Here is a 121,896-nt window from a genome sequence, read left to right on the forward strand (position 1 = left end):
GCCTGTCTGGCTTGAAATGCGGGCCTGAAGGCACAGGCCGTCTTTCCCGGTTCGAAAGTTCCCTCGGTCGGCCCTTGAATTACACGGAGAGACACCCTTTCTGACGGGCCTCTCGTCACGGTAGGCATGGCTCTGGCAAGCAAATGAGCTCCCCCTCGCAAAACATGGTGCGCCCAGGGCCTGGTTGGGAGCTCATGCTGCTACGCTCTAGACCTACCTGGAGACCGAACGTCAGCCCTTGCCTCGAGGAATGTCGCTTTACTGCCCTGCTGAAGCGGAGGCGCGCAGCCCTTTCCAAGAGGCCTGCGTCGCGGTTCTGCTTTCTTTTCTAGGTAGTGCGCCGCTCAGGACACCCAGGCCCCTCGCGTTTGCACCCTATTCCCTGCAAGCCCACTGAATACCGGCAGGCTCCACTGGCCTGCTCAGCGGCATCCAGGCCCGGAAGCCCTTCCCAGTCACTCTGTGTATGCCGAGCGTAGGGCAACGCACAGCACACCTCCTTGGGGAGAGCTAGAGTTCCTCAGCACTGCAACAGCTACGGGGAAACTGTTCTCTCACGTCCTACTTGTCAAGGACCTCTGCCTCATTGCCCCTGTCTGAGCTGCACTGAGGCAAACAATCTGCTTCGCGGGCCTTCTAGGAACCCCTAGCCGAGGGCACCATTCCTATGGGAGAAAGTCAGCTTGCGTTCCTGCTGCCGCTAAAGTACAGTGCTTCCTCTTACACTGCAGGCCTTTCAGTAGAGGCTAAGGCCCGATCGAGCCTACCCAGAGGGTTCCTCGGGTCAGGGGGTTGGCTACAGGCAGAGCACCCTGTGAAGAAAAGTGGATTCAGGGAAGGAGCGAGTGTGTAGCTAGTGTCCCTGTGCACGTACTAGAAATCACAAGGGGGTGAACCACGTGGGCACCGAAAGTGGGGGTCTGAGGGCGGAAGCCTTGTAGTCCCATTTTGAAAGCTCCATTCGTGCTGCCTTGAAGCTACCTGAATAACACCGTTTGTGAGGGGCCTCTAGGCCCTGGGCGCAGGGCTCGGGAAAGAGAAGGCATTTTCTCTAAAGAATCAGGGTGCTTCCGGAGCCGTGTTGGCAGCTCCCCCTGTCAGGCCGTAGGACTACAGGGAACGGCCACTTGAGGGCATGCCTCGAGAAAGGCTTTGAGTCTCCCTGCAGGAACGGAGCATACAGCAAGCTCTCTGAGGTCTCAGTCACTGTAGTGCTTTACTGGAACGGTGCTGCCCTTTTCAGGACTCCTAGACGCTTCAGGTGTGCACCCTTTTCCCTGCGAAAACCCCCGGCCCCTGTGGGCATGCTGTGCCACACCCAGGCCCCTAGGCCCTTGAGAGAGGGGCCTACTGTGTATGCCGAGGTCAGGACGACACCCAGCGCTTTTAAATGGGACGGCTCCGATTCCTCGGCACGCCAACAGCATCAGGAACGCATTTCTAGCCAGTCCACCGTGCCCTGGAAGGTTTCCACATTGACCGTCTCTCGGCTGCACTGAGGAAATAGTCTGCTGAGAACGCCTTCTGGCACCTCGGTTGGAAAGTCACTCTACTCACGGAGACAGCCGGCTTGCACTGCAGCGGCGACTGAAGCAGAGTGCTTCAGGCTGGAACACTTCGGTCTTTTGGAAACAGGCAGACGCTTATAGGCCTAACGAGAGCCTGCCTCGGTTGAGGCCGTTCGCTCCACGCAGAACACCCTGCGTAAACAAGTTGATTCAGGGAGGGGCCCATTGTGTACCTTGTGTGGTTTGCGGCTTGTTGAACCCCCAGGTTACGTTTACTGCCTGTCTGGCTTGAAATGCGGGCCTGAAGGCACAGGCCGTCTTTCCCGGTTCGAAAGTTCCCTCGGTCGGGCCTTGAATTACACGGAGAGACACCCTTTCTGACGGGCCTCTCGTCACGGTAGGCATGGCTCTGGCAAGCAAATGAGCTCCCCCTCGTAAAACATGGTGCGCCCAGGGCCTGGTTGGGAGCTCATGCTGCTACGCTCTAGACCTACCTGGAGACCGAACGTCAGCCCTTGCCTCGAGGAGAGTCGCTTTACTGCCCTGCTGAAGTGGAGGCGCGCAGCCCTTTCCAAGAGGCTTGCGTCGCGGTTCTGCTTTCTTTTCTAGGTAGTGCGCCGCTCAGGACACCCAGGCCCCTCGCGTTTGCCCCCTATTCCCTGCAAGCCCACTGAATACCGGCAGGCTCCACTGGCCTGCTCAGCGGCATCCAGGCCCGGAAGCCCTTCCCAGTCACTCTGTGTATGCCGAGCGTAGGGCAACGCACAGCACACCTCCTTGGGGAGAGCTAGAGTTCCTCAGCACTGCAACAGCTACGGGGAAACTGTTCTCTCACGTCCTACTTGTCAAGGACCTCTGCCTCATTGCCCCTGTCTGAGCTGCACTGAGGCAAACAATCTGCTTCGCGGGCCTTCTAGGAACCCCTAGCCGAGGGCACCATTCCTATGGGAGAAAGTCAGCTTGCGTTCCTGCTGCCACTAAAGTACAGTGCTTCCTCTTACACTGCCGGCCTTTCAGTAGAGGCTAAGGCCCGATCGAGCCTACCCAGAGGGTTCCTCGGGTCAGGGGGTTGGCTACAGGCAGAGCACCCTGTGAAGAAAAGTGGATTCAGGGAAGGAGCGAGTGTGTAGCTAGTGTCCCTGTGCACGTACTAGAAATCACAAGGGGGTGAACCACGTGGGCACTGAAAGCGGGGGTCTGAGGGCGGAAGCCTTGTAGTCCCATTTTGAAAGCTCCATTCGTGCTGCCTTGAAGCTACCTGAATAACACCGTTTGTGAGGGGCCTCTAGGCCCTGGGCGCAGGGCTCGGGAAAGAGAAGGCATTTTCTCTAAAGAATCAGGGTGCTTCCGGAGCCGTGTTGGCAGCTCCCCCTGTCAGGCCGTAGGACTACAGGGAACGGCCACTTGAGGGCATGCCTCGAGAAAGGCTTTGAGTCTCCCTGCAGGAACGGAGCATACAGCAAGCTCTCTGAGGTCTCAGTCACTGTAGTGCTTTACTGGAACGGTGCTGCCCTTTTCAGGACTCCTAGACGCTTCAGGTGTGCACCCTTTTCCCTGCGAAAACCCCCGGCCCCTGTGGGCATGCTGTGCCACACCCAGGCCCCTAGGCCCTTGAGAGAGGGGCCTACTGTGTATGCCGAGGTCAGGACGACACCCAGCGCTTTTAAATGGGACGGCTCCGATTCCTCGGCACGCCAACAGCATCAGGAACGCATTTCTAGCCAGTCCACCGTGCCCTGGAAGGTTTCCACATTGACCGTCCCTCGGCTGCACTGAGGAAATAGTCTGCTGAGAACGCCTTCTGGCACCTCGGTTGGAAAGTCACTCTACTCACGGAGAAAGCCGGCTTGCACTGCAGCGGCGACTGAAGCAGAGTGCTTCAGGCTGGAACACTTCGGTCTTTTGGAAACAGGCAGACGCTTATAGGCCTAACGAGAGCCTGCCTCGGTTGAGGCCGTTCGCTCCACGCAGAACACCCTGCGTAAACAAGTTGATTCAGGGAGGGCCCCATTGTGTACCTTGTGTGGTTTGCGGCTTGTTGAACCCCCAGGTTACGTTTACTGCCTGTCTGGCTTGAAATGCGGGCCTGAAGGCACAGGCCGTCTTTCCCGGTTCGAAAGTTCCCTTGGTCGGGCCTTGAATTACACGGAGAGACACCCTTTCTGACGGGCCTCTCGTCACGGTAGGCATGGCTCTGGCAAGCAAATGAGCTCCCCCTCGTAAAACATGGTGCGCCCAGGGCCTGGTTGGGAGCTCATGCTGCTACGCTCTAGACCTACCTGGAGACCGAACGTCAGCCCTTGCCTCGAGGAGAGTCGCTTTACTGCCCTGCTGAAGCGGAGGCTCGCAGCCCTTTCCAAGAGGCCTGCGTCGCGGTTCTGCTTTCTTTTCTAGGTAGTGCGCCTCTCAGGACACCCAGGCCCCTCGCGTTTGCACCCTATTCCCTGCAAGCCCACTGAATACCGGCAGGCTCCACTGGCCTGCTCAGCGGCATCCAGGCACCCAGTCACTCTGAGTATGCCGAGCGTAGGGCAACGCACAGCACACCTCCTTGGGGAGAGCTAGAGTTCCTCAGCACTGCAACAGCTACGGGGAAACTGTTCTCTCACGTCCTACTTGTCAAGGACCTCTGCCTCATTGCCCCTGTCTGAGCTGCACTGAGGCAAACAATCTGCTTCGCGGGCCTTCTAGGAACCCCTAGCCGAGGGCACCATTCCTATGGGAGAAAGTCAGCTTGCGTTCCTGCTGCCACTAAAGTACAGTGCTTCCTCTTACACTGCCGGCCTTTCAGTAGAGGCTAAGGCCCGATCGAGCCTACCCAGAGGGTTCCTCGGGTCAGGGGGTTGGCTACAGGCAGAGCACCCTGTGAAGAAAAGTGGATTCAGGGAAGGAGCGAGTGTGTAGCTAGTGTCCCTGTGCACGTACTAGAAATCACAAGGGGGTGAACCACGTGGGCACCGAAAGTGGGGGTCTGAGGGCGGAAGCCTTGTAGTCCCATTTTGAAAGCTCCATTCGTGCTGCCTTGAAGCTACCTGAATAACACCGTTTGTGAGGGGCCTCTAGGCCCTGGGCGCAGGGCTCGGGAAAGAGAAGGCATTTTCTCTAAAGAATCAGGGTGCTTCCGGAGCCGTGTTGGCAGCTCCCCCTGTCAGGCCGTAGGACTACAGGGAACGGCCACTTGAGGGCATGCCTCGAGAAAGGCTTTGAGTCTCCCTGCAGGAACGGAGCATACAGCAAGCTCTCTGAGGTCTCAGTCACTGTAGTGCTTTACTGGAACGGTGCTGCCCTTTTCAGGACTCCTAGACGCTTCAGGTGTGCACCCTTTTCCCTGCGAAAACCCCCGGCCCCTGTGGGCATGCTGTGCCACACCCAGGCCCCTAGGCCCTTGAGAGAGGGGCCTACTGTGTATGCCGAGGTCAGGACGACACCCAGCGCTTTTAAATGGGACGGCTCCGATTCCTCGGCACGCCAACAGCATCAGGAACGCATTTCTAGCCAGTCCACCGTGCCCTGGAAGGTTTCCACATTGACCGTCTCTCGGCTGCACTGAGGAAATAGTCTGCTGAGAACGCCTTCTGGCACCTCGGTTGGAAAGTCACTCTACTCACGGAGAAAGTCGGCTTGCACTGCAGCGGCGACTGAAGCAGAGTGCTTCAGGCTGGAACACTTCGGTCTTTTGGAAACAGGCAGACGCTTATAGGCCTAACGAGAGCCTGCCTCGGTTGAGGCCGTTCGCTCCACGCAGAACACCCTGCGTAAACAAGTTGATTCAGGGAGGGGCCCATTGTGTACCTTGTGTGGTTTGCGGCTTGTTGAACCCCCAGGTTACGTTTACTGCCTGTCTGGCTTGAAATGCGGGCCTGAAGGCACAGGCCGTCTTTCCCGGTTCGAAAGTTCCCTCGGTCGGCCCTTGAATTACACGGAGAGACACCCTTTCTGACGGGCCTCTCGTCACGGTAGGCATGGCTCTGGCAAGCAAATGAGCTCCCCCTCGCAAAACATGGTGCGCCCAGGGCCTGGTTGGGAGCTCATGCTGCTACGCTCTAGACCTACCTGGAGACCGAACGTCAGCCCTTGCCTCGAGGAATGTCGCTTTACTGCCCTGCTGAAGCGGAGGCGCGCAGCCCTTTCCAAGAGGCCTGCGTCGCGGTTCTGCTTTCTTTTCTAGGTAGTGCGCCGCTCAGGACACCCAGGCCCCTCGCGTTTGCACCCTATTCCCTGCAAGCCCACTGAATACCGGCAGGCTCCACTGGCCTGCTCAGCGGCATCCAGGCCCGGAAGCCCTTCCCAGTCACTCTGTGTATGCCGAGCGTAGGGCAACGCACAGCACACCTCCTTGGGGAGAGCTAGAGTTCCTCAGCACTGCAACAGCTACGGGGAAACTGTTCTCTCACGTCCTACTTGTCAAGGACCTCTGCCTCATTGCCCCTGTCTGAGCTGCACTGAGGCAAACAATCTGCTTCGCGGGCCTTCTAGGAACCCCTAGCCGAGGGCACCATTCCTATGGGAGAAAGTCAGCTTGCGTTCCTGCTGCCACTAAAGTACAGTGCTTCCTCTTACACTGCCGGCCTTTCAGTAGAGGCTAAGGCCCGATCGAGCCTACCCAGAGGGTTCCTCGGGTCAGGGGGTTGGCTACAGGCAGAGCACCCTGTGAAGAAAAGTGGATTCAGGGAAGGAGCGAGTGTGTAGCTAGTGTCCCTGTGCACGTACTAGAAATCACAAGGGGGTGAACCACGTGGGCACCGAAAGTGGGGGTCTGAGGGCGGAAGCCTTGTAGTCCCATTTTGAAAGCTCCATTCGTGCTGCCTTGAAGCTACCTGAATAACACCGTTTGTGAGGGGCCTCTAGGCCCTGGGCGCAGGGCTCGGGAAAGAGAAGGCATTTTCTCTAAAGAATCAGGGTGCTTCCGGAGCCGTGTTGGCAGCTCCCCCTGTCAGGCCGTAGGACTACAGGGAACGGCCACTTGAGGGCATGCCTCGAGAAAGGCTTTGAGTCTCCCTGCAGGAACGGAGCATACAGCAAGCTCTCTGAGGTCTCAGTCACTGTAGTGCTTTACTGGAACGGTGCTGCCCTTTTCAGGACTCCTAGACGCTTCAGGTGTGCACCCTTTTCCCTGCGAAAACCCCCGGCCCCTGTGGGCATGCTGTGCCACACCCAGGCCCCTAGGCCCTTGAGAGAGGGGCCTACTGTGTATGCCGAGGTCAGGACGACACCCAGCGCTTTTAAATGGGACGGCTCCGATTCCTCGGCACGCCAACAGCATCAGGAACGCATTTCTAGCCAGTCCACCGTGCCCTGGAAGGTTTCCACATTGACCGTCTCTCGGCTGCACTGAGGAAATAGTCTGCTGAGAACGCCTTCTGGCACCTCGGTTGGAAAGTCACTCTACTCACGGAGAAAGTCGGCTTGCACTGCAGCGGCGACTGAAGCAGAGTGCTTCAGGCTGGAACACTTCGGTCTTTTGGAAACAGGCAGACGCTTATAGGCCTAACGAGAGCCTGCCTCGGTTGAGGCCGTTCGCTCCACGCAGAACACCCTGCGTAAACAAGTTGATTCAGGGAGGGGCCCATTGTGTACCTTGTGTGGTTTGCGGCTTGTTGAACCCCCAGGTTACGTTTACTGCCTGTCTGGCTTGAAATGCGGGCCTGAAGGCACAGGCCGTCTTTCCCGGTTCGAAAGTTCCCTCGGTCGGCCCTTGAATTACACGGAGAGACACCCTTTCTGACGGGCCTCTCGTCACGGTAGGCATGGCTCTGGCAAGCAAATGAGCTCCCCCTCGCAAAACATGGTGCGCCCAGGGCCTGGTTGGGAGCTCATGCTGCTACGCTCTAGACCTACCTGGAGACCGAACGTCAGCCCTTGCCTCGAGGAATGTCGCTTTACTGCCCTGCTGAAGCGGAGGCGCGCAGCCCTTTCCAAGAGGCCTGCGTCGCGGTTCTGCTTTCTTTTCTAGGTAGTGCGCCGCTCAGGACACCCAGGCCCCTCGCGTTTGCACCCTATTCCCTGCAAGCCCACTGAATACCGGCAGGCTCCACTGGCCTGCTCAGCGGCATCCAGGCCCGGAAGCCCTTCCCAGTCACTCTGTGTATGCCGAGCGTAGGGCAACGCACAGCACACCTCCTTGGGGAGAGCTAGAGTTCCTCAGCACTGCAACAGCTACGGGGAAACTGTTCTCTCACGTCCTACTTGTCAAGGACCTCTGCCTCATTGCCCCTGTCTGAGCTGCACTGAGGCAAACAATCTGCTTCGCGGGCCTTCTAGGAACCCCTAGCCGAGGGCACCATTCCTATGGGAGAAAGTCAGCTTGCGTTCCTGCTGCCGCTAAAGTACAGTGCTTCCTCTTACACTGCAGGCCTTTCAGTAGAGGCTAAGGCCCGATCGAGCCTACCCAGAGGGTTCCTCGGGTCAGGGGGTTGGCTACAGGCAGAGCACCCTGTGAAGAAAAGTGGATTCAGGGAAGGAGCGAGTGTGTAGCTAGTGTCCCTGTGCACGTACTAGAAATCACAAGGGGGTGAACCACGTGGGCACCGAAAGTGGGGGTCTGAGGGCGGAAGCCTTGTAGTCCCATTTTGAAAGCTCCATTCGTGCTGCCTTGAAGCTACCTGAATAACACCGTTTGTGAGGGGCCTCTAGGCCCTGGGCGCAGGGCTCGGGAAAGAGAAGGCATTTTCTCTAAAGAATCAGGGTGCTTCCGGAGCCGTGTTGGCAGCTCCCCCTGTCAGGCCGTAGGACTACAGGGAACGGCCACTTGAGGGCATGCCTCGAGAAAGGCTTTGAGTCTCCCTGCAGGAACGGAGCATACAGCAAGCTCTCTGAGGTCTCAGTCACTGTAGTGCTTTACTGGAACGGTGCTGCCCTTTTCAGGACTCCTAGACGCTTCAGGTGTGCACCCTTTTCCCTGCGAAAACCCCCGGCCCCTGTGGGCATGCTGTGCCACACCCAGGCCCCTAGGCCCTTGAGAGAGGGGCCTACTGTGTACGCCGAGGTCAGGACGACACCCAGCGCTTTTAAATGGGACGGCTCCGATTCCTCGGCACGCCAACAGCATCAGGAACGCATTTCTAGCCAGTCCACCGTGCCCTGGAAGGTTTCCACATTGACCGTCTCTCGGCTGCACTGAGGAAATAGTCTGCTGAGAACGCCTTCTGGCACCTCGGTTGGAAAGTCACTCTACTCACGGAGACAGCCGGCTTGCACTGCAGCGGCGACTGAAGCAGAGTGCTTCAGGCTGGAACACTTCGGTCTTTTGGAAACAGGCAGACGCTTATAGGCCTAACGAGAGCCTGCCTCGGTTGAGGCCGTTCGCTCCACGCAGAACACCCTGCGTAAACAAGTTGATTCAGGGAGGGGCCCATTGTGTACCTTGTGTGGTTTGCGGCTTGTTGAACCCCCAGGTTACGTTTACTGCCTGTCTGGCTTGAAATGCGGGCCTGAAGGCACAGGCCGTCTTTCCCGGTTCGAAAGTTCCCTCGGTCGGGCCTTGAATTACACGGAGAGACACCCTTTCTGACGGGCCTCTCGTCACGGTAGGCATGGCTCTGGCAAGCAAATGAGCTCCCCCTCGTAAAACATGGTGCGCCCAGGGCCTGGTTGGGAGCTCATGCTGCTACGCTCTAGACCTACCTGGAGACCGAACGTCAGCCCTTGCCTCGAGGAGAGTCGCTTTACTGCCCTGCTGAAGTGGAGGCGCGCAGCCCTTTCCAAGAGGCTTGCGTCGCGGTTCTGCTTTCTTTTCTAGGTAGTGCGCCGCTCAGGACACCCAGGCCCCTCGCGTTTGCCCCCTATTCCCTGCAAGCCCACTGAATACCGGCAGGCTCCACTGGCCTGCTCAGCGGCATCCAGGCCCGGAAGCCCTTCCCAGTCACTCTGTGTATGCCGAGCGTAGGGCAACGCACAGCACACCTCCTTGGGGAGAGCTAGAGTTCCTCAGCACTGCAACAGCTACGGGGAAACTGTTCTCTCACGTCCTACTTGTCAAGGACCTCTGCCTCATTGCCCCTGTCTGAGCTGCACTGAGGCAAACAATCTGCTTCGCGGGCCTTCTAGGAACCCCTAGCCGAGGGCACCATTCCTATGGGAGAAAGTCAGCTTGCGTTCCTGCTGCCACTAAAGTACAGTGCTTCCTCTTACACTGCCGGCCTTTCAGTAGAGGCTAAGGCCCGATCGAGCCTACCCAGAGGGTTCCTCGGGTCAGGGGGTTGGCTACAGGCAGAGCACCCTGTGAAGAAAAGTGGATTCAGGGAAGGAGCGAGTGTGTAGCTAGTGTCCCTGTGCACGTACTAGAAATCACAAGGGGGTGAACCACGTGGGCACCGAAAGTGGGGGTCTGAGGGCGGAAGCCTTGTAGTCCCATTTTGAAAGCTCCATTCGTGCTGCCTTGAAGCTACCTGAATAACACCGTTTGTGAGGGGCCTCTAGGCCCTGGGCGCAGGGCTCGGGAAAGAGAAGGCATTTTCTCTAAAGAATCAGGGTGCTTCCGGAGCCGTGTTGGCAGCTCCCCCTGTCAGGCCGTAGGACTACAGGGAACGGCCACTTGAGGGCATGCCTCGAGAAAGGCTTTGAGTCTCCCTGCAGGAACGGAGCATACAGCAAGCTCTCTGAGGTCTCAGTCACTGTAGTGCTTTACTGGAACGGTGCTGCCCTTTTCAGGACTCCTAGACGCTTCAGGTGTGCACCCTTTTCCCTGCGAAAACCCCCGGCCCCTGTGGGCATGCTGTGCCACACCCAGGCCCCTAGGCCCTTGAGAGAGGGGCCTACTGTGTATGCCGAGGTCAGGACGACACCCAGCGCTTTTAAATGGGACGGCTCCGATTCCTCGGCACGCCAACAGCATCAGGAACGCATTTCTAGCCAGTCCACCGTGCCCTGGAAGGTTTCCACATTGACCGTCTCTCGGCTGCACTGAGGAAATAGTCTGCTGAGAACGCCTTCTGGCACCTCGGTTGGAAAGTCACTCTACTCACGGAGAAAGTCGGCTTGCACTGCAGCGGCGACTGAAGCAGAGTGCTTCAGGCTGGAACACTTCGGTCTTTTGGAAACAGGCAGACGCTTATAGGCCTAACGAGAGCCTGCCTCGGTTGAGGCCGTTCGCTCCACGCAGAACACCCTGCGTAAACAAGTTGATTCAGGGAGGGGCCCATTGTGTACCTTGTGTGGTTTGCGGCTTGTTGAACCCCCAGGTTACGTTTACTGCCTGTCTGGCTTGAAATGCGGGCCTGAAGGCACAGGCCGTCTTTCCCGGTTCGAAAGTTCCCTCGGTCGGCCCTTGAATTACACGGAGAGACACCCTTTCTGACGGGCCTCTCGTCACGGTAGGCATGGCTCTGGCAAGCAAATGAGCTCCCCCTCGCAAAACATGGTGCGCCCAGGGCCTGGTTGGGAGCTCATGCTGCTACGCTCTAGACCTACCTGGAGACCGAACGTCAGCCCTTGCCTCGAGGAATGTCGCTTTACTGCCCTGCTGAAGCGGAGGCGCGCAGCCCTTTCCAAGAGGCCTGCGTCGCGGTTCTGCTTTCTTTTCTAGGTAGTGCGCCGCTCAGGACACCCAGGCCCCTCGCGTTTGCACCCTATTCCCTGCAAGCCCACTGAATACCGGCAGGCTCCACTGGCCTGCTCAGCGGCATCCAGGCCCGGAAGCCCTTCCCAGTCACTCTGTGTATGCCGAGCGTAGGGCAACGCACAGCACACCTCCTTGGGGAGAGCTAGAGTTCCTCAGCACTGCAACAGCTACGGGGAAACTGTTCTCTCACGTCCTACTTGTCAAGGACCTCTGCCTCATTGCCCCTGTCTGAGCTGCACTGAGGCAAACAATCTGCTTCGCGGGCCTTCTAGGAACCCCTAGCCGAGGGCACCATTCCTATGGGAGAAAGTCAGCTTGCGTTCCTGCTGCCGCTAAAGTACAGTGCTTCCTCTTACACTGCAGGCCTTTCAGTAGAGGCTAAGGCCCGATCGAGCCTACCCAGAGGGTTCCTCGGGTCAGGGGGTTGGCTACAGGCAGAGCACCCTGTGAAGAAAAGTGGATTCAGGGAAGGAGCGAGTGTGTAGCTAGTGTCCCTGTGCACGTACTAGAAATCACAAGGGGGTGAACCACGTGGGCACCGAAAGTGGGGGTCTGAGGGCGGAAGCCTTGTAGTCCCATTTTGAAAGCTCCATTCGTGCTGCCTTGAAGCTACCTGAATAACACCGTTTGTGAGGGGCCTCTAGGCCCTGGGCGCAGGGCTCGGGAAAGAGAAGGCATTTTCTCTAAAGAATCAGGGTGCTTCCGGAGCCGTGTTGGCAGCTCCCCCTGTCAGGCCGTAGGACTACAGGGAACGGCCACTTGAGGGCATGCCTCGAGAAAGGCTTTGAGTCTCCCTGCAGGAACGGAGCATACAGCAAGCTCTCTGAGGTCTCAGTCACTGTAGTGCTTTACTGGAACGGTGCTGCCCTTTTCAGGACTCCTAGACGCTTCAGGTGTGCACCCTTTTCCCTGCGAAAACCCCCGGCCCCTGTGGGCATGCTGTGCCACACCCAGGCCCCTAGGCCCTTGAGAGAGGGGCCTACTGTGTATGCCGAGGTCAGGACGACACCCAGCGCTTTTAAATGGGACGGCTCCGATTCCTCGGCACGCCAACAGCATCAGGCCCGCATTTCTAGCCAGTCCACCGTGCCCTGGAAGGTTTCCACATTGACCGTCCCTCGGCTGCACTGAGGAAATAGTCTGCTGAGAACGCCTTCTGTCACCTCGGTTGGAAAGTCACTCTACTCACGGAGAAAGCCGGCTTGCACTGCAGCGGCGACTGAAGCAGAGTGCTTCAGGCTGGAACACTTCGGTCTTTTGGAAACAGGCAGACGCTTATAGGCCTAACGAGAGCCTGCCTCGGTTGAGGCCATTCGCTCCACGCAGAACACCCTGCGTAAACAAGCTGATTCAGGGAGGGCCCCATTGTGTACCTTGTGTGGTTTGCGGCTTGTTGAACCCCCAGGTTACGTTTACTGCCTGTCTGGCTTGAAATGCGGGCCTGAAGGCACAGGCCGTCTTTCCCGGTTCGAAAGTTCCCTCGGTCGGGCCTTGAATTACACGGAGAGACACCCTTTCTGACGGGCCTCTCGTCACGGTAGGCATGGCTCTGGCAAGCAAATGAGCTCCCCCTCGTAAAACATGGTGCGCCCAGGGCCTGGTTGGGAGCTCATGCTGCTACGCTCTAGACCTACCTGGAGACCGAACGTCAGCCCTTGCCTCGAGGAGAGTCGCTTTACTGCCCTGCTGAAGCGGAGGCGCGCAGCCCTTTCCAAGAGGCCTGCGTCGCGGTTCTGCTTTCTTTTCTAGGTAGTGCGCCTCTCAGGACACCCAGGCCCCTCGCGTTTGCACCCTATTCCCTGCAAGCCCACTGAATACCGGCAGGCTCCACTGGCCTGCTCAGCGGCATCCAGGCACCCAGTCACTCTGAGTATGCCGAGCGTAGGGCAACGCACAGCACACCTCCTTGGGGAGAGCTAGAGTTCCTCAGCACTGCAACAGCTACGGGGAAACTGTTCTCTCACGTCCTACTTGTCAAGGACCTCTGCCTCATTGCCCCTGTCTGAGCTGCACTGAGGCAAACAATCTGCTTCGCGGGCCTTCTAGGAACCCCTAGCCGAGGGCACCATTCCTATGGGAGAAAGTCAGCTTGCGTTCCTGCTGCCGCTAAAGTACAGTGCTTCCTCTTACACTGCCGGCCTTTCAGTAGAGGCTAAGGCCCGATCGAGCCTACCCAGAGGGTTCCTCGGGTCAGGGGGTTGGCTACAGGCAGAGCACCCTGTGAAGAAAAGTGGATTCAGGGAAGGAGCGAGTGTGTAGCTAGTGTCCCTGTGCACGTACTAGAAATCACAAGGGGGTCAACCACGTGGGCACTGAAAGCGGGGGTCTGAGGGCAGAAGCCTTGTAGTCCCATTTTGAAAGCTCCATTCGTGCTGCCTTGAAGCTACCTGAATAACACCGTTTGTGAGGGGCCTCTAGGCCCTGGGCGCAGGGCTCGGGAAAGAGAAGGCATTTTCTCTAAAGAATCAGGGTGCTTCCGGAGCCGTGTTGGCAGCTCCCCCTGTCAGGCCGTAGGACTACAGGGAACAGCCACTTGAGGGCATGCCTCGAGAAAGGCTTTGAGTCTCCCTGCAGGAACGGAGCATACAGCAAGCTCTCTGAGGTCTCAGTCACTGTAGTGCTTTACTGGAAAGGTGCTGCCCTTTTCAGGACTCCTAGACGCTTCAGGTGTGCACCCTTTTCCCTGCGAAAACCCCCGGCCCCTGTGGGCATGCTGTGCCACACCCAGGCCCCTAGGCCCTTGAGAGAGGGGCCTACTGTGTACGCCGAGGTCAGGACGACACCCAGCGCTTTTAAATGGGACGGCTCCGATTCCTCGGCACGCCAACAGCATCAGGCCCGCATTTCTAGCCAGTCCACCGTGCCCTGGAAGGTTTCCACATTGACCGTCCCTCGGCTGCACTGAGGAAATAGTCTGCTGAGAACGCCTTCTGTCACCTCGGTTGGAAAGTCACTCTACTCACGGAGAAAGCCGGCTTGCACTGCAGCGGCGACTGAAGCAGAGTGCTTCAGGCTGGAACACTTCGGTCTTTTGGAAACAGGCAGACGCTTATAGGCCTAACGAGAGCCTGCCTCGGTTGAGGCCGTTCGCTCCACGCAGAACACCCTGCGTAAACAAGTTGATTCAGGGAGGGCCCCATTGTGTACCTTGTGTGGTTTGCGGCTTGTTGAACCCCCAGGTTACGTTTACTGCCTGTCTGGCTTGAAATGCGGGCCTGAAGGCACAGGCCGTCTTTCCCGGTTCGAAAGTTCCCTCGGTCGGGCCTTGAATTACACGGAGAGACACCCTTTCTGACGGGCCTCTCGTCACGGTAGGCATGGCTCTGGCAAGCAAATGAGCTCCCCCTCGTAAAACATGGTGCGCCCAGGGCCTGGTTGGGAGCTCATGCTGCTACGCTCTAGACCTACCTGGAGACCGAACGTCAGCCCTTGCCTCGAGGAGAGTCGCTTTACTGCCCTGCTGAAGCGGAGGCTCGCAGCCCTTTCCAAGAGGCCTGCGTCGCGGTTCTGCTTTCTTTTCTAGGTAGTGCGCCTCTCAGGACACCCAGGCCCCTCGCGTTTGCACCCTATTCCCTGCAAGCCCACTGAATACCGGCAGGCTCCACTGGCCTGCTCAGCGGCATCCAGGCACCCAGTCACTCTGAGTATGCCGAGCGTAGGGCAACGCACAGCACACCTCCTTGGGGAGAGCTAGAGTTCCTCAGCACTGCAACAGCTACGGGGAAACTGTTCTCTCACGTCCTACTTGTCAAGGACCTCTGCCTCATTGCCCCTGTCTGAGCTGCACTGAGGCAAACAATCTGCTTCGCGGGCCTTCTAGGAACCCCTAGCCGAGGGCACCATTCCTATGGGAGAAAGTCAGCTTGCGTTCCTGCTGCCACTAAAGTACAGTGCTTCCTCTTACACTGCCGGCCTTTCAGTAGAGGCTAAGGCCCGATCGAGCCTACCCAGAGGGTTCCTCGGGTCAGGGGGTTGGCTACAGGCAGAGCACCCTGTGAAGAAAAGTGGATTCAGGGAAGGAGCGAGTGTGTAGCTAGTGTCCCTGTGCACGTACTAGAAATCACAAGGGGGTGAACCACGTGGGCACCGAAAGTGGGGGTCTGAGGGCGGAAGCCTTGTAGTCCCATTTTGAAAGCTCCATTCGTGCTGCCTTGAAGCTACCTGAATAACACCGTTTGTGAGGGGCCTCTAGGCCCTGGGCGCAGGGCTCGGGAAAGAGAAGGCATTTTCTCTAAAGAATCAGGGTGCTTCCGGAGCCGTGTTGGCAGCTCCCCCTGTCAGGCCGTAGGACTACAGGGAACGGCCACTTGAGGGCATGCCTCGAGAAAGGCTTTGAGTCTCCCTGCAGGAACGGAGCATACAGCAAGCTCTCTGAGGTCTCAGTCACTGTAGTGCTTTACTGGAACGGTGCTGCCCTTTTCAGGACTCCTAGACGCTTCAGGTGTGCACCCTTTTCCCTGCGAAAACCCCCGGCCCCTGTGGGCATGCTGTGCCACACCCAGGCCCCTAGGCCCTTGAGAGAGGGGCCTACTGTGTATGCCGAGGTCAGGACGACACCCAGCGCTTTTAAATGGGACGGCTCCGATTCCTCGGCACGCCAACAGCATCAGGAACGCATTTCTAGCCAGTCCACCGTGCCCTGGAAGGTTTCCACATTGACCGTCTCTCGGCTGCACTGAGGAAATAGTCTGCTGAGAACGCCTTCTGGCACCTCGGTTGGAAAGTCACTCTACTCACGGAGAAAGTCGGCTTGCACTGCAGCGGCGACTGAAGCAGAGTGCTTCAGGCTGGAACACTTCGGTCTTTTGGAAACAGGCAGACGCTTATAGGCCTAACGAGAGCCTGCCTCGGTTGAGGCCGTTCGCTCCACGCAGAACACCCTGCGTAAACAAGTTGATTCAGGGAGGGGCCCATTGTGTACCTTGTGTGGTTTGCGGCTTGTTGAACCCCCAGGTTACGTTTACTGCCTGTCTGGCTTGAAATGCGGGCCTGAAGGCACAGGCCGTCTTTCCCGGTTCGAAAGTTCCCTCGGTCGGCCCTTGAATTACACGGAGAGACACCCTTTCTGACGGGCCTCTCGTCACGGTAGGCATGGCTCTGGCAAGCAAATGAGCTCCCCCTCGCAAAACATGGTGCGCCCAGGGCCTGGTTGGGAGCTCATGCTGCTACGCTCTAGACCTACCTGGAGACCGAACGTCAGCCCTTGCCTCGAGGAATGTCGCTTTACTGCCCTGCTGAAGCGGAGGCGCGCAGCCCTTTCCAAGAGGCCTGCGTCGCGGTTCTGCTTTCTTTTCTAGGTAGTGCGCCGCTCAGGACACCCAGGCCCCTCGCGTTTGCACCCTATTCCCTGCAAGCCCACTGAATACCGGCAGGCTCCACTGGCCTGCTCAGCGGCATCCAGGCCCGGAAGCCCTTCCCAGTCACTCTGTGTATGCCGAGCGTAGGGCAACGCACAGCACACCTCCTTGGGGAGAGCTAGAGTTCCTCAGCACTGCAACAGCTACGGGGAAACTGTTCTCTCACGTCCTACTTGTCAAGGACCTCTGCCTCATTGCCCCTGTCTGAGCTGCACTGAGGCAAACAATCTGCTTCGCGGGCCTTCTAGGAACCCCTAGCCGAGGGCACCATTCCTATGGGAGAAAGTCAGCTTGCGTTCCTGCTGCCGCTAAAGTACAGTGCTTCCTCTTACACTGCAGGCCTTTCAGTAGAGGCTAAGGCCCGATCGAGCCTACCCAGAGGGTTCCTCGGGTCAGGGGGTTGGCTACAGGCAGAGCACCCTGTGAAGAAAAGTGGATTCAGGGAAGGAGCGAGTGTGTAGCTAGTGTCCCTGTGCACGTACTAGAAATCACAAGGGGGTGAACCACGTGGGCACCGAAAGTGGGGGTCTGAGGGCGGAAGCCTTGTAGTCCCATTTTGAAAGCTCCATTCGTGCTGCCTTGAAGCTACCTGAATAACACCGTTTGTGAGGGGCCTCTAGGCCCTGGGCGCAGGGCTCGGGAAAGAGAAGGCATTTTCTCTAAAGAATCAGGGTGCTTCCGGAGCCGTGTTGGCAGCTCCCCCTGTCAGGCCGTAGGACTACAGGGAACGGCCACTTGAGGGCATGCCTCGAGAAAGGCTTTGAGTCTCCCTGCAGGAACGGAGCATACAGCAAGCTCTCTGAGGTCTCAGTCACTGTAGTGCTTTACTGGAACGGTGCTGCCCTTTTCAGGACTCCTAGACGCTTCAGGTGTGCACCCTTTTCCCTGCGAAAACCCCCGGCCCCTGTGGGCATGCTGTGCCACACCCAGGCCCCTAGGCCCTTGAGAGAGGGGCCTACTGTGTATGCCGAGGTCAGGACGACACCCAGCGCTTTTAAATGGGACGGCTCCGATTCCTCGGCACGCCAACAGCATCAGGAACGCATTTCTAGCCAGTCCACCGTGCCCTGGAAGGTTTCCACATTGACCGTCTCTCGGCTGCACTGAGGAAATAGTCTGCTGAGAACGCCTTCTGGCACCTCGGTTGGAAAGTCACTCTACTCACGGAGAAAGTCGGCTTGCACTGCAGCGGCGACTGAAGCAGAGTGCTTCAGGCTGGAACACTTCGGTCTTTTGGAAACAGGCAGACGCTTATAGGCCTAACGAGAGCCTGCCTCGGTTGAGGCCGTTCGCTCCACGCAGAACACCCTGCGTAAACAAGTTGATTCAGGGAGGGGCCCATTGTGTACCTTGTGTGGTTTGCGGCTTGTTGAACCCCCAGGTTACGTTTACTGCCTGTCTGGCTTGAAATGCGGGCCTGAAGGCACAGGCCGTCTTTCCCGGTTCGAAAGTTCCCTCGGTCGGCCCTTGAATTACACGGAGAGACACCCTTTCTGACGGGCCTCTCGTCACGGTAGGCATGGCTCTGGCAAGCAAATGAGCTCCCCCTCGCAAAACATGGTGCGCCCAGGGCCTGGTTGGGAGCTCATGCTGCTACGCTCTAGACCTACCTGGAGACCGAACGTCAGCCCTTGCCTCGAGGAATGTCGCTTTACTGCCCTGCTGAAGCGGAGGCGCGCAGCCCTTTCCAAGAGGCCTGCGTCGCGGTTCTGCTTTCTTTTCTAGGTAGTGCGCCGCTCAGGACACCCAGGCCCCTCGCGTTTGCACCCTATTCCCTGCAAGCCCACTGAATACCGGCAGGCTCCACTGGCCTGCTCAGCGGCATCCAGGCCCGGAAGCCCTTCCCAGTCACTCTGTGTATGCCGAGCGTAGGGCAACGCACAGCACACCTCCTTGGGGAGAGCTAGAGTTCCTCAGCACTGCAACAGCTACGGGGAAACTGTTCTCTCACGTCCTACTTGTCAAGGACCTCTGCCTCATTGCCCCTGTCTGAGCTGCACTGAGGCAAACAATCTGCTTCGCGGGCCTTCTAGGAACCCCTAGCCGAGGGCACCATTCCTATGGGAGAAAGTCAGCTTGCGTTCCTGCTGCCACTAAAATGCACTGCTTCCTCTTACACTGCCGGCCCCTAAGTAGAGGCTAAGGCCCAATCGAGCCTATCTAGAGGCTTCCTTGGATGTGGGAGTTGAATTTTAAAAAATTCTGTGTTTTATAGCTAGTCCCATCTGTATCATATTTGCTAAATATTGCTTATTTTATTTATCTTTGTAAAGAACAAGCTTTTGGTTTTATTTGTCAAGTTTACTGCTTTTCTTCTCTATTTTTCACTTTCCTCTTGATTAATTTTGTCCTTGCACTCTTTGGGATTTACCTTGTTCTTTTTCTATGTCTACTGTCCATTTCCTGTAGCTTCAAGAGCCATTTTCAACATCTCAACGAACTCTGCCGGCTGTGTCATGGCCACTTCATCATACGCCATTAAATGTTAATCTCATACACTTGTTGAAGACTCAGCAGTCTTATTTTGCTTTCAAAATTGTTCTATGGCCTTGGATCCTTCTTCTTCTAAATTAGCACTATCATCAGGGAAAATTCTAGTGGGCCTAGAATTGTAGGCTTGCCTTTCCTGCAGTTTCATAATCAAAGAAAAAACATTTCCACCCTTTTTTTGATGTTGATCGAAAATTTAGCAACACTTCTTTGCACTGTATTCAAATCCCAAAATATAAGCAAGCCTTCATGCACACAGGCTCACTGAAATGTCATAATTTTAAACTATGTATGACCTTGAACAATGACCTTTCCAGATACTCCACACTCTTCCTAGGTGTTCAGACTTTTTCATTCCTACAACATCTTTTACACATGGTCGATTTGTGTCATAAGTTCCTCCTCACTCCCACTTCTGAGTATATATCCAAAGGAAACATCATCATGATTTGAAGAGATATCTGTACTCCCATGTTCATTGTAGCATTATGCACAAGAGCCAAGGTATGGAAACAACCTAAGTGTCCATAGTAGATTAATGGATAAAGGAAATATGGTATATATATACAATAGAATATTATTCAACCTTAGAAAAGAAGAAAATCCTATCATTTAAGTCAAAATGGATAAAACTGGAGGACACTATGCTAAGTGAAATAAGACAAAGACAAATAGTGCATGATGACACTTATATGTGGACTCTAAAAAAATAATGAAATAAATCAACTCTTCCCTCCCTGGACATTTTCCTCAGCAGAATCTAGCAGCCTCTACTATGAGTCTTATCTTTTTTTTTTTATTGTTTGTACCAGATCACAACCCCAGGGAACCTATGTATTTACCGATGTGTATCTACATTATAGTTTACCATTTTTCTTTTTCTTTGTAATTCATTCCTTCCACTTCTGGCATCAGAACCTCATTTTTACTTTGGAGAAGTCCTCGTGATTCAGGTAGGCTGTGTGTCTCCTCCCTAGGCTGTGTGACTTGCGGCTGGCTAGACACAGTGTTTCACATATACTCTATATGTCTTAAGTACTTACTTCTCTGTTTCCCATCATTTTCCCTCCAAATTTTTGTGTAGTTATTTTTTAATTGACATTTGTATTCCTTTCTTTTGTTTGACTAAGGTACTGTTCAACCAATCTTCTGAGTGCTTAATTTCAACTTTTTTAATTCTAGAAGTTTCTTTTGGTTGCATTTCAGATAATTTTTGCTTAAATTGTACATGTTGTCCTTCTTTTAATACATTAATCATAATTTTATTTTTTTATTTTTTTTTATTTTTTTTTTTCTTTTTTTTTTTTAAATTTATTTATTTATTTATTTTTGGCTGTGTTGGATCTTCGTTTCTGTGCGAGGGCTTTCTCTAGTTGTGGCAAGCAGGGGCCTCTCTTCATCGCGGTGCGCGGGCCTCTCACTATAGCGGCCTATCTTGTTGCGGAGCACAGGCTCCAGACGCGCAGGCTCAGTAGTTGTGGCTCACGGGCCTAGTTGCTCCATGGCATGTGGGATCTTCCCGGACCAGGGCTCGAACCCGTGTCCCCTGCATTGGCAGGCAGATTCTCAACCACTGCGCCACCAGGGAAGCCCAAGAAATTAACTTTTTTTTTTTTTTTTTTTTTTTTTTTTGTGGTACGCGGGTCTCTCACTGTTGTGGCTTCTCTCGTTGCAGAGCACAGGCTCCGGACGCGCAGGCTCAGTGGCCATGGATCACGGGCCCAGCCGCTCCGCAGCATGTGGGATTTTCCCGGACCGGGGCATGAACCCGTGTCCCTTGTATCGGCAGGCAGACTCTCAACCACTGCGCCACCAGGGAAGCCCCCATAATTTTAAATAATAGTTTCATTTAGATATAATTTACTTTCCATATTATTTAAAGTGTACAATTTAATGTGTTATGCATCTACCACCACAATCCATTTTAGAACTTTCATCCACACCCAAAAAGAAAAAGAATCTATTATAGGTCACTCACTCCCCCATTTCTCCAAACCCTAGGCAGCCACTAATATACTTTGTTTCTACAGATTTGTCTAGACTGGACATTGCATACAAATGGAATCATACAATTACTTAGCATGTTTTCAAGGTTCATCCATGTTGTAGCATGCATCAGTACTTGATTTCTTTTTATGGCTGAATAATATTCCATGGTGTGGATATTACTATGTTTCATTTATCCATTCATAGTAAATGGCCATTTGGTTATTTCCACTTTGGGGCTCTTATGAATAATAATGCTGCTGTGGTTGGATTTATGTGCAAGTTTTGTATACAGGTCTAGATGTGTTTTTTAAATTAACAGACTATTTAGGAGAAGTTTCTGGTTTACAGAAAAATTAAGCAGAAAAGACAGAGTTCTCATACCTCCTTACCTCTCTAGCCAGTTTCCCCTATTATTAACATCTTACATTAGCGTAAGACATTTGTTATAGTTAATGAACCAATATTGATACATTATTACTAACTAATGTCCATGGTTTACTTTAGACTTCACTCTTTGTTTTGTACATTATATGATTTTTGACAAATGTGCAATAACCTGTATCCACCATTACAAAACCATACACAGGAATTTCTTTGCCTTTAAAATTCCATGCTTCACCCATCCTTTTCTCCCTCCCCACAACCTCTGGCAACCACTGATCTTTTGACTGTCTCCACATTTTTGCCTTTTCCTAAATTTCATATAGCTGCAATCATATAATATGCATATAGCCTTTGCAGATTGGCTTTTTTTCACTTAGCAATATGCATTTAAGCTTCTTCCATGTCTTTTCATGGCTTCATAGCCTTTTCTCTTTATTGCTCAATGCTATTCCTTTGTACCGATATACCATAGTTTGTTTATCCATTCACCTATTGAAAAACATCTTGGTTGATTTCAAGTTTTGGCAATTATGAAAGAAACTGTTATAAACATCCATGTGCAGGTTTTTATGCAGACATAACTTTTCAGTTCCTATGGGTAAATACCAAAGAGCATGATTACTGGATCACTGTATGGTAAAAGTATGTTTCGTTTTGTAAGAAACTGCCAAGTATCCTGCTAGCAATAAATGAGAATTTCAGTTGTTCTGCATAGTCAACAACTTTGGTATTTCATTATTTGAATTTTAGCTATTTGAATAGGTGTGTAGTGGTATCTCGTTATTGTTCTAATTTAAAATTCCCTGATGACATGGAATGTGTAGCATCTTTTCATATGCTTATTTGCCATGTGTCTGTTTTGTTTTGTTTTTTAACCAACGCCTACTAACTCTTGTCCTCCTGTGTCTATTTATATAGTCTTTTTTCTTTCTTTCTTTCTTTCTTTTTTGAGCTTTTGATCATTTAGTCTTTTTCCTGGTATGTCCAATTATTTTTATATTAAAATTGGGCTTAACTTATTTTAGGAAACTGTAAAGATACCTCCATATTCTGGATGTTGTTATCATTCTCTTGAAAAGATTTCCTTTTGCCCATGGCAGACAGTTACCATAGGGACTGGAAACCTTAGTCCATTCTCAGTTTGAGCTCATTCAAAGCTGTTTTTCAGTCTGTGTGAAGGGTGCTCTCTTTCTGTCTTGTCCTTCCTCTACGGGTGTTGCCCTTTGGGATTACCATGTGAAAGTCTGGATTCTCCCTATTCCCAACTACCCTTGTATTTGTTAGGCTTTAAATGTAATGGTTCCCCCAGCCCTCTGAGACTATGGATACGTGTAGCTTGTCATTCCATTTGTTGTTGCTTTTAGCTTGAGCTCTTGCCGTTTGGCTTCTGTGGTTACAGTCTTTTGAACGCCTTGGCTTTTCAGCTCCTAGGCTGTATGAGTTGAATCAGCAAATGCCCCAAGGAGAAAAGCTGCACCAAATGTCAAGCTTGCGTCTGTGTTTCCCTTCTCTCCAGAACTTGGCCCACATGTCTTGGTGTCTCTCTAACGTTCAGATGCTGGTGAACAGATGTTTTCTTACTGTATCCAGGTTTTCTAAAATTTCTTTAGACCTCACCTGATCTTATGTTATTATTGAAGTATCATCTCAATTATCCCTAGGAAGAAAATGTACAATTTTATGTTTTTTAAATTTTCTATATTACCTCAGTTTCTGTAGAGACCTTTTACCTGATTGTTCAGTCTAGTTCCTGTGTTACCAGTGAGATGGAGATAGGTGGAGTCTAAGAATATTGGGGGGAAATCACTGATGAATGATATGGCTCGTTCTTTTTGTTTATCCTCTCCTTATTTACCCTGGCAGCCTACATTTGCCCTTCTTGATTTGACCCAGTTGCCCAAATAAGCAACCCACTCTGGCAAAGACCTGACTTTACTCTCATAAATGTCTGCATGTTAGGATAAGTTAGATGATGAACACCATGCCAAAGTTCTTTCTGTGACCAGTCAGAATGGCCATTATCAAAAAATCTACAAACAATAAATGTTGGAGAGGGTGTGGAGAAAAGGGAACCCTCTTGCACTGTTGGTGGGAATGTACATTGATACAGCCACTATTGAGTACAGTATGGAGGTTCCCTAAAAAACTAAAAATAGAACTACCATATTACCCAGCAATCCCACTACTGGGCATATACCCTAATAAAACCATAATTCAAAAAGAGACATGTACCACCATGATCATTGTGGCAGTATTTACAATCGCCAGGACATGGAAACAACCTAAGTGTCCATCGACAGATGAATGATAAAGAAGATGTGGCACATATATACAGTAGAATATTACTCAGCCATAAAAAGAAATGCAATTGAGTTATTTGCAGTGAGGTGGATGGACCTAGAGACTGTCATACAGAATGAAGTAAGTCAGAAAGAGAAAAAAAATATCGTATGCTAACACAGATATATGGAATCTGAAAAAAAAAATTCTGCTGAAGAACCTAGGGGCAGGACAGGAATAAAGATGCAGACGTAGAGAATGGACTTGAGGACATGGGGAGGGGGAAGGGTAAGCTGGGATGAAGTGACAGAGTGGCTTGGACATATATACACTCCCAAATGTAAAATACAAACTAGTGGGAAGCAGCCACATAGCACAGGGAGATCAGCTCGGTGCTTTGTGACCACCTAGAGGGGTGGGGTAGGGAGGGTGGGAGGGAGACACAAGAGGGAGGAGATATGGGGATATATGTATATGTATAGCTGATTCACTTTGTTATAAAGCAGAAACTAACACAGCATTGTAAAGCAATTATACTCCAATAAAGATGTTAAAAAAACAAAAAGTTAGAGAGTAAAAAAATTCAAAAGAATTAGCCACACTCCAACAGATTCTCTAACATTTAGCAGAACAGAATTCACACTGAATCTGGTTTATGAGTAAAAGACAAGTCAACTTTAAAGTGGATCAGAGATGACAACATTTCTTTTCCATGTGCCTGCTTTGGAGCCATATTTATGCTGACCACTCAAAACTTTCCTCTTGAGTATTCTGTGATATATTAGAACCAGGAATAAGGGGTGTTAGTGCTGGAAGGGTCAGCCAGTGGTCTGCAATTTAATTCACATATCCTTTCTGCACCAGACTCTTTAAGATCATTGAGTTAGCCTAAGAATTTTGAAGCTGTAGAATTCAAGACAGTACATTACAATAGGCCAATATTACTATTCTCCTGCTCTGACATTCTCCACTGATGGACAGATGAAGGAGAAGGAAGGGCAGTCACCAGTAAGTGAGAGTAAATGAAACTGGAATATTATAATTCAGTATCATTTGAGTGACTGAATTGGCTGGCAGAGTGTTCTCCAGTTAAGGGTGAGGGAAGATTAATTCTGCACATGACACCACTACTGTATTTATACAAGTCTACTGGGACAGTTGTTTGCCTTGAATTGTTTTCTTCATTCATTTCAGTCAGAGAGTTGTGTTGACTGATTTTCCTTTTTGATGTATGAAATACCTGTTTGACTGAATTTACCATTTGATTTACACTAATGCACTGTAAAAATGATACATTAGTCAAATTGGATTGGCAGGTATGAAAATGTTTACCCCAGAACTAGACAGAAATATAATATTGCCTTCTACAGAAATTAAGTCATATGCCCTGGATTTTGGGGAAATGTTCCAATTTTAACTATTTTGCCACATTTCAAAAATGTAGGGCCACTGATCCCATAGTAAAAATAAGAAGATCTGTGAAGTCCAGAAAAACATAGTTTTGTGTGACTCTGACAATCACATAACACAAGAGAAAAAACTATTATGATAAATTTTACTGAGTTTCATACTTATCAAGAGGTGTTTCTATGTTAAATTTCTGAGTCTTATTCTAAAAGTTCTTTAGGAACAAACACTTCAAATATATTCATAGAAAACCCTCTTTATTTATAATTCCATTCTTCCAATATTTATAGTTACTATGACAGACCATTTCTCCACCACCCATCCCATGATTCTCTGCTCCTATCAAACATTTGGAAATTGGTGGCATGAGCAGGAAAGTGAAGCAGTTTTTGAGACTATTGAATAATGCTGATTTTATAAAGACTGCTTTCTTCCATAGTTGACAAACTTATGATGGTACCGACGGTTGGATACTACTCTTAGAGATGAAAAAGGTCTTAAGGAATCTTCCGTATTCCATTCACCAATCTGTGTTCTTGTTGAAAGCAAAGTTAATTCCTTTCAAAATTAACATATTAGCTTAATAATAATTTTTAATCTTAAAATAATCTATCTGTGAGAATGGGAAGTTTGGGTAGGAAAAAGTGACAGAAGATGGGACAAAAAGAATTCATAGAAAGACAAAACAGAATTTTTAAAATAGTGGGTATGAACTTCTGTTTCCAACTATATCAGTTTACCTTAGGCCAGATAAATCATAAGCAACATTGGACTGTGAGCGTTAGAAATCTACTGAGGTAGCCATTACCTAGAAAAGTAAAATAGAGAAAGAAACTCACTGAAGTGAGAACAATATTCTGCACATGCTTTTTCTAGCCCAGTCATTTAGAAACTACTGATGAAGAGCAAAAGTCTGAGAAACCAAATGTGGCTCCTAAGAGATAGAAAAGCCAGTAGATCTTAGGACAATGTCATAGGACTAAGGAAACCAGAGTTGGAATTGAGAAATAACAAGGCAGCTAGAATTTTAAGGACCAAAATCACAAAGAGAGTAAAGATTCAGAGAACGGAGCTGGATTCAACAACAGTGTTCCCTTGCAGTATTTTCCATGCATAATAGGTAGACAAGGCAAGATGCTAAGAAGTCAAACAAAAGCTAACTGAAGTCAAAGCAAAGAATTAGTTGGCTCATGATGCTGAAGAGACAAAATTGGGGTTCAGAACCTATGAAAGATTTGTGGCCCAATGGAAAGCTAATGATATGAATTAGGACATTGAAAGTCTCTACATATGTGTGTGTGTGTATGTGTGTCTGTGTTTGTGTGTGTGTGTGTGTCTGTGTCTTAGGAAGGTTGATGAAACATCTACACTGAACCTTATAAAGAAGGAAGATGAGTATGAATTTGGTCCAGTGACTTAGGTGATCTTCCCCTCTGCTCCCTACCTAAGAATAGGAAATTCTCTCCTCAAGAAAATACAGTTGACCCTTGAACAAGGTAGACGTTAGAGACGCTGACTCCCTGTACAGTCAAAAATCCACATATAACTTTATGGTCGGCCCTTCTTATCTGTGGTTCCGAATGTGAGGATTCAGCCAGCCACAGATCGTGTAGTACTGTATTATTTATTGAAAAATAAATCCATGTATAAGTGGACCTGTGCAATTCAAATCCAGGTTGTTCAAAGGGCAACTGTAATGTCATTCAGATACTCTACAACCTGTCATATCCCAAGTCTGGTATTCACTGAAGAACCACCAAGACTACCAAGAAAAGGAGAATTAGAATAAAAAACAAAACAGAATCAGAATCATAGATGACCTAAAGATTAAAGTTCATACATATTTTGGTAAATATTATCAAGTTCAAGAAAATAGATGAATGTGGGAACAGATGTATATGTATGACTGATTCACTTTGTTATAAAGCAGAAACTAATAAAAAAAAAAGAAAATAGATGACAAGGTGGAGAACTTAACTTGACAACTAGAAACTATAAACTGATTGAAGTTGAACTGATGGAATTAAAAATTATATGAAATTTAAAACTCGGTAGTGGATTGGACACAGGTAAAGAGAGGTAAGTGAACTGAAGATAGAATAGTAACAATATTAAGACTAAAGCATGGGAAACGAAAAGAATAAAAAGTACACAAAAGCGCATTTGAGACATATGGGCCACAGTAAACATTTTTATCATATGTGTAAACTGGAGTCCAAAGAAAAAAGGAGAGAGAGATTAGGATGAAAACAATATTTCAGAAATATTAACAGCTGAGAGTTCTCTAAAACTAAAAAGAATATATGGAGCCATAAATTCAGTAAGCACTAAAAAATGCAACAAGAACAAATACAAAGAAAACCACACCTAAGATCACCACAGTACAATTCATGAATAGTAAAGAAAATCATGACATCTTAAAAGAAGCCTGAGGAAAAAGAGAGAGATTACTTCCAAAGGAATAATAGGATTAAGATTACAGCTTTCTTCTCAACGAAACTGACTGGATACTAGAAAATAATGGAATAACATTTTTAAGTGCTAAAGAAAAGAACTGCCCATTGGGAATTCTAGAGGCAGAGAAAATGTTGTTTGGAAGGAAAGGTGAAATAAGGAAATTTGCAGACAAACAAAATTTAGAAAATATGTTCTTATCAGAACTGACTGAATTAAATTATAAAGGGATATCCGCAGGCAGAAGGAAGATTATCACAGACGAAAATAAGGACTTTATAAAGAATTATGTATAACAGAAAGGATAAATAAGTGGATAAACCTAAATAAAATCTAACTGCACAAAAGAGTAATAAAAGTATATCAAAAATTAGAATGCATTCAAACAAATGGAAGAGGAAAAAGTAGTAAAAGAAATTTAAGATCTCAGCATTGCTTGAGAAGCAGTAAAAGAGCTAATAAGTCATGGTACATGTGTAACTGCTACTTATGTAAAAATAACAAGCTAATACAAGGGAAAATGGAATTTGAAGAAATCTACAAGGAAGAAAGAAGAGCAGAAGGAACATAACAAGGTGAGACAAATAGTAAACGAGGAGTAAACGGTCTACAAGAAAATACATTAACTGTAAATACTCAAATTAAAGGACAAGGATTATTGAAACAAAAAACCTAATTCTATGCCACCTACAAGAGACAAGAGTCAGATTGAAAATTAAAGGATTCAAAAATGATGTCGTAACAACAATAAGTAAAATTGAAGAAGATTTTTTAATGTTAACATAGATTTGAAAGCAAAAAGTATCACTGGTGATAAGGCAGGATAATAAAACCCACTGTTACTTTACAAGCAATATATTATAAATCTACACTTCAATGCAATAGATGAAAGGAAATTCCAAAAAACTAAGTAGAAATAGAAAAATCTAAATTACCTAGATCAGTAACATAGAACCACAGCAACAAATCAGCAGATTAGAGAAGATCTGAATAACATCATTAATAACTTTGGCCTAAGTTTACATAAAACACTGCACCAACAATGATGGAATATATACATTACACAGAAATTTTTAGGTGCACATGGCACATTTATAAAATTGACTATATTCCAGTTATAAAACAAGACTCTGAATAAGCAAGAAATTTAAAAATATATAACCAATATTTTACCAAATAGTTGGATATTAAAAACATACTTCTGATCATTATGTAGGTCAAAGATAAAGTCAAAATGGGAATTAGAATTTTATTAATTGAATGATAATGAAAACATGCCATAACAAAACCTGTGGGTTGCAAATAAAGCTGTGGTCACAGAGAAGTTTATGTATTCAAATTATATTCTCTAAATGTAAAAGGGAAAGGAATAAAGCAACTAGAAGATCACCTATCACCCTGAGGTAGGCAGCTCCTGGACTGTACCTGGTGGGGAAGGCAGGACAGAACTTCAGGAGGCCAGCTGAGAGCACAGTGAACGCCATGTCAGGAGCAGTCTCCAAGAAAGAGCACTTAATGTACAAAGGGATGACTAAAATATATTTAAGAGCTAGCACCTGACTCCTCTTAAGGATGACTTAACGTTGCTGGGGAAAAAATAAGAAGTGCTCGATGTAGAAGGTAAATAGCTTTATAATTCCCAGGAGAATCTTGGTACCAGGACCACACAATGAAGAACTTGGAGTCCCCGCGGCTAATCCAGCAGAGAGAAAAGGAGAAACAGAGATGCGAGAGAAACTGAAGGGAACTCTTGGTGCAATTTGGTGCTGCTGCAGGCCCAAGTCCAGGTATGTGCTCTCTAGCTCCGCATCTTATATAAAAGCCACCATGTTCCTCAGTCCTTCAGGTACTTAGAATTTCTCTTTAGAACCTGAAAATGGGGTCAGGTTTCCTGTCTGCATTGCTACAGTACAAAATAGAGGCAGGATGTTTGAAATAGTTCTCCATCTGGCAGAGGAGGCCTTGAAGCTGTGAGCCACTCACTGCAAACCAGCAGGACATGAAGGATTCTTGAGCAGATCTGAAGCTACTGGGAGGCCTTTCAGGAGTTAAATCCCATAGTAAATACTGTACCTTCAATTCTCCCTCTCTTTCCAGTCTTCCTCCACTCCCATGGGGGCCCAAAGGGGCTAAATGAGCACTCTTTGACTTGTACTTGGTGGTCCCAGAACTTGACTTGGGCTTGGGGACTTCCATGAAAAGTCTGCCTTCCACCTACTGGCTTGGGTTTCTTGGTCTCTCTGCTCCAGGCTAATCCCTTCAACCTGATTTTTCCATTTCTGCCAATAATCCCCCTCTCCAGACCTTCCTAATGCTCTTCTGGGGTGGGAGGAGACTTACTGAGGGCAATGTTTATTTCTAGAGGGAGAGGTGACCACATGACTTCACAGTGGTCATCCCCTTGATTACTCAGTTTCTGTCTAGATTAGTCGTGGGTGTCTGTGCACCCCAGCCTCACCCCCAGGAGGCTGTAGAACACTGTCCTTATCTCAGCCCTGAGCCGCTCTCTATCCTCCTTCCCTCTCTCTCCTTACCCTTCTTTACCCACAGACTCGCAGGCTTTCTGGACCTCTGAGGAAGATAAGCACGTCACAGAACCTCTGCTACAGAACAAAACATACTGAAACAAAGCTATTGAAACAACAGAAAAAGAATACATGAGGATTGTTTCTCCTGGGCGTTCAATTACCTAGGGGGCCTTTAGCAAACTTTGATTGATAAATCTAACCTTTCTTTCCTTGGCAATAGTTGATCACACTGTGAGGAAAACAAGTTAGAGAATGGAAAAATAATATTTGGATTTCAATGAAATAATAAAGATGCAGGGACTATCTTTGACTTTTGCAAGGTGAGAAGAGAGTTTACATTTTGATTATTGATGGCAGGAATCCCTTTTAAAACAGGGCCAGTCTGCATGATGCATTTAAAAATCAACCTTTTCAAATATAGCCATAGCCCCCACAAGATTTCCTGATTTCTCTGGGGTCAGATAAACCCATCACATTTCACAGTGGTGCCCTGTATATGAAAGTGGTAAACATAATCTGGAAGCATGGCAGTGGCTAAAAATATGGAGCTGGCAACCACACGTTGAAATGATTTTTTGCTTTTAATTCATTGCATAAAATGCTAATGTCCAAATTCAGGCAGGTAGATCTTACCAACCATCAAGAGCTTCAACCCTGCTAACAGCTAAGTATGCACTTTTAAACCCTACTTTGACTGCTCCAGAAACTTACTGGGTTTCTTTAATGCCTCTGTTACTATTTCCTTTGTGTCATTTTGTTTGTCTTTAAAAACATAGCTGTGTGACCTTGGGGAAGTTATATTATTTCCTTGAGACTTGGTTGCCTTCTCTGTGAATATCTGGGTATAATTTTAGTATTGCTCAATAAAATTTTTGGTGATAATGAAAATATTCTATATCTGTACTATGCAAAGCAGTATTCAATAGCTACATGGAGCTAATAAACATCTTTGAAATATGGCAAATGCAACTGAGGAACTGAATTTTTAATCTTATTTTTTAATTTGTTTACATATAAATAATGCCACATAGCTAGCATCTGTTGACAGTACAGATCTACATAATATTTTAAGGACACTCTCCACTCAAAAACTCTACCATTCATTAACTCAATCTAAATATTTTTGCCCTCTGACAAACAGAAAATAATTTATGCTTCCCTTGAAATTATCTGTCAAGACCTTTATCAGTTTGGGGACATTATATTCTTAAAATTGACTTTGCTTTACGAAACTTTAATAATGTTGGAGTTCCCTGCCCTTGGTATCACCTTTGTGATGATGGGAAATATTGTGGATGATCAAGAACCATTTCAAGAGATCATGGAGAGAAACCTCCTTCTGGATTTAATTTCATTATGACAATGTCAAAATGCTTAATTACTTAAAATAAAACCCATACTGTTTTTATGCTGTTATATTCTACATGTAGCTGGAAAAATGTTAAAAATATTTTTAAAGAACTGCACATCTATTTTTGAAGTTGACTTGGCTGTTCAAGGCTTGCTAGCACTTTATCCATCTCAGTACTATTTCACTTAGTAAACAAATGCAGTTGCCATAATTGCTGCATATGTGTCTGTGTTCCCTTCTAGGTTATATGTTTTTGAAGTTAGAAACTATATTTATATCACAGCCCCTATGTATAGCACAATATCCATTGCTAATTCAGATTGTGTTTTAAGATATGAGACAAAATTTAATACTTTTATTATAGTCATAAACATCTAGCAAACCAACCAGAAAATAAAAGCTAATTTTCAATTGGTTGGCCAAGAACAAAAAAGAGAGGAATACCTAGTGCAAAACCATATCTCTAAGAACTACTGTTGGATTTAGAGCATGCAGATGCTAAACTTATTTTAAAATATCTTCTTATCAAAGATTTGAAGTTGGACCTGAAAAAATTATATCAAAAGTGAAAATAATCATGTGGTCTGACCAGCCTGGATCACACAAAGTAAGTGTATACTATATATAAAGTAGATAAACTACAAGGTCCTACTGTATAGCACAGGCAACTATATTCAATGCCTTGTAATAACCTATAATGGAAAAGGATCTGAAAAAGAAATATATATATCTGAATCACTTGGCTGTACACCTGAAACACAACATTGTCAATCAACTATACTTCGAGTAAACAAAACAAAACAAAACAAAACAAAGTAAGTGGAAAGGGAAGTATAGTTTTATAAATTCACCTCTGATATCCAATGGACCAACTTAAAGACAACAGAAACTACAACTTTCTAGGAGACAGGACATAGAATATAGCATGCAAAGAGTTTTGTTCCGTATTCCCAGCCTACTGCCTAGAATAAACAGTGTATGTGGAATTGAGCTCTTTCAGGAAGTAGAGAGGGGGAGAGATGATGGATGTTTGGAAAGAAAAGGATGTTTTCCTCTTTCTCTGTAATAGGAGAAGGAGGAATCAGACTGGCCCCCAAAGTCTTCTGTGTACCTTGAGGTTTTGTATCAAATGGCTCAGGGTATCATAGCAGGGGCCCATTTGAAGGAAAGCTTCTAAGCTATCCTTTTCTTCTTCTTCTTCTTCTTTGTTTTTTGTTTTTGCGGTACGCGGGCCTCTCACTGTTGTGGCCTCTCCCGTTGCGGAGCCCAGGCTCCGGACGCGCAAGCTCAGCGGCCGTGGCTCACGTGCTTAGCCACTCTGCGGCATGTGGGATCTTCCCAGACCTGGGGGACGAACCCGTGTCCCCTGCATCGGCAGGCGGACTCTCAACCACTGCGCCACCAGGGAAGCCCTATCCTGTGGTTTTTAAGTATCCCTGCACACTCTGCCTGTCTCTAGAGTATTAAGTCCAGTTGCGCTGTTTTTACCTCTTTGTCTATTGAGATTATTATTTACTTGCATTAAAATGTACCAATTTCAAAGGTACAGTTTGATTAATTTTGGTAATTGTATACCAGGTGTAACCACCACCACGACCCAGATATAGAAAAGTTACTTACCCTTTAAAAGTTTTCCATCCCAATTTGCCCCAATTCAGTTTTGAGACACTTTATTGAGTTTTACTGCTTTCTCTAACATCGACTCTCCGGGTGATTTAGGAAAGTCACTTTACCTCTCTGGATGTGTTTTTGCTTTTATAACATGAAAAATGCCAGAACAGATGCGTTACCAAGGGCCCTTGCAATACTTTCAGGAAATGAGGGGGTAGGGTAAGGGCGGGAATCTCAGCCTTGCGTCCTCATTCTTCACATAGCACACCCATGTGGCAGATCCTAGTGGGAAAAGCCTGTGGTCGCATCAGAGAGAATTAGGTTTCCATCTCCTCTCTTGCTAGTGTGTATGTAACCTTTTGTAAGCATCAGCTTTCTCATCTCCAATATCAGGCTTATTAACAAGGCCTATTTGTTTACTGTTGTGAGGATGAATTGAGATGCACCGGCAGCCTTAAATGTTAGTTGGTATTTGTATTATGGCATAATATAAAGGCACTGCATTCAACCATCTCAGTTACTACACGTTTATGCAGGCTGATTCTCACAGCCAAAACAGACGCACAAAGTACACCCACCCATTTACCCACCTGGGGAAGCCCGAAGCCTCCCTGCCTGCCTGCCTGCCTTACGGGGCTCAGAGAAGAGCTGCGCATGCGTGCACGTGCTTCCAAAGAGCCTCGCTAGGGGGCGGAATGGGAAGCAGGAAGTTCTAACGCCTGTCGTACAAGCGCGACGTAAAGCGGTTCTGCTTTATGGCACCCTGCTTCCGCCGTAAAGCGCCGTTGGCAATCCCGCGTGAGGGGGTTAACGAGACTACTTCCAGGTGAAAAACGCGATTCTTGGAGGTTGGCTGACTTGACGTCTTCCCCATGGGCAAACGCGGGAGCCGGAGCCGGAGCCGGAGCCGGAGCCGGAGCCGGAGCCGGAGCCGGAGCCGGAGCCGGAGCCGGAGCCGGAGCCAGCTGCTCAACTCCCTAACGAAAAAGCAGAAGAAGCATCTAAGGGATTTCGGCGAGGAGCATCCTTTCTATGACAGGTATGGAGAGGCAAGGCTGGGACCGGCGCTGCCGGCGTCCTTTCCCGGTGGGAGCCCGCGTGTCCCCGCGTTTGGTCCTCCGGTGCCCCGGGGGTAGTGACAGGGCAGCTCCCGCCGCGTCCCACGCTGCCCCGGCGCCGGCCTAGCTCGCCCGGGGATCCTGGCGGCTTCCCGCCTGAGATGGGGTTCTTCACCGGTCTTCCTACCCTTTGTTGAGCCTGTAGTTTTATGCTAGACTGCACGCCTCCTGTGTGGCGACTGGGCAGAGATTTTATAAGCTTGTGTTCGTTTTATATGTTTTAAAAGAATTGCTTGGGGGGCTTCCCTGGTGGCGCAGTGGTTAAGAATACGCCTGTCAACGGAGGGGACAGGGGTTCGAGCCCTGGTCCGGGAAGATCCCACATGCCGCGGTGCAAGTAAGCCCGTGCGCCACAACTATTGAGCCTGCACTCTAGAGCCCGCGAGCCACAACTACTGAGCCAGGGTGGTGCAACTACTGATGCCCGCGAGCCTAGAGCCCCTGCTCCGCAACAAGAGAAGCCACCTCTCGCCGCAACTAGAGAAAGCCCGGGCGCAGCAACGAAGACCCATAGCAGGCAAAAATAAATAAATTAAATAAGTTAAAAAAAAATAAAAAAAGAATTGCTTGGGACCCTCGACATCACCTATCTATTCAATGACCGTGAGGAAACTAATGTTTGGGTAGTTGTGGGTTCCTCTATAAGTGTCCAGACTCTCAGTTATGATCTTAGTGCTCATCCCACCCCTTTGGGCTGCTTTATCAACAGTTAGAGGGATAGTCTACTTAAGAAATTTGCTAGAAAAGGTGAACCCCGAGGGCTTTTATTTGCCAAAATTTCCCATCTTTTGGATGAGAGCCTGTTACTGTGTGACTGTAGTATTTGTCATGTGGTCTTGTTAGACTTTTTCATTCATCTCTTATTATCTATTTGGCATATCCTTACAGAACCTGTCCAAATGCATATGGAGTTTTTACTTGACAATAGATATAATGTATTTATAACGGTATAGTCTGCCATGTTCATTTAAAGTTGTATCATTAGACTTTTCCTAATTGCTACATACTAGTAGTTAAAGTTTAACACTGCCTGTTTCTTCTCAGGGTTTCCAGAAAGGAAGCAAAACCACAGACTTGTCAACTGGTAATGCTTTATACCTTCTTTATGATAGTAGATTCTGGACTGTTACTTTTAAGATTATATATGGTAATAAAGTTTGGCTGCATTTCCACTCTTTTTGATTTTAGATGTAAGCTGTATTTTAGTAATAGTGCTTAGTTTTAAGTGCAGATGTTTGTTAAAATGCCATTGTGATAACTGATATAGTATAGAGTATGAAACTGTCCTGAGAGATTAGCCTGTTAGAACCTGTTAAGGAGGCTTACCAGAGGGCTCTTGGTGAATCCTAAGAGGGAATGTCATGTTTGCTTAACATAAAATAGAGTGCAAAATCATCAAAGGTCTTATTTCATTACCACAGACTCAGAAATAAAGTACACTTTTTTGTTGTAAGTTTTCCTGTTGCTCCTTTAAAGGTGCCAAATGTCTGACACATAGGTTAGATCGCCTTATAACCTAAAGCTCCATGTGTTTAGTTTGCTGTCTTCCCACGTGGAACATTCGCAGTTCAAAGAAGAGGAAGCGCTTCTAGAATCATAGCTAGATTAGCTGTTTTAAACAAATCTGGTGCTAGGTTTGGTTGAATAGGTAAGATTGCATATTTGCAGAAAAGCTAGTTTTTATTTAGAAAAGTCTGAACTTGGTTCCACTGTGGGCCTGATGATAGTCGTGGGGTAGCAACAAGAACAATATAATTTTTGTTTTTAAAATCCCCATTTTCCTTTTAGTCAGAGAGTTTATAGATACTTCAAGTTCTGAAAGTGAAGCATAGAGTGAACCAGAAGAAGTTCCTGGTTACAACAGACTACTTGCCACATTAAAGGATGTCTCCAAGGAAGATGAGGAGGAGGAAGAGGAAGAAGACAGTGTTACAGATGAGACAGAAATGAATCTTGAAGATGGCGATAGTGACATCATTGTGGAGGAAGAGATGGCAGTAGAGTCTACTGACATGCAGAAGAGTAAGTGTCTTTGATGTGGGTTTATCATCTTTGCAGGGACCACAGACAGATTGCCCCAGGGGCAGGGTGCCTTGTACCATAGAGCTGGGTGAAAGCACATGGATTCAAAGCAGAGATTCTTAACATGGTTGGGCTCTGTGATATCTTCAAGAATCTGATGAAAACACAGGACCCTCTGGCCATAAAAATGCAGAAATGACGTTTTTGCTTATGATTTCCAGGATTTCATCAATCCTACTTCAAATTCCCCTGATTGAGAGGAAAGGGAACATAATTCTGTGTTTGTAATGGTCTCAATTTATGAAAGAGATTATTGTTCCTGCCTTAGAGGAACCAAGTTTAATGGAAGATAGACATAAAATATACAAAACTTTTCAAGCATCAAATCTGAATGGAACCGATAAATATAAGGTGTTAAAGAGATGCAGAGTGGTCACATGCTGCCAGGGTGAATGAGGGGAGGCTTCAGAGAAGAGCTGGGGTTGAAAGCGTAAAGGAACCCTGTCTCACTCAGACATCTAGGTGACTATTTTTTTTTAAATTATTATTAATTTATTTATTTTTGGCTGCATTGTGTCTTTGTTGCAGTGCGCCGGCTTCTCACTGTGGTGGCTTCTCTTGTTGTGGAGCATGGGCTCTAGGCACGTGGGCTTCAGTAGTTGTGGCACACGGGCTCAGTAGTTGTGGCTCACGGGCTCTAGAGCACAAGCTCTGTAGTTGTGGCGCACGGGCTTAGTTGCTCGGCGGCATGTGGGATCTTCCCAGACTAGGGCTTGAAACCACGTCCCCTGCATTAGCAGGCGAATTCTTAACCACTGGGCCACCAGGGAAGTCCCCATAGGTGACTTTTTAATTTAACTTTAAAATCAACTTTATTGAAGTATGAATTACATTCAACAAGGTGTACCCATTTTAAGCATGTAATTTGATAAGTTTTGACAAATGTGTATATTTATATTGTCATCGCCAAAGTCAAGATACAGGACACTTCCAATACCTGCAAAAAGTTCCTTCTTGTCCTTTTACAGTCAGTTTCCCAGGCCTGGCATCAGGCAACCACTGACATGCTTGCTTTCACTATGTATTAGTGTTTCCTATTCTAGAAATTCATATGAATGGAAGCATACAATAAGTACCCTTTTGCACGTGGCTTCTTTGGCTCCTCATGTTGTTGTGACTCATCCGTGTAGTTCATATTAGTAATTCATTTCTTTTTATTACTGGAATAGTAGTCCATTGTCTGAATATATCTGGGTAACTTTTTATATTCTATTATCTTAATACCTATTTGCCTTGCTGTATTTTTTTCTATACTTTAAGGTGTCACACACCATTCTTAGTATTTTCATTCATCACTTGGACTCGGATAAAAAAATCGTTGCCTCAGACTTAGAGATTTTTTTAATTTTGTTGGTTTTCCAGTTTTCTTTCATGTTTTAGGTTTTTAAAAATGAACAGTTTGGTTTTTTAAATTATAAAAGTAATATATATTTACTGTAAAAATTTAAGAGGGTAATACAGTTAACGTATATCTCCTCCACCCTGGGATGAACACCTTTAACATTTTATAGAACCTTCCAGACTATTTTTTTATGGATGTATGAGTGAATATATATTTGTGTGTATGTGCATAATGGCCTCATACATTTCTGTAAGTTACTTTTTTCTTTAATAATATAACGTGTGTAACTGTGGGTTACTGCAGCTAGAACCCTGGTGTCCAAACTCCCAGGCCAAATCTCCTTCTACTACATTACACTACCATGGGGAGGTTTAAAAAAAAAAGGGAAAGTATGAAGGGTGATTTTTCCATAAATTAAATCAACTTTAAAAGGCGCATTTGGAGAGTCAGAGAGTACTAATATTGTTAGAAAGAAGAAAGGTTTAAAAGCTGGTTAAATCTCATTTTAAAAAAATCCATATGTACCACATTGTAAAAAAGGGAAGGAAGACAGCATTCATGATTACTGGGCTGGCAGGGTAGGGGACAGTTGCATGCTGGGGGTGGCTCTCGTACTGGCTCTTCCACTCTTCACACTTCTGCTCGGCCAGAGCCAGGGACCACTGAGGGAGATCAGAGGAGAGGGTGGTGCCTTGGGGGTTCCAGGGAGTTGTGCAGCTGGCTCCCTTGCCACCCAGACTGCCCCAGGGTTCCCAGCCCCAAGGATTATGGAGCGTCCCCACACCTGTTTGCTCTGCAGTTGCTGTTCTGCACGCATTTTCTCCTCCGGCACTCTCTGCAGTGTCTCCTTGGCCTTCTGCTCATAGCTGTTTTTCTGGTCTTCCATCTGTAATAGCAACTTATTCATTCCCCAAGAAGTGTATTTCTGTAAATTTGAGGCAATTCAACAAATACACATTGACCCTACTGTGTGCTAAAGCCTGAGCAGGGATACAGAAATGAAAAGAAATTGGTCCTTGTCCACAGGGCAGAGATGTCAGTAATCTGGTGGACCTTCTTCCAGGCTGGAGGCAGGCAGGGAGAGTCCCTCAGGTGATGTGAGAGGTGAGTGGGGATAGAAAACTGCCCTGGGCATGCTGGGCATTCTCCCCTAGGCCTTCCACAGGCATTTGAAATCCGACATTTCCAAAGGGAAATCATCTTTCTAAACCTGCTCCTATCTCAGTGGCCAGCATCACCACCCACCCAGTCTCCCAAACCCTAAACCAGGGAATCATCCTTGATTTCTCTCTCACCTTCTTCAAGGAATCAGTTCATCATCAAGCTTTGTCAAGTCAACGTCTTTAACAGCTCATTACCTGTATCCTCTATCCCTACTGCCACCTCCTTAGTTCAGACCCTAGTAACACTATTATATGGATTATGTAGAGACTATGTATTATCTTCATGCCTTGCCTCCCTTCAAACCCTTTTCAGTCCTGCAGCTAGAGGGTTCTTTCTAAAACTTAAATCTGATCACATCACAACCTGCTTAAATCTCTCAGTGGTTCTCAGTGTTCTAAGAATCAGGTCCAAACTCCTTGGCATGGTTCCTACTTATAAGCCCAGACTTTCATCTCATGCTGCCTCCACGCAAGCTGAACTGCTTGTAGGTCCCCTAAGCACTGTGCTTTTCAGCCTCTGCCTTTGCGCATAAAGCTTCTTCTGCTTAGATTATCGTGACCCACGCTTCTCACCTGGTTAACTTCTACCCATGTTCAAGATTCAGCCCTAGAATCATAAATTCTGATAAACTTGGCCAACCATACCTACCCCCCGACTCTTTATGGATTAGGCAGTTTTACTGGTGTTCACATAGTATCTATACTTCTAATCTGTTGACTCATCTGTCTCCTTTAAGGGATTGTAAACTCCTTTGAGGCAGGGAGCATTTTTTAAAAAATAAAATTATTTTTGTAGGCTTGGGGATCTGAACAATATTCAGTAAAGTCAAGTTTTAAAAATTAATACATTTGCATTTTTAGAATTTCTCCTGGCTTCAAGGTCAAAAAGAAAAAGACACAAGAGCAGCTTTGCAAATTCACTGGGGGTCTTGCCTTTCCAGTGCTTTTCATTTTTATGCCCTGTGATTTTTGGGAAAGCAGGAGCCTTTTACTGTCGATTCTGGGTTACCCAGCTGGGTAAGAGATAGTCTAGATAATGCAAATTTAGAGTTCAATATCAAATCATTTCCATTTAGCTTTGGAGTCATCTGAAAATTTGGATTTAAACGTTGAGGGGGTCTTATGTTCTTGGGATTGTCATTAGAAACCAGATACAGGAGTTACTGGTTGAGATCATACATGGTTATGTCCAGGTTATTGGACTTAACCATGCTTGTCACTGACCAGCTTTATCCCCCATTGAAAACGAGTAGACTGGCATTCTGGATTATATGTCAGTCTCTTATGAGCTTGGTTGGCATTACTGAAAAAATAAAAGTTGTGGATCCGCAAACCCATAGACTATATAGACTATGTTCCCCTGCAGAATTCTAACTACGTGGCCACCTTATCTTCCTAACGTCAAGTGGGAGCAGTCTGGCCGGTCCATCTCGTTTTCTTGATCTTGAGTCCTCTGCAAAAGACATCCCCCTTTTCTGCACCAGCACATACCTCACAACCCTGAAGAAAGTGTAGACATCTGAGATACGTTAACAGTGGGGGAGGGCTGATATCCCGTGAACAGACACATAAATGCCTGTTAGACCTGGAAATGGAAAACCAGAGAGGCGGGGCCACACTGGTTTTGGCCCAGGCCACCAGCCACTGGTGTTCCCAGCAAAATGTTCCCAATGTGGGAGTTTGAGGAAGCAGGGAAAGGCAGGTGGTGTGAGTTTATTAGGACTTGGGGCCCTCAGCCTCGCACTGAGGCCAGCTGAACCCCCAGAGCGTGCTTCCTGCCCTCCTATGGGCTGCTCCTCCTAAAGGTACTTGGTTTCAACAGTTATTTGTGCATCAGATTAAAGACTGAAGGGAGAGGGAACAGCAAGCCTAAATTCTTCATATCATATGCCACCTCCCTTTCTCTTCTTATTATATAAGCAATTCATGTGAAAAACAAATAAGGCAAACAAAACAAAACAAAATTACCTGAAATCTTGCTATCCAAAAGTTACCATTAGTATTTTGGTGTATACTTGTTCCAGATTTTTCTTTATTTTCAACCCTTCATTAAGGCCATTGTAGTCTTGACAGATGATGCTGGCACAAGCACTTGAGATGAGGCTCCTCTTTTTAAAATACTGTATTTGCATTTGGCTTAATTTCTCTCAGGCCCTGCCTTGCCTGGTCCCCAGCGTGGTGTTTTCTGCTGCCGTCTCTGTAATTTGGAGTTGGGGTGATGGGGCGGTCAGGCAGGGCTGTGTGTATCTGTCTGTATGAGGGAGGGTGGGCACACTTTCCAGTGTTTCTGGGCAACAAGCAGGCACTCACTGCAGTTTCCTATCCCTCAGGCCTGGGCTGTGGAGACAGGGGAAGTACCAGGAAGGGGTGGACGACCCCGACCCAGCTAAATGGAAGGCCCACCTCCACTGTGCGCTCAACAAGAGCAGGGAATTCAACCTGATGTACGACGGCACCAGGGAGGTGCCCATGAACCCAGTGAAGATATATCAAGTGTGTGACATCCCCGAGCCCCAGGGCTCTGTCGTTAACCCAGGTGAGGCCCCAGCTGCTAGGGAGAAGGTGGACAGTGTGCCAGGTTCCGGGCTGGACCCTTAAAGCGATAGTCGACTTGAAAGTCGCCTCGCTTACAAAGTTGAAGACTGGTAAATAAAGCAAGAAATCCTGTCCCTAGAAAGAACCCAGGAAACAAAAGATATAAACTCAGCACAGTCTTCCTGCCCACCCAGTGGAACAGTAAAGCATTAGAAAGAAGAGGGGGTATTGAGTTCTATAAAAAATAACTTCTCTTGGGACTCAACACTGAGAAGAGAGGCCAGGTAGTTTAGAAGAAGGAGGGATTAAAACTTAGAAGGTCTGAGTTATAAACCTCGGTCTTTCCATTTCACTACTTGTGGGACATTGAATCAAGTCATTCAACCTTTTGAGCCTCAGCTTCTTCCACTATAAAATCTGGGTTCTCATCTTTCCTGCGTATTTCAAAGGCTGTTCTAAGAATCAATTGACATGACATTATGAAGGCTATTAAGTTCTCTTTATAAATGATGGGTAAGTGATCATTTAATTTGTATGGTATTTTTTCCTAGGAGAATACCACCTGATCCCTATATTTACTCAATGTTTAGCAAGTTCCGACTAAGAGCCAGATAATTTAGACTTGACCTCCAGTGAATCTAGTGAGGCTCTGCCATGAGGGAAGGGTCTGTCTTCACAGTAAGCTTATAAAGGAGAGAAGCTGTGCTCCTTGGGTCCTTAGAAGGGATGCTAATGTGTAGAAAGGGGTTTAGAGTAGGAATTAAAAGATTTCTAGGAGAAGGGAGTAGGGTCTGCAGCTCCTGGATAGGGGAGGGGATGAGAGCTTGCACTGGGGCTCCGTAGGAGGAGCTGGGAGTGGGGTGAACACCCTTGGTTCCCACTCTGGCATTGAGGGTGCACACTGAACCCAAGGAACCTCTGTGCTGGCAGTGCCTAGCTTGAACAGTGGGTCAGCTGCAGGGATGACAGTGCAACGTGAGCGCCTCACTTTTGACCTTTGTGTGTGTGTGTGTGTGTTTCTTGGGTAGGATCCACTGGATCTGCTCCTTGGGATGAGAAAGATAATGATGTGGATGAAGAAGATGAGGAAGATGAGCTGGACCAGTCACAGCACCACGTTCCCATCCAGGACACCTTCCCCTTCCTGAACATCAATGGTGAGTGGGGTGGGGGGTGGGACAGAGGCATGGAGAGGATGTAAGGGGCTTTGATTTTGCAACCGTTGGCACCATATCCACCATTGCACTGGGAGCAGCGACCAGGCCCTGGGGCCAGGCTGCCAGTCTGTTAGCAAGTAGGAGTCATAGGCAAAGGAACTCCGTAGGCATAGTTATCCCAGTGGGGTGGCTTCTAGGCAGAGAGAGCATCTTCTGAATCTTATGTGATAATTCAGAGAAATTAAAAAATTAAATTCATTCTCAATCCCGCATACAAATACACAAGCTGTTACAGATTTTGCTGATTTCCTTCAGGCCAAGTGCAGGGATCATTTTCGTGAATTGTAGGCAAACTCTTCTGCTATTTCCCTCGGTACAAATTTTCTGTCACTGCCTTAACAGCCTCTGCTAAGGCTGTATCATGGGAAACTTGTGGCTCTACAGCTCTTAATACTAGGCTCTGATAAAATTTCTCTACTAGAGACTTTTATCTTTTTTTAATTAATTAATTAATTTATTTATTTTTTGTGGTACGCGGGCCTCTCACTGTTGTGGCCTCTCCCATTGCGGAGCACAGGCTCCGGACGCGCAGGCTCAGCGGCCATGGCTCACGGGCCCAGCCGCTCCGCGGCATGTGGGATCTTCCCAAACCGGGGCACGAACCCATGTCCCCTGCATCGGCAGGCGGACTCTCAACCACTGCGCCACCAGGGAAGCCCTATCTTTTTTTTAAATTGACTTTTTGAATTCAGCTTCCCAGGAAAGATGAGTTTAGAGGTTGGAGGGTCACTGTGAGACAGAGCAGGTACTGCGTCTCCCACTGCACATTCTGAGGACGCTCAGACACAAGATGAATTGCTCTTCCACAGCATAGTCGCTTGAGCTTTTCACTGACATGCTCCTAGTCATATGACTTGCATTCAGTTGAGTAGCTTTTCACTACAGATTTCTAAGTTCCATCTGGCTGCTAGGGTCAAATGAGATACTTTTGCCACCTAGAAAATTTAGTATATCAAGATGATTCCTGTAGGATTTTGGAGTACCCTTCCCTAGGTGATGCCCCTTCTTTTGAGAATCAGGAAATGACTCTTATCTGTCTACTTGCCCTCCTTCACTTACCCTGTCATTTATAACCTTGCAACCAAGTGATGAGTAAAGACAACGATCATAGAGCTCTCTCAGGTTAATATTGCCACAGCTACATTCCCACTTGGTGCAATTTTAAGATTTGGACATTTGGAAATGTGAGATCCTTTCCCAAATCTTTGGCTCACTCATTCTGTTATTTTCACCCCTTAAAAGGATGCAACCCATTTCCAGGATCATGATTTCCCTTTTTTTTTTTTTTTTCATGTTTTTTTAAAGCTAATATTGTGTGTCCTTACGTTATGGGCCACCTTGGAGCCTTTATGGAAACATGTGAACATATATTAAAAATAAAAAAGTAAAATGTGGCCACACCAGGATTTCATTGCCCTGAGAGAGGAGTTGGGGCGCATCAGTGACTTCCACGAAGCCTATACTTTCAAACAGGCTCCGGGCCAGCCAGTCTCCGGCTTAAGCAAGGAGAATGTTCCAGCGGCAACCAACAAGGAGAACAAGGCGACGCCGGTCTCGACTCCATTCCTGGAGCCGACCCTGGGGAGTGACGGCTCTGCGGTCACTTTCGGGAAAACCCAAGAGGATCCCAAACCATTTTGCGTGGGCAGTGCCCCACCGAGTGTGGACGTCACCCCCACCTACACCAAAGACGGAGCTGACGAGGCAGGATCAACCGATGGCAAAGTTCTGAAACCGAAGCCATCTAAGCTGGCAAAGAGAATCGCAAACTCCGCTGGTTACGTGGGTGACCGGTTCAAGTGCGTCGCTACCGGACTGTACGCAGACTCCAGTCAGCTCAGCCGGGAGCAGCGGGCATTGCAGGTGAGCCCCCCCACAACCCGAATTTCAGGAGCCTGACCAGTTGTCAGGTTTTTTTAATGTGTGAAGAGGAGGGGGCCGGGGGTATGATAGGGCAGGACACTGGGCTGATTTGGTTAATGAAGCTTAGGATAATTTAAATGTTTGAAATGTGTCCACTAAGGGGACGTAAGTGGATACTTTAAGTTATTCTGTAGATTTTAAGCGAACTCCACTCGGATGCTGATAACGGAAGTTTTAATTATTGCGAAGGATGTCTAAAAGACTGTATGACATTTACTTATCAATCGCTTTGATTTCTCTGCCGTTACTGTACGTTAACAAATATACCTAAAAGCGCTGCTTAGAATGCCTTACGTGATACTTGGTGGAGGTGTGTAGTGGCCGCATGTCTGTGAGATTCGTGCAATTTTTTTTTTCACCAAAAAAACAAACAAACAAAAAAAACAAAAAAACAAACCTTGCTTAAAGGGATAGAGTGTGTATTTAACTTGCTAGTGAATGATAGATGTTGTATAGGAATTTCCTTAAGATGTTTTACTTTTAATTAAAAGACAAATAAAGCCAAATTGTTTTGCAATGTTAAGAAAAAAATTGGTTTATGCTTATAAAAATGGATGAAGTTATCTAAATGATCCATTGAGTGCCCATTTTAATTACATAGATGGAAGGATTACAAGAGGACAGTATTTTATGTCTACCCACTGCTTACTGTGAGGTCAGTTCTTCAAATTTTTATTACTAGAATCTTACATAAACCTTTTGAGTTAAATTTCATTTCCAAATATACAAAGGGAAGTTTGTGGGCCATGGTCGTCTTTATTCATTGTGCATTTGTTTTCTTTTCTGTTGTGTTTTTGTTTCTCTTTCTTTGCGTTGTGTTTCTGTTTTGTGTTATTTACCTTCGAAAGAGAATGTCTGTCTCTATGCCACAGTGTATGTATGGCTATACATACACACCACATATATCTCTACATACATATGGCTTTACGAATAAAGAGTGTGTGACTAGTTACACATAGACACTCTTACATTTTTATCGTTCAATTTTAAAATATCTCAGTTGTATCATAAATTGTGGTTGGTTTTGGGCAAACTTTTCTTTGAAGGTACTTTCCTTTAAGGTAAGGGCAGTGAAATAGCTTTGGTGGTAAGGTGTGTCTTTTTTCCATCTCCGTTCTCTTTCTAGCGTGCAGTGATGCGCTTCTCAGAGTTGGAGATGAAAGAGCGAGAAGGTGGCCACCCCACGACCAAAGACTCCGAGGTGCGCAAATTCAGCCCCGCTGACTGGGAAAGGCTAAAAGGAAGTCAGGACAAAAAGCCAAAGTCGGTCGCCCTGGAGGAGGCCATTGCTGACCAGAACAACAGTGAGAGATGTAAGTGAACCCAGGCGGCTCGCGTGTGGTACCACGTCGGTGGGAACGGGGCGGTTCCACTCCCAGTGCCGAGGGAGGTGAGAGGAAACAATACGCTTCCGATGGCCCAGCGTCTGGGTGCTGGCTGTTCGGAGAACGGGCTGCTCTGGCCACCCTTCCCAGCTGTGGATTGCAAGGCTGGTTGTCCTTTTGAGCGTTGCGGCATCCAGGAGTGAAGCACCTATGAAATGTTGTTTCCTGGCACGCATCTCCTTTTTCCGGAGAAATGCTAGTCCTGTAGTTAGTAATAGTCTGATACAGTAGAGCAGAGGAATGGCAGTGCAAGACCTCCAGTGTAGCAGGTATGTGTTCTGTTTTGTAGCAGGTACGGATACGGGTTTTTGGTAGCAGTGGAATGACACTTGCAGCCAGAGCCAGACCCTCCAGAGTGACAGTCTCCTATGGGAGGGAGTGGAGAGTACTCGGATTCTCCCTCCAAAGGCAGAGGTTTCGTTAAAATGAGATGAGGGCTGATGAAGGCACCAGAAAGATGAGCATAATTATTTTCTGTGGCAGGCTTGTTTGCAGTCATTAGGAGTTGACAGCACGCTCCAAGGGCGTGGAATAAACGAGGGCGTTCTTCCTATCAGACGGGGTATATTATGCTTTGGAGGCAAAATTGGAGAGAAAGCTAGTGTTTGCCTCGAGTCACACTCTGCGGTCCCATCAGCTGCTCCCCCACTGGGGTTGACTTCGGGCTTTGCCCTCGAGACTTCCTGGGCTAATGAGATGTGTTGGCAGCAAGTGGAGGTCTTTCTCCCGCTTTCTTCAGTGTGCGTGCTTGTGGCCTGCAGCCTGCTCCGGACCCCAGAAACCTCACCGGTGATGGTGAATGAGGGCACCTAGGTGAACGTCGAGGACAGGGTGGGCGTGACATCCTCCTGAGACAGGACAGTCGGGGGTGGTGGGCATGTTTGGGAGGTCCAGGCCCTTGGACCCAGTCGTAGGGTCGGCGTTCACCTGCACGCTTAGGTCGTGGGTGCCTGATGCAGTTCGGGAAAATTGTGGTCAGCAACAGCGTGTGCTTCTCTCTGCTGCTTGGAGCTTTGCCCTCCCCCAACTCATCTTTGGGGTCAGACAAAGGCCTGTGGCCAGGGTTCTGGGTAAGCCACACCGGGACCGGTTTGTCCTACGTGGCTCCCATAGACGGGGATTTCTGGGGCTAGTCAGTGGCGGCCTTCCCCGAGGGATGGGGCTCTTGATGTGCCTGGAGTAGACGATTCCGAGCTCGTCCCCCTCGGGATTGGAATGAAAAACGGAGGGTCCAGGCCACCCTGGAGTGAAGCAGCAAGAAGGCCTCCCTCCTGGCCTGTGCTCACAGCTGACACGCAGCCCTTACCCTCCTGAGTGGCCTCATAACTCAGCTCTTGGGGAAGTTTCTCAGAGAGATGTGATAAAAGTAGGCAAGGCCAAGTTCACAGGGATGCGCTTTTCTGAGGAGGGGATCTGCCTGTTCTGGGTGGATGGTGAGGGAGGCTGGAGGAAGGGAGCGGGCAGTTAACCGGCCTCGAGTCTTCTCACCCTTTTCTCCAGCAACGTGGCCAAACCCAGGGTGGCCGCTGCCCTTCACGTCTCAGTGGTCTCACCCGCCCTTCTTCCCAGAGACGTTTGTGTGCGTCCTTCCCAGTCTTTCCTGCTGAGCGTGGAGACGAGAACTCGGTGTGGCTGATGGGGAGCAGGGCCTGAGCCCCAGATGATTCCGAAAGCCCCCTCCCCCCACCGCCTGCCTCCAGTCTCAGACCGACCGACGGGTCTCTTCCTGGAGCACCCGGGACATGGCCCAGTGAGCCATGATTCGCCACCATGGGAGGGCAGGAGAAGGGTTGGGGAAGGTGAGGGGCTCCGTTTGAAAGGTTGGGGCAACGGAGGTGGGTTCCCCATCCACCCTCTGTCTTGTAGAGACGTGGGGTTTGTAAATAGCTGGTCAGGAAAGGTCACCTGAAGGGGCCACTGTTCTTACTGCGGCCTCCACATCCAAGGCACAGCAGATGTTCATTCCATTCAGCTGGAAATGAATGGGCCTTCTTGTTCTTGGGCCATCATGTCTTGAGCTGATATGGGCTCAGGTCCTTCTCATGGGTGTCGGTGTGGCCGAGAGCCGAGCTGTGAGCACATGGGAGCTGGGGCGGGGATTTGGGGCGGGCAGGGGTCACAAAGAGGGTCCAGGACGCCTTCAAGGTGCCTTCCCCCTTCTGAGGCAGCCCCTACCCATGGAGGGACCAGGAGCTTCCAAGGTGGTGGGTGCTGTTTGCGTGGCCCTGGTTGTCCTGGTGTGGGTGCATCTTGTTGCTAGGGGCTTGTTTAAAAAAGGAATTAACTTGAAAACACAGTGGCCGAGATACTCATTTATTCTTTATGATCACATGGGTGGCTGAGTGAAATTTTTATTTTGGAAGTTCACCAAATGAGTTTGGAGGTTCCTCAGACTTGGAAGTTCATTACTAGGAACCCTCAGTGGCATTTGAAGACGGGGCGGGGCCAGGAGGCATTGGTCCCTTCCTTCTCAAACTTGGAGTAACCATCTCCCTTGCCAACCACTTGGCTGGGACAGGCCTAGGACCTGCTCAGTGGCAGTGCCTGGCCAGGAGCTGGAGGAAGCCTCAGTCGAGGGGCTTCGTGAAACTTCTTTGCTCAGGGAACTTCTCTTCCAGCTGAGCACCTGCACGTTTGTAAACTACTTTGGAACAGAGATCCCCTGCACTCCTTCTGTAGCAGGTGTAACTTTTAACAAGGTTAGCCCTGACTGGAGGTGCTATAGTTAAGCTACAGAGAAGGGGATTTTAATCCTGGGGAGCCTTCCAGCAACTCAGAACCCTCTCACCTTGTTTAGGCTTCACTGGGCATGGCTCAACAGTGGTGAGGGTGCTTTGCTGCCACAGTGACTTGTAAATGTTGCTGTGGTGATGCTTCTGTGAGGTGATGCTATGGTACAACCATAATGAATTTGGGATATATGTGCTGTGAGTCATAGGACCATGCTGCAGGGACCACGTTCACATCTTGCTTAGACTGGGTGACCAAGGGCACATGGCTTCCCACTTTTAGAAGGGCCAAAAGTAGCAATGATGGCAAAGCCTGATGGTTAGGATCCCCGTGTATCTATTTATCTCCCCATCTCCTTTGCCCTCAAGGGTAATCCTCCTGTGGGTCGTGGTTAGAACAGTCTTTGAGAAGCTCCAAGTGACACGGAGCCTCTACCCCATAGCTGGTGGCCATGGGTATCTTGGGCAGTCGGGGTGGGTGTCCTTCAGGGTTATTACTGGCCTGGGTAAGGTCACACTAGCGTAAGGTCTTGGGGGGCCTTAGCTGAGGGGAATTGAGATCTTTGCCCTAAAAGGCTCCAGGGTTGGGGGAAGGGTGGATGGACCTAGTTTGGAAAAAGAAACTTTAAAATTGGACATGGGGGTTCTTAAGGTAGCCCTTCCATTCCTCCATGGATCCCCTCCCACGGAGCTTTTAGGGAAGGCTGATTGGACCAGAGAAGTCCAGTGGTGTAACCAGCAGGGCTCACCTCTTAAAATTTCATACATTTCAGGCCTGAGATTCAGGCTGGTCTGAAAGTCTTGGCATCTTTTGGTTAAAGGGATTTTTCCAGCCATTCTCTGTGCTAAGCCCGGCCTGTGATTATGAAGCCCACCCTGGAGGGAGGCTAGCAGTAACATTCCCACTTTACAAATGAAGGGGGCCGAGTTGTAAAGCGGCGCCATTCCTGCCCGAGTGTTTAAGAGGGTCACAGAGCAGCCGGAGTGAGAGTTGCAGCACGCCCTCTTCACCGGGCCTGCGGTAGCCTGGGCTGCATCACCTGTAAGCACAGGCCAGGAGTTTGGGGTTTCTCCTGCTGCCATGACAGGAGACCCTCGCGGTTGGGGTGATTCCACCATTCCGGCAAGAGTAGATGGGGATCCGTCCCACCTTGGGATACCCTTGGAGAAAAACTAAGTGTGTTCCACCATTGAGAACACAGGTCAGGCTAGCCCAGGCCAGGGTGAGGTTCATCCCCACAACTGACTGCCATTAAATGCTGGGAATGCCCCCCCAGAGAGGCTGATCAGGGGACCAGCCGGCTGGGCAGAAGTGGGAGTGATACTTGAAGTGGTCTAGGGAGAGGAGGAGGAATGCGAGCAGCATGTGAGGGGCGTGTCCATGATTTCATCTAGAAAAACGGGCTGTGGGAGCTTAGCTCAGGTGTTAACGAAATACCAAACTCATACACCCACCCCCACCCCCGGCCGGTGATGGACACAGGGTCATCTTCGGGGAACTCTTTAACAGCACAGTGATCATTATGGAATTATTTGTGTGTTAGAAACAATGTGACTGGCAAAGCAGTTGAACTGTTTCTTTGGCTAGAGCAAAAGTGAGGAGTGATGTTAGGCTGGGGTGATTGGAGGAAAAGCCCCAAGTGGATGCTAGATTGAGCAGAGGGGGCAGGAGCAGCACAGGCGGAGCTGGGGTGTGAGCCGTTCAGCCCTGCCCGCCGCGCCCCCCCACTCCACCCCCCATGAAGGGGGTTGGAGTCTTGTCTTTGAAATGTCCTTAGATGCTTGTTGCCTGGGAAGGAAGGCGTGGAGACGTGCCAGGTGGGTGACTGGTGTCACTGAGGGCCTTCTTCCTAGACAGGAAATAGGAGCAGCCCCTCGATGGCAGTGAAATGCTTTTCCCCCCACGGGTGTGGAAAGAGGACAGACGGACTTGTAGCAATCTGGTTGAGTTCTTTGAAATCGCCCTTGACCCTTGTGTGTGCACCAGGAAGCCTTTCCTTTCCCTTTGCCAGGCTCCTCTTCCCTTGGTCTCCCCAGCTTCCCAGCCTCCCACCATTCTTTCCCTACCCTTCTTCTTCCCCTTCGCCCCTGCTGACCCAAGTGAACATTGGTGCTATGTCTGTGTAGATGGCAGTTGGGGGCTATTTGGTCTCTTGATGACATCAGCCTTTTTTGTTTACTAGCAGCTGTTTCCATAGTAATTTGTAGCTCCGCCCTGATGGGTTGGATCTTACTGTGAGGTCACTCACCCCCCTTTAAGAGTAAGCCACCTTGGAGAGTTAAGCAGTCAGGGAGTTATCTCACATGCCTACAGAGGGATGGTGTAGATACCTCACCTTGACCCTTGGAGGATGGATTGTGAGTGGGCTACGCGCCTCATTTTCTGCTTCCTTTGCTGGTTGTGTTCAGCTGTCCTTCCTTTGGGACGTCTTTCTGAGGGTTTTGTGCTTCCAGCGTGTGAGGCCCCTGGTCTCCAAAGGGGGCGGGGTGGTCTGTTGGTAGCAGATTGCCTTGGGCATGGGGGTCCTGCCTGCTCCTGGTGACCTTTGTTCCCTCCTTTCCGGGTTGTCTCCCCTCCCCTAGGGGAGTGTTATGATGGAAGCAAACCTGACCCCTTCAAAGCCCCAGAAGACAGTGATCTTCCTGAGGACATGGACACGGAGCCCCCCAGAGAGTCCCCCGCCGACCAGGCGGCCCCGGACGCGTCACGCAGCCCCACCCTCCGGCTGAACAGAAAGCGCAAGGTCTCTGGCGATAGGAACCACACTGAGACCACTGTGCTCCCAGAGGACTCTCTGCTGAAAGCCAAGCGGAGACGGGTCTCCAAAGGTGAGCTCGGTTTCGCTTCGGGCCCGCAGGGCACCCTATGGAAGTCCTGGGGCGGAGCAGTGGAAAGTTCCAGCCCCACCCTGGAGCCCTGGGGGGAGCCACTCACACCTCCCCATCCCCCACCCCCCCAAAGCCAGGTGCCGGGGCTGGAGCCCAAAGGTGGCCAAAGGCAAATAGGCCCCCTCCCGAGACTTGGTGACAAGTTCCAGCCAACACAGTGACCACACCCCTCCCCTCCCCCACCCCTGTTAGTGATGTGTAAGACAGTTCGTTCCCCGCCCCGGGGGGCTTCTTCATTAATTTGTAGTTGTTTCTCCATTAGCTGACTGGCCTGAGAGGGAAATGACAAACAGTTCCTCTAACCACTTAGAAGAGCCACATTATAGTGAGCTGACCAGCCTGAGGTGTGCATTGAATTAACAGGGCTCCATCCCAGAAAGCAGCGCCGCTTGCTGCACCTTAGAGAACGGCGGGAGCAGAGAGCAAACCTGGCCAGCAGGGCAGGAAGGAAGTGACCCAGGCGGTTCAGCCTGCGGTCACCCCCCAGAACAATAGCATGTCCGAAGAGAAACCTGGCAGGAAAAGGGCAGAGGCCAAAAGCAACAGAAGCTGGTTGGAGGAGTCCCTTAAATGCAGTGACAATGAACAGGGTATGCACGGGGCGGGGGGCGCTCCTGGAGGGTGGATCACCCGCCCTCTGTGGGAGACGGCCCTGGAGGGGACCTGAGCGCCATCCAAGTTGACAAGAGTAGCGTGTGGCGAGCGGGGAGTTTTCTTCATGAGGTCCTTTCAGCCTGCACACTTCCTTATGGAATGGACAGTGAGGCGGGAGCTCGACTTCCTGGGCTACTCCTCATCACCTAGCCCGCGGCTGGGCAGGAAGGGAAGTCTTGGGTGAGCCCGGGCACTTGTCAGTGCCCTCATTCCAGCCTCAGGCTGTCCCCAGTCGCCCTGTCCCAAGCCCCCAGGCCCCCCACGGGTGGGGACGGGAGCGCACGAAGGGCTGGCTTCTGCCCTCTCTTGCGGCCCTTTGAAGCGACTTGCCATTTGGCATGTCGTGGCTTAGCCTAATTGCCGGTTGAATGTGGGATAATTAAAATATTAGTGCTTTGAAAACATACTCGGTATATCTTTAAAAACTGAAGCTGCTCCAACGATCAGTGCTAACAATGGGCTTTTCTTTCCTCACCGGCTACAACTGTGTGACGCCCGCTTCTTCTCCCCCTGACAGATGTGCTGTGCATGGACGAAGAAATGGATTGGCAGCCTTCGCCCCTGCCGCAGAAATACACCGACAACAGCGAGAAACCATCGGGAAGCGACCGTGCAAAACCAAGCATTTGATCCCTCAGGAGCCCAGGCGGGGCTTGCCGCTGCCAGGGGACTCCTACGTGGACAATGCGGATGGCAAGGTACCTCTTGCCCCTGGCTCTCCCCCGCGCCCCGGGCCTGTGCAGGCACATCCCGCCTGCCTACTTCTCTGCTTCTGGGGACAAAGCTTTCCTTTTCCTGAACCCCTCCCCCCAAAACGTCACTGCCCCTTCCTAGGGGACCTGTCTCCTGGGTGGCGGTGAGGTTTCCAGCTAGTAAAAATGTACCCCCTGCCTCGCGCCCCGCCTCCCCCAGACAGAGAGGAGGAAAAGTGCTTTCCTCCACTCAGGTTTGTAACTCAGGGAGGAGGCGAACCAGGCGGGTGGTGGAAGGACAGCCTGAAATGTGTGCGCTGCCTGGTTTCGTGATAGGTGACCGTCCGGAGATTTTGAAAGCGGCCTGAGCCCAGTTCCGACTATGATCTTTCGCCGGCCAAGCAGGACCAGAAGCCCTTGGACCGTTTGCAGCAATTGTTACCAGCTTCCCAGGCCTCGCAGCTGACGTGCTCAAGCTCCCCTCCAGAGACCACCCAGTCCCACCCGATGCCACCGGAAGCGCAGAGACTTATTGTCAATAACGCGGGCGAGACCCTCCTACAGCAGGCCTCCCGGCTTGGCTACGAGGTGAGCATCCTTGTGGGTGCCCCGGATCAGGATCCGCCGGCTGCTGCTCCTTGGGTGGGGGACACACTGGCTGGGGATGGGGGGCGGGTCTCAGAGCCCAGCCCCCTCCACGTGGCGGACTGGGCTGGGTGTTCCAGCAGGGTGTTTGCGTTGGCCCCGCTCACACTGCCGGCTCTTTGGTGGCTTGTTCAGTCGTGGTGTGAAAAGAAAGGCAGGCCTCTCTGATGTTCCGTTCCGTTCAGGCAGGTAGGCTGCTTCGGCCAGTCCGGCTCACTTATCTCTGATATAAAATCTGACCTAACCCAGGGCTTGGAGACCAGGGGAATTTTAATGAGCCCTTTTGGATTCTGAATAGCAAGAGGGAGAGTAGTTATTAGCTCTAATAACTTGTGCTGTTTGGGGCAGAGTGATGCCCCTGTGGGGTAGCGGGTGGGAAGTGCTGTGCAGAGTGGGGGTGGGAGTTGGGCAGACCTGAGCAGTCTCTTTCTGAGAGGGCACGGGAGCCGAGGGCTGGTGGGCGGGGAGCAGGGGTTGAGCCTTGCCCAGAACTCCCCGTCCACACTGCTGTATCCCAACCCAGCACGGCTGATGACAGTGATAGCCTCTATTGCTAGAGCAACATAGAAAGATAGCTGGTATCTGTCTAAGCCCGTGTGATCTGTAGTAACTCCTTTCACCCTTTTAACATCTTCACTTGGGAGTAACGAGTACTAGCCCACTCTCGGATGAGGAAACGGAGCCTCAGAGGGGTTAGCTGATACCCGTACAGGTAGCAATCCAGCAGTGCTCCACAGCCCACCACGCTCCTCAGCAAGACTGGCTCACGTTGGAATTGCCCTTTTTACAGTTCAAAACCTCTGTGAGACAGATGACTCTCTCTGCCCTGTGCAGTTCCCCCACCATACTTGTCAGTAGCAATTGTGATGTAATAGCCCACAGGGCAAAGGCATTTTTCTGTGCTGGCATCAGCCCTCTGGGAGTTGAATGGTGACAGTAAAACGCGGTTCAGCAGGCTGAGCGTGGAGGTGTGGATGAGCACTGGGGTGGCAGGACCCAGGCTGGCCCGGAGCCCTGGCGCCCACACCCTCAGCCAGCTCTGTGCCCCCATCCCCCGTCTCCCGTCGTGTCCCCCCACCCCGGTCCATAGTGCCGTGAGCCCTTGGAAGTGTGCCTGCCTTGGCCCTAAGGCATGACTGTGGGTGGGAAATTGGAAGCACTAGGGCTATGCTTAGTTTGGGGGTGTTTTTTGTTGTTGTTGTGGGTTGAATGTGCTGTTGTTTATATCTACACGTCTCTTGGAGACCTCTCCATTAGCTAGAGAGCACTTTCTGGGAGTTAGCGCAGTTACTTGCAGGTGAAGTCCAAGGAGCATCCAGTTGGCTTCCCAAGAGCTGAGAGCGGGCGCCGAGGAGGACAGAGCGGATGTTGCACGTAGTGTTGAGCTCGACCCCCCGTGGTTGAGAAAATAGACTCCTTGCTTCCAGCAAACGCTGGAGGTGGGGGGGAGACCCCTAACCCCAACTTTTGGGTTAGGGTTGAGAAAGTAGACTCCCGCTTCCAGCAAATGCTGGAGATGGGGGGACGGGGTGCTGCTGCACCCGCCGTGGAGGGCGGGGCTCCGAGCCGCACCTGTGAACTTGGCATCATTTCCAGCAGCCTCCCTTTGGGACCAGAGACGTCAAAAGACCCTCATTGGTCCTCTAAGACAGTTTCCATTTTGGTTTGGTGGCTCTGAGGCCTGGACCAAGGGGCACTTGATCCATACTTTTTTAGGCTACCTGGCCTTTGATTGCACAGGAAGCCTTGGGAATGTTTACGGTCAGATTTGTTTTTTTCTTCAAATGTAAATTTCAATATGTAGATTACACAGATCACCAGTGTTGATGCTGAACATTGTGACAAGTAGATGAACGCTTTCAACTTTGAATCCAACTTTCTGGGATTTCTCTGGGCAGAATTTTAAATGTTGGGATGATGGCCCAGTTGGGAGATGTGGCAGCTTAAACCTTTTAAAATTGAAGGACAGTTTGCTTAACCAGATAAGGGTGTGGTTTGGGAGGGTTTTCCTGAAGTTTTGTCTTCAGCATTCTTGGTTATTTTCTTCTGCTTAGCCAAAGATACCATGTGCAGTATAAAGGCTGTCTGAGCTTTATATCATGATAATCTGGTTCTGGAAGTTTAGAAACACACTCTGGCTTCAGATCCGCGTTAAGTAGATCACTTGCATGGCCAAAGACCTCAAACCTTTCCCTCCTGGGAAAAAGGCTTCTATTTCTTAGGCTAAAACACCAGTGTGCAACCACATGCTTGTGCCTTTAGCGGTGATGGTTAAATTTTCTATGAACTGAATAAGTCATATTTTTTAAAAAGTTAATGAGGCATTTAATTAACTAACAACGTCGGACTTATGGCCTTTATGGTTACATTTTGCGGGTAATGGCATTCGGTTTATAGCCGCTGAACAGAGAGCTGTCTGACAAAAGCAGTTTGACTTTGCTTGGGAATGGCTGGGCTGCCCTTCAGACACTCCCGTTTATTTCTAGAGGAGAAAATAAACCAAGGAATGTGTTGCATCGACAGACTCGCCCCGCCTCTTCACCTTTCAGTTAGAGAAAGTGTTGGTGGCGACGGTTGCCATCCATTTAGAGGCCATCACCCTCCTAGCTAGGAGAGTGTAGTTAGCCCACTTGACCCCCAACAGAGAAGGCCTGTGGGATGCTCATCACAGCTGGATTGCATCCCTCTAACTGGGGCCCTCTTGGGCCTTTTGAATCTTCCCAGCTGACCAGGTACCAAAGACCTGAGTTATAGGTCTAGTACTTCATGTTAATTGAACTTGAGGTTTAATATCTCTGGGCCTCAGTTTCCAAGTGTTGAATGAGGATAGTACTACCTTCCTTTCCTGGTAGCTCCTGGGTTCCTGTGGGTGACAGAAGACGTCCTCATCTGGGGAAATGAGAAGCACTGTGTAAATAGTGGGATCAACGTGGTTGAGTTAGGACAGCCCGTGGCAAAAAGTCTGACCTGGCCGTGGGGCTACTGCTGCCTTTGCTGCCATCTTCCAGGAGAAGAGAGTTGACTTACCCATCAGCTTGGACGGCCTTTCATTTCTAGGTACCCTTGAATCTGCCCTAGTAGTGATGAAGGTTTCCAGGTGAAGGCCATGATTGTCACAGCAAATAAACCCTGGGTTGAGTAAATTGATCTGTGCACAGCAGTTGGTGGCGTTCAGAGCTGATCCCAGAGCCACGTGACAGGGCCTCTCCCTGGCTGGGGCACACAACTCATTAGCTTGCAGCCGTCCACTCAAGTCTGGCTAGTGAGGGCCTGCTAAAAGAGCAGCAGCTTCATGCGGTATCCTGGATACCAGGGCTCGGGGCAGGTGGCCTGGGAGCCCAGAGGGTTGTGGGCTTTCTGGCAGGTTGGGATGTAAACGGAGAAACGCATTCATGGGCGTGCCTTTTCTCTTCCTCCTCTTGTTTTGGAAGGGAGCTGCTGCAGTGACCTGAAGTAACAGGGCACCGATGGCCAGGTTTACCAGCATGCCCCATTAGGTTCACGTGGTAAGCAAATGGAACATTCTAGTTCGCTCCCAAGTGAGTGGTCACCTTTGATTGGCATGTCCTCCAAAGGGCATAAAAGGTTTTACAGAACCCATCTCGCACTTATGGGCGGCTAGAATGCCCCCCGTTTTAGGTTTAACAGATGAGTTACCTGAGAGATGTCACAAGGAGGCCTGTTCTGACCCCATCCCATCCCCCCTTACCCAGCAGACCATGTGTTGGGCCACGTGCACGTTCTGCCTACTCCCAGCTCTCAGAACCTGACGGCTCTCTGCTGGGCACGACTTACCCAGTATAAACAGTATAACGTGTTTTCTGGTGGCAAATGCTTTCGATGTGTCTGAAAACTTTCTTAAGGTAACAAAACATGGAATAAATTCCTGCTCTGCTTACTGGGAGTGGTTCATATTAATATTTTAACAAGCCAAAGAAATAAGGTTAATAACAGTGATTCTAATGCACAGTGTTGACACAGAACATCTCCGGTGGGGGGGGCGGTGAACGTTTTATTTGATTCTTGAAATGTGGAGGTTGCAGCCTGTGGTGTATCAGGTTCCTGTCATTAACTTGAGTAAATATGAAAATATTAGACTGATTCTGCCCTGAGAGGGTGGAGTGAGGCAAAATAGACGGTGGGGTTATTGGAGGCATTTTGTGTCATTCCTCGAGGATGGAGGGAGAGAGCTTCTCTTTAACTCTACTTAACATACAGACAAGAGCATCTGAGGCCCAGGTTCTGATTTGGGGTCTTAACCGGGGGCGCGAGGATGTAGCTGACCTGGGTGTCCCTGCTTCTCTAAGCTGGGGAATGTTCTCCGGCTGATTTAAGCTCTCTTTAAGTGTTGGTCATCCATACTTTTATCTAAACTTGTGTTATCGTCCACTGCCACCGACTGAACAGACCCATCAAGTGAGAATGGTCTGTGCTTGGCAATGTGTCATCTAAGATGTTAGCAGCCGTGACACCTCTGTACTGGTCACGTCGGCCCCTGGGCTGAGGGCTTTCATCGCTATCTGAATGCGTCCTCTCAGCAGCCCTGTGGAAGCTTGGAGAAGTTCAAGGGTAACTTGCCCATGGCCAGGCCACTGGTGCAGCAGAGCCTTAGACAACACTGTCTGTATCTCCAAGCCCTTCTCACGCACTCTCGCCCCCCCACCAGGATGCCTGCCGCCTGCCCGCGCCATGGTGGGCTTTTGGCCCCAAGGATGTATGCCTTTGAAAGTGGGCACCGCCAAGCTATGGGGAGGTCACACTTACAAGGTTCACTGTATGGTGGTCTGATGGTATCTCCTCTCCTCTCCCCGTAGGAAGTGGTCTTGTACTGCCTGGAGAACAAGATTTGTGATGTGAACCACCGCGACAACGCGGGTTACTATGCCCTGCACGAGGCTTGTGCAAGAGGTTGGCTCAACATCGTATGACTCCTCCTTGAATATGGCGCCGATGTCAACTGCAGTGCCCAGGATGGAACCGGGTCAGTGGCGGTCTTGCTCTTGGCCTGGCCCTGCTGGGGCATAGGCAATGGTTCTCAGGGTGTGCGGGGAACCCCAGAAGGAAAGATGGAGAGTGAGTGCCATGTAAACTGATGGCGGAGTCCTCTAGAATGGAATCGGACAGATCTTTCTGGCAAATTTACATAGAACTTTAAAACTCTGTGATGCTCTTATGGACAGAAGTCCCTGAAAATGTTGAGCCTGCATGAATAATCAGGGGTGTTCTCTTTTAAGACCCTGGACTCTTCACCAGTGTCTGTTGAATCACAATCTTTAACATATATGTGAGTTGAAAGTTCCAGGAGTACAGACAGGTCCAGTGGCAACTGGCTTGATAGGACCTGCCGTGTCCACCCACATCCCCGGGCCTGGCCCCCACTCTGTCCTTGACCTCGGTTTATTGGCCAGAGGCCCAGGTCTGAGTCAGCCCAAGCATCTTCCTGGTTGTACCTGGGATGCCACCACGAGGCAGGGCACTGGGGCTTTCCTGACAGTCATAAAATTAGCAAAACTGTAAGGTCTTTGGTGGTTCATGGTTTCCAAATAGCATCCTTTCTGGATGGGGCTGCGGCCAGTGTTCCTGACCCCAGCGGACATGGGCAGGAGGACTCTGTACCGTCCTGAGAACTCGCCCTGCCTGTCGACTGCTTCTGGGTGAGAGGGTTGATCACTCATCTCCAAGTTGGTTTCAGGAGAGGTTCCAGTTTGCCCCTAGTTTCTTTTACAAACTGCACTTTTGGGGTTTTGTTTGTAATGGTATAACAATGGCTTCTCGTATCTGCTTCCGTGATGCTGGGGTTCTTCCCCCCACCCCGCCGTACGTTACCTTCTTACAGTCTGTCACTATTTAAGTTCATTGGAAACGTTTTCATCGTGGCCTGAGTTCCTCCTTGGGCCATGCATTAAGAGAGATTTGCATTGAAGAATTAGGCCTGAGATGGTCCCTTCACCTGTCCCGTAAAGGGTTATATGTTGAAATAACAGAGTAATTTGTCGCAGCGACCGTACGCTCACCTCCTCAGTGAAATAGCGTGCCTACGAGGCTTGGCCGCACACGCTCAATTTTGCCCCGTGTCCTTAGAAGCAAGCGTCGCGTGCACAGGTGTAATCCCCCGCACCTCTCCTAGGCCTCTCCACGATGCTATCAAGAATGATCATCTCGAAATTGTCCGCTTGCTCCTCTCCTACGGTGCTGATCCTACCCTGGCTACGTACTCAGGTAGAACCATCAAGAAAGTGAACCACAGCGAACTTCTGGAGAAGTTCTTAACAGGTACGGCAGAGGTCAAGACACGGTCTTATTCAAGCATCTAGACGGTGACTTCATAGCCTTTCACCTGGGTTCCCCCTACCCCCACCCCCCGTTTACTCTAAGTGACCCTTTAGTGGGAAAAGCGGCCCAACATTAGTCTGTCAAAGAAGAGATCCATACTTTGAGTTTTGCAAGGTGGGGGGCTGGAAAACTCTTAGCTAGCCAGGCTAGCTTTTGTTTGGCAGGCTGGGGCGGTGAGGCGGGCAGTCCCTCAGGAAGGCGGGTGGACGCGTGGGGAGGTTTCAGTCAGATACCTGGAGGCGTGTGCAGTGGGACTTGTCAGGAGGTGACACCAGCCCCAGCGTGAGATGTTCCCGAACTGCAGCAGCATTTGCCTCTTACCAGCAGGCGTTATCTTGTTTCTCTCTCTCTCTCTCCCCCTCTCTCTCCAGACTGTTTAAATAACCTGCAGGCTCCTGACGACGGTAACCCCGGTTGCTCTTCGGAGTTCTCTGGCAGCTGTGTGTGTGGTGAGCAGCCTTGTTTGTTTCAGTTGGGCTTGTGGGGTTGGGGGTGGGGGTGGTGCTGTGAGCAGGGCTTGCTTGGGAAAGAATTTTTCCAGGGTCCTTTTTGGAGAACAACTGGAATCTTGCTCCAGCTTACTGACCTCTCTCTTGTTTGCCCCCCCGTTTAGAACCAGATGATGCAAGTGGTTACAATGTTTTAGCAAATCTCCCAGGACCGGAGGACCAGGATGACAGCAACGAGGCCTATGGTGACCTATTGGAATTTGAATTTTCCGAAGACCCCCTTTTGCCGTGTTATAACGTCCAGGTGTCCGTCGCTCGGGTGAGTGTGGCCAGCGTGTGGTCGAGAGCCAGCCCAGCTGCTCTGTGGGGTGGCAGGAGTTAGAAATCCCCTTCAGCAGATGAGGGTGGATGGGTTGGGGGGGTGAGTGAATTCCTCACCAAGTGTCCACCGACCTCACATAATGCAGTGGAACTTTTCCAGAAAAGTTTGGGGGGTGGGAGGGCTCCCAAGCCAACTGCCCTCATTGGAACACACCCCTAGAGCCCAAAGGACACGGGAGTCAGCGACTGCAATTGCACAGTTTCAGTCACTAAACTCTTGGGGAAGGGATCCTCCCCAAACGGCTACCATAGGGGCCTTCCAAGACGCGTGAGGTCCACGGGACGATACTGATGTGTACCCTCTTCTCGTATAAGATTAGAGAAAGCCGTATGTGGCACCTGGGATCTTACATGTCTTCAGATTTGCTTAGATCGAGTCTTGTCCCCACGGTCGGGCCACTGTGCCCCATGACCAACCCTTCAGAGTGAACACATCAGGAGACCTTGCTCTGCTGTGTGTTGACCCGGGTGCTTAAGGAGTAGCATCCTCCTTGGACTCTGAGGCTGGGAACGTGTCTGCCTTTGTGGTGACATTCTATTCGGGATAGAGATCATAAAGCGTGGCAGGGTATCAGGAAGGATTGTACCACCTCCCTTCTCGAAAAAGTCTCACTCCCCGCAGCATTGAGGGGTGGGTTGGAGGTGTGGGAAAGGAAAGGAAAGCCAGGTGACCTCGAGTGTTTCTCATGCTCTCTCCGTGAGGGCCGGAGGAGAGGAGAGGTCAAAGAGGTGTTTGCCATCTCCCTTGGGTTGGCATACAGACTGGTTTTCCCCAGTGACTAGAACGGGGTGCACTTACTTGGAGAGGGGTGACCTGAGTTGTGGCCAGAGCCAAGGCAGCACTGGGGTGGCCTGCAACGAGGCTCGTTCAGGGGCGCTGCTCCTGCTTTTGTCTAAGTTGGCTGATCCGCCCTAGGTGGTCTCTTAACACATGCACATGAGTCCAGAGTTCCCCCGCTAGAAGTAGATCTTCTGGGCTTCCCTGGTGGCACAGTGGTTAAGAATCCGCCTGCCAGTTCAGGGGACACAGGTTCGAGCCCTGGTCCGGGAAGATCCCACATGCCACGGAGCAACTAAGCCTGTGCGCCACAGCTACTGAGCCTGCGCTCTAGAGCCCACGAGCCACAACTAGAGAAAGCCCGTGCGCAGCAACAGGCCCAACGCAGCCAAAAATAAATAAATAAATAAAATTAAAAAAGAAAAAGAAGAAGTAGATCCTCTAAGGACAGTGAGAAGTGGGGTGGGGGTGGGGTAATCAAAGTGGAAGTAGCAGGCCCTTTCACCGCCAGGAGACAGGTAGTTCATAGTTGGGAGTGCCTCTAATTTTGCCGGAAACTCAAACCACTGTTCTTTCTCTGGTGTGGGCCTCGTAACTGGCTGTTGCTCTCAGACCTGCTCAAGAAACTGCAAATGTCCTCCTGCATATTCCGCTGCAATTTCCGAAATGTGGAAATTGTCACCATCGCGGAGGCCGAGTTCTACCGGCAAGTATCAGCAAGTCTCTTATTCTCTTGCCCCAAAGACCTGGAGTCCTTTAATCCGGAAAGTAAGGAGCTCTTAGATCTGGTGGAGTTCACGAACGAGCTTCAGACTCTGCTGGGCTCATCCGTGGAATGGATCCTCCCCAGAGACCTGGACTCAGACGACGACTGGTGAGCTCGCCGGGTCCCGCCGTGTACAGTGTGTCATGGTGTTAATCCTTGTGCATATGTGTCATAATACGACTATTTCTGTAAAGAAAGGACACTATGAGACACGACTCCAGTCGGAAGGACTTTGAAACATGTTTTTTTCTTTTTAAAATTTTAAGTCAGTTTTTATGAAGTTGTTAATAAAGTTTCTTTACTTTTCAATGTACACATGCTTTGGAATATGTTTGTTTTTACTCGGAACAATTGTTTCTTTTCTTTTTTAAGGAGAAAAAAAAAAAGGAAAAGGAGCTCCACACTTTGACTTAATTTCATACAAAGCTCCGACAACAGAGGCCATAACTGTTGAGAGTTGCTTTTGGGGCAAATTAAACCAGTAAAATTTTAAACTCTTCCTCCATATTAAAGGGATTGAATAAATTGGCCACTTTGGTGCACCTGTGTCCTGCAAATTGTCCAGTTGGAGATGGAGGTTTAGAAAGTGAGTTTCAGTCTTGTTTAAGTCTCTTCCCATCAGACTGGTCTCCTGATTTCCTACACACCATGTTACTTCCTGTCTACCTTTCCTTGGTGTTGTTCATGCCTGGATTGTCTCCTGTACCTGCTCAAACCTTGGTCCATTCTCATTTGTACCATGGAAGTTTGTCATGCTGGATACTGTCAGAACTAATTTTACTTAAGTTTGCGTTAAGGTGCAAAGCACACGTTTTGTATATTTTCTGTTTTTTGTGTTTGTCTATATTTTATGGTTTTGCTTCAAGAAATATTATGGGAAGGGAAATAGCAAGATGTAAAGAGCAAAAAAGTCATCATTCTCCTTAAATTGTTAGAACATCTATCTGCAATCATTATTATGATGCACTGTGGTATGTGTTAAAATAGTAAATACATGTAACGTCCCGTAGGAGCAGCAAACTCAGTGGTGTTGGTGAGGGTGTGTCATGGAAGTAATCACAAAGCAGGTGACTGTTGGTTGGGGTCCTGAAACATTAGTGTGCCTTCCCTGTGTCCAGTAGTGGTCTGGAGGGGTCAGGAAGTCTGCCTTTGAATTTGAGGGAACAGAGGGTTTGAGGTCCTCTCTCTTCTATTGCTCTAGTACACTGCATAGCAGCAGTATACTGGGTTTATAGTTGACGTTTAAATCGCTGATGGATCATTAAGATTGGGATGTATCTTTGGAAATGAAAATAGGAAGAATCGTATGCTTTTTCTTTTTTTTCTTTTTTTTCCTATATCTGAAAAGGTATGTAGTACTTTGCTGAGTGGTTGGGAATAAAGTTTGCAGTATTCAGTGTATTCAGTTTTAGTATCTAAATAGAATTAAACTGTTGCTGTAAACTGGAATAGCACTTTGTTACTGACAAGTTTTAGAGTGCATCTGTTCGTCAATTACCTGTTTGGGAAGATTGTAGTTAATGATTTTGAGAATGTGGCTATAAACCTCCAACTGACTCAAGAAAAGCAAATAAGTCAAGATTGACAAATGTATAGGCTCTTCATCTTATTGTGTGTGTGGGTTTTTTTTTTTTTTCCTTTTAGTTATTTGTCAAGGTATAAAGAATTCTATCACACTTAAGACAAGTTAAGTAAACTTCACGGGGTGTATTCTGACATGGCATGGAGCAGATCCCATGGCCTAGATCTTAAAGGTGATTTTATGTTTAAACTTGCATGAAAACATATGTGATTGAAACACATTAATATATTGATACAGAAGGCAGTTAATTTTTGTCTTTGTGTGTGTGTGTGTGTGTGGTACTGTTGTGGCCTCTCCCGTTGCGGAGCACAGGCTCTGGACGCGCAGGCTCAGTGGCCATGGCTCACGGGCCTAGCTGCTCCGCGGCATGTGGGATCTTCCCGGACCAGGGCACGAACCCATGTCCCCTGCATTGGCAGGTGGACTCTCAACCACTGCGCCACCAGGGAAGCCCTAATTTTTGTCTCTTGATACATGTGAGCGCAGCTTTCATTTTGCTGAAAGAATATGACCAGTTTTCAGTTTGGGATTCTACCATTTAGTAAAGATAGTCCACTTAATTTTAGAAATAAGAGATTTAATATATAATACCTAATAATACTTTTATGTATGTTTTTTTACTGAAAACATTTATTGTAATACTGTGAAGAAACTATGCCATTATAGTCTTCAAGACTTAAATGAATCAAGTGTTTATTAGCTGTTGTAGTTTTTAAACTAATAAAAGTCAGTACATCAGCAATTTGTAAATACAGTTTTTAAAATAATGCCTTAACAACTTTACAGTGGTTATAATGACTGTATTTAGGCCTAAAGTTAGTTAATAATTTGACATGAAGGCTTTTTAATAGTTTGATGGTGCACATCAGGGATAGGTAAACTCTGGCTGGTGGGCCAGATCCAGCCCGTTGCCTGGCTTTGTAAAGGAAGTTTCTCTGGAACATAGTCGCACCCATTGTTTACATGGTAGTTATGGCTCCTTTCACCCTACGCCAGTGGGGCAGAGTAGTTGCAACAGAAACTGTAGAGCCCACAAATCTGGAAATGTTTAAATTTCGATTTTAAAAATTGAAAAATTCTTTGAGCCTATACAGGGCAAGTCCATTGACCCCTGAGGTAGAAAACAGTCAGGAACTTGGGTGCGGAAGCCAAATGGCCTAGGTTCAAATTCCCTTTCTCCCATTTAATAGCTAGTGACCATGGGCAAATCACTTAAGCTCTATGCCTCATTATGAGGTTTAAATGCACTTATTTGTATAAATAGTGCCTGGCACATACTAAGCACTGTGTAAGTGATGGCTGTTGTTTCTGCTTGGAGCTTTAATAAGTTATTGTTAATAGAAAAATGACACTAATGATTTTCCTTTTAGAGTAACAAAGGCACTTTGAGTCTTTTACTTTTTCAGGAATGTAATAAGACTTTTTTCATTTACAGTCAGTGTTCCCTGTTACCAAAATTTACTTTATGAATATAAAGAATTGAATGTCTTCAAGACAGTACTTTTGCTTAAATGTCAAACCATTATTTTCCCAAGGCACATCAAACTGGCTCTGCATAGCCCAGGCCTCTAAAGCTTGTGTGCACACCCTAGGGAGCATGTTAGATACATTTTGTAAATATAGTTTTTTAAATAATGCTTGAGGCTTCCCTGGCGGTCCAGCAGTTAACACTATGTGCTCCCAATGTAGGGGGCTTGGGTTCGATCCCTGCTCAAGGAACTAGATCCCACGTGCCTGCCATAACTAAGAGCCCACATGCCACAACTAAAAGATCCGGCATGCTGCAACTAAAGACCTGGCACAGCCAAACAAACAAACAAATAAATAAATAAATCTTTATAAAAAATAAGTAAAATAAAATAATGCCTTAGGAGTTAGGAAAAGAAAATATTAGAACATTTTTACCTTTGTATTATTTAAAAAAAATCTGTGTAGTTTATCATGTACATAAATTATATGTATGGAAGTTTGTGTATATAATTTGTTAATAAATAAGATGCATATTAAAAAGTTTTCTTATGGTTTGCCCAGTCAGGTGTTTGGAGGCCATTGGAGGACAGGATGATGAAATATAGGGCCTCAGCAAAGATAGAATTTAGAACCAATTCCCTGACTTAGAAGATAAGGAAAATAATTCATAGACTGTAATTGAGTTGTCCAACTTTACATAAGTGTTCAGAAACAGGAAATCCAGTGGCTAGAATCTAATCACTGACCGAGCAGAATCTGGGTCACTGGACTCGTAAACCAGAAGTGACTGTTGAATTTCTCAGGTTGATGCTCCTGGCATATATGCTTGATATGTGTGTGTGTGTAAATCTCTGACATAATAAGCCATACTCAGGCACACCCTGTTTCCTTATTCAAGCATCTTAATTTCATCCCATTAAATCTTTGAAGTATCAGACTACCAGAAGGCATGAAGAAACCTGGGCTGAGAGTCTTCATTCCAGGAGACCTGCTCTTGACTGCATGGCTGGTTTGAGACGCATCACTCTGAACTGCAACACGCTCATTGGTGACCTGGGTGCAAGTGCTTTGGCAGAATCTCTTAGTGAGGATTTATGGCTTAGAGGTAAATTCTAAAATTGAAAATATTGAATTTTTAATATGAAATATGCTTAGCTTTTGGCATGATACTATTGTGATAGGATTTTTTAAAGCCTCATTTTACTGATAGCTTTTATTTTGCTTTTAAACTTTCCTTAAGAGTTGCATATATCCTTTATAGAAAATACAGAGTAACAAGAGAACAATTACCTATAATTTTAATACCCAGATATAATCACTGTGCATTTTGGTGTATATACTTTCAGTCTTTTTTTTCCTACAAATATATATGTACACTTAGGGATTACAAAAATAGAATTGTAGTATACTTGCTATTTCATATTCCTGCTTTTTTCACTTAAGGATGTATCATGTAGTATTGCGTCGTATTGATGTCCCATAGTTTAATCAATTCTTTGCAATTCTATTTAGACAGTTTGCTTTTCCCTGTCAGAAACAACGTTGTATATACATCTCTGTGTCCATCGGGATTACTTCTGTAGAATAAGGTACTACAAGTGGAATGACTAAGTGTGACATATTTTTAAGACATTTGATACACATGGCCAAATTACCACCCAGAAAGGCTATGCCAATTTGTAGTCCACCCCAACAGTAGATGTGAAGCCTGCCTCTCACAAACACTGGCCTGTAGCACTTGTAAAAAAATGTAAAACTACAAAAATGAGTACCTCTCCATTTTCTATGCAAGTGGGATTACTCCAAATTTTATAACTTTTTTCAATTAATTTAGTATGAGCATTTTAGCAAGTCAGTAAATTTGCATCTCCTACATCATTTTTTGTGATTGTTCAGTATTCCATTATGTGAATATGCCACAGTGCACATAGCTTATGCATTCTTGTATATAAGCTTTGTCCAGTTTTTCAGTTACAAATAGTACTCTGATATATATCCTTACCTATATCTCTGACTATTTCTTTTGGTTAAATTCTTAGAAAGAGAGTTGTTGGATCCAAAGTGTATAGACATTATTTAAAGGCTTTTCTTACAGAATCTTGGCTTCATCTGATAGGAGAATAACCACATTTTGTTTTATTTTGTATTCATTTGATTTACTGGTGAGGTTTACTGGCTGTTTGTATTAATTTGGCTATTTGGTTAATTATACCCTGTGTCCATTCTTCTGTAGTGAGAGTTTGTAAGGGTTGTATCATATCCTGTCAGATCCGTATGTCTGACTTGCTATTTCTATGTGTCATGGGGGTGTTGAAAGACTCCAGTTATTTTAATGTGATGGTCCACACAACACTTAAAAAAAAGACTCATGATAGTTTCCTTTCATGTAATACTTTTTAATACCTGTGCTTTAGTCATGATCCCTTTGGTTTAAATGAGTAGGTTGTTCAGCCCCAGAACTACTAGAATTCATGATCAGTTTTTCTGGTTTTTGTCTGACCTTTTACTGCGAGGGTTCTTGACCATCATACTTTCATGATAGCTTTTTAGTATGTATTCTCTATTCACACATTGTTTAAAGTTTTTATTATTTGTATCCTCTTAGACTTGTCTTTTTTTCCTCTAAAGCTAACAGTTATTACCTTTCTTCTATTTTGTTTTCCCCTTTGAACTAGTTTCAAGTGTGATTTGGAGCTGAAGATCATGATCAAAAGAATGCAGTGCATTTCTGAGCTCCACCAGGTTTTGCTTGTGAGGTTTACATGCCCCTGCCGCCCTTGCTAATTATGAACTGAGATTCATTTTGTGATGCTTTTTGCTCATAGGTTATATACAGTTATTCTTCAGTTCTGTAATTGTAAAATATGTTGTATGATTTATTGGTACTAAAGCCAGGGTTATCATTGCACATCCAAGAAGAGGTTTTTAAATTGGATTATGCATTATGTGTGTGCGTATATGTTTCTGTTTTTTTCCATACCCAAAATTACAAACCTGCCATGACTTGTCTTGTGCAGGACTCTTCCACACGTGAGAAAATGAGAGTTGTCTATATGTTAAATCTGTAGAGTTAGCAAGTGACCTTTTGTCTTTCATCGAAAGCACTTGACCTGCAGCAGTGCGGCCTCACCAGTGAAGGAGCAAAGGCTTTACTAAAGGCCCTTGAAACCAACAGAACTCTGCTCATTCTGGATATAAGAAAAAATCTGCTTGTTGGTATGTGGTCACTTTTTTTAAATTGATAAACACACAGCAAAACAGAAAGAATTTGTTCAGGTATTGACAGTTTTTTAAAACTTAACGTGTTTAACTTTCCTCATCATATACAGTTGGCCCTTGAACAACGTGGGCTTAGGGGTGTCGACCCCTACGCAGTTGAAGATCTGGGTATAAGTTGATAGTGGTTCCACATCTGTGGATTCAACCAACCTTGGATCATGTAGGACAATAGTACATATTTATTGAAAAATATGTGTGTGTCAGTGGACCCGCGAGGTTCAAACCCATGTTGTTCAAGCTTCAACTGTACTTTTCTAGTGTTGCACTTCCCTTATGTTTTTAGCAGATAATGTACTAATTAAAGTGAATTATACTTGTAAATTTTTCTTATCTCTACTCTGAATAGAGGTGAACCTAGATACTAAGTCTGCTTCCACCAAGAGCATTATTTCTTTCCTGTGCAACCTCTGAATTCTTGCCAGGAGTACTTTATTCATTTGTCAGATTCACAAGTAATTTTTTAAATATCTTCTGTGTGCCAGATACGGGTTTAGGGACTAGGGATAAAGCAGTGAACCAGACAGACAAAAGTCTTGCCCTCATGGAGCTTACATTCTAGTGAAGGAGATCAGATAGAAATGAGTAAACAGATAAGTAATATAATTTTAGAGAGTAGGAAGTGCAAAAATATCTTAATGTAAGGAGAGTGAGGGAGAGCGGTAGGACTCCATTGGATAGGTTTGTTAGGGGACAGCTTCACTGGAGAAGTGGCATTTGAATGGAGACCTGAATGAAGAGAGGAGCAAGCCATGGAAGATGTGGAGTAAGCACATTCCAGGACAAGGAGGCAATGAGTATGTAGGCATGTAGGTGGGTGGAGTATTTAAGGAAAAGCAAGGAGGCCAATCTGGGCAGAGTACCGAGTGAGGAAGAGTGTGGTATGACATGAGGTCAAGGAGCTAGCCAGGGGTCTGCTCTTGTAAAGTCTTGAAGGCCAGAGTAAAGATGTGGATTATTCTAAATGAGTAGAGGGGTTTGAACTGGAAAAAGGCATGATCCAAATCGTATCTGAATAAGGTGACCTGGTATAGAGAAGGGACTTGGGAGGATAAAGAAGAGGAACGGGGCTTCCCTGGTGGCGCAGTGGTTGAGAATCCGCCTGCCGATGCAGGGGACGCGGGTTTGTGCCCCGGTCCGGGAAGATCCCACATGCCGCGGAACGACTGGGCCCGTGAGCCATGGCCGCTGATCCTGCGCGTCCGGAGCCTGTGCTCCGCAACGGGAGAGGCCACAACAGTGAGAGGCCCGTGTACCGCAAAAAAAAAAAAAAAAAAAAAGAAGAACAGGGAGACCACTTAAGAGACTATCACAGTGCTCCAAATAAGAGATGTTTATGGCCTAGGTTAGGTTGGAAGTTTGCAGCAAGTGAAAAGTGGTTGAATTCAGGTTGTGTTTTGAGGGTGTAGCTATCAAGACCTGCAGATAGATGTGAGGTATGAAGGAAATAGTAACAAGGAGACAAGTCGTTGATGATTATGTGTGCAACTGGGTAGTATCACTTAGAAGAAGGGGGCTGATGGGAGGAGCAGCTTTTGAGGGAATATCAGGACTTGGCTTGTTATCTTGGATGCCCTGGTTTGATATCTTAGATGCTCTTTAGGTATCTAAGCGTCTGGACGGTGCTCAGACTGTACTTTGTATCCAAAGGTATCCAAAGCCACTTTAGATGCAAAATGTTTAAAGTTGACCTTTGCTGCTGCCAAAATAGTAGCCACTGTGGGCAGTCTGCAAGATGGCATCTTAGGTTTCTGAGGAAGAAATTAGAATACACAAAGGGGGAAATAAGTGTATAATTATATAATGTAGATTTCATATTTAAATTTATGGGAAAAGCAATAATTAGTTGGCTTTAAATGGAAATAGCCACTCATTGGAAAATAATTACTCTAATTTCAATTCATTTTACTTTAGATCATTCTGTGATGAAAACAGTTACCAAAAAAGTTCTCCAGATGGAAGGAGTGCCAAGTCAGAGGTATATAACATGTTTCAGTTCTCTCGGAAGAATTTCTCTTTAATGGCTTGGTTTTCTTTCTTTCTTAAAAGAAAATTATCAAGGTACTTTCTGCCATCTTAAAACTAAGATTTTAGTCAAATCAAATGGCTTTTCTGTTTTTGAAAATGTTGTGTGATGCTTTAATTTAGGTTCCCAGATATGCAGATTGAAAACCTTTTAACTTTTTATTTTCTGTAACATATTATCGTTAGTCACAAATAGTCTTTTTTTTTTTGGTGATAAGAATGAATAGCAGGAGCAGCATTTGTGAAACCAAATCTAATATATGAAACTGACTCTTTCTTGTGAGTAAACTTGAATTTTGAAACAGCAAAACAATAAGGTTTAATAAAAAGCAAAATAAATTTTTTATGTTTATGATCTGCCAATTTCCCAGAAAGAGTTTTGTGGTGACTTTAGTTATATACCAGATACATTAAAATCACCAGTGGACAACACATCTTTTATTCAGGTGCCCTCTGAAAGTTTTAAAAATTTGTTGACTTCATATCACTGAACGGTCCACTTTAAAATGGTTAAAATTATAAATTTTCTGTTTTGTGTAGTTTACCACAATTTTTAAAAAACGTGTTGTTTGAAGATTTTTGGGTTTTATAAAGGTATTGTATTAGCATAAAAATGAAAAATTTAAAAGACCACCTCTAATCCCATTGTCCTATCAAGCAATATTTACATTTTTATTTTCTCTTCCTGCTGTCTATAAACATAATTCCACATAGCTTCAATATAATTTGCCATTCTTATCTTTTCATACTAAATTTAAATTCTGTGATTCATAGTTAATACTTTTTAACATTGCATTCACAAGGTTTCATTGAGTAGGTCAATTTTTTAAATTGGTGAAAAATTGGAAATAACCTAAAATAAACTATTGTAAACATCTTCATAAATACAGCTTTTTTTTTTTCTACTTAAAGTTGTATGTTTTTGATTCTCTATTAATCAACTTGCTTGGACAATAGTGTATTAAATAAGTTGTTAAGAGTGTTTATGAAGTCAAAAAAAAGCTTATGATCGTCTGCCAATTGTTATTTCAAGAGAGTGATATTTTAATAATCAAATAGTACATTCAAAGAAGTTAAGATTTGTGATATCACACTAATTAGATATTATTATTAAAAATTTATATCATATGTAAAGCATTCTTTTTTTTTTTTTTTTTTTTTTTTTTTGCGGTACGCGGGCTTCTCACTGCTGTGGCCTCTCCCGTTGCGGAGCACAGGCTCCGGACACGCAGGCTCAGCGGCCATGGCTCACGGGCCCAGCCACTCCGCGGCATGTGGGATCTTCCCAGACCGGGGCACGAACCCGCGTCCCCTGCATCGGCAGGCGGACTCGCAACCACTGCGCCACCAGGGAAGCCCTGTAAAGCATTCTTAAAATAGCTACATTGACTTTTGCTATGATATTAGAAATGGAAATATATATAAATAAAACATGTATATGTAAAACATATTAGGAATTCTGTAAAATTAGTACAGAATAATAGGGCATCATGGAATGAGAACAGTTAAACATTTTTTTTTAGTTAGCATGATTAAACAAAGTGGAAATGTAACTGAAGTATACAAGCTCATTGAGCTCTTTTAAGAGTAATTTTATTTCTTGGACTTTTTTTTGTATTTGCCTCAGTTATTTGGAGACATAGAGGTAAGCCAAATCAGTATCTGGGTATATACCTAGATCCAGGTGAGTATAGGGGTGAAATAATGGTGTGAATTGTGTCACATTTATATTGTACTTATGTATGCCTAATAAAAGATGGGAACTTTTATTAGAAATTTTTTAATCTCCTAACAAGAAAAGTGTAATTTAAAAAAATTTTAATACAAATGTATTTGCATTAGTTTCTGAAAGTAAAGGAAGGGTATACACATACAAACCATATGCATACAAACATTTTTTTTGATGGCAATTAAGTTAAAAAACACAATAAAATAGCACAAAATGAACTGAGCTCCTATATATTTTTAAGAGGCATGTAAATCACACAGGATCGTGGGGTGATTATCAATAAGCTACACTCTATGAAATATTTGTCCTATATTACCGCATACACTCCATTTTACCCTGCATCCTAATGCTGCTAAAATATAGTAGAAAGCAGCAGCATAGCACAGGGAGATCAGCTTGGTGCTTTGCGATGACCTAGAGGGGTGGGATAAGGAGGGTGGGAGAGAGGCTCAAGAGGGTGGGATATGGGGACATGTGTATGCATATGGCTGATTCGCTTTGTTGTGTAACAGAAACTAACACAGAATTGTGAAGCAATTATACTCCAATCAAGATCTATTAAAATAAATAAATAAAATAACATAAAATATAGTAGCTTTGAAGGATAAATATAACCATTTTAACCTATGATGTTTGTTTTCAGTAAATTCAAATTAAATATTTAAATGTGAATTTTAATATATGGCTTGTTCTAAGTAAAATATTAACACGTAGGTCTAGTTTTTGCAACCAAATGTTTCCTATAAAGATACTTGCCTCTTTACTACTGAAATATCGGGTAAGTCTCCACATTTCACTCTTTCATGCAGTGGGTTCCATTTGTTTTTCTGTGTGTTTTCTATATGAAATCAAAGGAGCAGTGAAGGTTGACAGGCTTATAGGAGGGTAACATTGACTCACCTACCCCCCAGCAACTTGCAGCCTTATAACTTGTATTGTTTTTACATAGAAAAATTAATCTTCAATTTAACTTTTGGTCTACTTCTGAAGATTCTGTTTGGCAGAAGTCATGGGTGTATCTGTGTTTCTGTGTCCTTGAGATTCAGAAATGCCAAAGGTGTTCTACGATTCAGGAAACTTGAGTGTTTCTGCATGATACGTAAAATGTATCATACTTTGGGATTTTTTTTTAAACTTTATTTTTGCATTTCTGCACATCTCAATACTTTTGTTTTAGTTAAAATAACTTGTTACTGTAGAGAACTTATATTTTTTAAAAATGCTGGCTTATGTAAAACCTTTGTACAAAACGATCCTCTTTTTAATGGGCTTGGCATCATTGTCAAGTGTCTTTTTGATTCCTTTCGACGTGTGCACGTGTGACAGTTGCTCTGTAGACCTTTGGTGCATCTTGATTCCTTCTTTTCATGCTTTGTCAAACGTAGTCTTGGCCACAAAGAAGCCTGTAAGTAATGGAAGGAAACACTGCGGGTAAAGAATGTTACCCTCCTGAACCGCTACCACCTGGAGTGTCTGGTTTCCGGCCATTGTGTCCTGCAGAAAGTGCAAAAAGCAGCAGGTAACCTGTTTGCATTCCCTGTCTTTTTCAGTCATTTAGAGTTCTTTATTTTGGAACTTCTATTATGTGGGTGGTCTCTGGTGCTTTGTGTAGAGGAAAAAAGGTAACTCACACATGGCTTCTGCCTAATGAGCCCTCTAAGGAAGAAAAATTAAAAGTAATTGGGAGTTTCAAGTTGTTTCTCAAGTGTCACAACAGAGGTAACTCCGTGGGAGTCTTGAGGAGACTAAAATTACCACCAATTGTGCATGTGAGAAAAGTTTCATTAAAGGCAGGTGTAGTTGAGCGAAGCCCTACAGCACAGAAGTAGGAATTTGGAGACGTACGAATGGGAAAAAAGACATTTTAGGCATGGGAAATAGTTTAATGCAGAATGGCTGAAAAATATGCATTAGACCTATTCTAAATCAACTGGCTTATTAACTCAGTAAATCAGATTTAGTGAGTCAAACTAGCATTACCTGATTTCTTATCCAGGGGATAGCTGTTTATAGTAATTTTTGTCACAGAACAGTAAATAAAATGGTTGAATTATAGCTTTAGGCTTGCTAAGTGAAATAGATGGCTCTAGATGATCTTCAGGTGACTTACTTGGTAGTAATCACGAAATTGGGGATTAACAATTGCTTAAGAAAACAAAGAGAATTGATTTTAAATAGTACTTGAAGTAGCTACTGTGTAAAATATCTGTTCAGTTGCTCATGTTAAATGGATGTTTATAATCCCCACTGGACAACCGACTACTTTTTTGCAAATGGTAATGTGAATTGCAGTTGCATAAACTATAGTGTTGAATCCCCAGTGTTTGCACTTGAGTTTCACAGCTCTGTGGTTTCCTATCTTCTTCCTGAGACACTTAATCGCAGGTCCATCCTTGTCACACAGGGTGGTAAATTAGAGAACGATTAATATCACCATTTAAAGAAGTGAGACTGAAATCTCAACCATCCTGAGCATAGGAGCTGAAGGGGCCTCTCAGCAGTCCAGAGAGTTATTACCAAGCCAGTAGGCTGAATTCTGTTCTGTTTTCTCCATAGCAGAGCCCTGCAGGTCCTTGTTTTGAGCTTATTTATTTTTATACACAATTCTGTATGGATACTGTTCATACTACTAAATAGTTGTATTAACTGGGTTTAACTGCTGATGTATTTACATGAAGATCTAACTTCGTTTTGTTGATATCTTTTTAGGGGCTTTCCATTCATCAAAGCTCGTGATGTATGTAATCAGTTGCTGGTGTGTAGCTATCATATTTTTGATATATAGGGCTTGAATTGGGAAAGGTGGATGGTCATTCTTCTTGCTTTTTAAACAGAGGCTTACAAGAAGCATTTCCCTCTCTGAAATAAATCCATGTAAAACATGTTTGGTCGCTCTCTCAATGCAACTGTGTAGTTGTGTGGATTTGGCACACAACTGGCAGCCTTGTGGCTATGTCTGTAAACAAGGAAGCCTGTTTTCCAGTCCACAAATCAGCTGTTACACAGTGAAACGAACTTGACTGCCATTTCTGACCCCTCACATGGAGCTGTCATACTCAAGAATGTTCACATGTTTTCAAGAAACGTTGTTTGCAGGCTATATGTACAAATTCCTGATCTGAAAGCCAATATAAAGCAACATCTCCCAAACCTCTGCTCTCTCACCAAGGCCACACACATTCCCTCACTTATGGCTTCATGGCAAGCTAATACTGTCAGTATCAGATTCTCCTTCCCAGTGGTCTTGGGAGACTGCATAGTTGCTCTGTGAAAGGCACCACTGCTGAGGTTGAGAGAAGAGCATCTTGGGTGTCAGTCCTGGCCTTGCATTCCCAGAGAAGGGTGTGCACCTCGTTCTCCTGTTAGGGTTTTCCTATGCTGCAGGGTTTGCTGCTTGTTGTCAAAATGATGTCCTAGTGACTTGTCTTCTGCGTGGTTATATAATCCCAGCACAGTTCTTTATGATCTGTAGACTTTTATGGGGTTGTGGCAAGGTCAGGTTTTAAATGTTTGGAAATGTCCTATTGAACAACATTGCAGTGGCAGTGAAGCTTGCTGGGAGAATTGTTGCCCTAGTTTTGGCTTAAGGGTGGTGAGAAGATGAAATTTTTGATGGGTCAGTTTTAGTTGTGTATGTGTATGTGATTTATTTTTTTAAATGTCTATTATTCACAACTTAGATATGTTGACTTCCTGATTATTCATCAGTCCCTTTACTGATGTATTTTCCTCTGAAAAACTACATTTTCTTCCAGACTGTTTTTGTCTGATGGTGAAGAATAAATTTTTCATTTGCAGTATAAAGTTGATCTGAGAAAAAATGTTTACCTTGGATCTTCACTTGGCTTCTGTGAAAGAAACTTAATAAAATAATATGGGCAATTCCCATTACTAATCCTAAGCACGTACAACAGAGGTCTGTACAGTAACATAGCAAAAATAAGTTACTGTACTTTTACTTAGTCATTGCCTGTTTTACACTAAAGAGCAGTGAGAGACATTTATAAATAATGATAGCTCAGATCACTTTTGTTAAATGTCCTCTAATATTTGGATATTTGGTATCTGGCTTGTGTTGTCTTTTATACAATCTTGTCTTCTTTCTTTGCACTTTAGTTTAACAACTCTGCGGTTTCCTATCTTCTTCTTGTGACACTCAGGTCCATCAGAATTTCCTGTGACTGTGACAGTAGAGAGTCCTTCCTCCTCAGAAATCGAAGAGGTCGATGATTCCTCAGAACGTGTTCAGGAAGAGCCAGAGAAAATCCGTTTGAAACAAGAAGCATTGCAGGTACAAAGTTATCACTTTAAAGCTATAGAGAAGATTATTTTTCAAACGGAAGGCTGATTGCAACACAGCACAGCTTGTGTGAGGGTTCTGTTTTCTCATGCCATCTGCATTGTATCCCCTTGAATGATTCCTTAAGCTTAGACCAAAGTGAATGGTGGACATTTGAACTCTAAGAAACTAAAATCAAAACATGTCGTTAGTAATATATTTTCCTTTCCTTAGAACCTTAGTATATTAGATTTAGGGAGAACCTTAGTGATCATAAGATAAGGAAATTGAGTTCTGAATGAATACAGTCAGCTGATTCAGTGCTCTTGTTTTACAGATGAGAAAATTGACAGTTCTAGTTGAACTCTCTTTTTATAAGAGGAAAATATGGCCTCATTTTAAATAAAAGTAAAGTTGAAAAAAGTTTTGATGTTGATATTCTCCTTTCCTAAAATCAAAAATATCAAGAAGCTACATTCTATTACCAAATAAACCTGACCTCTAATGTCATTCCATACTTTTGTTTGTATGGACAGAAAAGAAAAATTGATTTTTATAAGAAATTTTTGCACCTCAAAATTAATATATTTATTTTATTTCAACTTTAATGCAGAGCTGAACATTTCTAGTAAATAAAGGAACACCATTTGGGGGGGACCTTGTCTTTGTGCTACAAAGTCCATGTTTAATTTTTAAAAATTATTTAATGTGACTTTCTCTTCATATGAAACATGACACTTGACAGGTTTCAGAACTAATTATCCCATTATTGTAGGACTACGGGAATTACTCTTTGATTTTCAAAAGAGAAAGTTAGATTTTTATTTTTTAATTAAAATTAATGATAATATAGAGAAATTTTAAGAAAAGAACTTAGGAAATTATGAAATGTTAGAGTAGGAGAAATCTATAGTTCATGTAGAGTTACTCCCTTTCGTTTTATAAATGAGCACCTACAATTTGTAGAACGTAAGTGGTTTATTAGTAAATGGCAGAGTATGACAAGACCCTAGAGCATCTAACCTGCATTCCTTGTTATTTTAGATGTGGTGTATTCATTTCCCTCACGAATAGACCACGAGATTGTATTTCTAAAAGCAGTAATAGACACTGGGGAAGTCCAAGAAGTTTAAACACTGGGACCACAGAATAGCAGATTCGGAATGCACTGAGAACCCTTTTAGCTCTTCTCTGTTTTGACAAGACACTACAATGATGGTATCAAAGTGTTTCAGTATATAAGCCCACAACAATCAAGAGATTTCAACATAGTTTTGAAAGACAGGTGGAAGAGTGTGAAACTGAAGCAGTAGAACAGAGGAAAAGCATCACCTAGAATATGCACAGGGACCACGTGCAACTGAGGAGGATTCTGACCCCACCTGAAAAAGTAGCCCCATGCTCAGGTGCGCATGTAGGAGAGAGGGTGGAGTTAGTTAAAAGTGTGACTGAGATAAGGGAGCTCATTGAAGGGTTGTGTTTGGAGGAGTGGACTCCCAGCCCCGCCCTCACGCTCCTGAAATGAGATGATTTCATTTTGAAAACAGTGAAACTGGCGAGAACTGGGGCAGCTAGTGTGAGATTTTACACCCTAGAAAAGTGTGTTTGGGGGAGATCCTGTTACAGTTACTCCCCGCTTCTTCCTGCATAAGAAGCCAATCAATCGTTGACTTCAGGGAGTTTTCTGCGCTCATTCTTAAATAGAAAATAACTGTCATTTGCCTGTTAGTTGAGTAAAGCTTACAACATGAGAGAGGGGGAAAGAGTGAAAACATATCCTAGTAGGACCAGGGACAATTTAGGGAACAGAATAATTTAAGAAAAAACCCTAATTAGTATCCTGAGAGAGGTTTAAAAAGAGCTAGCAACTATAAAATAAGACTAGGGTATTAATGAAAAGGAGAATGGTCAGAAAGCAAGAGAGGTCTCCTGGAAATGAAAATATGGTTGCTGAAATAAATTCAGTAGGAATTTAAAAAATTTCTCAGTATATAAAAAAGAAAGACACAATGGAAAATGTGATAGAAATATGTTAGAGAGGCTGCATTTGGGAGATCCCACATGTTACTATTAGAAACTCCAGACCCAGAAAAAAAATGGAGGGAAGCTGTCAAAGGGCAACAAAATTCCCCACAGCTGAAAGTAGACATCAGGCCTCAGATTGAAACTAGTTATGCAAGATGAGCAAGAATAGCCTCATACCTAGACACCCTTCATTGTGAAACTTTAAAATACTGAAAAAATAAAATAGAATAGAATAAAATACTGAGAGGATACATCCATTCCAGAGAGAAAAATACTGGTCACCTAAAAAAAAGGTTAAAATCTGACTTTATCATACTTGTCATGAGCACCATGGATCCTGGAAGGCATTAGAAAGATACCTCCAAAATTTTTCAGGCACATAATTTTCACCCTAGGGGTTTGTATCCAGCCAAACTATCAGTCATAAGTGGAGGCTGAAGAAGATATTTTGTACCCAAAGAAATTTGAAAAATTGACCTCCTGTGCTACACCTTAAGCTATTTATAGAAATAATGCAGCAAAATGAGGCAATAAACCAAGAAGGAAGGTAATAGGGGATTCAGTGCAGATTGCAGCTAGTCTAGAGTGGAGAGGCTTCTATTGATTGTGTGATTGAGAGCTTAGAAACACCTTGAGGCATATTGTACTTACTAGGTGTTAGGCACTGTTGGAAGGGAGGAGGGAGAGGAAGAGGAGAAGGAACTTGAACTCCAGAGGAGAAAAGGCTATACGGACATAAACCTGAAGCACACTAAACTATGGTTGATTTTTAACCTACTGTTGGTGAGGAAGGGAAGAATCCACTTCAACTTGACACTATAGATGTCCCCCTTTTCAGTGACACACAGGGGTAATGACCACCTATCTAATTTGTTGTCCAAACCAGAACTTGTCCAAACTCCTTACACTTCAGTAGTGTAAGGAGGCACTCTAATGCTGTAACATCAGGACAACAGGTATAAACTGGAACAGCCCAAGGTGGCTTGGGGTATGTGGTCACCCTGCACAAGGGCAGTGACACTGGCACAGTATGGAACGAGGTGTAGTCTATACACAGAGACACAGTACATCTGCAGTGGGCAATATTAATTTCATTGTAATAATGGCAATACTGTCTTGGTTTGCAGCTTTTATTGTCAACTTGCATGTAATCACAAATAACTAAAGTAAACTATACTTAGTATGTATTAGTATTAACTTGGTATGTACTGAAATGTATTGTGTACTAGTATGTACTTGGTATATATTAGGCTCTAAGTGTTTTTGCATATATTAACTCATTTAATCCTCTTATGAGGATTGGTGCTAATATCATTCCCACTTTTGAGAACAGGAAGCTAAGACAGGGAAGGAACTTGCCCAGGCTGTACCTAATTTAAGGTTGGATCGAGGCTTTGAGTTTAGGCTCTCTGCCTGTTCTCTTAAACCTTACTCCGTACTGACTCTCAAATAACAGAAGACTTAACTGCACATAGAACAGAATATAAATTTCAACTTTGACAACGTAACAGCTAGGTTTGGAAGGTAGACAGGAGGTAGAAAAAAGGGAAGATGGTATGAATGTCCTCATTTTCCAAAGCGTGACGTTGAGAGAGTTTCTAGTTGATCAACAATGTAGGTTTTTAAGTATATCACTACAAGTCAAAGAGATCATGAGCAGTGGAATAACTCATGATGACATAACTTTACTGAGCAGTGTGGACATAGGAAAGAGTGTAGAGGAACTAAACCCTTACTTATTAGTAAGTTAGAAGGTGAACAGATAATGCCTCCAATTTAGTGAGAAAATAGTCATGGAAGAGTATTACTTGGAAATGGAGAAGAATTCAAAATAACAATAGTTGGACCTCCCTGATGGCGCAGTGGTTAAGAAACTGCCTCCCAAGGCAGGGGACACGGGTTCGAGCCCTGGTCCGGGAAGATCCCACATGCCACGGAGCAGCGAAGCCCGTGCACCACAACTACGGAGCCTGTGCTCTAGAGCCCGTGAGTCACAACTACTGAGCCCATGTGCCACAACTACTGAAGCCTGCGCACCTAGATCCTGTGCTTCATAACAAGAGAAGCCACCGCAATGAAGAGTAGCCCCCGCTCGCCGCAACTAGAGAAAACCTGCACGCAGCAACGAAGACCCAATACAGCCAAAAGTAAATAATAATAATAAAGTAATAAAAAATAACAATATTTGACGTAAACCTCATAAAAAAGGAAATCCATACAGCCAGTAAACACAGAAAAGTGTACGACTTCATTAAGTAATAAGGGAAAAGTGAGTCAAAACCAAGGAAACTACATGTCAATCAGATTGACAAATACATAAATAAAAAGTCTAGTAGTATCAGGTATTGTAGACCTGAAGTACTATGGGAATCTTCTACCCTGTTTATACTGGAGTATAAATCGACACAACTACTTTGGAAAGCATTTAGCCCTCTCCATCAACTGAAGGTATATAAATAGCCTGTGAGCCAGCAGCCCTCACCCCTGCCCTATGTAAATGCACCAGAATAATGGGTACAGCAGGATTCCTGTCCATGATTTGCATTAGCACAAACTGAAAACAAACCAAATGTCCATTAAGAGTCAAAAATTAAATAAATGATGTGTATTTGTACAGTGGGAAAACTATCCAGCAATAAAGTTGAATGAACTAGAGCTACAGGCAGCAATGTGGATGAATTTTTTAAACCAATGTTGAGAGAAAGAAATAATATAGAAAAGACTTCATATACTATGATCCTGTACATAAAGTTAGATGTTGACACAACTAAACTCTTTTGTTAGGGATGCATGCAGGTTAAAGGAAATGACTGTCAAGAAGTGAGGTTGGTGTTTAACCGGGAAGAGGGAAGGAGCTTGTGATGAGAAAAGGATATGGGGGGTTTTTGCGATGCTGACAAGTATCAATACTTTCAGATTCGAGTAGTGCTTATGTAAGTATTCTCTTTTTATTTGTCACATTGACAGTTTTGTTCTGTGCACTTCTCAGTACACATATCGTATTTTACAATTAAAAACTGCGTAAAGAATCGGTCGCTTCTTGAGTGCTGGATGTGGGAGTGGGATGAGACCGTTTCATTTTAAGCCCTTCACTACTGTTTGCATTCGCATGTTCATTCATTCAGCATTAATTGCACATATTCTATGTACCAAGCACTCTTCTAATTTTATATGTGTTTTAACTCATGTAATTCTCACAAGAGCTCTGTAATATGGGAGCTTATCTCCATTTTATAGATGAGGAAGTTGAGGCCTAGAGTTATAGAACTTGTCCAAGGTTATATAGCTTATGGGTAGTGCCAGGCCCATTTGCCTCAGAGAATCTGAATATTTACAATATAATCTAAAAGAGAAATTTAATTACTAATTATAAGCAAAAAAATTGCACATTAAAGAAGATGACAAGTTTTCATCTATCCAGTTAGAGAAAAACACACAATCTGTCTTTTACACACGTACATCTTATATGTACATGTGTGGCAGGGATTTTCCTTATTAAGCAATTATTTATTGACCGTCTACGTTGTGCTAGGCACAGGTGCTGGGGATAAACACTTAATAAAATACACCCCCTATCTTCAAATAACTTGCAGTCTAAGTGAGGAAGTAAACCAACAGTTATAGTAGAGGTTATATACCAAGTGATACATCGCTGATGGCAGTGTAAAATCTCAGAAATCTTTTGGAAAGAAGTCTGGAGATAGGTACCTCAGAGCCTTAAAAATGTTCATTTGCTTTGATCTCAAACTCATTTTTATGGATTTATTGTAAGAATGTTATTCTCAATATGGAAAAAAGCCTTCATGCATAAAAACGGTTATTTTGTCTGATAATATTGAAAAGTTGGAAAGAATTTAAATGTGTACAATGGTTAACCAGTAAACCCACTCAGTGGAATATTTTGTAGCCCACACAAAAAAATCAAGGTTATGAATCCCCTGATTATATGAGAAATGATTGATTTCAATGTTAAATGGAGAAAAGTTGAACATAAAATTTGATATCCAATATGATGGGAGCTTTGTCCCAGAAAAATCACCCTAGCCGGTGTACAGAAGGGAGGAAGGGAGAGCAGATGGCAGGAAGGAGAATTATTCCAAAGCCTTATCATTAGTCTTACTTAAGTAATAGAATATCAAGCAATTTTACTTTCTAACTTTTTTGGTTCCATATTTCCATGTAAGGGACATGAATTCTGAATACTTTGTAGGAGGAGGGTACACTTTTTCACAAAAATTTAACACTGTGTTCTAATTCCCTCCATTAGAGGGAGAAACTGTTGCATGTAATTGCACTTTGATGTGCTATTTAGAACCAGTCAGGAATTTTAGTCTACTTTCCTCTGACTGTGCTGAGGGTTTTTTGTTTTTTTGTTTATTTGTTTAGAATTTCTTTGAAATCAGTTTTAGAAGATTGATTAAACCATTATATTAAAAGTAGAGGAATTTTGCAATTTTTTTCCCTTTTTCCCCATTGAAAACTTGACTGGCTTTAGTAATGAAACATTAAAGAATTTGAAGTTCTTAGACTCAATTTTTTAAACATGTTCTGAATATAAAAATATATGTTCATTGAGCAAATGTTTGAAAACAATGAACAACTTCTTGAAGGAAATAAAAGCCACCTCTGCATGTACACACACCTAATCTGCTCTTTTGTCTTAAAAAAGTATCAGAAATATTTTGCCATGTCACTAACTACTCTTCTACATCAGAGAATTTGATTAAGCTTATTCATCATCTCCCAGGAAAAACGCACAGATACATTTTGAATGTAGCACTCCTGAAGCCCATTCATTAACTCTGGTTGAGACCTCTTGTCATTCTTAGTGGCTTCATAGCGCATTCCTTCAGACGATGAGCTGTTTTTATTTAAACCAGTCCCAATTCGGAGGCTCTTAGCTTTCTTCTAGGGTTTGGTTATAAACAATCTTATGACATCATGTTGGTAGATAAATCTTTGCCCACATCTTTGATTTCCTTAGGGTAAACTCCTGATTTAGGATTGTTGTTAGGTACCAAAAGCTACTCTCCAGAAAGTGATAGCAGCTCCTCTCCCAATGATGGCAGGTAATAGAGTTCCTCATTCTTTAAGTGATTGTTCAAAGCAGTTAACATGTATAAATATACCTTACTGTTTTCATAAGCATAGGTATTATGATTGTTTATCACTGCATAAGAAACCACCCCAAAACAGTGGCCTAAAACAATGACAATCATTTATTTTGTTCACGAACCTGGAGGTTGAGTAGAATATTAATTCTTTTAGTACACTCTTACTGACTGAAAACAATACCTATTTGACTAGCTCAGAGTTCTGTAGGTCACAAGTCCAGGCACAGCGTGACTGGGCTTCCTGCTCAGATACACACGGGAACATGTGGGTTCCCTCCTGAGAGTGTTAAAGCACGTGAAATTTAAGTGTAAGATATTGAGCCCCAAACATTGGATGTTCACCATAGTTTGTGTGGGCCACAGAGCTGAAATCAAGATGTCAGTCTGGCTGTGTTAGCGTCCAGAGGCTCTGGGAAAGAATGCCTACAGGCTTCTTCGGCTTGTTGGCATAATTCAGATTCTGCAGTTGCAGGACAGAGGTCCCCATTTCCTTGCTGGCTGTCAGTCGGGGGAGAGTTTCAACTCCTAGAGGCCTCTCTCTTGCCCTCCCTGCCGCAGCATTGGACTTCTTCAGAGCCAGCAATGGAGAGTCTCCCTCTTGTCCCTTTTGTACTTCAATTCAGGAAGAGTTCAGGTCCTTTTCATGGGGTGCCTGAGTAGGCCATATCCACCTAAAATAATCTCCCTATCTTAAAAAATTAACTGATTTTGAACCTTAATTCCATGTGCAAAATCCCTTCACTACAGCACCTACATTTAGAGTTTGATTGGATAAGTGGATAAGGTTTGTGTACTTCAGTAAGTGGTAATCTTGGGGGCTCTGTCAGAATTCTGCCTATTGCAAGCAGTGTCCCCACTTCAAGGACCGAAGTGTCTTAGTTCCTAAAACCCCTAAGGTAGTTTATCAGTGTTCATTTTATTTCAGTGACCTTGGTGAAGGGAAGACTACCACCTCCGTGAGCAGGAATGGCAGCCAGCTTCCTGAGTCCACAGTGTGGCTCTGCTACTTAGTGGTGTGACCTTGGCTGTGCTGCTCTACTTACTCTACTTCTCTGCCTCTGTTTCCCTCATCTGTAAAATAACATGGAGTTAGTGATCGTTCTTTCCTCGTAGGGTTTTTTGTTTTATAAATTTATTTTTGGCTGCATTGGGTCTTCGTTGCTGCTCGCCAGCTTTCTCCAGTTGCGTCGAGCGGGGGGCTACTCTTCGTTGCGGTGCGGTGGCTTCTCTTATTGCGGAGCACAGGCTCTAGGCGCGCAGGCTTCAGTAGTAGTGGCACGTGGGTTCTAGAGCGTAGGCTCAGTAGTCGTGACACACAGGCTTAGTTGCTCTGCGGCATGTGGGTTCTTCCTGGACTAGGGCTCAAACTCTTGTCCCCTGCACTGGCAGGCGGATTCTTAACCACTGTGCCAGTAGGGAAGCCCCCTCTTAGGGTTTTGATGATTCGATTATTTAATACCCAGGGAACTCCAGGAACAGTGCTTGACTGTAAATTGCTTTAAAAGTGATTACTTTTTTAAAACATGCTTTTGAATCTGCAATTATGCAATTCAGGTATGCTAAGCAGGTTTGTTAATAGGACTTCCTGCTATAAAGAGACCCACAAATAAAAATAGAATTTTTCTTTCTTGGTCGTACCCTCTTATTTCTGACTTACTATGTTATATACATATGCCTTTTATGGTGGGCTGCCACAAATTTATGTTGGAAAAAGTGGAATTTAAATAAATCTTTGCAAATTTGATAGATTTTGATCATTCATTTCACTGGCATGGTATGATATTACCAGTAGCAGACTAAAACCTGAGTTCACTTCTGGCTCTGCCCCTAAATCCTGATGAGACCAATAGCTGGAAAGGCTTTTGGATATTATACTATGAATTAGTTATAATATTGACTCTGTTTGTTTAGGAAACCCTGGAGGAGTGCCTAAAGCAGTTAAAGGAGGAAAGAGTAATAAGACTGAAGGCTGATAGACGAGTCAGTGAGGTAAACACGTTTCATCTGCTTTTGAGAGTGTTTTGGTTTTATTTTGATTTGATTTTAAGCCATATACACATATTTTGTAAGCTTTAAAACTGTAATATGTTGTAAATTGGTTGTATCATACGGACTTTTGCATTTACTGGTATTTAGTGATCATATGATCTATATTCCAGAAAGCATGTTTTTAAAGATGTGAAAATCTGGTTTTGTGTATGTGTGTGTGTGTGTGTGTGTGTGTGTGCTTTTATATGACACTAGCTTATTTCCTGTTCATGATTATTTGATTCAAGAAGGCACTTTCTGTGCATATATTGTATATACAGTAACATAAAAGACATGATGAGACTCTCCTGGCAATGAATTAGGAAAGTGAATCATTTAAATAAATTTAAGATATTGGAAAACTTCTAAGAATGCAATGAAAGATAAAAATATATACTATGAGAATTACATTAGGTAACATGCATGAAAGCAGGGCATAATCTAAAAAGTTCTATCTAAATATAATTTATCACAGGGTGAGTGTAGGGAGGAATTTTTGAAAGTGCATCCATTGGATTGGCAGACACTCACTCTAAATGTTGAGCACCTGCTCATGTAAGGCGAAAGGGGCATCATGAACATTAACGGCCTTTCTGAGAAATACGAGAGTTGAGCTTACAGGGGGTTTTAAGTGCATAGATGATGAGCGGAAGGGGAAGAGTGCACGGGGGTGAATATTTTCAAGAAGACAAAGAAAATATTGGTGATCGTACATTTAATAAATTGGGTTGGGTATGATTTAGGACTTTTAAACGTAAGCATTAGATATTTTGCTCACTAAAGTTAATTCTTAACATTCAGCAGAGTTGTAATATGTTTTGTTCAAATCAGATTCTATAATTCACTTTCTAATTTAAGGGAAACTTAAAGCAGGTAATTTTCTAATGTGGAGTGAGGCTCCATTATGAATTGAACCAGTTAGAAATGTGATCTTTTGTGAAAGATCATTAATAAAACGGTAACTTTGGTTATTTATATACTACGTAAGTGTTATATAGGAAACTTTGTTGGGTGCCTGTGGGTTTTGGTTATTATGTGATATGGTCTCTGTCTTTACTGGCGGAGGGTTACATTAATTATAAATTAATTACATTTTGAGTGTTTTAGTTTTGTTCCTTGAAACTAGGCAAGACTACTTTTTGTTTGTTTGTTTGTTTTTTGTTTTTTGGGTTTTTTTTTTGCGGTATGTGAGCCTCTCACTGTTGTGGCCTCTCCCGTTGCGGAGCACAGGCTCCAGACGCACAGGCTCAGCGGCCATGGCTCACGGGCCCAGCCGCTACGCAGCATGTGGGATCTTCCCGGACTGGGGCACGAACCCGTGTCCCCTGCATCGGCAGGCAGACTCGCAACCACTGCGCCACCAGGGAAGCCCAAGGCAAGACTACTTTTGATGACAATGAGAAAAAATCATGTCAGACGTTTTCAGTCTTCTTGTATAGCTAGAACATGAAAATGCCCAGTTAAGAAACACAACTTTCTCTTTGTCTGAAGCCCTTCATGCCCACTCATTGACAAGCATGATCCTGAATGATGAAGGTGTTTTGGGCAGCACTGAGAATTCTTTTCAGAAGTTCCATGCTTTCCTGGTTCTCCTTAAAGATGCTGGGTTAGTTCATTTCTCCTCATGGCATTCTTCTCTTTGCGACTATAATGGTAGTTTGCTGAGGAACTGGAGCAATTTTCATCACTTACGTGGCTATATTTAGCCAAATTTAGTGTAATTATAGGTAATATAGTTGACGTTTTAAAATGAGGAATTAAATTTCTTAAGAAATGCAAATAGGGAAGCCTGCTTTGGTAGAGTGGGGAGCCCATTATAAAAGAGTAACCTGTAGACAGAGTAATTAGTAGGTATAGTTGTTTTGTAAAGACTAAATTAGAGGCAGTTTTCATTGAAAATATTCGGGAATGCATAAGAATTTTCCTATCTTTCACTTATTTTGCTTGTTTGATAAGTTTGAATTAAAGTTATCTTTGCCTTAGACATAAAAATGATTATTAATCTGCAGGGGAGATATAGGTCAGTGGTTCTCAACCGGGGGCAATTTTGCTGAAAGAGGGAAGTGGAGATTGATAGTTGATGGAGTGGTGTTTTGTCAGTGAATGAATTGGTGTTGGTGTTGGGAAGGAAGGAACAAACACATTCTTGGAAACTGGAGGAAAGGTGGTAAAGAAGTGTGGGAATGGAGGTGTGACAGGCAGTGGACAGGGTGCATGGTACATATTGAAGCTGCTAGTGAGACAGTGGGATGTCTCCTAGAGGATGAATCTGGAAAGGGCTGAGGATTAGGAGGAGAGAGAGGCTTGTAGTCTGGAGTAGGATGTTGGCTTTTAAGATTTTAGAAGTAGGGCTTCCCTGTTGGCAGAGTGGTTGAGAGTCCGCCTGCCGATGCAGGGGATACGGGTTCGTACCCCGGTCTGGGAGGATCCCACATGGCGCAGAGCGGCTGGGCCCGTGAGCCATGGCCGCTGAGGCTGCGTGTCCGGAGCCTGTGCTCCGCAATGGGAGAGGCCACAGGAGTGAGAGGCCCGCGTACCGCAAAAAAAAAAAAAAAAAAAAGATTTTAGAAGTATTTCATGATTGTAGGTCTGGGGAAATCTAAACTGCTCTTCTGTGATTATAATAACCTTTGTCTTTTCTCCTTTCCTCCTCTCGTCTAGGCTTGGGCAGTTGGCCACAATGGCTGGTATAGATCAGTTAGATTTTCATTTACTAGGTCGTCCCCAGATGAATTCTACTGTTAGTAGTCCACCTAAAGAAGAAAAGAAGGCACTTGAAGAAGGAAAATCAGAATCAAAACAGGGTGCCCCATAACAAATGCAAAATATCCAAGTAAATGGACAGAACAGCACTTAATGATTCTAACTAAGAATGATTAGCAAAAAGGAAATGACCAAGTCAGGGAGAAAACAATAATGATCAGTCTCTAATAGTTCACATGCTCGGGAGCTAGAAGACTCTGGAATCCTTTCCAAATCTGAGATTAGTAAATGTGTGCCCATTTCATGATACTGTACTTTTGTAAATAAGGAGACTGGAAGTTCTTTAGAAAATTTATGAGTTAAAGCAAACTATCCTTAATGAAGAAAGAAGACATTAGAGAAAATATTCCAGATTTTAAATTGTATAAATGTCTATTCTGTTCATATTTTATCTAGGTTTCTATTTGTATGGAGTCAGCTTACAATGAAGGAACACTAATGAAGGTACACATACTGATATAATTTTTAAAATAAGTAATCCAGACATAGCTAATAGGTAACATATTAGAGTGAATCACCTGGGTATGGGAATGGGAGGGGAAAACCTGTCAGCTTTTCCTCTAGCCTTACTTGGAGCCCCCATCAACCAATCTCAGAGTGGTCTTGGGAACTGACAGCTTGAGAACACAGTCTGGTCACAAACTGTATACGGTTTACATGTGCCTGGAGGATAGAAAAGAAATTAATTATCTTACAGAATAGGGTTTTATTTTTAGTGAGGGAAAGGAAATGGGTAATAACTACCCCAATCACCAAAGTCTGAAAACGTAGCGGACATAGCCTTGGATATAGCTAGGTTAAGCTGAGAATCACTTGGCAAGATATAATTACAAAAAAAACTGGCTCTGAAATCTTCTGATTAATCAGTTGACTGTGTTAATAATAAGATTACAGAGTAACATTGAAGTTTTGAACTCTACTTTTTAATGGTTGGCTTTGTTTATCACTGAATTTTTGTCTTGTCTTTTGTCTTCCCCTCCACTTTCAGAAAATTACAGGTGATACTAGGATTCCTTTGCCTCTCGACTCCTTCCGTGTCCCAGCGTCTGCTCAGGAGGCCTTAGAAACTTCCAAAGACAACCTGGGGGTCCCAGTCACAGAGCAGCGGCAGGAGTCTTTTGAAGATTTCATTGCTAGAACATGTTCTCCTTCAGCAGACGTCATTTCTGGAACTGGAAGTCAAAGAAAAGAAGAGGAATTATCTAGAAATAGCAGGTCGTCTTCAGAGAAAATGAGCAAAGCAGGTGAATATACCAAAAAATACTCTGCTAAGAAACAACCTGGGAAGGACCTGCATTCCTGCTCTGACTCACCTGTAAAGCAGAAAAGCAAAGGAATTGGGCAAAATAATTCTTTGGTTAATAAACCAATTAAAAGTGAGTCTTCGAAAAAACACATTTCTGTTAAGAAAGAGAGTAGAATAGTGACTGTTTCATCAAAGACAACTAAAAGTAAACTCAGTCTACTAGAACAGTCTGAAAGTGATACTCTTGGATCTGATTGTGAATTTCAAGAAAGCATCCATACTCTATCACGCCTAACATAGGTCTAAATCTTTTAAAATTATGTTTTTGCCTTCAAATTTTAATAAATTACTTATGTTTTTATTATAGCATATGGTGTTTTCAGTTACTTGACTGGAAGCCATTAGAGAAAGATTTTTTTATCTATACTTTTTTATTATAATGAAAGTTTTGGTGTACTTTTCCTTGTAACACTTTGCACCATTCATTCAACTAGTGTTTACTGAGGGCTTCATAGGTACAGTACTTTTCTGGGTGCTGTTGCTTTCAGCAGTGAACAAAATAAAGCCTTTACTCTCCTGGAACTAGCACTCTGTGGTGGGAGAAAACATAAACAACAAAGCAGGCTAAGGGTTAAAAAGAGATGGGAATAATAAATGGAATAGTTTTACCATTTGGTTAAACATCAAACTATTATAAATCACACGGCCAGAAGCCATTGACATATTTTAATTCATAATAACCAGAGAGCCTCAAACATTTACCAAGGCACTTAACCGTGTTTATGGATTACAGCAACGCTCTGAAGTAGGGAACTCTTACCATCCCCATTTTATAGATGAACAGTCTGAGGAGACATTATGTGAGTTGCCCAGAATTACACAGCTGTAAGTAAGTGGGAAGTTGCAATGTGACCCGAACCCATGCTCTTTTTTTTTTTTTTTAAATGTATGGACTTTATTATCTTTCATTTGTTTCCGATTTATGTGAATTTTTTCTTTAAAGATTTTTTCTGATGTCAACCATTTTTAAAGTGTTTATTGCATTTGTTACAGTATTGCTTCTGTTTTATATTTTGGTTTTTTGGCCTCAAGGCATGTGGGATCTTAGCTCCCCGAGCAGGGATTGAACCCTCACCCCCTCCATTGGAAGGCAAAGTCTTAACCACTGGACCACCAGGGAAGTTCCCCTTATGTGACTATTTTTCTGGCAATTTTTTTAAATTTTATTTTTTATTGACATACACTTGAATTACAGTGTTGTGTTAATTACTGCTGTACAGGAAAGTGACTCAGTTACACATTTATGTACATTCTTTTTCATATTCTTTTCCATTACGGTTTATCACAGGATATAGAATATAGTTCCCTGTGCTCTACAGTAGGACCTTTTTGGGGTTTTTTTAAATACATGCACTTTTTTTTTTTTTTTTTTTTTTTTTTTTTTTTTTTTTTTTTTATATCTTCTTGGATTGATCCCTTGGTTATTATGTAGAGTCCTTCTCTGTCTCTTGTAATAGCCTTTATTTTAAAGTCTCTTTTGTCTGATAGAGAATTGCTACTCCAACTTTCTTTTGATTTCCGTTTGCATGGAATATCTTTTTCTATCCCTTCATTTTCAGTCTGTAAATGTCCCTAGGTCTAAAGTGGGTCTCTTGTAGACAGCATATATATGGGTCTTATTTTGTATCCATTTAGCCAGTCTGTGTCTTTTGGTTGGAGCATTTAATCCATTTACTTTTAAGGTAATTATTAATATGTATGTTCCTATTACCATTTTCTTAATTGTTTTGGGTTTGTTATTGTAGGTCTTTTCCTTCTCTTGTGTTTCCTGCCTGTAGAAGTTCCTTTAGCATTTGTTGTAAAGCTGGTTTGGTGGTGCTGAATTCTCTTAGCTTTTGCTTGTCTGTAAAGGTTTTAATTTCTCCATTTTGGGTAGAGTAATCTTGGTTATAGGTTTTTCCCTTTCATCACTTTAAATATGTCCTGCCATTCCCTTCTGGTTTGCAGAGTTTCTGCTGAAAGATCAGCTGTTAACCTTATGGAGATTCCCTTGTATGTTATTTGTTGCTTTTCCCTTGCTGCTTTTAATATTTGTTCTTTGTATTTAATTTTTGATAGTTCGATTAATATGTGCCTTGGCGTGTTTCTCCTTAGATTTATCCTGTATGGGACTCTCTATGCTTCCTGGACTTGATTACCTATTTCCTTTCCCATATTAGGGAAGTTTTCAACTATAATCTCTTCAAATATTTTCTCAGTCCCTTTCTTTTTCTCTTCTTCTTCTGGGACCCCTATAATTCGAATGTTGGTGTGTTTAATGTTGTCCCAGAGGTCTCTGAGACTGTCCTCAATTCTTTTCATTCTTTTTTCTTTATTCTGCTCTGCGGTAGTTATTTCCACTATTTTATCTTCCAGGTCACTCTTCCGATCTTCTGCCTCAGTTATTCTGCTATTGATCCCTTCTGGAGAATTTTTGATTTCATCTATTGTGTTGTTCATCACTGTTTGTTTGCTCTTTAGTTCTTCTAGGTCCTTGTTAAACATTTCTTGTATTTTCTCCGTTCTGTTTCCAAGACTTTGGATCATCTTTATTATCATTACTCTGAATTCTTTTCCAGGTAGACTGCCTATTTCCTCTTCATTTGTTTCATCTGGTGGGTTTTTACCTCACTCCTTCATCTGCTGTGTGTTTCTCTGTCTTCTCATCTTGCTTAACTTACTGTGTTTGGGGTCTCCCTTTCGCAGGCTGCAGGTTCATAGTTCCTGTTGTTTTTGTTGTCTGCCCCCAGTGGGTAAGTTTGGTTCAGTGGGTTGTATAGGCTTCCTGGTGGAGGGGACTGGTGCCTGTGTTCTGGTGGATGAAGCTGGATCTTGTCTTTCTGGTGGGCAGGACTGTGTCTGGTGGTGTGTTTTGGGGTGTCTGTGACCTTATTATGATCTTAGGCAGCCTCTCTGCTAATGGGTGGTGTTGTGTTCCTGTCTTGCTAGTTGTTTGGCATAGGGTCTCCAGCACTGTAGCTTGCTGGTCGTTGAGTGGAGCTGAGTCTTAGTGTTGAGATGGAGATCTCTGGGAGATTTTCACCATTTGATATTACATGGAGCTGGGAGGTCTCTGGTGGACCAATGTCCCGAACTCAGCTCTCCCACCTCAGAGGCACAGGCCTGACACCCAGCCGGAGCACCAAGACCCTGTCAGCCACACGGCTTTTGGGAAGTCTGAGGTCTTCTGCCAGCATTCAGTAGGTGTTCTGTAGGAGTTGTTGCACATGTAGATGTATTTCTGATGTATTTGTGGGGAGGAAGGTGATCTCCACATCCTACTCCTCCACCATCTTGAACGTCTCCCTTCACCGGCTCTCTTCAAGCATCGCAGCAGCAGAATTTTTCAAGGCCAACAGGAGAATCTCCAGTCATCCATTGAATCCTGTCATGCTCTGATACATGCACTTTTTAAAAATAAATGTATGTATGTATGTATGTATGTATTTATTTATTTATTTTTGGCTGTGTTTGGCCTTTGTTGCTGCACGCGGGCTTCCTCTAGTTGAGGTGCACATGCTTCTCATTGTGGTGGCTTCTCTTGTTGCAGAGCACGGGCTCTAGGTGCCTGGACTTCAGTAGTTGTGACATCCGGCTTAGTTGCTCTCTGGCATGTGGGATCTTCCCAGACCAGGGCTTGAACCCATGTCCCCTGCATTGGCAGGCATATTCTTAACCACTGCGCCACCAGGGAAGTCCCATGTAGGACCTTTTTGTTTATCCATCCTGTATATACACCAGTTTGCATCTGCTAATCCCAAACTCCCAATCCAACCCTCTCCCACCCCCTCCTCCTTGGCAACCGCCAGTCTATTCTCTATGTCCTTGGTTATGTTTCTGTTCACACATAGGCTGTAACCAGGCTCTTAATTACTTTGTTATCCTGTTTCCTTGTTAAGAGAAGAAGGGTTTAAGGAAGGCACTGAGAGAGAAGCCAGTGACCACTAGAAGTGCAAAAACAGTGGGGCTGTCAGAAAGCACACCTGTCTCCTTCCCCCATCGTGAGCAGAATTTTTAAATGGCAGAGTATGTAAGAGTATGTGATGACACATCTCTGGCTTAAATTATGTCTCCCTGGTAAAACATGTACAGATAAGTCTTTAGTTCAATCAGAGTGAAAGGTGAGATCAGAGAAAAGCTGGAGTGTCAGATTTCTTGTAGAAGGTCCTGCCTGATTGTTACTAAGAGGGCTACTACAGTACTAGTTCATTAGTCATGGGTTGAGTGTTAGAGGAGTGAAACAATGAGCAAGATGTAGTGTTGGCCCTTTAGCAGTGGAGTGAGAGGGGAAGACGCACAGCAGATGTCTCATCCTGCACGTGACATGCTGTGATGGGCATATTCAGGGCGTTTAGTCAGTGTTTGTGGAAGAAGAGGGGGAGCCGTGAGGCAAAGAAAAGTCATCAAAAGAGGCATTCCCTAAGCTAAGTCTTAAAGGACTCGTGAGAAACTGGTGAGTCAGCCGGTGAAAGGCAAGGATACTCAAGGCAGAGTGGACAGCGGAAGTCCAGAGCCGTGAGTGTGCGAGGGATGTGTTACAGAGCCACAGGCACAGGCTCTGGAGGATCAGTGCAGTGTCCCCAGGCAGCGGCAAGTGCCCCTAAAGGAGGCAGCGGGGAGGAGGAGAGCAGGTCTTAACCATCCATGTGCGTGGAGCTGGTTTCCTCAGAAAATAGCTAAGAATGGAAAGGACAAGTTCAGGTGGCATTTTAGACCACTGACGTCAGTATGGATGAGGAATCTGAAGAAGCCTGGAGATAATTATGCCCCACTCTTCTGAGGAGCAGTGCTTTATATTTTCAAGTGGGATTTTCACGCTGCCACCTCCTCTCCTGTCCCTACTGAAAGGTTTATAGGCCGGCAGAAGGGAGAACCTGGCTTAAGTAAAGTTAATCAGGTTTCTTTACTGTACAGCTTCTCGGGGCTGCTGTAGGCTAATGTTCATTCTGGATCGTCACAGCAGGCGTATGGTACACAGCCATCCTCAAAGCTATTTGACCCTAGAGTCCTTTTTTAATAGAATGTCTAACAACTGGTTCCACCAAACAGCAATTTCGTAACTTCTAGACCAGGTAATAGCAAGAAGAAAGGGGTCTGAAATAAGGTATAGATGAAGGGAAGAAATAAGTTTTAATTGTATTTAGGAAATTACCAGCAAGACTTGACCTTGGGAAGTAAGGAAGAAGTAGGAGGCGGAGGCTGAACCCCCATCTGTGTGACTAAGTTTGGGTGGTGGTATCATTGAGTTTGGAAATAGGGGATAAAGAACTGAAGTGGGGAAAAGACTTTAGTTCTGGACATGTAGAATTTTAAAGCACCTGTAGAATTCAGAAGACAAACTGGTAGATAACTGGACATGCACGTGAAGACATGGAAAGATAAAAATTTGAATGTCATCAGCACATATCAGCAGTCATTAAAATCATGAAAATGGATGAGATTTCAGAGAATTGTGTGTACTGACAACGTTTAAGTAATAAGCAGAGAAAGAATTCTGGGAAGTAGAGAGGTGATAGAGTTTCAAGAAGGAGGAAGTAGATGACAGTGTCATCCTTCAGAGAATGTGAGTGTCCATTGGATTTGGGCAGTTAGGTCCCCAGTGACCTTAGAGCAGTTCAGTGAAGTGGTGGACAAAAAGCCAGATGGCAATAAACTGAAGGTGTAGGGCTGCCTGTCGGGGCCAGGCGGGGCTAGTGAGGACAGTGGGAATAGGCTACTCTCAAGGAGTTTGGATGAAAAGAGAAAATAATTAGCAAAAAAGAATTTTTTAGAATGAGAAGGACATATTTTATATGTTGAAATGAAGGAACCAATAAAGGAGAGCCTGAAGATGTAGATAATAATTTAGAGAATTGGGGAAACATGGACATATGAATAAGAAAAAAACCCTTGCACAGTATATAAAAATCACTTGTGTCCTTCGAGCTGGATGGATACTGGTAAGTTTGGGAGGAAATAAAGGTAAGAAGAGATAGAAGTTAAATGAGTTTATACTGATAGCCTCAGTTTTCTTTGACACAGATTTTTCAGAGACACATATAGACAATACATAATTACTGTTTGAAAATTCCTTCATAGTTACATGTTTTATTAATCACGTCTGAGAAAAGTCACTGATTTTCATTTTGTACAGCATTATCTTGTAAGGACAAGATACAGTGACAACTTCCATGCTTTTTGCATATCAGAGCTGACACTGAAAGTATCTGCATAATTGAATTTTCACTTCTTATTTGTAATAAGTTTATCCTTAGGAGGATACTTTCATAGTGTTTGATCACAGATGAGTTTGGGCATTGCTATCACTCAATAATGTTAAGCATCTGTCAGGTTCTCTCCTATACTATATATTAATTTTTTGTCCGTTAAGCAAATATTTATTGGCGGCCTGTGGGAATAAGATACACCTAGGTCCTCTTTCCTTGGTATATTCACAAAAGCCTCTGAAACTAAATTTCCAAGTCAGGCCATACTAAGGCCTGGCATAATGAGTTTTCATTGTTAACAGTTTTTTTGTGTTTGTGGGGATTTTTTTTTATTTTTTTGAAGCAAGGATAAGACACTGTCTTAACTCAGTAGTTGTCCATTCATTAATAAGTCAAAGAAGACATTGATGAAGCATGGTATTTTGAATATCCTTTCCACAGAATAGGTAATGGGCCATCCTGAAACTCTGGTGAGATGCTTATCATTTTCAGATTTTGGAGTGGCTGAGAAAACACTATTACACCTTGAATTATCACTAGAAACATGAATTCAGCCAAATAAAAACAGTGCCTCTGCCTACTGAGGTTGTCAATTTCCATCTCAACAAAAGTGACCATTTCTCCTTTAGATTAAAATCAAGAAAATCCCCTCTGTCCAGGATGCAATGATGGGGTGCACGAAAGAGGAAAACTGAAGCTATTCCCTCTTTACACCTGAACAGTGAATTCATTCTGATATCAAATATTTGTTATGATTCTGTTATGACCAGGTGCTTTATTGTTTAGAGATCAAGTTACTGTTCATTCTTGGTAAGTAAGAAAAATCCACGTTTTAGGACTCTGAATAGTAACTTTATATATATTATATATATATATTAAAAATAAATATGTATATTATATGTAATATATATTCCACCTATTCAACAAAATTGTAACTTTCATCATCTCTTACGAATGATGAACTGTATTCACTCTTTGGAAAGGGCTTATAGGGAATTAAAGTCTCCATATACTTTTTATATAAGCCCGTGGAAACCAAATTCTCAACTGGGAGCAAACTTAGGTTTTGCTATGAAGGTTTATGCTTGCCTGGCCTTAGAGTGGTAGGCCAGGAACTCAAGTTTTTTTCCTCTAAGTTACTTTCATTGATGCCACCCTGAAAAAACTTGGAGGGAGTATTTTTGAAATAGCTTTATCTCAGTAACCCTTTAAAAATGCTTCAGGGTATGGGGAACATAACTGTCAAAATGTTCAAGCAACTCTTGTTGATTTAAGTGTAATTGATCAGGAACAATACAGGAAGGAGCTGGGTACAAAAGACAAAAGGCGTGAGGCTATTTCATGTATTGTTTTTGGCTTATTGTACAAAACAGAGAAAGTCTCCTACACTCGCGCAGCCAAGGTCCCCTACTGTTCTCTCCTTTTAGTAGAAATAAAAGAGAGCTCGTTTCTCAATAGCAGCATTCTATCCTTAAGTGGGTACACAGTGATATTCTGATGGTCTCTGGAGCAGAGAATAATTCCGTGGCAGCTCTGACCTCCAGTCACCGGGTTCTCTGTAACTTAGTCTTTCATGGCCAAGGACTATAATCATTATTTCGATTTATATTTAGCATCTCAAAATTGAAAGGATTCCATGGACAACAAAACAGGAAGTGATTTCATGAAGTGTTTTAGTATGGATAAAACAATAAACTATAAAAATACAAATCATCAGTAAAGCTTTTTCTTTCCGGAGAACTATATTCAGAAATTAATGTAAGCCTCTAAGGTGCGCATGTGTGTTTTTTCACCCATGATCATGTTTGTGTGCATTCCACTGCTACAGGAGACATGCAAAATTATATCAGATTTGCTACTATATGCAGTACTGGTTTCTCCCAAGAACTGTGTGCTCGCAGGGTTCGTTCAGGAAGGCGAGTGCCCTACCACCACATCACAGTCATATCTCATCACCTTCGGCAGGAATAGTTTACACTTTAACCTCACATGCAGGCTTATTAAATTAGTATTACTCATCAGAACTTGCTTACTAATAAAACAAGCTGAATTAGCCACTGCAGAATCATATTTGGAAATTCAATGAAAAATTTACATTTTTAATAAAGGCCCAGAAATATTATTTCAGAGCAGGTGGTACAGAAAACTGTGGTCAAATTTGACATTCATTAATCATTGAAGTGTGGAACGTGACAGGTGAAAATTGATATTGATTTCTTTCCTCTAATATTTGGAAGAGTTCTAACAGGTAAATAAAATGAGATAACAAGACATATCAAGTCTCACTCATTTCTATGATCACATCCTCCCCACATATCACTCCTTCGCCTGTCATGTTTTGAATAATTCAATGCCCATAGTCTTTCCAGTCCAGTGTATTATAAGACACACTCAAGCTGGGTTTCAGTCATATTAGACTGAAAGCTGAACATTTTATGAAGGATTATTTAAAACCAAATGCGTCTTGAGCCCAACAGCCTTTGAAACCAAACAATCCTGGGAGTTCAGTTGGATTCAGAAAATTCAGTAATCCTATTTGATGTATGTTAACCGTATCAATATTAACAACCTTCTGCTGGATTTCAGCACTGATTTGAGAGCTGAGTTACTACTGGTCTTGTATTTTACCTAGTTGTGAAAGCACTGAGAGAGTTGTTCTTGGGTTGAACTTGACCTGCCTCTGGGAATGCTCTCTGTTCTATCCATCTTGAAAAGCTTTATTCAAGTGCATTTCTCTGCCTTCCTTCTCTTCACTTGCACCCCTTGGGAAAACGAAAGATGCTCAAATATAGATGTTAACACTGCAGGTGCTCTGCTTGGCAATGGTGTCTTTCAGCTTCCCAATAAAAAATTATATTGCTGACCACCCATTTGACTGAAAAGTGACTCATTTTACTGACAGATATCTGGATTGAGATGCCAAAAGAAATAGGTCATTTCAAATTTCCTTTTTAAGTCATAGCTTTGTGTTGCAACACTACTTGTTCAAAACTTAGATCATGAAGGTTCCTTCTTATGACCTCCAAATAATTAAAATGTTCTTCAATAGGCTATATAAAAAGCAAGCAGAGGGGCTTCCCTGGTGGCACAGTGGTTGGGAGTCCGCCTGCCGATGCAGGGGACACGGGTTCGTGCCCCGGTCCGAGAGGATCCCACATGCCGCGGAGCGGCTGGGCCCGTGGGCCATGGCCGCTGGGCCTGCGCATCCGGAGCCTGTGCTCCGCAACAGGAGAGGCCGCAGCAGTGAGAGGCCCGCGTACCACAACAACAACAAAAAAAGAAAGAAAGCAGAATATTCCTAATTATCAATCTTTCTCTTGAGTCATATAGTTCTTGTAATTTCAAGGAAGAGAAACTCAAATGTAAAGTGTTACAATAGCCAAGCATACCAGCACTATTATCTAACCATTCAGCAATTTTCTCTGCCAAGTCACTCTGGACCTTAGACTACTGAGGATGTCTTCTTAATTAATTTTTAAGGTTCTCCTCTTTTGAGTTAAAAAATGGTCACAATTTTATAAGTAAAATTAAAGAAAAATACCAAATAGAACATCTGAGATGTTTCCATTAGGCATTATATATATATAGACATAAATTTAATAGATATACATATATAAATGCACTGGGATAAATCTCCATCTTCTGTGTCAGTCGGACATAGGTCCATTTTCTTAGGAATAGGGAACTCCTTTCACAATGGAAGTGAGGAAATTGGCTGGACCATCCTTCTTGAAAATAATTCTGTGAAGCCGCCATTCCTTCTAGCAATCTACTACTCCAACGGTGTGTAGTTCATCAAATTCAGGTCTTCTGAAGCCAGGCTAGAAATACAAAGTGAGGTGGACGACTAAGGTAACTGACCAAAAAGGAGGAAAGGAAGAGGAGCAAAACAATTTCCCAATTTCATTCTTTCCCATATTCTCTGTGCCTGACAAGGGAAAAAATATTTGGGTCTGAGTGCCTCTCATTCTTAGCCATTGTTAGTTCAAAGTCTGAGAAAAAAAAGGTAAAAACGAAAATATGGAGTCCAGAATTCCGTTAGCTCTCTTGCATGCAATATCACAACTTAAAAGGCCTTCCAAAATGGAGGGATAAACTTTTAAAAATATAGCCCAATCTTTTCAATCTAAACAAGTAAACACTAAAAATATATTTTAGAAATCCAGCAAACACACTAAACACAGTCAAAGCAAAGGAAGGCTTATGGCTTACCAAATGACAGTGGCTGTCTACAAGAGAGAGAAAGAGAATAGTCCAAAATTCTATCTGACCTGGCAGAGCTAGGAGGGTGCCCTGGTTAGGGTCTTTCATATACAGATATTCAAGCTCAGACTTGCTCATCTGTCAGGGATGCTACAGTAGGGAGAGTTTTGCCGTAACTGTGAGACTCAGCAAGATCACTTCCAACTCTAAAACCTACAACTTTAATTTAATCACCAACACCAGCCATCATTAAGAGCGACCTCAAATAACTCCAAATCTGTTCATCTACTCACATATTCTTTACACACACAACAGACCTCGAGTGATTACTACATGCCAGACACAGTTCTAAGACCCAGAATAAGGGATAAGAAAGGTAACAAGCTCTGTCACTGTGGGGCTTGAGTTCTTTGGGAAGAAGTTCATCTAAATACAAAGAGACACCAAAGATAATATTTGGTTTGATTATTATTCTGTGAAAGAAGTAAGGTAATCTGTTAAATTGGGACTGAGTTAGGCTAGTAGGACAATCAAGGAAAAAATATCTTTAAGAGATGAGTGCCAAAGAATAGAAAGGAATCAGTTATGGAAAATTTTTCTGGAAATAATATTTTCAAAACATGGGAACAGTGAATACAAAGTCCCTGAGGCAAGATGAAGCTTAACTACAATCAAGGAAAAAAAAGAAGCTAAAAGGTTAGGTCAGGAGATAACCACACAAATTTACACCAGCTGGTCCCTAACATCAAGTCTACGTGGGTATATTCTTCAGGTGAGTTACATATATATCATCCAAAAAACAAAACAAAAAAAAATTGACTCCAAAATTACCCTGGAAATTCTGAGTGAGATTCTTTACAAAGGCACAACCATATTAAAGATCACAGCCATCATTCTCCAAACTCCACTCTGGGCATCATTTGCAGGCATTTAACGGGGGTGTTTCATATCCTCTCTAAAATATTGGGCAGGAAGAACAAACATCCTAGCATGTCTGCACTGTGCACCTAGTGTCTCACAATTGAAAAGTAGCTGGAGCTCACCCTGCTGATGGCTTTGCTGGGTTTTTTTAACCATTTATTAAGAGTCCCATCTCTTTTAAGAACTGGGATATATTTTTTGAGGAAATAAACTTCAGGAAAATTCAACTGACAGAGATCATACTGTAGTTAACTTTTCTGCTCTTTGTTACATTTATTCGTTGAGACAAACGTCTGTTCTTAGCCTTTTTTAAATGGCTCTGTTAAATAGAACGGACACAGTACACTGCACATACTTAAAAACACAATTTAAATTCTGAAATATGCATATACCTATGGAACTGCCAACACAATCAAGAAAAGGAACATATCCATCACTTGCAAGTGTCTATGCCTCATTCATAAAGCCCCTTTTTTCCCCTCACATTCCAGCCCTCCGCATCCCCAAGTGAGCACCGATATGCTTTCTTTCATTATAGACGTGTTTGCATTTTTCTAGAAATTTATATAAAGGGATTCACACACTGAGGACTCTTTTATCTGGCTTCTTTCACTGAATGTAATTATTTTGAGAGTAATTCATATTTTGGTGGGTGTCAGTAGTTTATCACTTTGTTTTGCTGAATAGTGTTTCACTGTATGGGTATACCACAGTATATTTATTCATTCTCTTGTTGATGGGTGCTCGAGGTTGTTTCAATTCTGTCTATTAAAAATAAAGATGCTATGATGATCCATGTACAAGTCTTTGTATGAACATATGCTTTCATTTTTCTTGCATAAATATCCAGGTGCAGAAAGGCTGAATCATACGGTAAGTGTACGTTCAACTTATAAAGAAACAGCCAAACTGTTGACTGAAGTGACTGTACTATTTTCCTTCCCACTAGCAGTGTAAAAGCCTTGCAGTTCCTACACTGCCTCACCAATACTTGGTGTGGTTGGACTTTTCTAATTTTAGCCATTCAATAGGTGTGTAGTGGTATCTCCTGGGGCTTTCATTTCCATATAGCTAATAATTGATTACATTGAGCAACTTCATGTGCTTATTTGCATCTGTACACCTCCTTGGCAGGATCTCTTTTTAAATATTCTTACCCATATTGTTAATTTAAAATTTTTTTTCTAATTACTGAGTTTTGAGAGTTCTATACGTGTTAGAGACACAAGTCTTTTCAGGTATATAATTTGTAAATATTTTCTTCCAACCTGTGGCTTTTCTTTTATTAATAATGGCTTCCAAAGATGAAACCGAATTTATTACTTTTTTTCTTTTATGGATCTTGTTTTTGGTATCATCTCTAGGCTTAACCCAAGGTCAAAAAGATTTTGTCCAAGTTTTAGAGATTTATGTTTTGATCTATATTCAGTTAATTCTTTATATGGTGTGAAGTAGAGATCAAAGGTCATACTTTTGCATATGGCTACCTAGGCACTATATCCATGTACTACATGCTTCCAGCACCATTTGTCAAGAAGACTATCCTTTCTCCTCAAAATTGGCTTTGCACCTCTGTTGAAAAATCAATTGTCCTTATATGTGTGGATATGTTTCTGGGATCTACATTCTATTTGATTGACCTATTATATCTGACTCTTGGTTATAATATATTCTTTCATTGATTTCTTTTCACTTGCTCATGTAAATAGTCTCCCAGTAATATAGCCTTACCATTTGACTGGACATACCTAGGTATACCTGAAATGCATTTGATAAATCGATGGAACTTGCACTCAAACTAGGGTTACTTTCCAAAAACACTTAAAATGTTGAGGTGTAAAAACGATGTACTCTACAGCCTTCCTGCCTCAACCAAGTGTATGTTAACACATCGCCACACAAGCTATTTTGCATGTGTATGGGGCTGTAGAGTCTGGGGAGTATGAGAGTGTTATGTGCTGTCTATCCCAAAAGATCATCATAGGAGGCAAAGGAAACATTAAGGAAATAGATAAGAATAGTCAAATGCCAAATGTTAACATATTTCTCATGTGTTTTTAATATTTACATTGAGATAAATAAGTAAATTATTATAAAATAAAATACAAAACTTTAGAGAATATTTCAAAATGCTCTTTTTTGCCAGATGCAACAAGATACTAGGAATAGAGGGATTTTCTGGAACAGGCTTATCTTTCCTTTTTTTATCACCATCGAGTGATGGGGTTGTATTTTATTCAGTGTATTGTACATGTGGGTGTGAATAAGATGTAAGTTGTCTCAAAAAGAGAAATGAGCAAAGAATATATGTCGTCAACTTGTCTAAAACATTTTTTCATGTTCTGACTCATTTTTCTTTGTATTGGCATTTCAAGGCATTTTGTTTTTTATTGACTATTAAAAAACTTTGATAATTTCAGTGAAATCCCATGAAGATAATATAAACAACAGTAATGGAAAATGAAAAGATCATAATAGCAACCAGCACTGTGATATTTCTTGTCAGTGTTCTTTACTATTTAGAATAGTAACAAATCCCATATTAATTTGACTTTTTGAACTTTGGCCCTTACTTTGGTGGAAGAAATTCCTTACACTTTGCTTATTATGTGTTTGCAATTAAAAACAATTAATGACCATACTTTGATATGATCATCTTAGAGTTGTATAGAGGGAGTATAGTTATGCAACTATTTATATATCTATGGGTTCAAGGAAGTTTAAAGGCTTGATACTTGAATCCTGTGGAAAGTAGCCTCCTTTCCCAGAGGGAAATGAACATATACATATACTTAATGTAGTTTAAACTAAAGCAACGCCTGTTCATAGAGGCACCTTCTATTCCAGGTATGTTTAGGTATAGGGAAGGGGAACAAGAGCTATAAAACATAATTCTTGTGTGTAAGAAGTTTAAAGTGACTTCCCTGGTGGCACAGTGGTTGAGAATCTGCCTGCTGATGCAGGGGACACGGGTTTGTGCCCTGGACCGGGAGGATCCCACATGCCGCGGGAGCGGCTGGGCCCGCGAGCCATGGCCGCTGAGCCTGCATGTCTGGAGCCTGTGCTGCGCGTCTGGAGCCTGTGCTCTGCAACAGGAGAGGCCACAACAGTGAGAGGCCTGCATACCACAAAAAAAAAAAAGAAAAAAAAAGTTTACAGTTTAGGGGGGTTGAGGGCACTCAATCACTCAATGCGGATGAGCCTGATGCAGGTTACTAAAAGGTCACCCTTGAATAAACTCTGCTTTAGGAAAGACCAGCCTACTCTTATTCTGTTAAACTCTTTAATGTGGTGCTCAATATACCTGAATATCAATGTCAAAGGCCACTTTAGAAATGTTTCCAGGGGTGCTAACAGCCAACAAGTTAATATGATTCCTATACACTTGACACAACTCACCAGAGGTCTTGAATTCGGTGAGCATATTGGCCTCCTTTAAGAAAGATCACCCGTTAAACTTCAAATGCTAAGTGCTAAGAGACTGAAGTAAGTAATAAGTGATATTCAGGTTCAGAGGCGGAAGAGAAAAGACGTCTCACCTTGAGTAGAACATTTTGTTGGATTCTCCAAAGTGGCAAACAATAAGGAGAACACTAAATAACTAAGACTGAATAAGTTGAGAAATAAGATGAAAGCCTAAGATGGAGGTCAAAATGTCCCCTAGATTTATGGATACATTTAGGCTGAAAGGGAAACTATTGAAAAAGATGTAGAAAGTGCTAAATATTTCACAAAAAAATTATTAGAACAAAAAATGTATTAGAATAAACTTAGCAAAGTTTGTTTGCAGAATATGAAATCAACATACACATATCACTTGCATTTCTGTACATTAACAATGAACAATCTGAAAAAGAAATTAGGAGAACAATTCCATTTACAATACCATCTAAAAGGATAAAATACTTAGCAATAAGCTTAACCAAAGACATGAAACACTTGTACACTGAAAACTACAGCAGTATTGAAAGAAATTAAGGAAGACATAAATAAATGGAAAGACATCCCATGTTCATGAACTATTGTTAAAATGTCCGTGTTACACAAAGCTATCTACAGATTTAATGCAATGCCTATCAAAATCCCCTGTTTTTGCAGAAATAGAAGAAACCACCCCAAAATTGATATGTAACCACAAAAGACCCTCAATAACGAAAGCAAACTTGAAGACCTCACACTTTCTTTTGAAATGAACGTTTTCTTGTTATTGTGGGTTAAAAATCCAAAGTCCTAAGTGTCCATAAATTATCCTCCTAAATTTATATTTTGGTTCATTCTCAGTGACAGGGCTTTCAGTGCCTGAGTGGTATTGAGGGCCCCTTCAATATCTGTAGCTTGGACTCCTGTCACTGACATGGTGTGGGTATCTCACAGCCTTGGCTGTTTTACCAGTTTATCAAGTCCCAGATGAACCATGCTCAGAAGGGCCCCACACTTGCTTGGTTTCATGCTCTGATATTGCTGTCTTAATATTCTTAATGATTTTATCTTTGAACTTACGTTCTGTAAGTAAAGTTTATGGGACAATAAAATATATGCATGAGCAGAAGAGACGTGCAATATGTGTGTCTGCCACCATTCCTGCTGCCCCATTCACATCTAGTTTTCACCCTGCTTATGGTGTGCTTTCCATGACATGCTTATTTGGTACCCATTTGGAGTCTTACTGTGTTCCACCAGAATTCTGTGCTACTGGTCACATCCAAGACTAAGTGAAGGTGTTAACAGATGCAGAGGCCATGCTTTCCATTTGAATCTGAACTTACTTCTAACACAGAAAGGAAGCGTTGTTTTTTAAGAAACAGGAATGTCCAAGGAATCTTATCATATCCTTTCTTACTCGTGTTACTTCCCAATATTAGCCAAACATTCTGCTGAAAAAGATGACATGTATGAAAAAGAGAAGAGAGAACAACCCACAGAACCCATTTAGGGCTCATCCTAATCTAGTATGATGTCATCTTATCTCGATTCTATCTGAAAAAAGAATTTACTTGGGCACATTCGCAGGTTCCAGGTGAACATGAATTTGGGGAGGACACTATGCACCCCAGTGCAAATACTTTCAACAAGACTTTTTCTTTGCAGTTTGAACAAGAGGCACTATATTTTCATTTTGCACTGGAGCCCACACATTATGTCACTTTTTACTGTTAGAGCCCATGTTGGAAAATGGGGCTTCATGACATAGCCAAGTGAGTCTGTCAACTGAATTCTAGAATTATCCAGACTTACCCACTTTGTTGCAGCAAGTTGGTTTCAGGCAAACCCAGGTGAGAGGGGCATGTCCACAGTGGAGCAGAGAACTTTTCTTTCTCTATCACCAGACTCACTCCCAAGATGAAGGAAAGAAGAGCTTAGCAAAGCATGGCCAGTTATTCTTCCCAACTTTGCCCGTCAGGTAGGTCACCTCACCTAGCCAGTGTCAGTGAACATAAGAGCAGGGAGGTTAAAAGTTATACTAATCAAATTCCTTTCACATGCTGGTACCCGTAGGAATGAGAAGGGAAACTGTCACTAATGCTCCCCTGGTTTTTTAAATCTCTTAACCCACTCAACGATGCTTTTAAGCCTATAATTAATGGAATATGGCTCTCCCTTCAGGAAAAAGAATAGACCTTTATCAGGACAGTCCTGCTCACACTTTTATGGGGCTACTCGTTTGAGTGGCCTCCAGGAACTGCTGGTGGATGCCTTAGAGTTTCATCCCAGAAGTCTCTGATATGGGTGAGAAATTGCATTAATTCAAATGAACTCCAAGGCTACTCATATCCAATGATCAGAAACAACTTTTTGTTCTACAAGCCATCCACAACATAGCTAACCATAGACATTTGATGAGGTCAAATGACAAACTAAGATTAAATACATAAAAGCATCCAGTAATACAATTCAGAAATCATAGAAATGTTGCAAATTTGTAAGTACACCTTTGCCAGTATCAAATTTTTCACAGAGAAATTAAAAGGGCACACATTACACGCTCTTATGAATTAAGGTTCCAAAGTATTAAATCCCAATTTTGAAATCAAGTTTCCTTGTTACTGTGGGTTAAAAATCCAAAGTCCTAAATGTCCATAAACAATCCTCCCAAATGTACATTTGGTTCATTCTCAGTGACAGGGCTTTCATTGCCTGAATGGGACTGAGGTCTCCTTCAGTATCTGTAGCTTGGACTTCTGTCAATGACACGGGTGTGAGTCTCTCAGGGCCTTGGTTGTTTTATCAGTTTATCAACCCTCTCATGAACCATGCTTTTAAAGAGTCTAAAGAGTTACTAAGATACAATTTGATTTTACAGCACTATCCCCAAAATTTAAAAACAATCTCAAAAGCAAGCCAATCCCCCACTCTTAGAAGAGTGAAACTAGGAACATTTTTGTTCCCGGAATCCAGTAAAGACTTTGACCAAAGAACATAGCAGAAACTCAATGGCATTTGAGAGAAAGATAAAGTCTCTTTGGTTTTAGCCTCACTAGAATGTCCATTAGTCTATGCCATTTAACTGAAATTTCTGACCTGCGAACTTCGAACCAGGAGGAAACTTTTAGCTTGACATTGATTTGTCACTATGAATTTGCCATGTGCAGTGCACAGCCCTGAGCGTCTGTCACACGTGGACTCTTGAGTTATCCTTCCTCTTTGATGACCTTGTTGTTTACATTGCAGTACTGAACTGTTTATGGGTTCTGTCGAGTGACATTACACCTCCAGGTCTGAGGCATAGATTTGACAGTCCTATGCCGCCATGGCCATTTTCACTGCCTCCTGCTATGGAACTACATAGACCAAAGGCGGCTGCCTTTAAGACAACATTTCTTTCTCCAATATAATTGACAAATCCAGTGTCAGCTTGGGTCTACATGTAAAGGGCGTCACTTGAGCCTAGGGTAGACCATATGTGTCAATGCCGACAAGTTCTATAAAACATGTTTTCCTTATAATTGAGTCTTTGTCTCAGTCAAGCCTGCTTGGGAAAAACTGTACCTGAAGAGTAAGGCAAGGTGGACGGCTGCCTGAGACTTTCCTGCCCTGTAAACTCCTGCACACTCTCAAGTCAAGTGCCAGGTAAAGGTCTCTGTATACTAAAGACCCTCCAGGTGCCTTATTCATTCCGCTCCAGGTATTGCTCAGTCACCTGCAACTCCCTAATGCCCCTTTTTTTATATCAGACCTTTACTTAAGTGGCTCGAAAGAAACAGCCACTCTCCCACACCATTAGCTGCAGCCATCAGCCAAAATCAAAGTATCTTATGGCTGGTGTAGTGGGTTGGATGGTGGCCCCCAAAAGAATATATCCATGTCCTAATCCTTGACTGTTACCTCATTTGAAAAAAAAAAAGGTTTTGCAAATATCATTAAAGATCTTGAGAAGGGATTTCCATCCTATATTAGCTGGATGGGTCCTAAATAGAATGACAATTGTCCTTAATATACAAGAAGGGCAGAGGGATATTTGAGACACACAAAAGAGAAGATACAGACACAGAAAGGGGGTGATGTGAAGACACAGACCAAAACTGAGTGATGTGGCCTCAAGCCAAGGAAGCTGGCAACCACCAGAAGCTGAAAGAGGCAAGGGATAGAATCTTCCCTAGAGCATCAGTAGGGAGAGCAGCCTTGCTGACACCTTGACAGCACACTTCTGGCCTCTACAACTGTGAGATAGTAAATTTCTATTGTATTCAGCCTCCAAGTTTATTAGTCTCCCAGCAAGCACGGCACATTTATACAGCATGCATTAAACGTTTTCTAAGCTTCAGCAGTTTACTGCACAAACCTAAATATTTTCAAACAGTCAAAGGTCTCAACATGCCACCATACATTAAAGACCAAGGCAGTAGACTACCTTCCTTGGCAGTAACAAAAGATTTTCCATATGGACATCTTCCTCTCCAAAATGTCTGCTTCTTTCTTTTTATTTCTCAGTGTTCCCATGTAATGCACCAAGTGTTAGGGACTTCTAATTACCTTTCAGCAAGTACAATGCCTTAATTCCATTTGGTTTGGAATAAATTAGGAAATAAGATAAAAGAGAAAAGATGGAGGGCCGAATATTCCTGTTACTGTTGATAACCCTGGCTTGAGAATCCAGTTTGAATGAAATGATCACATAACTGAACCGCAGAATTGGGCAGATTTACTAACTAGTAATACACAGAATGAGAGAAACAGAAGACACTCACTCTCACTCTCAAGGGAGAGAACAGAATTAGTCAAGGCAAGCATGCTCACTTAATTTTCAAGCTTTCTATATAAGTCACTTGATCACCCTGGGGCAGAGTCAGTAAAGAAGCAGCGCTGATAGGACCCTACGAGCTCTCTTGACAGGACTGAAACATCAGGAGCAGGAAAGGAACATTCCCTCACTCCCCACCACCACCACCCCCAGCAGTAAAAATATGATCATCCACATTGACAATGTAAAAGAAATCAGAAGCTACGCTAACTCTGATTCACTCTTAGTATACCAACAGCTAATCGGGAGCCTTGTGAAAAAACATCTTGATTAGTTGCTAATAAAACTCCTTAGGGGCCTGGGGGAATATGGCGGAAGAGTAAGACGCGGAGATCACCTTCCTCCCCACAGATACACCAGAAATTCATCTACACGTGGAACAACTCCTACAGAACACCTACTGAACGCTGGCAGAAGACCTCAGACCCCCCAAAAGGCAAGAAACTCCCCACGTACCTGGGTAGGGCAAAAGAAAACAGAATAAACAGAGACAAAAGGATAGGGACGGGACCTGCACCAGTGGGAGGGAGCTGTGAGGCAGGAAAGGTTTCCACACACTAGGAAGCTGCTTCGAGGGCAGAGACCGTGGGTGGCGGAGGGGGAAAGCTTGGGAGTAGCGGAGGAGAGCACAGCAACAGGGGTGCGGAGGGCAAAGCGGAGAGATTCCCACACAGAGGATGGGTGCCGACCGGCATTCACCAGCCCGGGAGGCTTGTCTGCTCGGCCACCGGCACGGGCGGGGCTGTGAGCTGAAGCTCGGGTTTCGGGTTTCTGTCGGGAGCACAGGGAGAGGACTGGGGTTGGCGGCCTGAACACAGCCTGAAGGGGTTAGTGCACCACGGCTGGCCAGGAGGGAGTCCGGGAAAAAGTCTGGACCTGCCGAAGAGGCAAGAGACTTTTTCTTCCCTCATTGTTTCCTGGTGCACGAGGAGAGTGGATTAAGAGTGCTGCTTAAAGGAACTCCAGAGACGGGCGCGAGCCGCAGCTAAAAATGCGGACCCCAGAGGCGGGCGTGGGATGCTGTGGCTGCTGCTGCCACCGCCAAGAGGCCTCTGTGCGAGCGCAGGTCACTGTCCATGCCCCCTTTCCGGGGAGCCTGTGCAGCACGCCACTGCCGGGGTCCCGGGATCCAGGGATGGCTTCCCCGGGAGAGTGCATGGCACACCTCGGGCTGGTGCAACATCACGCCGGCCTCTGCCACCGCAGGCTCGCCCCGCACTCCGTACCCCTCCCTCCCCCAGGCCTGGGTGAGTCAGGGTCTCCGAAGCAGCTGTTCCTTTAACCCCGTCCTGTCTGAGCGAAGAACAGATGCCCTCCGGCGACCTACATGCAGAGGCGGGGCCAAATCAAAAGCTGAGCCCCGGGAGCTGTGCGAACAAAGAAGAGAAAGGAAAATCCCTCCCAGCAGCCTCAGAAGCAGCGGATTAAAGCTCCACAATCAACTTGTACCCTGCATCTGTGGAATACATGAATAGACAACGAATCATCCAAACTTGAGGAGGTGGACTTTGAGAGCAAGATTTATGATTTTCTCCTCTTTTCCTCTTTTTGAACAACACAATAAGTGAAATTAAAAATACTCTAGATTGGATCAATAGCAGAATAACTGAGGCAGAAGAACGGATAAGTGACGTGGAAGATAAAATAGTGGAAATAACTACTGCAAGCAGAATAGAGAAAAAAGAATGAAAAGAACTGAGGACAGTCTCAGAGACCTCTGGGACAATATTAAATGAACCAACATTCGAATTATAGGGGTTCCAGAAGAAGAAGAGAAAAAGAAAGGAACTGAGAAAATATTTGAAGAGATTATAGTTGAAAACTTCCCTAATATGGGAAAGGAAATGGTTAATCAAGTCCAGGAAGCACAGAGCGTCCCATACAGGAAAAATCCAAGGAGAAACACGTCAAGACACATATTAATCAAACTGTCAAAAATTAAATACAAAGAAAACATATTAAAAGCAGCAAGGGAAAAACAACAAATAACACACAAGGGAATCCCCATAACGTTAACAGCTGATCTTTCAGCAGAAACTCTGCAAGCAAGAGGGGACTGGCAGGACATATTTAAAATGATGAAGGAGAAAAACCTACAACCAAGATTACTCTACCCAGCAAGGAGTCATTCAGATTTGATGGAGAAATTAAAACGTTTACAGACAAGCAAAAGCTGAGAGGGTTCAGCACCACCAAACCAGCTTTACAACAAATGCTAAAGGAATTTCTCTAGGCAAGAAACACAAGAGAAGGAAATGAACTACAATAATGAACCCAAAACAATTAAGAAAATGGAAATAGGAACACACATATCGATAATTACCTTAAATGTAAATGGACTAAATGCTCCCACCAAAAGACACAGATTGGCTGAATGGATACAAAAACAAGACCCATATATATGATGTCTACAAGAGACCCACTTCAGACCTAGAGACACATACAGACTGAAAGTAAGGGGATGGAAAAAGATATTCCATGCAAATGGAAACCAAAAGAAAGCTGGAGTAGCAGTTCTCATATCAGTCAAAATAGACTTTAAAATAAAGACTATTAGAAGACACAAAGAAGGACACTACCTAATGATCAAGGGATCGATCCAAGAAGATATAACAATTGTAAATATTTAGGCACCCAACATAGGAGCACCTCAATACATAAGGCAAATACTAACAGCCATAAAAGGGGAAATCGACAGTAGCACATTCATAGTAGGGAACTTTAACACCCCACTTTCACCAATGGACAGATCATCCAAAATGAAAATAAATAAGGAAACACAAGCTTTAAATGATACATTAAACAAGATGGACTTAACTGATATTTATAGGACATTCCATGCAAAAACAAAAGAATACACATTTTTCTCAAGTGCTCATGGAACATTCTCCAGGATAGATCATATCTTGGGTCACAAATCAAGCCTTGGTAAACTTAAGAAAATTGAAATTGTATCAAGTATCTTTTCTGACCACAATGCTATGAGACTAGATATCAATTACAGGAAAAGATCTGTAAAAAATACAAACACATGGAGGCTAAACAATACACTACATAATAACGAAGTGATCACTGAAGAAATCAAAGAGGAAATCAAAAAATACCTAGAAACAAATGGCAATGGAGACACCACAACCCAAAACCTAGGAGAGGCAGCAAAAGCAGTTCTAAGAGGGAAGTTTATAGCAATACAATCCTACCTTAAGAAACAGGAAACATGTCGAACAAACAACCTAAACTTGCACCTAAAGCAATTAGAGAAAGAAGAACAACAAAAAAATAACCCCAAAGTTAGCAGAAGGAAAGAAATCATAAAAATCAGATCAGAAATAAATGAAAAAGAAATGAAGGAAACGATAGCAAAGATCAATAAAACTAAAAGATGGTTCTTTGAGAAGATAAAAAAAATTGATAAACCATTAGCCAGACTCATCAAGAAAAAAAGGGAGAAGACTCAAATCAATAGAATTAGAATTGAAAAAGGAAAGTAACCACTGACACTGCAGAAATACAAAAGATCATGAGAGATTACTACAAGGAACTCTATGCCAATAAAATGGACAACCTGGAAGAAATGGACAAATTCTTAGAAATGCACAACCTGCCAAGACTGAATCAGGAAGAAATAGAAAATATGAACAGACCAATCACAAGCACTGAAATTGAAACTGTGATTAAAAATCTTCCAACAGGGCTTCCCTGGTGGCACAGTGGTTGAGAGTCCACCTGCCGATACAGGGGACACGGGTTCGTGCCCCGGTCCAGGAGGATCCCACATGCTGCGGAGCGGCTGGGCCCGTGAGCCATGGCCACTGAGCCTGTGCGTCCGGAGCCTGTGCTCTGCAACGGGAGAGGCCACAACAGTGAGAGGCCCGCGTAATGCAAAAATCTTCCAACAAACAAAAACCCAGGACCAGATGGCTTCACAGGTGAATTCTATCAAACATTTAGAGAAGAGCTAACACCTATCCTTCTCAAACTTTTCCAAAATATAGCAGAAGGAGGAACACTCCCAAACTCATTCTACAAGGCCACCATCACCCTGATACCAAAACCAGACAAGGATGTCACAAAGAAAGAAAACTACAGGCCAATAACACTGATGAACATAGATGCAAAAATCCTCAACAAAATACTAGCAAACAGAATCCAACAGCACATTAAAAGTATCATACACCATGATCAAGTGGGGTTTATTCCAGGAATACAAGCGTTCTTCAATATACGCAAATCAATCAATGTGATACACCATATTAACAAATGGAAGGAGAAAAACCATATGATCATCTCAATAGATGCAGAGAAAACTTTTGACAAAATTCAACAACCATTTATGATAGAAAACCTGCAGAAAGTAGGCATAGAGGGAACTTTCCTCAACATAATAAAGGCCATATATGACAAACCCACAGCCAACATTGTCCTCAATGGTGAAAAACTGAAACCATTTCCAATAAGATCAGGAACAAAACAAGGTTGCCCACTCTCATCAATCTTATTCAACATAGTTTTGAAAGTTTTAGCCACAGCAATCAGAGAAGAAAAGGAAATAAAAGGAATCCAAATCGGAAAAGAAGAAGTAAAGCTGTTACTGTTTGCAGATGACATGATACTATACATAGAGAATCCTAAAGATGCTACCAGAAAACTACTAGAGCTAATCAATGAATTTGGTAAAGTAGCAGGATATAAAATTAATGCACAGAAATCTCTGGCATTCCTATACACTAATGATGAAAAATCTGAAAGTGAAATCAAGAAAACACTCCCATTTACCACTGCAACAAAAAGAATAAAATTTCTAGGAATAAACCTACCTAAGGAGACAAAAGACCTGTATGCAGAAAATTATAAGACACTGATGAAAGAAATTAAAGATGATACAAATAGATGGAGAGATATACCATGTTCTTGGATTGGAAGAATCAACGTTGTGAAAATGACTCTACTACCCAAAGCAATCTACAGATTCAATGCAATCCCTATCAAATTACCAATGGCATTTTTCACAGAACTAGAGCAAAAAGAATCACAATTTGTATGGAAACACAAAAGACCCCGAATAGCCATAGCAATCTTGAGAACGTAAAACGGAGCTGGAGGAATCAGGCTCCCTGACTTCAGACTATACTTCAAAGCTACAGTAATCAAGACAGTATGGTACTGGCACAGAAACAGAAAGATAGATCAATGGAACAGGATAGAAAGCCCAGAGATAAACCGATGCACATATGGTCACCTTATCTTTGATAAAGGAGGCAGGAATGTACAGTGGAGAAAGGACAGCCTCTTCAATAAGTGGTGCTGGGAAAACTGGACAGGGACATGTAAAAGTACGAGATTAGATCACTCCTTAACACCATACACAATAATAAGCTCAAAATGGATTAAAGATCTAAATGTAAGGCCAGAAACTATCAAACTCTTAGAGGAAAACATAGGCAGAACACTCCATGACATAAATCACAGCAAGATCCTTTTTGACCCACCTCCTAGAGAAATGGAAATCAAAACAAAAATAAACAAATGGGACCTAATGAAACTTCAAAGCTTTTGCACAGCAAAGGAAACCATAAACAAGACCAAAAGACAACCCACAGAATGGGAGAAAATATTTGCAAATGAAGCAATGGACAAAGCATTAATCTCCAAAATTTATAAGCAGCTCATGCAGCTCAATAACAAAAAAACAAACAACCCAATCCAAAAATGGGCAGAAGACCTAAATAGACATTTCTCCAAAGAAGATATACAGACTGCCAACAAACTCATGAAAGAATGCTCAACATCATTAATCATTAGAGAAATGCAACTCAAAACTACAATGAGATATCATCTCACACCAGTCAGAATGGCCATCATCAAGAAATCTAGAAACAATAAATGCTGGAGAGAGTGTGGAGAAAAGGGAACACTCTTGCACTGCTGGTGGGAATGTGAATTGGTACAGTCACTATGGAGAACAATATGGAGGTTCCTTAAAAAACTAAAAATAGAACTACCATATGACCCAGCAATCCCACTACTGGGTATATACCCTGAGAAAACCATAATTCAAAAAGAGTGATATACCAAAATGTTCATTGCAGCTCTATTTACAATAGCCAGGACATGGAATCAACCTAAGTGTCCATCATCAGATGAATGGATAAAGAAGATGTGGCACATATATACAATGGAATATTACTCAGCCATAAAAAGAAATGAAATTGAGTTATTTGTAGTGAGGTGGATGGACCTAGAGTCTGTTGTGCAGAGTGAAGTAAGTCAGAAAGAGAAAGACAAATACCGTATGCTAACACATATATATGGAATTTAAGAAAAAAAAAATGTGATGAAGAACCTAGAGGTAAGACAGGAATAAAGACACAGACCTGGGGCTTCCCTGGTGGCGCAGTGGTTGAGAGTCTGCCTGCCGATGCAGGGGACGCGGGTTCATGCCCCGGTCTAGGAAGATCCCACATGCTGCAGAGTGGCTGGGCCCGTGAGCCATGGCGGCTGAGCCTGCGCGTCCGGAGCCTGTGCTCCGCAACACAAGAGACCACAACAGTGAGAGTCCCGCATACCGCAAAAAAAAAAAAAAAAAAAAAAAGACACAGACCTACTAGAGAATGGACTTGAGGATATGGGGAGGGGGAAGGGTAAGCTGTGATACACTACCAAATATAAGGTCGCTAGCTAGTGGGAAGCAGCCGCATAGCACAGGGAGATCAACTCAGTGCTTTGTGACCACCTGGAGGGGTGGGATAGGGAGGGTGGGAGGGAGGGAGACGCAAGAGGGAAGAGATATGGGAACATATGTATATGTATAACTGATTCACTTTGTTATAAAACAGAAACTAACACACCATTGTAAAGCAATTATACTCCAATTAATATGTAAAAAAAATGTCATGAAGAACCTAGGGGTAAGACAGGAATAAAGACACAGAGCTACTCGAGAATGGACTTGAGGATATGGGGAAGGGGAAGGGGCAGCTGTGACAAAGCGAGAAAGTGGCATGGACATATATACAGTACCAAACGTAAGGTAGATAGCTAGTGGGAAGCAGCTACGTGGCACAGAGAGATCAGCTCGGTGCTCTGTGACCACCTAGAGGGGTGGGATAGGGAGGGTGGGAGGGAGGGAGATGCAAGAGGGAAGAGATATGGGAACATATGTATATGTATGACTGAGTCGGTTTGTTATAAATCAGAAACTAACACACCATTGTAAAGCAATTATATTCCAATAAAGATGTAAAAATAAAAAATATAAATGGTTTAAAACAGCACATAAATATCTATGTATTGCTAGAAAAGAGATAATTTAATGATGAGCTTTCTTTATTAGTCATATTTTATACTGTTAGAAGAATGAGACTGTCAACTGAATTCTGTTCCCCCAAAATTCATATATTCAAGCTCTAAGAAAGCGATGGTATTTGGAGATGGGGCCTTTGGCAGGTAATTAGATTAAATGATGTCATGAGGATTAGGCTCTATTAGTGCCCCTATAAGAAGAAACCAGAGAATTTTTTCTGTCTCTCTCCAACATGTGAGGACACAGTGAAAAGACAGTTGTCTGCAAGCCAGCAAGAGAGCCCTCACCAGGCACTGAATTGGCCAGCACCATGATCTTAGACTTTCAAGCCTCTAGAACTGTGAGTTGTTAAAGTCACTAAGCCTATAGTATTATGTTATGGCAGCTTGAGCTATAAGAGTACTAAATGGAAGAGACATGGAGGAACCCTAAACTCATATTGCTAAATGAAAGATGCCAAACTGAAATGGATACATGCTGTATGATTTCAGCTATATGACATCCTGGAAAACGGAGGGCACTTAACCTATTCTGTATGATACTGTAATGGTCAATGCTTGTCATACATTCGTCAAAACCCATAGGATATACAACAGAGTAAACTGTAATGTAAACTATGGATATTAATTAATAACAATGTATGAACACTGGCTCATCAATTGTAAAAAAATGCCCCACACTAATGCAAGACGTTAATAATAGGGGAAACTGTGGTTTGGGGAATAGATGTGAGGGGGTATATGGGAACTCAATACTCTGCTCAAAAATTCTCTTTAAACTTAAAACTACTGTAAATATAGTCTACCAATTTATTTAAACAAAATAAATCTAAGTTGCCTCATCATATTGTGAGGTTATTAACCATCTTATAGTTTTTCTATATTCTATTTCTATTTCTAAACACCTACTTCTTTAATGTTCATTTCTATCTTCTTTTATCCTTGTAAAAAATATGTCAAATGTTTTGTATTATTTCACCTCCCAGCCTATTATCTTTTTAGTTATATGTCTTTCACAAACATTCATTAGAAACTACATTAGATATCCTTGACTTATTACACTCTATGCCCATTACTATTTTCACCACCTCCCTCGTAATGCTTGAACCTTGGCTATGACCCATTGTCACCTCTGGACAAATAGTTTCTGCTCTATTTTCTGTCTTCTGTCCTTCTGGGCCACTTCTATCTACCATCATTACCCAAAGAACTGACTTTACAGATTCTATATGCCAGTGTGTAAGACTTGCAGTGTTTTAAGAAGTATCCCAACTTCATGATGATGATTTGGGGTCATTACTAAAGCACTCGGGATCATACATATTCTTTTAAGGTAGTTTTACAGGACAACGCACATTGGTATTTTTCTCCTATTAACAGAGTAGGAAATTGTGGGTTGATTTGCAGTTATTTCGATTAAGAAAGCAAGATATGAACACTGCTTCTTTGCTGGGGTACTTGGCACTGCTCTTTCTCATGCTGGGACATATTTTGCGCCTTTACAGCCTTGCATCTAGGCGTACTGATCAGACTAATGTTTGGCTTTATTGGATACGTTGACCAGTCTGATTGATATTCTGGTACATACAGGGTACTTGGTCATGGTTGCTCACCTCTGAACCTCAGCTTCATCACCTGCAAAGTTCAACTAATAGCATATCCGCTTTGTGGGGTTTTTATGGATTTGGCAAGTGTCATAGTGCCTGGTACATGCTAGAGACTCAGGTGATGCAGTAATTACTCAAATGTGCATTTTCAGTGGATCTTTCCCACCTGGACAGGGTGACTTAACAGCCTTGGGAGAGTAAGAGCAGGACAAACAGCAAGGGCAGCATGGGCCAAGGGAAGGAGGTGAGAAGTGACATGCAGGGAGCCCTCTTGCTGGTATCACCAGAGGGCCCATAGTGAGCCAGGATGTGGGGAGAGACTGGCCACTCAGTAAGATCAAGCCAAGAAAGGCCATGTGAGGGGGCTTAGCTTTTACCTTGTGGTAGAGGCCATCCAAAGGAGAAAGTGGAAGATGGGTAGGTATAGACTTCTCCCTTAGGAATTGTCCTCAGGGTCTGTTTATCTCCTGGCAGGGTGCGTTCAACGAGTTGGCCTCTCCAGAACATTCTAGAGAGGACTGGCCATGTCTGACCTTCTGGAGATACAGCCCTGACCTCCTGGCCACCTCACTGAGGAGAGGGCTCATGGGGGAATCAGCTTCACTCTGCATCTGTCCACCAGTCCTGCACCCTGGACTCCAGGACCACTCACTTGCAAGAGGCACATCCAGCTGCCAGAGGAAGTGGCATTTCCTGACTCATCTGGCTAAGAATGAGCAGAGTATCGCTGACCATTCCAGGGGAGTAGCTGCCACAGAAGATCAGGATGCGGACAAGCCATAGAAGATCAGAAGGAACAAAGGTCAGTCCACGTGGGAGTTCACATGGGTGCCTCACAGTCCCCAACAGGCCCTCGAGTTTCCCTTCCAACCCAACACACACTCCACCTGCCCACAGTCACCTGTGCCACCATCACAGAGCCCCACAGAGCTCCAAACATCCTCAAACACACAAACTCCCTACTTATAAGCAAATGCCTGACTGTGTGCCCAGAACCTTCCTGCTCCAATATACATGCACTACAAACCCCAATAAAATCACAGCCACAGTCTTGAATACAAAAACACACCCCCAACGGCCCCTGATAATCAAACACCTAAATCCTCATACCCCACAAAAATCCACCCAACCCCATATAACCCCTCAATGCAAACACACAAACCCTTCAACAATAGCCAAATATATTCAAACCAAACTCACATACTTCTTAATATAAGACACAACCCCCAAAATCCAAATAGAACACATACAGTCTGCACACAGCTGTCAACATCCACGTATGTACAATGCCTCAGAAGCTGAGAAAAACACAAAATACCATCAGAGAGACACAATGTTTCCAACCTTCTCTTAAATACTCCCCCCAGAACACATCATGACCTCACACCCCCAATACAAACATACACCCATCTCCCTCTTGAGATACTATAAACAGCCTCTGTCACATCCCCTGATTATACACACACAGCTAGCAGCCCCAATTTACACTGACAACCCCAATCTCTGCAAATTCCTCCACATCAAAAATACACTCCCTGAACTCTTACCCTACAGGATGAGCATGTGTATAACCCCTGCACTCTGAATACACACAGATCCAACACACAAAGCATTAAAATGCATACCCCTACCTCTTCTCAAATGCCTGCACACATAGCCTCAAAACACCCAGAAGCAGCCCACCACCCAGCCACACCATGCTACACCAACCGTACACTCACAAAGGCACTCATGCCCCTCATCTATCCCCAGATCACACATACCCAGTCTCTACACAGCTTTACTATTACCCCAAACCATCCTATGCCCTAAACATACATCCAAGGGTTCCCCACACAGCCCTAACCGATGATAGAGGTAGCTGTACCAGGGGCATCATGGTACCCTGAATGGGCAAATGCCACTGAGGTAAGTGCCTCCTATGTTGCTGCATTTCTTGCTGCTGTTGCAAATCATCCCTTGACCCCACCGAGGCTGACTGGGACACCCTAAACAGGAAGTGGCAGCATATGAGTCAGGAAGAGGAAACTCCATTCCAGGTGTTTTCTGTCACCATCCATTGCACCGAAACATCGGATGACCAGCATGAACAAGAAACAGAGACATGTAACTATACCATGATAGAAAGGCAAATCTTTCTAGAAAACTTTGTCCACGGGAAGGGGGAGAAGGGTGCTCCCCTAACTATAAAGCCATGAAACGTCAGATACAGTACAGCAGGCGTGGGGCTGCATCCATGCTGTAGCTGGATACAAAAAAGATAATTTTTCGGAAGCCCCAAAGCTCACTTGCCAGTAAAGCACATGGGCCCCGCTGCCCCATCGGCCAGGAACCCAACAGAGGACCTTAAGGGATATAGGGACTTCTGGGACACTTACTGATCTCCACCAAGGGGTGGTGCCATCACACAGCTCCCATCTTTCATGAGATGACTAACAGACCTCCCTGTATTGGCAGCTCTGGAGATCGGGGGTCCCTAATGATGTAAACTTGAGACCGCCCAAGCACAAGTTAGAAATTTTTGCTCAGGCGCTGGAGACTCTTCAGGAGACTGGAATGATGGGTAGCTGTCACCTCTCCGAATCCTGTACCCTGACCTCTGCCAACGCCTCTGCCTTAGGGACCTGGCAGATCCCTGGAGCGTGGCCCTCCTCTGGGACACTTGCCCATATACTTCTCTAATTTTCCTTGGGACACACATAAACAAATTTTCGTATGGCTCTCATTGACAATGGGAGCTCAAATTACAGTGCCTCCTGGGAACCCCTCCAATTATAAGCAAGGGCCACACTTTAGATTACAAGGCATAGTAGTCAGGGGAGTAGAAAGCATTCAACTTCCATTGAATGTCACTACTGAAACAATCTTTATTAAAAATCTTTTAGTGGTGGTAGCCCCTTTGGCTCTACCCTTTCCCGTTACAGCTATGGATGCCTTGATGTACTGCAACGCCATTTGGAACAAACCCAAATTCCTGGCCTTCCTGGTGGAAGCTGAAACTGGGAGCCCATAAGACTGCCACCTAAGACAGTAAATATCCCCCAATAACATGTATGACAGGGGGCTGTGGGATTGCAGCCCATAATTCAGAATTTATGAAAAGAAGAAGTCATTAAACACACCATTTCTCCTTTTCAATTTCCCCATTTGGCTGCTATTAAAGCCTGCTATTAATGAGTGGTGACTTATAATCAACTACTGAAATATAAATGCTGATCCCCACTATTAAGGCTCGCATTTCCAACACTGTCCAGTTCATTAAGGATATCCAAAGGGCTCCAGGGAATTACTTTGCTGTGATAATCTAGCTATTATGTTCTATTCAGTACCAGTTATTAAGGAGTCCCAGCTGCAGTCTGCTTTTACTTCAGAAGGCACCCATTATGTTTTAACCTGTCTGCCTACTGGCTATCTTAACAGCCCAGCTATTGCCCACAGTCTTTGCTGGCAAGACCTGGTGTCCCCTTGCACCGTCTGGCACTATACTGATGTTCTAATCCGCAGCCCCTCAGGAGACTGGTGCACAAGGCCCTAACATGTTTGGTGACCCATCTATAACATACAGGTGGGCTATTTATTGCCCCACATAAAATTCAAGGGCTGTCCACAACTATTAAATTTCTGGGCATTAACTGATCCTCGAAAAGCCAGGAAATTCCTTTTGCAGCTAAACCTCAGCTGTTAACTATTCAGCCCCCCAACACACTATAGCAAGCCCAACACATCTTACTTAGGTCTCTCCACACTTTGGAGGCAACGAATACCACACTTGTCCATCATTCTTAGACCCATTTATGCAGCCACGTACAAAACCTCCATAGTTTACTGGCGAAGAGCTAAACA

The 121,896-nt window shown here is 44.4% G+C and overlaps 3 pseudogenes across 3 annotated transcripts; all 3 read left to right on the top strand.

The window, feature by feature from the left end:
- The first annotated feature begins 43,764 nt into the window (after positions 1-43,764).
- Positions 43,765-62,312, top strand: LOC307061518 (BCL-6 corepressor-like; annotated as a pseudogene). The gene is made up of 12 exons: positions 43,765-44,238; positions 44,900-44,953; positions 45,425-45,611; positions 50,996-51,241; positions 51,564-51,940; positions 52,403-52,653; positions 52,984-53,235; positions 58,107-58,273; positions 59,420-59,565; positions 59,997-60,074; positions 60,239-60,393; positions 61,818-62,312. The product of its transcript is annotated as a BCL-6 corepressor-like (transcript).
- Positions 62,164-73,010, top strand: LOC307061519 (centrosomal protein of 78 kDa-like; annotated as a pseudogene). Its single transcript has 7 exons — positions 62,164-62,187; positions 62,513-62,585; positions 63,644-63,753; positions 65,982-66,156; positions 68,154-68,267; positions 70,242-70,305; positions 72,993-73,010. The product of its transcript is annotated as a centrosomal protein of 78 kDa-like (transcript).
- Positions 73,011-73,300: 290 nt separating this feature from the next.
- LOC307061520 (centrosomal protein of 78 kDa-like) lies at positions 73,301-121,066 on the top strand (annotated as a pseudogene). The gene is made up of 9 exons: positions 73,301-73,600; positions 74,791-74,840; positions 76,251-76,372; positions 85,411-85,488; positions 86,967-87,133; positions 88,189-88,360; positions 89,273-89,605; positions 120,511-120,616; positions 120,978-121,066. The product of its transcript is annotated as a centrosomal protein of 78 kDa-like (transcript).
- Positions 121,067-121,896: the final 830 nt, after the last annotated feature.

The sequence above is a fragment of the Hyperoodon ampullatus genome (assembly GCF_949752795.1).
Source record: "Hyperoodon ampullatus genome assembly, chromosome: 12".
NCBI lineage: Eukaryota > Metazoa > Chordata > Mammalia > Artiodactyla > Ziphiidae > Hyperoodon > Hyperoodon ampullatus.